The sequence below is a fragment of the Pararge aegeria genome, chromosome 5 (genome assembly GCF_905163445.1).
Source record: "Pararge aegeria chromosome 5, ilParAegt1.1, whole genome shotgun sequence".
Lineage (NCBI taxonomy): Eukaryota > Metazoa > Arthropoda > Insecta > Lepidoptera > Nymphalidae > Pararge > Pararge aegeria.
The window spans coordinates 12,713,065-12,857,243 of NC_053184.1; the positions used below are offsets into that span (position 1 = coordinate 12,713,065).

At 34.6% G+C, this 144,179-nt stretch overlaps 4 protein-coding genes and 1 pseudogene across 5 annotated transcripts; all 5 read left to right on the forward strand.

Annotated features, from left to right (window-relative positions):
• The first annotated feature begins 23,313 nt into the window (after nt 1-23,313).
• LOC120623945 lies at nt 23,314-25,354 on the forward strand. Its single transcript, XM_039890237.1, has one exon. It carries the CDS (start codon nt 23,387-23,389, stop codon nt 25,352-25,354), a length of 1,968 nt encoding a protein of 655 aa, XP_039746171.1. The 5' UTR covers nt 23,314-23,386.
• Nucleotides 25,355-32,122: 6,768 nt separating this feature from the next.
• LOC120624055 lies at nt 32,123-39,675 on the forward strand. The gene is made up of 8 exons (XM_039890382.1): nt 32,123-32,316; nt 33,309-33,432; nt 33,843-33,948; nt 36,104-36,248; nt 36,737-36,829; nt 37,548-37,646; nt 38,117-38,331; nt 39,447-39,675. The coding sequence occupies exons 1-8, from the start codon at nt 32,164-32,166 to the stop codon at nt 39,673-39,675; spliced, it is 1,164 nt and encodes a 387-aa protein (XP_039746316.1). The 5' UTR covers nt 32,123-32,163.
• Nucleotides 39,676-41,135: 1,460 nt separating this feature from the next.
• LOC120623773 lies at nt 41,136-51,356 on the forward strand. Of its 2 annotated transcripts, none has more exons than XM_039889994.1 (9): nt 41,136-41,463; nt 44,420-44,577; nt 47,003-47,173; nt 47,479-47,843; nt 48,359-48,533; nt 49,358-49,453; nt 49,781-49,879; nt 50,141-50,352; nt 51,113-51,356. In XM_039889994.1, the coding sequence occupies exons 1-9, from the start codon at nt 41,334-41,336 to the stop codon at nt 51,339-51,341; spliced, it is 1,635 nt and encodes a 544-aa protein (XP_039745928.1). In that variant the 5' UTR covers nt 41,136-41,333; the 3' UTR covers nt 51,342-51,356. The 2 variants fall into 2 exon arrangements, with proteins under 2 accessions (XP_039745928.1, XP_039745929.1); XM_039889995.1 differs by lacking the exon at nt 41,136-41,463 and adding an exon at nt 43,641-43,714.
• A 1,788-nt stretch (nt 51,357-53,144) lies between these two features.
• Nucleotides 53,145-73,976, forward strand: LOC120624080 (annotated as a pseudogene).
• A 35,811-nt stretch (nt 73,977-109,787) lies between these two features.
• Nucleotides 109,788-115,124, forward strand: LOC120623946. Its single transcript, XM_039890238.1, has 2 exons — nt 109,788-111,309; nt 111,580-115,124. The coding sequence occupies exons 1-2, from the start codon at nt 109,788-109,790 to the stop codon at nt 115,122-115,124; spliced, it is 5,067 nt and encodes a 1,688-aa protein (XP_039746172.1).
• Nucleotides 115,125-144,179: the final 29,055 nt, after the last annotated feature.

Consider the following 144,179-nt stretch of genomic DNA (forward strand, 5'->3'; position numbering starts at 1 on the left):
TCACTGACAACCCCTTAGAATCTTTGGCGAATCTCTATACAATAATATAATGAATACATCTGATACAATGACATACATACTGAGATAGGTTTATTTTATTAAAGTGGTATTGGAGTCATCATATTATCAGCGTTTATCCTTTTTGCATAATAATTTGTACCTACCTGCCCAATTATGTTTTTATCGCTACATAAGTTTCTGGTTTAGTTTATAACATCAACAAAAACCTTATTTTTTGCTATAATTTTTTTAAAGGTTAATTATATTTTAAAAACGCTCTGAACATACCGAGCTTTAGCGTCTTCTACTTGTTATAGCGACACAGCTTAGCTGGCTTTACCAAGAGTATGTGGCTTACAATGTCGTTCAGATTTTTAAGTAGAGCTACCCTATATTATTAAAAATGTGTATAACTTTTTAAAATAATCTTTGGCGTAATTGAATCGAATTACAACGACTTTGGACGTATCAGATAACATATAAATAATGACTAGTGCCTTTTGAAGTCGCAGTTAGGGGTAACGATTAGTTATTATAATTTTCGCGGGATGTACCTACCTACAAGTTTAGTTTTAATAGATGAAATTGTATGCGGTGTTGTGATAGATTAGAATAGCAGTTTCAATATTTATGGTTTTACTTATTTATGTCGCTAATGTATTGTAATATAAATACGGTGGCGATCAAAAATTATATTATAATTATACGTAAGCGGAACGCAATGGACTATGAGCGTCCATGTAATTTATTAAACCTATACATAATCAACGTTTCATAAGTTTTAAAACCAAATTGAGTATGGAAAAAAAAATATGCTAATCGAGTCACTAATTGATTTTTACGTTTAATTTAAACAATATTAAAAACAGATTAACTCCAGCAACCTTGAATACGTCAATTATATTTCAGCTTTATGATATTCCAATCTACGTAATTGTAAAATTAAAAAGTGATCTTTAGTTTTTTGATCGTCATTGTATTTTTCATTGTTGTGAATGAAAATGAATGTCAGCATTTTATTAAGGGTCCTCAATACATTAGTTTATTTTAAAAAATGTTGTGTAATAGGGATCACGAAAATATTGTTAAATGTCTGTATCATAGGAAACATTTATAAAATCTATACTATAATTAATATGAATAAAAGATGGATAGTATAGAACAAATATTCTAGTTTGATTATGCTTATTTAAAAAAAATCAAAAGGTCGTAAAGAGGTCAGTTTTTGGCAATTACCATTTCATATTCTAAATGAGTAATGAGTATGTTATTTTAATTCCGACTATTATATCACGAAAAAAATGATTTATTGCTTTTATATGATAAAAAAATTGAACCCTTTGTAGAAATTATTAAAAAAGCTATACTCCTGTTGCATTACCTAAATGTATAATGTATTAAAATTGTTGATACTGTTGTAAATAAATTATATCATATATAAAAGTATAGTAAATAGGAATGAATATAAAATTATGGTCAAAAACTTCCCGTTTTTTTTTTTAAATTACCACAAAGTGAAACATTGGATGAATTTATTCATGTATGTAGCGAATGTTCTGTTCATAAATCAATATTAAATGGTCTACTGCCCATCAGTTTAACTGCTACCGAAATTTACTAACTGCAAAAAGATCCATAAAGCGTAGGTACCTTTATTTTGCTTAGCCAAAGTTAGCGTTAATACGAAAAAGATTTTTGACAGACACATTGATTTGTCTCTTAAGTCTGAGGTACTATGCTCACATCATGGGTATCAGCTTTATACTACTTACAGAAGCTATGTTACAGTACACTCACCTGACCCGGTGATCAGGGTGAGTATGACCGTTTTATAAAGTCGAAGGAAATATAAAAAATATTATATTTCAAATCAGGTGGAACTCGAAAGCAAATCTCTCATACTTTGCCAATCAAGCCAATGTTCCCTTGTCCGCCGATTCTAAAATTAAGATTAATGCAATTTTTTATCAGTCTAAGCGCGACGAGAGAACATTCTAGCATTCAGCCTGAGATGCGAATGGAGGCAAGCCAGTTCGGAAATTTTGTTATTTACGTTTAATAATACAAGGACATATGTGTGCCAGTAGTATAATAAAGTGTGTTTAACAGAATATTTGAAAATAGGTTTGTTTGTAGTTAATAGCATTTGTACATGCTGAGATTTATTTCAGTTATACAAACTAAGCTTCTATAGCGGATTAATTTTTTAACCTTATGGGGTAGAGGCTGAGACTGTGAAGGTCTTTTTTTTTTTAAATATCCAAAAGTAAAAAGTACTTAGTTAGGGCTTCGGTTTCCCTTCCGAGGAAGTTCGATCTCCGGCATACACCCCTAACTTTTCGGAGTTATGTGCGTTTTCAATTCAAGCAATCAATTATCACTTGCTTAATGGTGAAACTTGCATGCCTTAGAGCTTAAATTTCAGGCATGCATTACGGATAAAGGCATGTTATGTCTACCAATACGCAGCCAGCGTGGACTAGGGCTCATACCTTTTCACTCTGTGAGGACACCCGTGCCCCGCAGTGGGCCGGCTATGGGTTGAGACTATTATACTATACTAATATTATAAATATTTGACAGACAGCGGTAAAGGTAAATTATTCGTGAAGTTGGTAATTGAATCGTACCCACAAACCGCAAGCACTTAATTGTATTATAAACGAACTGAAAATAACTTCGAAACTTCATCATTTCATTTGAGTTTAAAACATGTTTCACAAACGAAGCTGAATTAGCGACTTTTATCTTTTTATGAGACAGCCCGTTCGATACGTGGAAATGAAGGAAGACGAAAATAATAGATGCTATTATTATCTGTTATATATTTTGCCATATATAATTATACATTTGTGTTATTACTTTTGTGATATAGAGAATCTTTTCTAGATATCTCTTTTTATAAGGAAGGATAGATGGTATCATTTAGGAAATCCTCAAAGATTACACTTCGCAACGGGGTATTTCATTATGTTTGGCTCGTACTGACATAAACCCCATGGTGTTCCAGCCAGTCGCCTGGTGGCTGGACTATGGGAACGATTCCGCACACATCAGCGACCCAGCTGGCGCCGCCAGCCGTTGCAGACCCACTCTGAGACATACTTAAATGCCCATACAATCGCTCAGGGCGCACCGGGAACACAGGGTGCGCCTTTAAACCCCAGGACTTATCTCCAATGGGTGACGGATTCCCAGCATCCATCGGCCGGAGTTAGGATGAATAAAAAACTTTCCTAACCTAACTGATACTATTATCTCTTAAACATTTATACTGATAAGTCATTAGTCCAACATATTTAGATTTCCTCATTTACCAGATAAGAGGTTATAACTACATATCATAAAACTACTTCTAGCAATGCAAAAAATACTTCTTCCCTTCGTCTTTGCGTAAAAGAGAGGCAAACGGATAAAATCAATTTCGCAATATATAAGGATATACGCTTCCTATGTTTGCTTGTTCCATATGAAATAGTTACAAAAATGTATTTGCAAAAGAGGTGAAACAATTTTTTCCCGAATCAATTTCAATGTGGATTTTCAGTCCACTACGATAAACAACAGTGAAAGTATAACCAATAGAGAACAAATTGATTTTATGTTTCATTTATGAAAATTTTCACCTCATGACAGATTAATAAGCGAACGTACCGAAACAATCAATATAGCGGGCATATTGTGAGACACAATGAGTTTCCGTGAACAGTCAGTGCTAAAGTTTAATTAAAGATTCATGATAAATCGTCGTAGGATGCTGCATTCTCCGCGGCGTCTCGCACGTGAATAACGTTCAGCGAACACTTAAATAACTTAAGCCAGTAACCTCACAATAAATTCATGAGGCTCCAGTCCTTTTGTTTTGAACGCGCCGCCCGCTAATTGGCAGGAAAGCACCATTTACGCCTCAAATGAGCTGGCGTTACCGTCATTATGATCATTAAATGTACAAAATCCGTTGCATACATTACGTAAATTGTTCGAACCAACGCTGATTTTATGTTCTGTAAAGTCATGCTTTAAGGAAATTCAGATCGTGGTGATATTAAATTGCATATTATGAAATATTATTAACTTCTCGTAGTTCCTTCTACACCTAATTTAATATCGCACGCCTTTGTTGTGGTATAGTAGAGCAGTCTTAGAGCCATTTCAAAGACTCCTCCTTCCACTATCCACCGAGTGAGAGGAAATAAAGTTATGATTTACGTAGTGAAATATGTAGCAGGCGGAGAACCAAGCGTTCGCGGCGCCCTCTGTCCTTTAAAAGAGTTTCTATACAGTACAATATTAAATAATTGTTATGACAAAAAACATAATTTAGACATTGTGTTCGTAGTCTTACAAAATAACGTGAACAATTCACACCTACGTCATAACAAGCTTTCTCACTTCCTACTAAAAGCAGTTCCATACATTTTTTTTTAGAAGCAAAAATACTTTCGATTTACTATTCTCTTTTATAACAAATTAGTTTGCCTACTTTGAACTTGGCTCTGTTTGGATTAAAGGAACGTGTAGATTATATACTATCAACTCGCAAGATGATTGTCAAGTTTGCTCACGTGGTAGACTCTGAAACTTTCTGAGAGTAAGCTTACAATAATAATCTTTATCGGGCCAAGTAAAGGAAAGGCAGTAAATTGGAACGATTTCTCTCGGAATAAAGAAAGAAGGTTACAAAAGAAAAGTTTTACCATCCCACATTAAAGTTCAATAATGTGTTAAATAAATAAAATCTGAGATTCCCCATAACAACGCGATAAATTTTCCATTCATATGAAATTTATCAGATTATTAGAACGATATTGTCTCCCATCATAACTTTCTGGCATAACTCGGTTCACTTAGATCTAAAGTGAGTAAGTAATGTTTGAAACATAACAATTGTATTATTAATCATACAAAAAAAAGGTCTAAGAACAAAGTTAGTTATTTTTTGGGCCATCAAAAATAGGTATTTATTTATCTTATTACCAAAATAAGTGCCTTTATCATTAAATAGCAAGAAAAAACTTATCTCAATAAAAGAGTTGGTGGGGAAACGACACTAGGTGTAATTATAAATAGTGGGACGGGAATATATTTAAAATTATACAAATTTACTACTGTTTTCATACATGACCCAGTTAATCAATCAAATGTCTACTATTTATTGGTAAAACTTAATAAACAAATAAATGTAATTAAATCAATAGTTTTGTTATGAGAAGTATTTACATATCAAGTGTAAGCGGCGCGGTGCGAGGGCGGCATATATTAAATCAATTGCTGTCGTTTCATGCAGTAGAAAATAATATGTCAATAGTTAACTAGTTAATTTAATCAGCTTCTTCTAAATTTCTCAATGCCAATATTAACGTTCTATTTACACCTGATATAGTAAATTTCAATTATTTTGAATATTGCTTAGAGTTACTGTAGGTCGCATTAGGTCTCATCGCATCATCAAAGAGCTGTCGTTGTTCGACGATAAAAATAATTTATAAATAGCATAATACATACAATTCAATAAATACTTAACATGGGTTAATAATTAATAAAATAAAAGATATTGCATTTATTTTAAAGGTAAAAAAACTAGAAACTTTTTTTAAATTATTAAAAGGCGAGCGCCTTACAGTTATCTGTTCGTTGTGACAGTCAGGTCATGTTCTCAACACGATTTGACGGAGGTCGAGCGTGGCCAGCCTCGATTAGGACGACCCAAACGGATTTGATAGTAGCTTGGACGAAGACTACATATTATTATGCCAAGACGTATTCCAGTGCATGGAAATACTTATTGATATTGTACCCACTTAACTTTGCAGATTTTGACGATTCAATTTGAATTACTGTTGAATGATTATGTTAAAAGTAACTTTGAATTAAAATTTATTTTTTAAAGATTAATTTGTGACCCCTCTTCTTAATCTTTTTTTCATTTTTCAAATCCGTATCGTAAAGAAACCTAACACTTGTCTTCGCGGTGACTTAGATGAGGTTCAAAACGTACAAGTGTCGGTAAATAAAATTATTTAACACATATTATGCAGTAAAATTTTACTTTTTAAATTATACTTAAAATAGTACAAGTTTCTTGTACTAGCAATACTTATTTATGCCATAAATGTATGTACTATGTAGGTACTAATTTGAAATAGTAATTATTAAATTTTCTTCCGTCGTAGTACAGAATATTATGTTTGTCCCCTCGTTTAAACCTTCAGGATGGATATTCGAAAAATACTAAACTCAACTGTGCAAATTTCTCGCTTCTTGATCTACTGGTTTAAGCTTTAAGTTGTCTGGCAGTCACTAAGTTTTAGACAAGTACTTACTATTAATAATTTTGTTAGTAATAGGTATGGTAGTTACCTTACTCCTATATAAATATAAATATGAAAGTTTGGATGGCTGTTTCTTACTGAATCAAGCCATGGACAGATTTGGATGAAAAATGGAACAGGGATACATTGTAGTTTCGAATAGCATGGAAGAACTAACAAGTCCCGCAATATTTGTAAAAAAATCGTATAAAAATGGACGAAGTTGCGGGCGACTATGGTTTTACAAAGATGAGTATTCTAGGACCAACGTTTGCTATCAATGAATATCTTTGCCAAGATGTGTTTAACTAAATAGCCATGCATTGATAGCAAAGATATTTTTTTATTCTGCGGGGACGTTGCTGGTGATTATTCGCGTCTATGGTGCAATTTACATATGTGACAAATTTGATCAAGATCGGTGCCCTGGTTGTGCCGGAAATAGGATATTTTCACATTTACAATATTATTATGGATCTCGACTAGAATTGACGTAGCTCGAGCGTGGTCAGTGCGGACAGCCTCGATTAGGACGTCCAGCCACATTTGATTAAGGCATGGACGGTGACTGCAGATTATTACCTACTAGTATAATATTACGTGCATCTATAATATTGCACGAGAACTGATATTCCCTTCTTGGAGTAGTACATTGAAGATTGGATATTAAATTTAGAAGCCACAGTATTTTTAATATTATGCAGATTCTCTGTAATGGTTTTATTTAAGTATTTTATGATTTAATTATACAAACGGTGACCCTCTTCAAACTGACCGCCTTATGGTGACTGCCAAGCGAAATTTCATGCTCTTTAACACAATTAAAGCGGACGCAGGCAATGACAACATAAATAAAGTTGAAACTACACGCCAAGCTTTGATAAGGTAAGGCTAATTGTTAGTAGCACATTTATTACCTAGACTGCATTATCTATCTATCTATTTATTACCATTATGTTGGTATTTGAATCGTTTAGTTATAGTATACCTAGTTAACTGTTTTTTCATCCTACTGTTATAATAGATGCACAAACATTAAGCGATAAATTATATATATATTCTCATTATAATAAAAAAAACCAGCGAATCGCCCTGGCTTTCATATTCGTGCAAATTTTTGATATAAGACTTCAAATACGTTACTAATATCGTAAATAAATTAAGATATCTTTATAAAGAATGTTTGCAGCTGAAAAGGCAGCGTAATGCTGTGTCTATGGCAAGAGCTTCAATGCTTAGGTCAATGCACTCAACGTTGAATGCGATTTTTAAATACCTATTGCAAATTACAATTTTTTAAGATTATTAATTGGAATAAAAACTAGATTGGTAAGAGTATCAATGCAAATTGTGGATTTAACACGGTTTCACCAATTCCACTTCTGGTAAGAATTGAACACTCTATTGTCAACGTTCCTATTTGTTTAACCTGCAGTCATGTACATTACCGAATGAAAAAATCATCGCCCAGAGTGACCGTCTTCCAGTTTTCATGCATCACCTAGACAGCCAAGTCAGGTTCTTCGACAAAACGGTCAACTGAAACAAAATATTATAATAAATCAAAACAGAAGTTTTAATTTGAAGTTCTATTTCATTCGAACTTCAGTTTTAGATGGTTTTTATAACACACAGAATATATACTCATCACAAACTTAAATAACTCAGGAGCATTATTTGCACGTCGCTATGATTCAATTGTCAAACCGGGAGTGACCGTCTTCAAGCTGACCTGCGTCAAGTCGACAGTCAGGCGAAATGTCAGGGTCTTCGATAAAATTAACACGTACACAGGCACTGTCAACAGAAACAAAGCTGTTGCTAAAGCCGAGCCAGGCCTAAAGCTCTGATAACATAATGCTTTAACCTTACTGAGGTTGACGTTAACACACAAACAAGCTTGGACGTTGTGGTGATATCAAACTCAAAATTTGAATGGCTTTGATGTGTTCAGCGACCGGTTAATACTGTAACCGTGTGTAGTGTGCCTAGGTAGTCTTATTAGTGGAAACTTCACAGTTCGATTCCCTACTTTGATCAATATGAAAATTAATATTTTTTTAACCGCTTACGTGACAGTTAATCAAAAATCTGATTATAATAAAGCTATAAATATATACCCTCTAAATAAAAATAACTGAAAACAATTTGTAAAAGATTGTTTACTGTCAAAATCATATGTTAACACTGAAAAACTGCTGGAAGTCTTAGGAGTGAAATTACACGTAAAACTCTAACATACACGAATACACATACACACATACACATACACACACATGCACAAACAAATATATATATAAGCAAACATATACGAGTAGTAGCGCGTACAAGTACCTACGCGACGCAATCCCACACAATTACAATCATACACTCAATCATCGAGTCACTATTTTAAGGAGAGCACTGTAGCCTATAATACAAGCTACCTAAATCATTGGGTTATATATACGAGTATATCTTTATAATTATATTTACTTTACTTTATATAAAAATAAATTGTTTTAGAAATCAAAGATAACTGTAAATTACTCTAAGTTCAGTTTAAGTTAAAAGTGCACATATATGTACTTATATAATAATAATAATTTGTAAAAGTTAAAATTAACCTTAAAAAGCCTTTTTAATGGCTTCGTAAAGATCACCATGTAAATTGTATTAATTATAGCGCAGTAAAAAGATACCATACTAAAACGTCGGACTCTCAGACTTAAACAAATCTCTAAAGAGTATTTCCAGGTAAAAAAAATTAAAGAGAAAGAAAAAGAAAATGCAAATAATCTGGGTTCTTAATTTCTAAGTTAGGTTACAGGGTTAAGTGAGCCATCATAACCAGTAAGGTCTAAAAACTTCATGCAATTATTAAACATGGGAAATTAATTCAAGTTTCTATTCACTGGTGCCAATGTGTTTTACTATTTTTATTTATTTTGCACTAAAATGTTTTATATTTTATTTATTTGCATTAATAAAGTTAATTTTATTGCAATATCTGTATATCTGTTCTTGTTCTGGGAGCTTTCATCACCCACTATTTGAATCGATGACCGTCCCGGCGACCTACTCCCGTATTGATTTAATTTTTATTCCATATTACAAATGAATGCAAAAAATGTCATGACTACATATTAGTCGATGGCGTTGGGTAAGAAGCGTTGTCTTAAATCAGTAAATTGATGCCACTCATCAGTCTTTGGATGTTTGAAAGATGATTTGGTATCCATCAGTCTCAGCTCCTATCACTAACAAATTATGGGAATAGTTAAGGAAATAATTGAAATCGTTTTGTTAATTGATAAGATAGCTAAAGGTTAAGCAAGAAAATTTCTAACATTTGTTATTCAGTCCTAGCACTAAATGTGGCAGTTAATGTATTCAGTATCGTTAACCTTTAAGGGAGCGGTTTGCTGCTATATGCTGGATGTATAGTTCTGTCCTCTATCTGCAATCATATTCATCCGATCTATACGAAATTTGAGAAAACTTAAAGTATAACCTATTCAGTACAAAAATAATTATTTGATTCGCTTTATAATTTCAGTTATGGTGTAACATCGACAAACACTTTCATTCCGTCAACCAAAGGAACTGAGCTGAATTTTGGGACAAAATTTCTATATTCTACCTCGTAGTATGACCTCAAATCGTGCAAATTTTCATTTGAATTTATTCAATTGTCTTAGCGTGATGCGCGTTTTAGCGTGATACAGACCGACGGACAGAAAAAATTAAAAAAATTAGTTAGAAGCCAGTTTTAGCTTCAGTATCGATTATAGAGTGCCCTTTAAAAAATCTTTTAATATATCTTCAAAGAACAGGATTCGACCCGTTACAGTTTTATTATAAGTATTAAGATAAACACGGGACAATTATAAGCTGCCGAATAAACCGACAAAACCTAGTTCTTTAATAAAAAAATTACAAAAGCTAGGCACAGAGTTGTATGATTCAATTGTCTAACCGGTAAACCGTCTTCAAACCGTCATGTCTACGCCATGTCGACATCCAAGTGAAATGTTAGGTGCAAAATAATATTAACTCGCACGCCTCACACAAGGAGCGAATACAGATAATTATCTTAACTTCGGAAAGTCATAAGTCAAAGTCAGTCTAATATTTATTTATTCAAATGGGCATATAAAAAGTAGCTGTCAACATTACGCCTAAGTTGGTCAATATAAGCAATCAGTTTAGGTTTACGTTACCTACTCTATTTATAGTGCCCTATTATTTTATAATCATTTTATACCGTGGGTATGCATTTAAACTTTCACATTGGCATAATTTTTAGTACCTAAGTGATTATGCCATTGTAATGGCGTTTGGCTGGGATCTGGCTGTTAAAACAAATCATGGCATGCGACAGGAACAGTGTAACAAAAGTGAGAAATACCACACCAGGAGAATATAGATGATACGTAACCATTGCAGAAATGCTGTAAACTATCATGGAGACAGGCTTGAATAATGTAGCGACACGAGGGCCGAAATATGAATATGCTTTTATCTGTTAAGTGCACAGATATTTCTACTGGTTAGTTAAATCCCATAAAATTAATTATTTTAATGTGTATTATTTTTATAATTAAAATATTATTCATTAAATGTACAAAATTGAGAGGAGCTTGTTTTTTATTACATTGGTTTTATTTTATATTTTGTTAATTAGACAGTCCCGGTCTAAAAATGGTAAAAACGAACTATGTTGTTACTCTGCCTGCCCGACACATTTTTATAAATTGTTACCCAAAAATGCTTAATTAACGCAGTTTTAGCCGCGCTTACTAACGGCCATAAAGTCATGTTATACGGACTATTTAAAGATTGGCAAAATGGATTACCATACACAAGGACTATTTGTAAATTCTAAAATAAGTTTTATTAATATATAGGCAAAACAAGAAAAATAAAACCAATTTTCTACCTAGCACACCTTACTATTAATTATTTGACCAATTAACGAGTGAATAATTATTAAACTTTATTACTATTTGTCCAAGGTACAGAGCGTTTGTTGTGCGACAGTTTTTACTAATGGAAATTGTGGATATATAAATAAAATAAATAAATAAATATACTACGACAATACACACATCGCCATCTAGCCCTAAAGTAAGCGTAGCTTGTGTAATGGGTACTAACATTTTAATAAATATAATACACATAAATACTTATACAGATAAACACCCAGACACTGAAAAACTTTCATTTTAATCAAACAAACAACAAAGAATCAGCCTTGGACGCAGAAAGCAGGGTCGCTGCCCACTGCGCCAGCTGACTGTCTATTTTCATGTCAGATTCTTAATTTTTCATCTATGTGATTAAGTTATTTCATTACTTAGTTCTACATTTCTAACAACAGATACACATATGAATTGCAAGCAAGAGTAACAGCTCTCTCTGCCAGCTTAAATATATATCTCCGTTAAATATGTAGATTCACCCGACTGCATTTAGAACGGTTGGAATGCAAGCAAGGTCTAATGTAATGCAATTCAACTGCGAACATTGGGCAATGGGATAGAACTAGATTCCAAGCAAGCATTTAGCCTCCATCATCCTCGTCCTAACGCTGGATATTGATAGCTATTTGCTTGTATATTTAGGTATATTGGTGTGTCTGGGCTAGTTTAGCTTTATTCTAAAAACTACCGAACGGATTTTCATTCGGTTTTCACTCACGGACAGAGTAATTCGTGAGTAAACATTTTATGTATAACAAACATTAGAATCTTACTCAAATTCATTTGGTTTAATTCATTATGGTTTTAACAAAAAAAAAATTACCATAACTTTTTAAGATGACTAAAAATCATATCGTTGCGACCGGAAGATTACCTGGCGTGCGCGACGAAATTTTCTTATTATAATCCAAAAACCCCGGGAAAACTGACGGTTCCCGCGGGATTTGTTAAAACTGAAATAGACTGACGAATTTTCATTAGATGTGACCATTAGCTATAGCATCCAATTAAATAAACATCGCCCTAGGTGTTAGCTGAAATAATATTAATGTTCATTATTATATTCAATCATAAATTTGTGGTTCTATTATGATTATAGCCAACGTTATTATCTAATTGGCAAAAGATCCTCCATATTATGCATTATGCAAGACGTGATTCACAGTTTAGTCATCTTTAATATTTGGAAATGACAATGTGTACCATCACACAAAGAACAAAAAGAACGCCGGGCTAAGTTTGTTGTGGGCTTCTTCTTAGATCAAATATTTATTTATTTGAATAAAGAAATATTTGACTTTGACTTTTTACTTTATAAAATTTATCGTAATTATTTCGAATAATACAGTATCTAACAATTCAATAGAGTTTTTGTAACTCTATGTAGGTATGACTTTTTTTAATTATGAGCTTTTACTTTAATTAAGTGTGTACAGCAACGGTATTAACCACTGATTTCGACACTTTGCGCGAAAAGTTTTTCGGGCATTTATATTTAACAAAGCAATGCAGTCGTACACTTTACCAACGTTTTTTTCGGGCTTTATTGAGTTACGCAATTCGCTTTTTAAATTGTATCTTTTTTATTTATAAAACACGTAGGAGGTACAGAAATTAAATCACAGAAAATTTTTTGACTATCTCAATATTTTGAAACAAAACCGCAGACGAGCAATATGTTTACTGCAGCATCCATAGAAAACCAGATAATCCTAAATATCTTGTGGTAACAGGTTATAAATAGCAAATGCAAAAAAACCAAACAACAAAAAAATGCAAAGGCGGCCTTATCGGCAATCTTTGAATGAGATAACCTGCTTAAATAACTACAAAAGATTTTTTTCCTGTAGGGTTTACTTTACAGATGTTTTAAGACGTAAAGTCTATATGTTTTTAGTAATTAGTTATATTCGTAAAAATTAATAAAAAATTGATAAAATGTAGAAACTATAAAGTACCTAGGTTAACGCGACAAGACGCAGAATATATGATCAAACGATTTGAAATGTTAAAAATTATTCAAGTCACGTGGTACCTACTTCGAATGCCCTTTGAAAAACCTTCATTATTTTAACCAAAGTACAATTTCGCAACCGATTGGTACCTAGTACTTAGAATCTAGTGTGTCTGCGAAGATGTTAGCTCGTGTGTACCAGTTTTATAAGAATAATAATAATTTATTTGACAGAATTGTGGGTTATAACAAGTTCTTCTACAATGAGCAAATGCTTTCCTTCTCAATCAACTGCCAACGAAAGTAACTGTTGTTATTTACTACACGATAAAAAAATATACATAAACTATAACAATAATCACCCTATTTGTGAGTATGTCCCACGTATGAGCCTAATCTCTTATAGGTGAGAGGATTTTGGAGTATAGAACCTCTACGCTGATCCAATGTGGGTTGGTGGTCACGACTAGAGATTAATATAATCAGCATATATAAAGGTCTTGCGAATTTATATGACTTTGACTCGCGACAGTAATAGTTTTAATGTGGAAACATTAAACTCGAGAATCTTCGTTTGTGTGATGTCGGAGTTTATGACACGTCTAATTAAAATAAGAATGTTACTTTTATTATCGCTGAAAGAGATCATAATTAAAATGCCTTACATGTTATAATAGTCTGCTGAATGCTAAGTAGAATTTAAGATGCAATACGTGTCCGTTGTTAGAAGAGAAAGTAATGTGCCAAGTGATTTAAGGTTTTTGGAAGGTTCGCTACGTTTCTCTACGTATTTAGGAAGATTTAGTATGCAAACTTGCTGGTAAAGTATGTTAGAAATTTTCGTAACTGCGAACACCTGTCTGTATTCTCATTATGAAGAAAACGGAATATTGATTGATTATTAGCATTTTTTTTATACTTCGGTACTATGATTTGGATGCATTTTTGTTATAATGGGTTGTAAAGGAGATGCTGGTACCAACGGCAGCTTCCCAAATTGCTGATCTAGCAAGCAAGCAAGCACCAGGCACCTGAGGAACTTGCCTAATTGTGCTGTAGCCATTTTTACCACAAAGTAATATATATACCTACACTAAAACCGTTGTATCACTTTTTTTTAATAAACAAACCACAAACAATCCGCTTGTTAATGAGCTATTTATATTTTGTCTGAATTTTTAATAATCAATTTAGGAGACCTATGCCCAGCGGTTGAGATAGAAATATTTAATTTACTGCTTATTTAATTGCCTTGATTTTCTTTCGCGTCTTCTTTGCAAAATACAAATGCAGTTATGATTGCCATGAATAAGTAAATTAGTTTATTTCCTCGAGACGACAATTTAGCTCACGCTCTTGTCACAAATTGTCGTCGAGGGGTAAATGCAAACTATTAAGGAAATACAACAATTCAAGCAGCCCTTACCCGACATTACAGCGCAATCTTACACCGACAAAATTACAAGCAACACCTTCTTATGCCGTGCCTGGAGGCAGTAACACGTACCGACTGCGAGCAGGCAATAAGCGAACGGACGCCAGTTCTCCGTTAATATTTCATAACATTCACAGCGAACTCCTAGACAGCTATAAACGAGAAACTCAATGTGTACTTGCACATAAACTTGAGAATATAAACTGAACAATTTTTTGTGCTCTACATTTTTAAATTACTAAATACAGAATAGTTGAGTTTTGTAGAGAGTATAGTTTCATAATAATAACGTTTTTGATATTTTTCCAGTGCCCCTAGTGTAACTTATCAAACATAACTGTGGAATTAATGTTCGAATAGATTTTAACACAAGATTCTTACTCAAACGGCCTCCTTTTGTGTTTGGTCGCACGCAGGACGACAACTTGGACGCCGCTAGAGACGCCGCTTACCATCCCGTGAGTAACAACAGAGAAACTGCAAATGTGTTGACAATGACTAAAGTTTTTTTATTTCTGAACACATGATGTGTTCAAACAATTCTTCGACTCTTTGTTTTACAACAAACATATCAGTTCAAATATTACAGCACAAGTTGGAGGAAAACATAATATAGGTAGGTGATATTACCCTTTCTACCAACTTGTGATCTGACTAAAGAACCACAACGACGTGTAGCGGCGACGTCGGTAATAAGAAACCGGCGAATAAATTTACAATTCTGTATGTGAGTTTACCTGCACCGGACAAATTCTAAAACTCTTTCCCGTAACTTGCTCTGCTGAATTTAAATGCTGTAAGCAAACAAGCGCGACACAATATGCATGTATCGCGCAGCTGTGACAAACTATTTGCCAGACTTTGTTGCTTGCCAGTTTTGGCTGGACCGTTACATTTTACTCGACAACAATTAACAATTTTTAATAGGAAATCTATTGTTGTTGAAATGTGCGGTTCCGTACTGCCTAACAAAAAGGTTTCTCTAAGCTTTTTATAAAAACATTTATGATATTTATAAAGCGGAACTTACTCAATACTACACTTGCTAAGAGGTACCTTCATACGAGTCCGAAAAAGTACGTCATGACTGTCAGACTGTCATAAAAATATGCAGGAGGAAAAAGATTATCAAAATCTATTCTAAACCAGCTCGTATAACTAAATTGATACATATACTTTCAAATACTGCGTAAAAATACATTTCCTAACTTACAGGACCAATAACTTACCCGCCGAAATATAAACAGACGGAGAGGTTAAATTTCTTTCTCCATTTCTATATTTAAAATACCTTTCTTTCTAACTTATTTGGTCGTGTGAAGCATAAAGTCAGATCATCCTTCCTCATGATTAACGAGTAGGTATATGCTCTGAATAACCAATAGTTCTTAATATGAAAATTAATTTTCTTTCATCAAGTATTCATACCTACTAAACATTTATGTCAATACCCTTAACTTATAAAGAAAAATGTTAAATCAATCTTTCATTTTTCTAAACAAAAATATAAAGAGGCGATTTTGTATCGGTAAGTTTCCTGAAACTAATCGACGGGTGTCAGTCGTAAACGCTCGGTGTTTGGAGTTAGAAAGTTTTCCTCTTCACCGGGAATCAACGCAATGAATTATGCATGGGAATTAAGTTTGATGCCCGATAAGCGGCTAAAAGATTTATTTGCCCATATGATATAAAAAATCCAATCCAAGTTGTTTGCAGTTTCTGAAATATAGCTGTTGTTTCAACGTAAAAATGTTAAACATAGCTGAAGTTAAATAAAGTTCCTATCATAGTTTTGACATTTTAATACTAACCATTCTTTTATGTAGATGATTCGCTGGTAAAGTTTTATTTATCTCATCTAGCCATCTTTCTGAAATCGTAAATTACTTTTTCTAAGGATCTCTACATTTATGATATAGACCTTACTTCCTCTGTAACTAGAAACAACAGTGATATTGAAATTAAGTTGAATTTTTATCTGACTATGCGGGCTCTTGCAGGCCTCGTCCGGAAATTTAACTCCATTAAGAATGAAATATTATGTCCCATCGTTATATCATGGCTTGTTGTGCGAATGGTTACATTTCCAGCTTTACATCTCTAGTTTACTCATCAGATGTAACGGAAATAATAACACACAATCCGTTATAAGAATACGGAGGCCAGAGACCAGTAGATCTTGATTTATGTACTCGTATATCATATTATCATCATTTCGGGTTCGATTACCACAACTGGAAAATGTTTGTGTGATGATCATGAATTTTTTTCAGTGTCTGGGTGTTTATTCATATATTTTTCATATAAATATTCATTAGTCATCTAAGTACCCATAACTCAAGCTACGCTTACTATGGGGCTAGATGGCGATGTGTGTATTGTCGTAGTATATTTATTTGTTTATTATTTATTTATTTATGTCGCTTTTGTCAGGTTATCTCATTGTGTCACGCGTGATGTCCTCTATACGCCTTATGAAGGTTTCACTAAAGCTAGGTTTTCCAGAGCGGGAAACGGAACTCCAGCACACTGGTACCCTAACTTCCTTCAGTCCCCTTAACCGGCAACTCGCTAACGTACGCCAGTAACGTTTTTTGCTTGTGCGAAACACCTCATTTTTTATAAAATTAAGAGGAGATACTTTATGCATAACTCTTTGCGTTCGAGAGTGGTGTGAACTGGTGTGAATTATAACATTTTTAGATCCGTTCCTGATAGCAATGTCTCTAATAATTCGTAGCACAGTTCAAATACCGGAATATTAACATGTAACAATAAACAATCACATATAAACCCACAAAGGCAATGATGTAAGAGGCTTCTTTATCTGCGCGTAGCACACTCTGTCCTTGCCGAGGCGAATCTCCACGAACTTGTTTTCTGTAAGTATGAAATATTGTACGAGACGAAGCGGCGTCCTCTACACTGCGCTTCTTTCCTTAGATAAAGGTTCATCTTGAGAACTTGAAGGTAATACAAATATTTTAATTAAAAAATATATATATCATCGTCAATCTATATATATAAAAGAGAAAGTGTGTGGGTATGTTCCGTATAGGCTCCGAAACGGCTGGACCGAAACTTTCAGGGAATCTCCGGATTGACCTGGCGAGTAATCCTATAATGTTTGGGTGACGATCGGAGCACTCCTATTTTTGAACTGTCAAATACAGCTTTTATTTACTATGATGATATTCTATTGTTAGGTGTACATGGGTGTAGATAATGATCTTCACCCGCTCGAGAAGAGAATAGAAGAGAATGAATACGGAGAGAAATAAATGATTTAATATATTATGAGACTTAAATTAAAAATTTAATGATGTAAGTTTATTGTTTAAATAAAATAAAGCAAAATCTAGCCCGGCGAAGCGGGCTGGGTACGCTAGTGGGCTATAAAAATCGAAATGCTATATACAAAAGGTCTTTCCCAACGGTAAGGTTCGCGCATAATTACCACGCTGGGCAGGCGAGTTGGTGATCGCAGGTAGCAGTAGCAGAGAGGACGCTGCTGCCCGCTTTCCAATATTCCCTTAGTCGCCTCGTACGACACCCACGAAAAGAGTAGGGATGGTGACAAGTATATTCCGATCTACCACATGGCCTATCTTAACTTAATACTCCATCTCTAATAACCATCGCCTTCCTCGAATGATAAGAAAGACGATTTTAATTGAATATGTGCTACGTAGTTAAAACCCTTCTTCGTTTTTTGTTTTTAAACTTTTTGTTATTTTCTCTATAATTCTCGCTTTAATTTAATATGCAAATGAACTCTATTGGTAGTTCGGCTCTATTTCGCTCTCTCACATGTAAGAGGATACCTGTGTCCAGCGGTGTATCTGCTGATGACCTACTACAAAAAAGTTTTTTTATTATCTCTTGGAAACCAAGTTGCTGGGATAAGGTGCACTGCAACTATGAGTGCTAGATTGTTATCAGGTGTTAATAACTATAAAAACATATATATATATATATATATATATATATATATATATATATATAGTAAGTATATATATAACATCGCCTAAATAGAGCAACATGTCCTGAAACGAGCTGTGCCCTTTGTAATTATACGGGCACCCATGCCCTCCAGCCCGGAACAGCAACAGAAAGCTTAGCTTAGCGGCAGAAATAAGCTTGGCGGCAGTACCCCCTCGAACGAGCTCTATCACAATAAGCTCTATTAATGATAGATTACTGATCGATCGGAATCGCGAATACGTTTGTATGGCATTCAATTCTGATTATTACTGTGGGTTAAGTAAAATATAATAAATATACAGCATGAAATGTAACCCGTCTGTGTTTAATCAGGTTATAAGTTACCTGTATTCCGAATTTCAAACAAATCTGTAATGTAATTGTGTGATTGTTGGGTGAAGTAGTACAGGCGTCCAAATATGAAAACTTTCTCATATCAATATTATAAAGTTATTTTATATATTAATATGTTTAGAGGCCAATGAAGAACAAAAGAAGTAGGTGGTATGTCCACGTATGTCGTAAATTTTCTTAGAAGTTGGAAAGTTTTCCTACACCTGGAATCAACGCGATAAATTATGCATGGGGAGTTAAGTTTGACGCCAGATTAGCGGCCAAAAGATTTATTTCTCAGTATTACGTGTACGAAGCTGAAGTTGTTTGTACTTTCTAATATACTAGCGGACCCGGGCGACTTCGTTCCGAGATTCCCATATAAATGAAACCTAGCTAGATCGATTTATCGCCTCCGAAACCCCCTGTATACTAAATTTCATGAAAATCATTGCAGCTGATTCCAATTATTTATATATATATATATTGATTATCGACTTTATATTGATTATCGATAAACCCCCTGTATACTAAATTTCATGAAAATCGTTGCAGCTTCCAATTATATATATCCGAGATTCCAATTAAAATATGATTGGAATATATATAATTGGAATCAGCTGCAACGATTTTCATGAAATTTAGTATACAGGGGGTTTATCGATAATCAATATAAAGTAGGTACGTAGGAATCTTTTCAGATAAATGGAATACGAAAAGTAAGTACACTACATGTAGTTATCTTTAAAAGCAAGGTACTAAAATGTATTTTTTTATTTTATTTAACATTTGAGTACCTTGTTAATGTAAAATAAGAATCTGTTTAGTTTTTTGTTACTTGCCTCTAATGATTTTTTCTTTTTTTTGATTGTTTCACTTTTGTTTAATTATTAATAATCTTATACACATCTTAATCTTATATATATTTTGACACTGATTTTACATTGTGATTATACTTTTTTTTTTGAATTTTTTATTTTTTACTTATTTAATAATATAATTGTACGCCCGGCTGTGGGTATACTGTTTTGAATACTTTTCTAGGCCTTGTCAACTTTCTTTCTATGTGTAAACAGTGAACAATAAAATTCTATTATATTCTACTTTCAAATAGAGAACATTTTGTTAAATATAATACCTTAAATAACTTTTTAAATAGCAGGTACACCTAAAGAAAGTAAAGAAATAAATTTCAATACAAGACAGCTTACCACAGTAAACTAACGACCCGCACATATACATGAATCAAGCCTAAATCTGATTTAACTATTCTGGCTACAAAGGACTAGAAATTTGAAATTTTAGTTTTCCTAGATTGTTTTCATATGTAAAATACGCTCTATATTTTTAGTCTATAAAATATACCCTTAAAAATGAACAGTGGTTTTTCAAACATAATTTTGCATTGAGGTACATTGTTTTATTTTAAATGAACTTTCTGAGATATCTAGGCAAAACTTTCTTAAATAATAAAATACTCAATGTCACTCAACGTTTAATCCATACTAATATTTTTAATGCGAAAAAATATTAGTATGGATACGTACGTACGTATGTCTGTTTCTTTGTGACATATGTTTAGCTAAAACATAGCACCGTATTTGATGAAATTTAGAACATACATAGCTCGAATCCTGTGAATGTGAACTAATGATACATTTTATTCTTAAACCAGAATAACGTACCCGGGGGATTTAAAAATATGGGGGAAAATGGAAACAAGGCGGGTATTACATAGTCATCAACTGATCAACAGCCCACTACAGGCCATTACAGGGCAGAAGGAGAAGTGTTTAGGCAGTAGTCCCCCACGTCGGGCCAGTGCTGCTTGGTATTGGACTTCATCCGCCATTGAGAACCTTGTAGAAGTCTCAGACATGCAGGTGGCCTCAGGAAGTTTTCTGCACCGTTGAAGTACGTGATATTTAATTGCATAAATTAAAAACGCGTTTAATTCGGCCCCCCGAAAGGGAAACCGAAACCTTATTTATTATATAATCACCGCTTCCAAATGCGTTAATTACATTAAACAATACAATTCCGTTTTATTTCATCAAAACAAGACCAATAAAGAAATAAAATACGATAAAGTGCATTAGTTTTTAACGTGTGCATAACAATAGAACAGAGCAGCGTGTGATGTACAATCTAGGCAATTGCTGCTCAAATTCATTTGCACACGGACTATCTAGATTGCTGACGACTCGGCGACGGTAGTCATCTCGGCAATCGATGCTAATATTATATTATAGTTACAAAAATACTGTTATTGTTGCCTAGACCACTGCACCGATGTGAATTTAATTTGTAACAAATGTATTTGGTACTGATATAAAATTGATGAAATGAAACAGCCTAACTGATCTTGTCGGAATAAAATATTCCCAAAATCAGGATAGCAAATCTCGCTATAAATAAATATTAGCGAGGGCTCATAAATTGATTGATTTAACCTATCCGTAGTAAATTAATTTGATATATTTCGTAAGGTGCCAGTGTTTGAAATATAGGCGATAAAAAATATGTTTGTTATGCTTAGGCTTGAATCACTCTTTCTTATGCTACAAGATGCATTAAAACCACTTGCAAAGTTTATAAGATATAAACGTACAAACAGCGGGAGTGACGTTATATTTATCCGTAAAATTGATTGAGAATGATTTTCTTGATGAAAACTTACCTCGTATTTTCTGTCTTGTACCAACCCGCATTGGATCTACGTAGTAGATTTATAACCTACTCTCCTATAAAGAAAATACATAGAGCCTTTGACCAGCCAGCCATGGAATATTAATAAGGCTGACGATGATGACGAAATAGGTCGATATTATTTTTTTTAACAAGTTATTACGTTTTGGACAACGAATGTTGTATTCTACTACATTCTGTTGTTGTACCTAATAGTTATATTCTATTAGTTAATATAATATTTTTATCACTGTTACGCACCATGCTCCTAAAGGACTCGCCCGGAAATTTAACTTCGTTAAGAATGAAATATGTCCCGTCGTTATTCTACGGCTTGTTGCGCGAATGCTTACATTTCCAGTTCTCCACCTCTAGTTTTCTCATCAGAGCCAACGGAAATAATTTTAACCGAGACTGAGTTATGACAAAACTCCAACGGACATTGCCGCATCCGTAATGAGAATGGAGTCGAGATATGTCCGTAATTTATTATTGCATAGAAGTGTACGGACCAGCAACTAGAAATCCAGCCTTTTTGTGTGGCACTATACTACGAGTAATACGTGATTAGTTTGTGTAGTTGTTAAAATTAGGATAAAAGTTTGTGTATTTTAGTTAAAGCTGTGTGTGAATTAACTACAACCCATATAGTTGTAAAGCGATAAAATGAGAATATATTAGGTCACCTACCTACTACCAATGAAGTATTTAATTAAATTTAGGAGTGGAGTATTTCGCTCTACAGCGTTCTGCTACTAATCACAGGTAGGCCGTCGACACGTACACCCATCTGAATACCAAACTGTTCCCTTTGTGAATACCTTCACATTTATTTAGATTACGGAGAACAGAAGAAACTTTCTTAAGCAATCACAAATATAATTATGTTAAGGTGGAAGGAACTAAAAACGTAATTTAAAATTTGCAATCGTGTGTATACGTGTATATTTTATACAAAAAAATAAATATTTGCACAATTGTTGCGTTTGAAATTTGGCATTGTTAAAGTTTTTTAGGTAGAACAAAATTTAAGTATTCGTTTAGTAACGTATACTAATTAGTTTCTTGATGGGTTTTCAGATTTAATGCAAATTAGTGCAATTAGTCAAACAATCGTGTACCTGGAAAAAAAATACGCCATCATCATCTTTTCATACTTAAGTTGAGTAATTTTTGCATGTTTTTACCATGCAGTATGCCTTTTTGTACGTGTAATCTGTTAGTCGAACAAATGAAGACTGGCGTGAAATTCATACCGTTTTGGCGTTTTCATACCCTTTTCATTCGGACGTTTTTGAGCACTGATCCGAAGTACGTTTCTTACTACGCCAGTGGCCTATAAATTAATTCAGAAGACCTTATGATGAAGAAGATATTGACTATAAAAAAAAACAAGAGCACTCTCTATTAACGAATACAGCACTTCACTCAAGTCTATAATACCTAAAATGACTGCTAATAAATTAAAATTTTATTTTCGAAGACTATTTAAAATGTAACATTAAATCAATGATTTAATTATACAGAATTAATAAAAGAGATTTTCCCTTAAAAAGAAAAAAATAGCAAATAACTGTTAATGAAAAAAAAAAAATGTTAATGACGTTGTTATGTCAAATTCTGTGAAAGTTATTTTAATTAGGTTTATGCTTGCACATTTAAGGTTTTGAGTTTTCTGTCCTAATTTATAGATTAGATTATTTATTGTATTTTTGTCATGGAGCATCACAATGTTCACACTACTCTGAAAAATGGTGAGAGAGTAACAAGTACATATGCTGAGATTTACTTTAATGACTCCTATTGTTATCCTCGAAATTACAACGTTTTAAAACATGAAACACTACATCATAAAGATAACGACCATAAGGACGAATGGGTTTCTCCAAGCGATTTACTTATAGGAATGGTAGAATTGAAACCACCTTTTACATCCAAATTTACAAGAGGTAAAACACACGAAGGGATATTAATGATTGGGAACGGTATTTTAGACAAAGAGCGAGCTTCATTTCTCGGCTCAATGACGACATTAATGGAAGATAACGATGCTGCATGGAAAGATATTATGATCAATGAAAAACACGAAGTTGTTAAGAAGGTTAAAGCTATATTTCTAGATATATTCAAATACAAAAGTGAAATTATGAAACAGGAAGTATCAAAATTTTACGAACATTCATTACAAGATTTAGAAATACATTTACGATCCGAAATTCAAACTGTTATTCAATGTGCGCGTGCTAATATTGTGTCCGATTTAAATAGTAAAATACAACAAAATCTGCAAAGAGAAAAAAGAAAATTAGTAGATGTACTTGCTAAAAAGTATATAACTGAAAGGCAAAAAATTAAAAAATATTACAAAACTTTGTTGGATAACGAATTATGCAGGAACAATACACTCATAAATAAAGCATTTCACGAAAGAAATGATGCTGTTAAAGCTTTTTACAAGCAAGTTGAATCAAAGAGACTAACTAGTACTATGTATATTATGAGTTTAGAAAGGAAAAAATGTCAAATGAAAAAAATTGTTTTAGAAAATCTGCAAAGTGTAGAACTAACAGAAAAGCTTAAAAAAATAAAGGATAAAAAAGAAGAAATTGATGCTTTTAAAAAGAAAGATGTTCGAATGGCGGAAATTAATAAGCAGTGGGAAGAGAAAATTAAAAAAGTCCTAATTTTATTTCTAAAGTTTATAAGTTTCTCGCTTAAGCTTTTACCAGAACAAACAACGTTTTTGCTAGATTTAGAAAAAATGTTTGTGTTACAGTTAAATGAAATTCAAAAAAATCCTGAAGTTATATCTACTGTTTTATTTGAGGAAAAAGAACAATTAAATATTTTTGAATTTCCAACTCCAGAACAAGAAATTACCGTGTGTGAGGAGGAGCCGTTTGTTTTAGTGGGTGACTTGTTAGCTGAATTTGCAGAACCACATTATGGAAGTCGTGAGACATTGCCAAGTGACATAGATCTCCCATATTTCAGATTCAACAGAAAATATTTTTATGCTAAATGCCATGGATACGAAAGTATCAAAAAGTTTCTGATCTCACAAAGTTGTAAATGTAGTTTAGCTATTGAAGCTGATTTCTTTAAACCATTAACAGGTTTGGAACCAAAAAACGTTGGCGTAACACTTAAACCAGAACCTTTAGCAAAAGAAAGCAAAGCAAACGGAAACGAATCATCTACAGAATCACTATTAATTGAGGATTATTTACGACTCCACGAATGTCCTGTTAGAAAATGTTGTGACTGGATAAAGAGAAATACTTTTCCTTATTTAGCATCTTATCTAGATTATAATGAAGAAAATTTTAACAGAGTAACAGCTATACTTGGTGAAATTCCGGATAAAGCAGCTCTACCAGTATTAATATCTGTGCAGGATATTGAGGAAAATGAGCTACCTTTTGCTGCAACGAAAGAATCACATCACACTGTGGCAACTCAATATTCAAGTCAAGATGATTTGACCTTAGATGAAATAAAATGTTCCTGTTTTGGCAACGCGGTTGTAAAACATACAGAATCACATTATATACTTAAATCATCTTCAAGCAAAGCTTTGCATGATATATTATTAAAACGGAAAATTTCTTTGCAGCGATTAATGGACACAAATCCTAACTTGCTCAAAATATTTACAGATGAATGTTTTGATTATAAAATGTAATAGTACTTAATTTCAAACTTTATTAAATTCCAGTGATTTACTCAGCGTTATTCCTTGCTAGGAACCTGTTCGACGTGACTTCATCCCAATCCGAAAACCCTCCACGAGAACTGAGGTCTTAAGTCTGACCCAGGATGCCAAATTTTACCCAAACCAATGCCAAATTTTATCAGTAGTTTGGACGACAAATACTAACATACATATTAAGTTTTGATTTAGCTTAATTATTGCGGATATTCCAGTGATTATAATGTGTTAGCCCAGTGTGTAGGACTTCAAATTCACTAGGTATGCAGGTTCCCGCACGATGTTTTCCTTTGCCGTTGAAGCAAATGATATTTTAATTGCTTAAAACGCACATAACTTAGAAAAGTTAGAGGTGCGTGTCCCAGATTCAAACTCGCTTCCCCGAAAGTGAAGTCGAAGTCCTACCCACTGGGCTATCACCGTTTCAGGTCCATCAATATTACCATAAAAAAAATGACTATGTTATCTGCACGGGCTACACGAGATTGTCAACATCTGGTCGGTGGGCTGCATTATTGTAGCGCCAGTCATTTTATTTATTTAAATAACAATCGTACTATATCTTATTTTATTGAGAATTGGTTTTTCATTAGTTAATTATTTTTGCACGGAGGTGTACTATTCATCAAGTTTTGTACATCAACGATCATATAAATTACACGGTTAGCTAAGAATAATAGGGTGTGGGGGTGAGCGGTATATCGGGTGTTAAGGTAAATTTACGCAAGCTGGTAACAACCAACTTATTAAGTTGTCAGACGATTCACTACCGTGTTAATGCAAGGACGACATATATGACATTCCTGCCTGTAGCTTACGATTACTGCAACATCACATTGTTTAAATTAAAGAGCATGTGTTATTTATGTATTTTCCCTGTATATATACAACAGACAATCTAACTGGGATGGCCTCCTTTTATTTATGATCTTGACAACGTAAGGAATCAAGATAGTTTGACTTTGAAGGGCTGATACAGTAGAAAAGTTGTGAATCAGTATTGTAACACCTTACACGGGATCTCTGACGACTAATTCATGGACATTCTAAATATTATTGGCTGAAACGCATTTATCAATTTTTGATTTCGTTATTATTTCTATCCTTCTGAATAACTTTCAAGCACTAAATTCGAACGAACAGAGATATACAATAAACATCATGCTTAGTTGGCTATTATCAGCAAAACCAGGCAAATCTGCACGGTGAATTTTTCCTTCAACCTTTCTTCTAATATTCGCTCCAGCACCGGATCATACGGACTTATTTTCATGGAATTCCACAAAGTAACGCCTGCTTCTATCCAAACATGTGGAAAGTAAGCTTATTTGCTGTTTGTCCTCAATCAGGAGGGGTCCATCCAATTCTATGACAAATTAACGAAGTGTCAACATAGTATTGTTAACTCACTGGAATTCAAAGTCCTTTGTTTACTGACAGAAGTATAGAACTGCCAATATTATGATTAACTTTCAATTAGTTAAATTTGTATAACTTCCTCTATGATCTAGTAGTAAACATGTTCGACTGCTGATCACGAAGTTCTGGGGTCGGGTCAAAAAAGGTATTGGGTGTCTTCTGTTAATTCTAAGTAGCTACTAGTTCGGATCCGATACTTTTACAAAGATGGAGAGCTGTCAATCGAGTTAAATATCCATATCATGTGTTAATAAACCTTAAAGTCCGTCAACCCCTATCAGAGTAGCATGGTAAGTCTAAGTTCTAAATTTCTCTTCTATGTGGTAAAAAGCATGTCTCCTGCATGGAAAAAATAAATGTCATGAATAAGGTTCTCATGCACAACAAATTAAGTTACTTAGGGATATTTATTTAGACAATATTATATATTATATTTTAGATGTCTACAAATTAATTTGATTTCCAAATGAAGTTTAAAATACTACCTTGCTTTTAGTTACTACCCCAAGTTTATGACATTTACGTCTAAGTTTATATTTGATTGATTTTCATTTAAAAACGTGTCTACGCTCCAAGTACTAGTTTGCAAATTTTTAAAACTATTTTTCTTAATCTTAAAGCACCTAGTTCACGAAAAGCTAGAACTTTCATAAGTTTCGACATAATAACGTAAGAGTAATATGAACTTAAAGTATCTAATTTTAAAGTCGTATATTCTGTTCCCAGTGCTAGCGATAGTTTTCATTTGAGGCGCTCGTAGATGTATGGAGAAACTCGAAAACTTCGTTATCAAAAACTCTTACCAAAGCTCTCATTATGTGTGACGTTAAGTTAGTAGTAACTTCTCGCGTATAACATTAATTGACGTCAAATTTGACACCTCTTCTTGCAGTGTTTAAATGACAATACATCTAAGTTATATTAGTGCTCAAATGTACTGGTAAGACCATTGACAAATTGTGTGCTCATATCCCTAAATTTTGAACAAATAATAAAATAAAATATGTATTTAAAAACTTAAGTTGAATTAAAAAAAATTAACAGTCGCGGGATGCTTGGAAGATGTCAAAGATAAATTTCTTTGTATAGAAAATCTGCATGAAGGTTACATTACGAAATAATCTGATGTTTTTAAAGAAAAAAAATCTATGATTAGACGATCGATTTTACGCCCACTGTCCGTTGCCACGCCAAAAGCCGACCTGATCCGGCGCAATAGACGTTTAACATCTAAACCAAGTCTGAGAAACTAGCATGTACATTAAAATATAGTAGGATTTCGAAGTGTATATATTTTTTTCCATGGAAGTATGCGCGATGAAATATATAAGCCCACATTGCACACACAAAAGAAATATCTACCTCGATCTCGACTATGATACCAGGCCCTCTATAAAGCTAAGTCGCAGACATCAGTATTCATCAGTATTCAGCCTTAAGGACAACGCCATCGAAGATGGCAATGCCTCAGGGCCCCTAATTACAGGCCAAACAATAAGATAAAAAAAACAAAAGCTGTCTTATTTTTATTTGTGTAGAATATATTTAGTGTGTTTATTATTTAGGGGTACACCTTGTACGACTCCTGCGGGAAGAGAAGGGTTGTTGTATTCTGATCTGCCGCCAACGCACGGCACAGGATTTACATATAATTAACAAATAGCACTATTTAAGATAGTGCTATTACAAGAAACGGAAGCGGAAGCGTAAAACAACGCTTATAGATATATTATATTAAAATTACGAAATGCCAGCCTGCCGTTCTTATGTTAAGGGTGATAGCTAGCCCCAAAGGTGTCATGTGATCACCAACAGCTAACTAATTATTATATTAATTCACCTAAAATTAAACAAATGTACCGAAAATTTGCTTAATTTTTAGACCGAAATTAGTTGTTCAATGTTACTCACTGTTTACCCTAAAATCCGACAAAATGTCCTCTGCTAAGCCGTTTCATCCGTTCGTATACAAAAATAGTTTCCAAAACCCCGTCGGTGTTAGAAGCCTTATAACCTCACTATCTCAAGAATAGCTCGAACGATGTTATGCCACGCTATGCTTGACGTTTCACCGTCCTATAATATTGTGTTAAGCGCTCGCTCTCTCGAAATATGACACAACTGTGGACTGAATAAACTTGCCAACTTCATTTGCCAAGAATTTATTCGACTTCATTGCAAGCGTAGCGAAAATATTTGATAATAATGTATTTCTTTTTTTTATCGACGCGAAAAATGTTTTTTCCACACCTTTGTTAATTCATCGCGTATTCTAGTATTGACAATTGTATAGATAAAATCTACTAGCTTTTACTTATACAAATATTATATCCTGTACGTTATACGACAGTGATATCGTTACCAGTTATACACTATCATGAGATAATGATCATTAAAGCCCACCATACTGCATTGGAGTACCGTGGCGTCTATGTTCTAAACCCTATCTCCGATTAAACAAGAGACCCGTACTCTCAGAAGTGGGGCATTAATAGATAGGGAATAAATCCAATCAATCAAATGTCATCAACATCACAATCTCATTTCACAACTATATTGAGTCACTTGACCAAAAATACCTTTAAGTAACAGCATCCTTATTTTCAGGCATGCAGTTTAAATAAACATAAAGTTACACCTTTTACGTAATTTTCTTTTAAGTAGATAAGTAAGAAATGAGGCACTCTAAAATATAATGTAGGAACATTTATGAAAGAGCTTTTTAAGCCGATAGTTTAAGATGCGTTTATTTCAATTCCGCTATCGCAAAGCGAAGTTAAACAGTGTTATGCTAACTTGACGTTCCGTCGTTCAGTAATATTGTGTTAAGCACAACTGCAGACTGAATAAACTTGTCAACTCTATTTACCAAGAATTTATTCGAATTCATATAACGAATGTAGCACAATGCATTTTGTTGTAAAATTTCCGTGTTATAATTTCAATTGAATTGTTTATGAAAATAATTTACTAGAAGAAAATAATATTAATGCGTGAATAAAAATATTACGTTATCATCGTCCTCTGCGTATTATTGTGCCCAATGCTGGTGACAGGCTTTCCCTCTCGTAGTAGGAAGACTACGTTGCTCCAATGTGGGTTGGCGGGCTAAGCAATCATTAACAAATAGTGGTAAGCACAACTGTATTCCAATTTACCTACAACATATGTAAAAGTATTCAGTCATATCAAGTAAAAAAATACGGTGTATTCATAATTCACAGAATACTTTATTTTATTATATTCTATGAACTGTTGTACTTCTTATCATTTTTTATTGTCAGAAATACCAAAGAATGTTCCCAGGCAGTGAAATCACCAGTACGCGAACTGCACACTACATAAGTTTTCAAAGCATAGCCGACATCACGATTATTGATCAAACACCCCGCTCGAATAGGGTTGCCAACTCTCCCTTTGCATAGACATCCTTTTGTTTTCTCGGTTCCTCTTTATCAATGGAGGCACCATTACAGAACGGACGCGTATGTTCCGAAACAAAAAGATAAATCGAATTTTCCAAAAAAAAAATCCTGTACGCGCTAATTTCATACAACAGTATTCAGAACAATTACTATACCAACTTCCATTCTGTGTAACTAATTTTTATAATTATACTTTCTGCGCAAATGACATTTTTACTGTCCTGTAATACCGCTAAAAATCTAAATCAAGAAAATGATCAGATTTTCTTCAGAAAAATCGGTCCTACTTCTAAGAGGTATGAAGAATCCTCTATAATCTGAATATCATTTCGATGAAAAAAATAAATCAAAGTTATTGTTAGTATAGTTATTAGGTGCATCAATAAAATGGAAATTAAAAATAAATTAATTGAAAGTTATTAACTGTAGGTCCTAGATAAAAGAACTAAGTAAAATTATTATTGGGTTCTGCAGTTGTTCCAGATTGCATCCACTCTAGTGCATCAGTTTTATTCACTTTATTAAAGTATTAGTATATATAATTAGTAGGTATATACCTAATATTTAAAAAAACATGCTTCTTTATCTATAAATTATTGTTTCAGTATAAATACTCGTATATTGTTAGCACCCCTAGTTTAGGTAACCCCGTGTTTTGGGATGCGTCAGCTGCATATTTGCTTGTTCGCCTTTATTGTCTTTATCGTAGATATTTTTCATCTTTCCGGTTAAAACTTGACGCGATGTAAGATTTTTTAACTGTTGCCTAATATAACAGTGTTGATAGTGGGCGGCCAACCTCCCTACTCATAACATCTGGCTAGTGGAAGTCTCTCCTATAAGTATCTCCTATAATTCACAACTTTGTAGCCTACGCAGATTTTTGATTTTGGTAGCATGACAAAGGAGCCAGGTATACAATATATGTGATGTTTGTTGGATGTACTCGTATTTAATCACTCTGAGATATATTATTTATATTAGGGTCAGGCCTTATATATGATTTGTAGGCTTCTTTTGATTATTGCATTTAGCATATAGAGTTAACAATTGACGGCTATTAGAGCTGCACAAAAAACAAAAGCTTTATAACTCTGATTATTAACATGCACAATATACCTACAGGACGCATCGTAGCTTTCATACAGCTACAGTTCGTTCGTAATGCTTATACCTATTAAGTTAGTTTCTTAATGAAGTTCCGTTTGTTGTGTATGTGTGTAAGTTAGTCTAGAATCTATGAAAACTGGTGTAAACGATAGCCGTGACAATATCTATGGTCATTGGTAATACAGTTATTTTATGGGTTTACTTATTTAGTTACGTGTTTAAATTGGATGTGTAACTCTATGTTATTCTCTAACCCCTACCTATCCCACGAGAACCGTACATTTTTGTGTGATAAAAAGTAGCATCGGCTACCTCCTGTTCCATTCAGTGCTTGATTTGATCCAGATCCAGAAGCCGGCTGGCGTGATTGGTTGAACAAACTTCCAAACATACATTCTCATTTATAATGTGTTTATTAGTTCACAATGCTTATCTCGAAATTTGTACGTTATGTCAGAAATATTATCCCTGTCTCAATTTGAATCGTACTTTCAATAATAAATTCAATATTGCTAAATGAAAAAGTATTATCCCATTTCCTGTACAGTGCATAAAATTAAATTCTGCACCGTGCAAAGCGCTGTATTCTGTATATTTTCATGGAATAAAAAACGGAATATGTCCTGCATGTATCGTAACGAACGTTTCCAGGTACTCCCGTGCAGTTATTTACAATACTATCGGTTGTGTAGCAACGCCGAATAGATTTACTCGAAAGCCGTGTTCGCGCTACCTATCGACAACAATGTTTTTTCACGGACATTAAATCTACATGGCTCAATAAACAAAGTGATCGCAATATTTTATTACGATTGCACTCCGGGAAGGATGGACCGATACAGGTATTTACGTAAGGCGAAAGAGCCGCGGAAGATTCTAAAAGTAAAGTCCTCAAAGTATGAAAGCTCGGAGATGATACACAACAACAAAAAATATTGGGAAACTATTTTCAACAATATGTCCGCTCCAGCTGAAGGGCCGGTAAGTAAATTATTGTAGATGGTTCTACACAGAATACGCAATGTACGAGTAAGTATTTTTACTATTCCGTTGATAGTCTTATACTGTGTAGAATTGTAGATAACAATATTATATTACCGCGTTCTTTTTTATTATACAAATTGCGATATTTAGAACCTTAGTCTTTTTCAACAGTGAGCTGGATGTAAAAACGATGTGTATATGTTAAAACTAAACCACATGATTATGAAATTACGATATTTTATATCTCATCTTACTAATGTGCTACATTTTAAAACTAATGTTCTAGATAGATGTGTTCATAAATCACTCACACTGTATTGTTTCGAATGGTACTATAGAATTATTATTGATACGTCTTATTTAGCATAGTCGTTTGTCTGATGGAAGGCATCGTTCTCTGGAGGCTACGGCCGTAGCCAGTTACCACCCTGTCAAACACATGTTGCCAATTGATTTAACTTTACGATGTCGCTTAGAAACATTAAGAAGTATAGGTCTAATATAACTGCAATACCCCTAACTAAACGGGTTAGCCTGCAGATTGCAGTCAAGGTCAAACTTGTAGAGAAATAAAAAAACTATTTAAATTAGGTACGGACTATTTACGGCAACTAATGCCGTCTGATAAGTGCATTACAGAAAGACGCAATATGAATAGAAAAGCGCTGTAGGTGTGTCTAAACATGTGCGCTTTCATATTCATCTGCCGTCTTAAACTGTGAAATAATCATCCATACGAAACAAATAAATGTCGTATTTAAAGTGTAATTAAGTCGTATTTAGACTTTTTTCTTCACATCAAAAGTTGTCTCTTTTTAATAACAAAGATGGAAAATGACACAGAAATATCACAATAGCAGAATTGATATGTTAGTTTCGATGACACAAATGTACGATAAAGGTCATATCTCAACAATTTGGACAAACATATTACATTTGTAACAATCTTGTTCAAGTTATGCTAGTGGTAAAAATGATTTTCAATTCAGCTGGAGGAAAAAGAAATCAACCTTTTGTCGGAAGTTCTGCCAAATGACCTCTGCGATAAAGTTTGTAATATATTGCACATCGGCGTTATATCAAAGGAACTCAAGGAAACAGACAACGTTGAAGGTATTTTAATTTTATAATACGCTATTTGCGATATAATTATAATATTATTAGTTATTACCTATATAAAAATATTGAAGATTGCGAGTGCAATATTTTTATTGAATCATAATTACAACTTCATAAAACAAAATAGTTTCCCCGACCGATTTCGGTGATCAATCGGTCAATCTCCTGAGTAATTTTTCAATAGAGTGCTCAAATGTGTGCGCAAACACCGGCGCACTCTCTATTACCTTGCTCTCATAGCCCAATGGGACGGAAGATCCAATACCACCGGAAAGAGATCAGGCGCAAAACCGACAGTTTAACGTACTCTCCGAATTACGGGGCTCAATCACCTATTTATGACTTTGTGACTTATTTTGGTACCAAATAAATGTAAGTGTGACAAGTCCATTTTATATTTTCAGTGAGAAAACCGCGTAGATTAGTGAAAGAGCCGTTGTTATCTTATAGAAAAACTCTTCACATAAATCGAGAATTGGACTCTGACACCGATGTTGAATTTATCTCAAGGTGAGCGACATTATTTAGATAAGTACATTTATTTATCATATCTACTCAAGTCTTATAAAATCGATTTATGATTGAAATGTAACTCATGAGATCGAAATAATACATTTTAAATTATGCTCGGTTGCTTCTCGTTCTTTCGCTTATCCCACGGGGTCGGGTCACGACAAAATGTCTATGTTGTCGTGGGTTTGTCATATTTTTTATGACTAGCCGCCGCATTTTGCTTGATGTCTCTAAGGAAAACTTGGGCTCGGTTCCAAATATGTGATTTTCTAAGCCATAGTCCAAAGTAATATATCATCAAAATTACGTTACTTGAAATAATTGCGTTTGTAATAAAGCTACGATGTGTTCTAGTTTTTTTTTTTAAATTGGTTCTGCGTATTATAATTTCTTATTTTTATTTATACACAAATATCACATACACATTGCCATCTAGCCCGAAAGTGAGTGTAACTTGTGTTATAGGTACTAAGATGACTGATGAATATTCTTATTAAAAAGTACTCACGAATTAATACTTATAATGTACCTATAGATAAACACCCGGACACTGAAAACATTCATGTTCATCACACAAACATTTTTCAGTAGTGGAAATCGAACCCAAGGCCTTGGTCTCAGAAAGCAGGGTCGCTGCCCACTGTGCCAGTCGGCCGTCAGCAATTCTATCGGAGTCATAGCTAAAATCCGATGAAGAGGCCAACCGACTCCAGATAACACCAGACTCCTGGTTACACTCACAACAGTTACAACTACCACTACAGAGTATATTTAAGGCGTTGGAGTCTCCAATTTTGCTCATAACAATCTACAAACCAATTTTATTGTAGATGATAACCACTTTTTATGGATACACTTGCCTCTAGGCTTTAAATCTGACCGAACAAATGTCAAACATTTCCAAAACACTTTTTCACTACAGTTGATTTAAAATTACCTAGTAGTAACTTTAATTTATTATATTTAAGAAAAGAAACTGCCGCTAAAGGGAAGATTTTATTGTCTCTTTAGGTGAAGAGGTATCCTTTGTGACGTCATTAACATGAACTTGCTGGATCTATTGTACCTAGAGTTGACGAGACTAGAGCTATTACTGTTGCATACTAAAACAGTGCCAATGCAATATCTCTGCCTAACTACCATTCAAAACTATTTACGGTGCCTTGATAATCAGTTAACAGCTAGATTTAGATTACAATTTTTCACATTTTCGCTATAAGTTAACCATGGACTGCAATTTAACAAAGTTGTATTCTATTAAATTCTCACCTGGTGATAAGTAATGATGCAGTCTGAGATAACCTCTTAGGTGTAAGCATTTATATTAAACCCACCCCCCGGTATTTGAAAAAAGAAGCGACTTTCTTTATAAGTGTAATATCAATTAAAAAGCAAGAAATAAATATTTTCTACAACATTTTTGCCAAGTTAAACAAAAAATTACTATATAAATAATAAAATATTTATTTCTTGCTTTGAAGTTAGTGTTTAATACACTTATTAGCATAGCAAGTTTTTTTGCCCTTGTTTTTATTTTGGAAATCAATACCTATGTAATAATAATCCAGAACTATACACAGACAAATAGAACAAACCAAGATCTTCCATAAGACGTTATCTAAATAAATGTTTGTCTCAGGCTAGCATCAGACGTCCTTGCTTGTTATCACATTAAAGTATGTTTATCATTACAATGAGTTCCTTAATGTATGAAAGTCAAAGTATAAAAATTATAATAAAATATATATCTAATAGGAACTACTTCCTTCATAATGTTCCGTTTTTTATTTAGTATGGCAAAAGTATATTAATTGTACCATCATAATTCAAAAGAAATGTAAAGTTTTAAAAATATAAGATTTAAATAAATAAATGTACTACGACATTACACACAACGCCACCTAGCCTCAAAGAAAGCGTAGCTTGTGTTATGGGTACTAAGATGACTGATCAATATCTCATGAATATAATACACATAATTACTTATAATATACAGATGAACATCCAGACACTGACAAACATTCATTTTCTTCATCACACAAACATTTTCCAGTTGTGGGAATCGAACCCACGGCCACGACTCTGAAAGCAGGTTCGCTGCCCACTGCGCCAGTCGGACGTCATTTAGTTGATAGTAATTATATATTTTCAGTGACGAAGACGAAAAGCCTAGTATTCATAAAGAGTTCCTGAAGAAACCAGAACGAGAGCAGATAACATGGAATACCCGCTATCTTGAGCCCGAAAGAGAAGACGAAAAGACTTTAGTTAAGCGAGCCAATGACCTTACTGACAAAGTACAAACTTAATTACACTCATATCTCTATTTCTATTAGAAGGTGCACCGTGCACCTTTACAAAAGTATCAAATGTTTTTTTTTAAATGTACAGTTTTTTTTTTAAAGTGATATTTTATATTCGTTTACTTTATTGTAAAATCCTTATATTTAGAATAAAGCAGAATTAGAATAGGTAACGTATTCCTGCTGCGATGGTTAGATTGATGAGGGCTCGATTGCCCTTTGTTTTGCAAATTCTAGATTTACTTTATTAAGAAATTTCCTACAAGTGTACGTAAAACACTCAATATAAGAAAAAAGTGATAATTCAAGCGGATGAACTTGAGATAATAGAGAGTACAGCTATGCTTTTAATTTGATTAATATTTACAAAATTGCAATAAAATAATATCCATTTGTGCTTACTGTAACAAAATTGCAATTAAATTACATTATATCGAGTTTTACTTAGGTACTGGTCAAATAATAAATATTTAATCTCTTAGATTGCTCACAATTTCTGCGACTATATGAAGCAATTGGGTGGGGATCAACAATCGCAACTGTTCACTCCTAAAGCTATCAAAGAATTGTTCCAGGTACCAGTTTCATTTTCTTTTTAGACTAAGGCACTAGGATTTGGGGATTGGCTTAAAGACACCGTAATTTGAAATTGAGCCAATATTTATACGTGCGCATTACGTAGGTATTAACTTAAAATCCTTGATATCACAGTAACTTAGGCCAGTCTCTGTTATGCGTATTTTGAGTGAGTCAATTCTAGTTACGAGTCTTGTCAGTTCAGCAACTTGTAACGAAAACTACCACGCCATACAAAAAGCCATACCAAAAGGTAAAGTCATCGCGAGACCTGTATCAAATGTGAACAAAAGGCTTTTGAAGTGATTTGCATTTGATTTAGATGCAATTTCTTTTGAGAGTATCAAAATAAAATAAAGTAAATTTACGGTAGTATTTAATAGAAAACTATTCTAAACGCTCTGATTATAATACTCTAAGTATTCTACTCTCTCTACTCTACTCTACTCTAAATATCCCCATGTTAGTAATGTGGTATTGTCAACTGGCAAATCATAAATGTTTTAATTGATCGTTGGGTAGTATGAAACAAACTGACTTTAATGATATCATGCGCACCTAGGCGAGTCGGGTCGGTATTTGCTATGTTTTGCTATGTGGCTGATCTAGTCACACCAGAATTTTCTTACCCAAGGACAAAAAAATATTACGATCTGAAGCTGACAGAAATGAGAGAGAAATCTTATTGTAGGTAATAAATATTTTGAATTCTTCCAGATTGAATTTGATACCCATGTCGCTAGAAGTCTGCAAGTTGTGCCAAAAGAAATGCCCACTGTAAAAGAACACATAGCTACTATCACTGAAAATACCAAGGTGCGTTACAGTTTTATTTTTTATTTATTAAAAATACTAATCCTATCTATTTCTTCAAAAAAATATTTTTATTTTCAGACTTATCTTAAAGTATTAAATCATTGATTTCATATTTTGCTTCTATTTAAATTAAGCATTATTTTTTCATATCTTTGGAAGAGTATTTATTTAAAAGAAGATTAGCTAGATATAAGTATTATCAGTAGGATACCTCTTGAATGAACTGCGTTTTCTAGAATAATGATAAATTAAAAAATATTGATGTTGAAAATGAGCAACTGCTGAGTCACTTTCCGACTTCTGCTCGTAAGAATCTGCATTCAGAATCGGTGGAAGAGTCACTACAAATAAGCAGTGTTGTTATTTCAAAAGTGATTATCAAAGTAGGCCTACCACTTTTTAATGAATTTCCTCATTACATCCATTTAAGCTCCACGATTACTTATAAGAAATTTATTTTGCTTTCTTAGGTGTCTGAATTTGCGGCTCTTGGGCGAGAAATTACAAAAGATATGAAGGCAGAGTGTCGTGGTGACCACTATCAGGCGTTCCATAGAAGCCTACCAAAAAAGGAACAATGGCGTGCACATCGCAATGATACCAAGAATATGTGGCGGTCTGCTCGTCACGTTCCGCGAGAACTTGTCACTTTAAAGACCGTTTGGGACGGCATAACCAATTTGCGGTAACTCCATTATTTATTTATTTATTCTAAGACAATTTCACTATACTTAAATAGTTAATACTTAATCAAACAAAACTGGCAGCTATCAAATAATAGGTTTGACTCACCAACTACTTTGGAAACTAATCATTAGTCCTTAAGTCAACGTTCTGTGAAAAAGTAGGTACGTCTGAAAAGTGGCTGGCATACATATCACGAGATATGTACTGCAAGGAAAAAGGACAAAACGTTTCTTCTTCCAATGTTTTGTTCACTCCGAACATGGGCATAATATTTATCCAAATAATTTTATGTTAAATCTAAGGGGAGTAAACTTCTCCTTTTGACTCTTGCTATGCTTAGGAAGGTAGAAAATGAATTGTATTATTAGTGGCAATTCCACGTATTTAAATATATTCACTTGTAATAATATATTGTTTCATTCGATAAAACTTATAGTTCCGATAAACTGTACATAATAACAGCAATAAAGTCAAAATGATTGAAATATGCTAAGGAAAAAATATTAATTTTGAACTCTCACTTTGTACAGTTAAATTAAGTGTTCGTGAAGAAAAAAGGTGTATGTACAATATTGTGTTTATTTGTGAGTCCCCTATTACTTATGATGGTATGCAGTACTACTAAAAATACATAATTCTCTAAATTTTCTTACCATACCACAGACAAAGTATGTTCGTAGTAAGATTTTATAGAGATACTTGTTTGACTTGTAACAAGTATCCATCTTATTTATTCCTGTGGTACAAATAGGATATTTGTATCCCACAAAGGCCTTGATCAATACTACCATATGTGTATCCATATCAACACCATGATTAGACGAACCAAATATTTTGATAAAATAACTGAACCGATCAACACAAATTATCACTTGTTTAATTTTACTGTGATACTTGTTTAAATCAGTGATCAAGTTAGCCAATAAATAGCTTTATGTTCCCCCATATTAACATTTCACTTGTTAATGAAAAACATAATTTTGTTGCTAGAGATGGAATTTTTTTTCCGTACACTGGAAAATCGGGGGGTACATATTTGTCTCCTTACTATGCTAACCGTGCAGTGCCACATCGATAGGTTGATGATGATATAGATTTATCTCTCCTCAACAGAAGCGTGAAAGAATACTGTCGCTGGATGATAGAACATCCTGAATACCGAAGAGCTCCATATCTTCGAAGCCTGGGCATGTTTGACTCCACAGCTTTGGACGCAAGATTAACCTTCGAGTTACAACAACAAATGTCACCGCCGATTCTGTCGCCCACAGACATTCCTGCACCCATCGACCACATCCGTAGACGACTCTCTGAATTGGCCGAGACCATAATAACCTCATGATCGACTACACGCACATTTTAAATTGTATTAAAATTAACTCGTTAGTTTCCTATAATCTGTCAAATAAACGAGTATCATATAAATTTTGTTTTTATAATAAACAGAGAAAGTTTTAAACTTAAACTCTAGAGATAAGCTATTCTATAAAATAAACCCCACGATCTTATTGTTTGTTATGAATTAATTCTGTTTTAGGATTGTACCTATTTGATACCAAGCTGAAAACAACACACATACAAGTTCTTTAGCTAAATGCAAAAAGTGTATACTTTTGAACAATCGCTCTTAACTTTGTCTCTTTTGTTGTTGTTTAATAACTAATCTGTGTCTCAATTTTAGTTATTCCGCGTATATCAATTTGTCTTTGTCTGTCATGTCAGATTTATGTTTTTTTTTTGTATATGAAGCCTATACGATTCCAAAAACGTAAGATCAAGGCAATATCATCATATCATCAAGGATACCTCTATATTAAAAGAAAAAGTTGTGGGGGAATATTGACAATAAAAACCAACAAAATATGACTGCTTAAAACTACTGACATTAGACGTGGAAACTTCGTAAGTCGGGTGATAAAGCAATGAAACACTCGTGCTTTTACCATAGTGAAAATAATATCTATGCTGAGACAAACATCTTAGCGTTACTAAGCGGAAATGGAACAACGCATGTTTGCGCGATCTTGATCTTATCTCAATACTTTGTATAGTAGGTATCTCATCAAAGGAGCTCTGTTTATGTAACTGCGAAGTGAAGAATTAAAACATAAGGAAATTGAAAACCTCGCTTTATGTAGAGTAAACGAATATGCAAGACCCAAATTAAATATTGTCGTAATTAAAATTCTTACAAGTGACTCATAATTTTGTTTGTTTAATGTTTTAAACTCGTTATTAGGTAAATGAGTTCATCGAGTGGGATAATTTTCCTGTATTGCTCAAGCCCTCCGAGCCAATCCAAGCAAAGCCAACAGAAACCAGAGCTTCATCTACGATTACCCACCTATTAACATTTCTGAAAAACATTTTTAATAATTTTATTAATAGCGGTGATGATAAAAATTATAAGCAATTCAATTACATGAATTCATTATCAGAACTCAGTAACCTAACCTAACCTAACGTCTCTAACATACATTTTGACTGGCCACATAATTAAGAACGATTAATTATTTAAGGCAACACTGCAATCGTTTTCACATACCTACACGGCATAGCTCGGGTAAGGCACTACGATGATATTTCATATTTGCCTCTGATTGAAGCATGTCGGTTTTAGTGGACAAACAGCTTTACAATTCTCTCGGCACAGATATCCTACTAAAATACACTGCAATGGGACTGAATAATTAATATTCGCGCAGCTTATTTACCTGAAGACTGCACTATGAATACCGTCGGTACTTTGACGTCTCAAGATCAGATATTTTTAACCTGCTACTAACTGTAGTACCGCGATAAGGTAGTGACGGGTTTTTATTGTTTGAGTATTCGTATTGTCTACATTTGTGCCTAGAATTGTATCAGATTACACGTACTTTATTGAACAAACTAAGGAAAGTCAAACTAAATCAATATTATGAAAACACTTTTGCGTATTGGCGTGACAATAAAACTGTTTGATTATTTTAACTAAAGTGCTAATAAAGCGAGCCAAAAATGGAATTTGAGACGGTATTAAACAGTGAATTGGGGCAGTTTGGAAAGTACCAATTGATAAATATTATATTGTTAACTCTACCAGCAGCAGCTTCTGGATTTATGGCTGGCGATTATGTGTTTACAGCAGGTAAATTGCCTTATCGATGCGCGGTGACTTTATGCGATGAACAGCCCACAGAATTTGCACCAGAATGGATATTGAATGCCATACCAAGGACAACGACCGGCTTTGAAGACTGTTCCCGTTACGCTAACTTATCGGACACTACGAGTACAACGTTTCCGAACGATGCTTGCCCGCCTGAACTGTTTGACAGAAATACGATTATTCCATGTGAAGGATACATATATGGTAGAACTAACACAGTTGTTTACGATTTCGGCCTAGAGTGCAAGGAGTGGCTTAGAGCATTGGCCGGGACATTAAACAGTCTAGGGGCAATGATAGCTCTTCCTCTAGCCGGGTTCGTATCGGACTATTTCGGTCGCCGGATATCAATTGTGTTTTTTGCATTCAATGTTGCACTTGTGGGCTTACTCAAAGCATTTTCTGTTAATTATACTATGTATGTAACATTACAGTTCATGCACACAGCCATAGGTGGAGGACTTTACAGTGCTGCATATATATTAGCTACTGAACTAGTCGGCCCTAAATTTCGTGTTCCAACTAGTGCGATGATGTCCTCTTGCTTTGCTTTAGGACAGGCGTTATTAGGTGCAGTTGCCGCAGTCGTACACGAATGGCGCAAGCTTACCTTAACATTGTTCATCCCTGTATTTTCCTTACTTTCTTACTATTGGATAGTAACTGAGAGTCACCGATGGCTACTGAGCAAGAGCAAAAACGATAAAGCCAGATCAACACTAGAAAATGCAGCGCGTTTGAATGGAAGAAAGATATCTGTCGACACAATGAATTTTCTGCTTACCGCGATACCACAACAAAGTAAAGAGAAAACTGATACGATCAACGACAGACTTTTAATAATTCGAGTCATAAAATCGCCGGTAATGCTACGTAGATGTTGCACTACTCCGGTATATTGGATAGCAACAACATTCATTTACTACGGCTTATCTATTAACTCTGTCAGTTTGTCGGGCAATATGTACTTAAATTACATACTAACATCACTAATCGAAATTCCTGGTTACTGGACTGCGTATAAGGCATTAGATAAAGTAGGGAGAAAAGTGACACTGTTTACAGGTTATATGTTATGCTCAGTATGCTGTGTCGCGTTTTCTTTTACCCCCAAAAATATGTATGTATTATCTTTAATCTTATACTTAACGGGTAAGTTTAGTACGGGTGTTATATTTACGTCTCTATATTTGTTTACTTCGGAATTATACCCGACAAGGCATCGGCACTCGTTTCTCGGTTTTTCTTCAATGCTGGGTCGTATTGGATCAGTCGTATCTCCTCTTACTCCCCCACTTATGGTGTACTGGTCAGGAATTCCTTCTATGCTATTTGCAGTAATGTCAGCTATAGCAGGAATGCTGATACTTACTCAACCAGAGACACGAGGTCAAAAAATACCAGACACATTTGAAGATGCTGAACAAATTGGATTAAGAACAAAGTAAAATTAATTAGAGATAAGGTTTTTATGTATTTTATTCATAAAAAGACTATCTACATTAAAATCATCAACAAAGGACAATTTGCAGTTTAAATTTTATTTTTGTCGATATAAAACTAAAATAATAACGCTAAAAATTATAAATGATTATTCCATAAATAAAACAATATTATTAGAGTATAAAACGGACTTCCCCGTGCCTGCTCTCGTTAGGTTTCAAATAACATTTAATGCAACCAGGTTGTAGATGTTCAGCAATGCCAACTGGTATTTGAAAGAATGTGTTAATAAAAAATATTTCCATGATCAGGGAATTACTAAGCTGCATTCTTCAGTATGTATATGTACAGATAAATTGATGGCACTCGTAGGTTATATACGGAACTAATAAAAAGATACGACAGCGCCATCTATTAACACGACGCTAAACTGCTTCGCAAAACGTTTAAGTAAGCGAGTGATGTTCTCTTCAAGCGATAGAGAAGTTAAAAACAACTTAAGCTTATTTTAGTTAAGTTAGTATGCCACAGATGGCATTGATCCTTTAAAGAGAATAAAAAATAACTTCAGTTATTCTTATTTAATCAGAGTCGTTGTTGATAGGCACTTGGCTCTATATCCTCTTTGACTTCGTTGAAAAAAAAAGGCTATATATACTTTGACAAATAGGTACTGAAACTTATCACACAATTCAAATATTCGTGCCAAATAATTTTGCAAACAATTGCAACATGGTTACCTGGATCGACGTATATAATATCCATAAATAAATATTTGACTATATAGGTAGGTACCTATTTTTTATGCATTATTTCTATTTCTGGCTGTAGCCTTTATAGGTAACCTTATTTTTTAACTATGCGGATAATATACCCCTTTACACTTCCGGCATTATTAAAGCATTCTATATTTGTGCCAAATTTCATAAATATCGGCGCACGTTGAACGAAACATAAGCCCTGGTTTAATTTTACCTATAATACTTCCCTATCATAATTTTTTGACTGCTCATAATCGATAGATGCCTAAAAGCAGCACGAATGGTCGATTGTGCTAGTTAAGCAACATTATCTTAAGTCTATGAATGAATAATGAATGAATAATTGTTAAGTAACAATTATTTATGTAAAGTCAACATCTCCTGAGGACGCACCGGTTTCGGAGCGATACGTGCGTAGAGAGTACATTGCCCAAGATCTGTTTGGTGTGGAGTATAAGGTTTGAAGAAATTATAAATTACACCATACAGATTCTTCTCCTTTTGACGGACTATAGAAAATTGAGCTTAATTTTCACAATATACTTGAAAAATTACAGATTTTCATACAAAGTTTAAACCTCTATTTAACCCCTTTGGGGATGGATTGTCAAAAACTTCTTGTGCAATTACGGCATACAATAAAAAATTTCAAGTTTCTAAGCCCAGCAGTTTAGGCTTAAATTTTAGATATAGGTATAGTAAATATTGATTAATATGTTTCCGATTTGTAGTCATGCCATGTGGAAAGCGGAAGTTAGTTAAGAATTGGGATAAGCCAAGAGTCATTCCGGTGATCAAGCCGTCACAGTATGAACAAAATGAAGCTTCAGTAAAAGTTCACTGGAAGAATGTCATTAAAACACTGGAGTTGTCCTACAAAGACGAAGCGGTAGGTAAAATGCCAATGGCAATAGTCTACACTCATTCCTTTTTCTTTTTTTTAATGAAATAATAAATAATAGTTTAAAAAAAACTAAAAAACACGATTTTTATAGAAAACCAAACTAAAAAATAGAAAATAAATTTTAATAAATTTAAATTAAGAATAGTGTTAAAAATTTCAATAAATATAAATTATTAAAAAAGCGTGTTTTTTAGATTTTTTTAAACTATTCTTTTCTACTTTTTAGTTTGGTTTATTTTAAACTGTTATTTGATCTAATCTACTATCAATTCCGTGATTACTTATTTATGACAGCCCATTAAAAAGTAACAGCTAACGCCCTCTTCCATCTAGTACTTTAATGTTTTCTGTGGAATTTGTTAGTTGTCTGTTGGAAACGCCATAGGTTTTTTACATTTGGGTCTAGGGTTTTTTACATTTGGGTCTAGATGGCGCTGTAGTAATTGTAATTAATAGTTCGAAAAAACTAAAAAATCTTATTTTTTATATTGAAAATTGGAATAATCTTCTCAGATTAGTGTATTGTCATCGGTTCTCGATATGTCTACAAAGTTTGAATCAAATCTGATCGTTCAAAGTGGGTCAAAATCGCGCCCAAAGAAGTCGGTTACAAACAAACATACAAACATACAGGTGAAGCTAATAAAAAGCTAAAAAAAGATACGTAGAGGAAGTCCGGGCAAACCAGACACCTCAATATTTGATAGCCTATGGCAAGAAAATCGATAGACACAGAGATAAAATAATGACCGAAATCAGTATTTATTAAAGCTTTTAATAAAATAAACAAAAAATACAAAGCATTAATATTTTACTTCAATTAATTGATAATATTGTAATGGTAGGTATATAAGGTATGGTACCGCTATTCGCTTTGCCCCAGCCAATAGATAGCAAATCCCATTAATTCAATCATTATATTGCAACACATCGCATTGCTAGGGTTGAAAAACACATACTTATCGAGGTATAATATGTTCCCTTTGTTAGGAAACGTACCCGGAACACATGACTCACCATTGAGCTCAGGGGGTTGAAGTAATTGCGCAACCACGTCAATAAAAAGAGGAGTATCTATATTAACTGCTGAGTTTCTTTCCGGCTTCTTCTCGATAGAATCTGCCTTTGAAACTGGTGGTAGTCACTACAAACAGGCAGATTCGACGTTTCAAAAGGCCTCCAAATACATTATAGGTCTCCTTGAAATAAATTAATTTTGAATTTTGAATTGAGCCTGTAACTATATCATATAAATATTGATAACTTAGTGCAGAAGTAATTTTAAAATAATATTTTTGCACTGAAGTGGGGATAGATAGTAGGCCGAGTTCGATTTCTAGCACGCACCTCATATTTTTCTAAGTAATATGCGTTTTAAGCAATTAAAATATGACTTGCTTCAACGGTGAAGGAAAGCATCGCGAGGAAACCTGCATGCCTAAGAGTTCGCCGTAGTGATTTCAAAGGCGTGTGGACCACCAACCTGCACTGGGCCAGCATGGTGGCCTACGGCCTCAACCCTTTCTCATGGTGAGATACCCGTGCTCTGCCAGTGGGCCGGTAATAGGTTGATATGATGATGATGATGTTGACAGCATATAAATTAAATCAACAAGGAGAGGAAGGTTAAAACTTGCACAAGATGTACCTAATGACGATTCAAGGGCACTGCCTGTTATTGAAAGTATGCATTCAGCGTGATTAATACGTGAAATCTTTATAGCGGCCTTTGATAGACAACCGTGCAGCATAAATATAATCAATAATAAACATCTGATTCTAATAAACGTGATGATCGTTATCGGTGCGAAATAATTTCGGGTTTTATTTTCACTATCTGTAATTAAATGAAACACACTTACTCATTTTTCCTAGAAATAACCACCAAGCGTTAAAATTTAAATAAATAAAAAAAAATAGTGATGTTTCGGGTCGCCTAACTGGCAAATGTGAAATGTGCGACAGTTTAAAGAAAAACATATGCATATTTAAAAATTCGAAAAATTCGATAAGACATGCTCACAGGCGTTGGTTACCCACTGACCATCAGGTGGGTCATCTGCTTAGTCCGTCATTTAATACTATTACCTACTAAAAAAAGGTCTGGTACTTAAATTTAAATGATAAAATTACTTGACAAATTTCACCCAAATGTAAAGAAAATGTGCATGTTACTTTACTATGCAACATACAAATTTCCGTTAGAGGAACTATCTACACTAAAGACCACTCAACCTTGATCATATGTTGATGTTGCCTTATAAACCCCACAAAGGACAATTTATCTATGAAAATATTTTAAAAGTGCCTTTAATTTCTTCTTGTATCTAATAAACATAAATATTGCTTTCTTATTAATTTTCTCATCACGTAATTAAAATTACGAAAACTACTTTATTATCAATTACAGTTTTGGGCATCACAAAGTGACGTGGTCCGTGAACTCGTAGGGCCGAAAATATTCAAAAGGATAGTCAAAATATTTGATTTGCCAGATGAAAAACAATACCAGCCTCGTTCAGAGAATACTTCTCCGGATCCTTCAGAACTGTACTACCAAACAACGTCATACGCTCCTGCGGTACGTATTACGATCTATTTCTTCGACAAATCTAAGTACGAGTATGATATGATATAAAGATGAATTGCTTCGTTTTGTAAGATTTTTTTCTGGAAAATGCACCGAAAATACTGATGTTATTTTAATATGTAAATTCCCCCGTGATGATGAATAAGTAGTGTAATGTAATGCATTCTGGAGACGCAAGTATAATACCGCAAGTGCAGCAATTAATTATAATGACTATTTTTTGTTTCATAAACAAGAATGACCTCTAGTATTTATATTAATTATTAGTTATCTACATTAATAGTTCAATAATCTAGGGACCCATGCGAGCAGCATTCTCAGAAAGCGATTTTGATCCAGCAATTTATGAGGAAATGGGAGAAGAAGATGAGCCCGGAGTAGAGCAATCGGAACTTTGGACCATAACGTCAGAATCTACAGATGTGAGAAGACCTTCCAGATCAAAATCCATAATAAGAGCAAAGTCACTCAGTACCTCTAAATCGATGTCTAAATCTTTCTCCAAATCTATGTCCAAATCGTTCTCAAAGTTTAGCAAGACACAAATGAAATCAGCCTCTAGGTTATCAAAGATTATGAAAACTGGACTAGAATCAAGCATCGGTGAACCAGCTACAACTCTAGATGATTTAGAAGTACATGTCAGCGCTGAAAAAATTAAGTAAGAATAGATAGAGTTACTGTATACAAAATGCACATTTCCTGTATCTGTCTACAATTTTATAACAAAGTGCATTCACTACTCAATCACTACTTCTGGGTCCCCGGCTGAGTTTGTTGTGGCTTCTTGTAGGTCAGAAGGACTAATATACGAAGAAATAATTATGCCTACAATTACTCGTACTATTTCCATGAGATAATACTTCCGAGTAAACGAGTTAAATTATTATCTCGTGGAGTGAAAATGGTGCGTTGAATGCTGTTATATTTTATTGCATTAGAAAAAATCTTACGAACACATTGAAATAGCCTTTCAACTAGAATCATGAAAGTTATAACTTTGATATTAGTGACTAGAGCAACTATCTTGAGTGTAATAACCAGAACAGAGTGGAAAGTATGTCCAGTTTATTAATCGTAAAATTGGGAAACCCTGTATTTTCGCTTTTGTGGCGAATTAGGCATATAAAGATAACATTTTATTAATATACGCATTATCATCCATATCAAACGCAGGCAAGCCATGAGGCCAAGGTTTCAGTTAAAAGTAAAAAATCCCCACTTCGATATGCTTTATTGCAACAAATCTGAAACGGACATGATAAAATGGAAATCTAAATACAAGCAGAAAACATTCGAAGTTTCTGCATCAGACGAATTTAGCAAGAAGGCTGAAATAATGACTAAGAAGGTATTGACTACTCTTTAATTAACTCCTTATTATTAATTCTCACATTTTGTACTGAGATACATCGATCTTATACCTTTCTAACCTCTATTCTACCTTTTATCCAAATTATTACTAAGTATTTTTAACACATGCGCATCACTCTGTGGAGTTAAAAACGATAGAGGATCCTTCGCTTCGCTCGGTAAAACGGCACCTTCACATTACAGAAAAAAGATGATAAAATTGTCGTCTCCGCTTCAGCGTAAAACACATATGTACATATGTACAAACTGGATTTGGACAGATGGACCAATCTGATTACTGAAACTTGACATGATAAAATTATCACACCATTTATCTTATTCATGCAAATAGGAGTGGAGTGGTTCACTGGTACAACTGGTCACGTCTCCACTGTTGTTGGCCCCAGTGGAAAGGCAACCTTATGATCAGCTTGTCAAATCTGATCGTCGTTCCCTGGAAAACTTGATAATGACGATTCAGTCCGTAAAATAGAATCGAATGTCAGTAAAAATGGGTGTAAATTTCGATTAGATTACTTTTAAATAGCCACTCAAAATAGGATTGCAAATGACTGCGGAAGATCTGCAGATAAGTATCTATATCTGTTATCGGTTCGTACTAACAAATAGTAATTGATAAAAATAACCTTATTTTTCTTGCCGGGTTTGACCTTTGTTTCCAATTTGTACCAGTTTTTAAATATTTTCTAAAAGTGCATCACGAGATGCACTTGGCTTATGAGAATTCGAATACTTAAACGTGTGATCAATGCCACAAAGAATTTTGCTCAAATTAATTTTAAAAATAAGTGTATTTTTTAGATTGCTAAAGAATTTTATGAATGGTGGACTGGTCTAGGAAATGAAGAATTTAAGAGCGAAATTAAACGACCTGAAGATATCGAAGATTTGTTCCAAGTAAATCATTTTTAATTCTTATTTTTTTCGACCTTGAACTTTTCGTATTATAAATCCCGTGGGAACCGTTCATTTTTCCAGGGAAAGAAGGAGCCTATGTGTTAATCTAGGGTATAAGCTATCTCCATTAAAAATTTCAGTTAAATGCATTTCGTAGTTTTTGTGTAAAAGAGTTAAAAGACATTCATCCAACCATACATCCATCCTAACTTAAGCATTTATAATATTAGTGGGATAAGAAAGGATAATATTAGTAGGATTGATATTTGGAGGATTTAATATAAACCCACGATTGCATTCATTTGATACAACATATTTATTTTGCAGTTATGGTTTGATGAGCACGCATCGCGAGGTCTAGTTCTTGATCCCAAGATTCTTCCTTGTGTACTAAAAAGTATTGCAGATTATGTTGGTGTTAAAAAGGTGAATCAATATTATGTTCTTTTAGATACTGGGAAACTCAAATGTGTTATTATCCAAATAAAGGGGAGATATCAACTCTTACTGGTATGTATCTCTATAAAGGAACACGTATGGTAAGAGATAGAGATTTAGGTATTTTTACCAATCGTACCCTCAAGGAAACATAATATCTCACCGCATCTAAAGACAAAAAAATATAACAGTGAATGGTAGGCATTATAAGAATTCGAATTCAATTTTGAAAATATTTAATTTTTTCAGGCTTCTTGTCCAAGAGTTCTTAAGCGTCAAATCGAATATGACATTCACGCGGAGACCAGTCCTGCACATACAATGGCATTTGGCACATGTGTACCGCAAAAAATGAAACACGTACCACCGAATAACAACACTAAGAGCGTTTGGCATTGTGTTAAGATACCAGACGACTTGCGCACAATGGCTTGTGTATGGGATGATATACAGCATTTAACGTACGTAGCAAAACATAATTTAAATTAGAATATGAAGATTTGCACATAGTTATCCTAAATTTTATTTTAATGAAACGTACATAAATTTATTAAGATATGTCTACCCGGCTCGGCTTCGTACAGGTGCAATGTACATACATGTAATACTAATGTGGGGCATTTTGGAGTGATTAATAATTTATACAATTCAGTAGTACATAAATTTAATCCATCTGGTAAGGTTGAGCCGCAATGTAATCACACAAAACATGTTTGCTACGAAATCACATTACAAAAGTTGGAATTTCTATTCACCTACTCTAATTTACTACTACTTTTATTATTATATTATTATTATATTATTATAACTTACTATAAACCTTATTTTTCAATTACACTTTCTATTGCTGAAAACTGAATCAGAATCGTTTGCATAGTTTGAATGATCAGCGTACAAACAGCGGGAGCGGTTTTGTTTTATACTATTTAATGAAAAGAAGATAACCTTGAATAAAAAACATTTGTAATAAAATTGGGAGAGTACTACTAATTAAGAATATCATTACGCTCATTGATAGTAATAGTGGTTTTCTGTCTAGTGGATCGTTTCCTAAATATTGTAATAAAAGTTATGACCTCCTTAGGTTATCAAAAATTGTAGTCCTGTTATCTATTCCGGTTAGATATCACCGACAATTTTCGATTGATGTTTAAATATGTGTGTTTGTAAACAATAAATATGTTACTAGTACATCTGACCTGAGCTGGTAATATATTGCAGGTCAACAAAAGCGTTCCATGCATGGCTGCAAAAACGGCCACATTTCCCGATGCCACCTTTCCTAAAATCACTCGAACAGCCCGGAGAGAAGAAACAGCCATTCGTTGTGCCATCGGATTACGTTTTAAAAGAAAAGGCGTCCCTCGCCTCTGTACAAGACTTGGCTTTACCTATCTCAAAATTCTCTTTAGAACTGAAAGAAGTTTTGAGTAAACTTCTAAATGATTAATTCGCAGCGATTTTATTTCCTGTATTTCTTGTTAGATTGAATTTTTATATCAAACTTATTATATAAAACTTATTTATTGTTATATAAAACTTATTTATTTTATCCTTTTTTAATTTAATTTAACTTCACTAATAGTTATTGGCGGAAAAATAAAACTTTAAGAAAGAAATAGAGCCCTAAGGGTTGAGTATGAAATGATGCTTAACGGGCTTTTATTCCTACGCCTATGCTATTTGTTATCCGTCTGACCGTCTGTCACAGAGCTCCACAGCTGCAACCTTAGTACTCGTAGGTTACCCTATTATAAAATTTAAACTAGAAGTTTTTATTGATTTTAGTAATAATACATACATACGACTTTTTGCTGATTTTACTACATGCTCCATACACTTTGTGTAATTCCGTGTCACACTTAGCTATAAAATAGAAATTATTTTCAGTATTTGGGTTAATTATTTTAACAAGTATTTAGCTAACAGTAAAGTAATTTATTCATAAAAAGTTAAGGTTTACCAAGTGCAGATTATCTGACAACTTTTATGTCAATGATAATGAAGTATGAAAATAAACGTATTAAAAATAAATATATAAATATACTACGACAATACATACACCGCCATCTAGCCCTAAAGTAAGCGTAGCTTGTGTTATGGGTACTAAGGCGACTGATGAATATTTTTATGAATAATATACATAAATACTTAGAATATACATATAAACACCCAGACACTGAAAAACATTCATGCTCATCACACAAACATTTTCCATTTGTGGGAATCGAACCCACGGCCTTGGGCTCAGAAAGCAGGGTTGCTGCAAACTGGGCCAATCGGCCGTCAAATATCGCTTTCTTTGCGACGCAGACGCATAAATGTATTGCAAAAGTATTGAGTTGGCCTTATTTTTCGTAAAAGAGTTTAAACGTTATATTTGGTATACACACATTTATTTATTGTATAAAAATGTCACGGAACACTTCAACTTCAAGCCGGAAAAATAAGATCTTTCCAACTCTACTTCAAACTATGCTATGCTGCTAATAATGCGAAAATAGGTACGGTCAGATTATAATATATTCCTCGGTGATCAATTTGATGACCAAAATTCTCTCATCTTCGCAATGCATTAATTTATAGTTGTTTCAACTATCAGTAAGATCCTTCTTTCTTATTGAATTGAATCTTAATTTTCGAGATATGAGCAACATTACTTGCTCATAACTCGAAAGTGAGTGAGGATTGGTACTGTCTGATAACGTTACTACGGGGTTAATCCCCCGATGCTTTTAATTATCATTTAATCAGAGATATGCATTGCATAAAAATCATTGTGTTGTGTTTTATTTCATTGTCTTGTCCGAATCACTGCAAGCACTATATTTATCATTAAATACTTGTATTATTTTGATTATGAATATAAAGTATTATTTACATAACCGTTTTATTTAACGTCTTTCTTAGAGCTATCAAAAAGCCGTGGTGAAGTAGTGTCTGATTTTATATTGATATATCTTTCAGTCGCCTTCCTATATACAATATACAAAAAAAACATGTTGATCCTGGGCGTCTGGCAGTAAATGAAGGAAAAGTTAATTTGATACAGTGATTACACCTTTATTATTGATATGTCTCATGTGATAACGGATGATAATATTTTTATTCATTACATTTGCTTTTTGAATAGCGAATTGATTGTCCATGCGGAAGACATGTCGGTATTTTGTATTTAAGAAAACCGTAAAGTGATTCGTAAATTGTGATACATGAGTATTTTATATGAACTTGTTTTGAATATTTTGTCAAAATGACGGAACCAATTACGGACAAAAAAGAGACTATGGAAGAAATTGTGAATAGAAAGAATCTTGGTGAAAAAAAGTACCATTCGGAAACGTCCTTGCAGAAATTTGGCGATGAAAATGAGGAACAAGATCAAGATATCGCTAAGGACCCAGGAGTATGTATACTAATATTTTTATATTCATATATAGAAAACATTTATTAATATACAAAGGTACTAAATTGTAACTCCCATAGGTATCCAAGACGTACCTTTGTTTTGTTTTCTAAATCATTCAAGAATAATTCTACAAAATATGTAGGTACCATTAAACATTAAACTTACCAGTTTAATGTTTCCGTATCTCTATTAAAATACTACTAGACATAAACCACCTTTCAGATATACATCTCTTTTAAGTTTTTCTTTTTTAAAACCTAGACTAGACTGGTACGGCGTGTAGCTCGCCGTCCAATCCAGTTATAGGATATTTACGTTAGGGATTTTGTCCACTGTGGAGCTTGCCATTTACAAGTGCACCTAGTTTATTGGTGCACATTTCACAGTTTTGCGCATAGCCTAAATTTTTGCACTGTCGGAAAAATAAAGTCTAATTCAGATGCATCGAAAAGAACACTCTATAATATAATATATTTCAACTTCATACTTGAAAAATCTTTAACGAATAATTCCGGTTAAAAACAAATTTTTAGCAAATTTCCGATCGTTAAAAATAAAACGTACGATTGCCTGACTTAAAAAGGCGTGAATAATTAATTTATGCTTCATTGTTGTAGGGTATAGTCGGATTTAATAAATATCTTTTATTTGAAAACGTACATATATACATATATCAGTAATTAAGCCTTCCCTCCTGCATAAGTAACAAATATTAATATTATTAACGAGAAAGTTAAGTCATTATATTAGTGATATAGACAGGAAATGTTGAAACTCATGTGGTTTCAACAATGTTGAGATAGACAAGGCTGAAAATTAGAAGACAGTGAACGCCTATATTCACAAGTATATGCATTCGAATGTCAGTGCACATTCCAAACTATTGGAACTATTGCACATTCAGTGGCGTGCACAGGGTCTTCGGCCAGGGTATGCATAAAGCAGATATATAGCGTAAAATAGAAATATTCCCCTCCAATACGAGCTATATAAAATAATTTGGGTATGCAGTGCTTTTGTGCATGTATGAAATGCACGCCACTGTGCACATTACACTGTAAGACTTCATAGTATAGTTTGTGAATTTAATTGCTAGCTTGATTGTTATCCTGTGAAAGTTTTTCATTAATCGAGGTAAAATGTTTGCAAAGTAAAGTTAGGTTTTAGTACTATATATTGTAGGAAATTCAACTCTTTACTTGGTCTTTAGACTTATTATGGTTCAAAGAGGCTAAAGCCATGGAATTCTAACCTTCATTATACTAACGAAAATTCATTTAAGTTTCTTTGTGTCGCTATACGTATCCAAACAACCCGTCACATGCTTCAAATCCGTTTGCTTTGCTTTTAAATGGGCATAGGCTGGGGATTATGATGTCACTATACTCGAGTTCCACTTTACACTACCAAGACGTGTAATATCATATAGGGTGTATCTAAGTACTGGTGCTATTCTTTTCCTATCCCTATCTGCTGATTTAATTTAGTATTAAAGCTGCTATCTGAGGATTCTAGATCAGATTTATTATTAACTTCGGTTGTTGGATAGAACATTATATTGCAACTAAACTCTTAATAATTTCGTGACGTCAGGTGCTTAATACAGCGGTGAGCAGGCTAGCTTCAGCAGATGATTCGCTGGAGCGGCGGAGGACTATGTCACAGCCAGGGCCAGGAGCTGGCAGTTTAATCACCGCCACAGCTGGGCGCACGCGTCGGAGACCACCCCGCAATGTCATGTATGCTGCTGACCTTGAAAGAACTGTGAGTCAAAAAAAACATCTCCATACTAACAACACTATTAACTTTTTTGTTTATGAAAGGTATAAATGATTTTTATGCTCTTCCGCTTCTTTTGACGAATGACAATTTCTGGATTTAATTAGTAGAAAAATTGTATGGAATTCCTGTAGCACCGATACGCCACAAATTAACACAATGACAAAATTGGACAAATAAAGTCCATTTAATAAATAGTAGTAGTTGGGTATATAGAGATCGTTAGAGATATCTATGCACCTGCGTTCTGAAATCTAGTTGCACTCGACTTTTTATTCTTGACTTTTTTTTAATACAATATCAATAACATTCATTACAAGAAGTCTTAACTTAATTGAAGCTAGTTGTAATTAAAAGAGCTATTAAACCAAATTAAAATAATTTAATTGTGAGTCAGAAATTGCAAAAATTAAATTCGGAGAAATCTTTATTAGAGAAACACTGCCTCTTCATTGTAGAACTGCAGTTTGTGGATTTCAAGTCACAAATTATATTTTGCCAAACTAATAGTTAGCTTGAAAAGTATCATTATATAAAAAAATTTAATGTATCATATTTAAGAACAACTTCCAGAACAATGGTGTCTTTTCTTTGATCAGACGTTGTTGGTATACTTATTTTGCCTTAATGTGGTTTCTCATCCGTGCCTGGCAGTTTTGGACCTAGACACTAGCAAATAAGTCCAAACTCCAGAGTGATGTCATAATTGATTGATTACCACTGAATTCGTTGATTTTATAGAATTCCTTATTTTTAATGCATATCTGCTTATAAGGATTAAAGTCATGATATAATAAATAGATAATCGTCATAACTTTCCAAAACTAATTTGATATCAATTTTATTTTTGCCGTTAAAGAAACCAAAACAAAGGGCAATGTTGCCAATTTCTCAGTTCCTGGCTTCATAGATATGAGAACAAAATGATTTGAGATTGTGATCTTCTTGAGGCATATTATGTATAATAGTCTGTCATTATAATGTTAAGCATATGCTTTATAACTCAATAACAAAAAAATATCATTAAATATTCTTGATAGAAAATCAAATAGCTCTATTAAACGATAAAATCTATAGATACATGTAATTAATTTGATAGTTGTAGTACTGTTAAGCGGAACTGTATGTGTAAAGTATGTAACTAATCAAAGTCATGAATAAAATCAAAATTGTATTTGATTTTAAAATTAGATTTTTAGCAACTAGCCCTTGTTGTAAAGGAACAGAAGTGGAAACTCTGATTGGATGATATGCAGCGGGGAATCAGGATTAACTGTATATAAATTAAATATATATTCTAATGATTAAAGTTAATATAGAAAAGCGGATAGACTTTAAAATTATAGAGACGACACGTATAAAGTGTTACAATTTCAAATACTGACGTTGTATCTTCAACGATTCCTTCAACATAGTATCGATTGGAAATATCTCTTCGCATCCAGAACGCGTGATTGGCTCGGCACTTTAATTTTTTTGTCCAAGAAAAACAGCTTAAAAACCAACATCCGTGTTTATCAAACAGACCGATCATGACATATAGAAAGCAAAAATAAACACATAGCCCCTAGGAAAAGGTTCTCAGAAAATACTGGAGCCAGTCAAACGGGTTATTGCTGAGAACAACTAACGAAAGTGAATTGGAAAAACAAACTAAAGATTAGGATGAGTATAACGAGCATAATTATCATTGAATATACCCATTTCAACAATACTTCTTTAAGATCTCAATATAAAAAATAAGACCTAATGAAGTACTATTAATTAACTCATCGGCCATAAATATTGTGTAATCATTACATCAATACAATTCAGAAACTTACTTAGATAAGTGGCATGATTGAAATATAATTTCACTCATAATAATTAATTATTGATGAAACCATATAATAATAAACCTAGCAGAATTTATATGGATTAAAAGATTACTACATGATATCTGGAATAAACATTATTATCCGTTTTACATACCATAAAGGTGATTTCTTCTGGTTTTTTTTTAATAATCAAATTCTAATATTATCACAGCTTAATTGTGATACGAAATCAGTTTTGAGTGATACATTGATTTTTAATTTGCAGTTTTAGGAATGAATGGATTCAGTTTTACGTACGTTCGTATTATCCTTATAGAAATAGTTGCCTTATCATACGCTCTAATTATTTGGGAGCAGTACATATAAAAATCTTACATCACTAGAATGACCAATATTAAATAAATTGTCTCTTAAACCTATTTAATTAGTTTTTGCTTTATTAATTTAACTACGTACACACTACAAACGACTCGCACTTGACCGATATGGTACTAAATATTCTCAAATTTAGTCTCGGAAATATACTTGATGTTTTTACTCATTAATTACGATAAGATATTATCCATAACAACAATGACTGGAATGTATACTCGTATTAACAAATAGTTTAACAACTTTACAGATTTACATTTACATGAGAGCAGGTAGGGTAAACCTGGAAAGGTAGTATCAAATTCTCATGACTCATTCTACTTTCTAAGAAGAAATTAATTTAGTTATATTAATAAAAATAGCATCGTAATTTTAATCAACAATCAGTGCTGTTGGAATAAAATAAACTTAACGGGCTGTTAAACAAATAATTAGAGTCAAATTATTATATGCTATATTATGCGTTGCTGTAACTGAATTAAGAATGGTTATTAATTATGACCACCGTTGCGGATATAACATTTTTACTCTGTTTGCGATTGGATCTTATTCATCATCATCATCGACATATCAACCTGTTACTGGCCTAATACATGGCACGCGTCCCCTCCCACAATGAGAAGGGGTAAAAGCCAGGGCGTAAGGGGTAATTTCCAACACGCCTTGAATTAAGAAATTCATCATTTGTATAGTTACCTTGCTGTAATAAATGTATTTTAATTTGTGAACATTATGGAAAACTCTCAGGTATGCAGATTTCCTCACGATGTTTTCCTTCACCGTGTAAGCAAGTGATATTTCAATTGCTTCAATGGTACATAACTTAGAAAAGTAAGAGGTGCGTGCTGAGATTCAAACTCGGTCCCCCGAAAGTGACGTCGAAGTCCTACCCACTGGGCTATCAACGCTACGATCTTATTGTTAACTGTTAATTAAGGTGATTACGTAAGTCAACGACAAATCCTTAGTCATTAATTATTGTGATTAGATATCCACTTGATACTTCGGGTGCCGTGACGTCAACTATAAGACTAACATTCCAAAGATAAATAATTAACATTTTTGATTAATTTACGGCGAACAACGAGAAGATCAACTTAACAATACATAAAAGGATTCAATACATACAAGCCAGAGCCCGGATTCGATATATTTACTTTATTCGATTTTTCTACAGTTTACTATCCGCTTTAATATTTGTTAGGTGTATTTTGTCCCAAAGCAAGCATCTAAGAAAACCTTAACTAACCATAATTTAACTTTCTTTCGGTCGCGATAACTTTATTGTCAGTTATAAGAATTTATCGCGCTTTGAAGGACTTCATCGATGTAAATGCAGTACTTACTACGTGAACCCCATTTAGTGAACCACTTCATCGATGTAAATGCAGTACTTACTACGTGAACCCCATTTAGTGAACCGGTGAACTTGAAATGAACGGCCGGAAGAAATGATTGTATTGCCTCCTATGATATGATGCATCGATGCATATGACAAGAACAAATATCGAAGTAACACCCAACTTAATTGTAGCTCTATGGTAAATATTAAGTTACGTATGAAGTAGCATCTCTCACGCGTAATTTGTTTTGTTGAATGCTTCAACTACTGCAGGTTTCGGGTAATATCGCGTAAATTTTCTTATGTTTGGCGCATTGTTAACATTACCACTTTAATGCAACTCAAGTAGATTACTCTAAAGAGGTAAGTACACCCATCTATGTTTCTATTAAAAGTTACACTTAATAATTGCATTCAGCGCTCTTTTTTGTTCGTATTTTCGCTAAAGCAAATGTACCGTCAGATCTGGACGCACATTTGTATCAGTTTAGAACATCTTTTTTTTATTCGATATGACACTATCACCTTACAACAATCTTACCTGAAAATTTAAGAACCTGGAAGTTATTCAGTTTTAACGCGGATTCGTGTTGAAAGTCTAAATCACTCCGAGAAAACGCTATTTGTGTGTAATTTTGATTGCATATACCTATTATACTCGTAAGAACGATGCAAGTTTTTTTATGTTCCTACTTAGTTTAAAAGTTTTAGAAAACGAGTCTTTAGTCACGAGTTACTCATTAATTACTTAAATTCTATCAATTATAATTATATATACTATAAACTATAATTTTGTATACAATGGTACCCAATAGTTATTGCAAATCATCATTGTCATAATCACCGGGTCTTCTCCTCCGAAGTCCTAGTATTCCAGCTTTATTTTAAAATTATCTCTGCACAGAGTTATCAATATTTATATGATACTAGCGTACCCAGCCCGCTTCGCCGGGCTAGATTTTGCTTTATTTTATTTAAACAATAAACTTAAATCATTACATTTTTTATTTAAGTCTCATAATATATTAAATCATTTATTTCTCTCCGTATTCATTCTCTTCTATTCTCTTCTCGAGCGGGTGAAGATCATTATCTACACCCATGTATACCCAACAATAGAATATCATCATAGTAAATAAAAGCTGTATTTGACAGTTCAAATATAGGAGTGCTCCGGTCGTCACCAAACTTTATAGGATTACTCGCCAGGTCAATCCCAAGATTCCTTGAAAGTTTCATTGAAATCGGTCCAGCCGTTTCAGAGCCTATACGGAACACACCCACACACTTTCTCTTTTATATATATAGATAGATAGTTACCGGCTTAATCTAGATACTACTTTCTTTTATTGACGTGGTTGCGCAATTACTTCAGCGTCCTGAGCGCAATGGTTCCGGGTTCGATATCTAACAAAGGCAATTTGGGCAGGTATTTTGTAATTATGAATTTTCTTGGATCTAGGAGGAGGCTACAAACGACTAGACGATTTCAAATTTTGGTTCCTATATACAATGTGTAACCGAATTACCATGTAAAAATATCAAATCAAAAGTAGCATATTTATTTTTCCATTTAAACTAATTAAGAACATTCTAAGTGTTTACTTATGACAGCGCTATTGAAGATAAAAGACCGACACGCGCATAGTATCTACGCTATGCGACACGTATCAAATAAAGTGACAGAATTAATTTGATTGTAATTTTGCATGTGATGTTTCGGCTGTATCTGATTTCTTTCAGTGAAAACTACGGCAGTGGTTTACTCAAAAACTACAAGCGTTTCGGTTTCACATATAAATCTCAGAGTAAATAATGTATCTCTAAAGCCGGTGGAGTTATATTTTGTTTTTCATTTACACGTTCTATATATCCGCCTTACGCTAACAGGTTAAAGTGCATTATCACCTACCTAGTGGAATACCGAAAAATCACGACTGTAACAAATATGAAAAAAAAACCTAAAAATTTTACCTCCTTCTTATACAGACGTGTAAAACACTACCTAAGCAATATTTAAGTATCCTGACAAAAATATTTGCAGCTTGTTTTTGTGCCCTGCTTTCAAAGTAAATTTATTTTAAGCTCCGTCGGTAGTTTAAACACTGAATTCATATACATGGAGGCAATGGGCTGTAATGATTTTTCCACGAGGATCGTATGGACATGCCATAGTGGATACGATTTTCTGTAGAGTGAAACTCGGATTCCAAAATTACTTAACTACGCTAACAAATACAATAATGTGGTAAGTTCTTCAAAACAGCGTTTTCATTGTATTGATACTAACATATTTTTGTTATAAACATAATCTAAATAAATAAAATTTAAACTCCGTATGTTAGTTATAGACCTATGGATTATTTGATATTTTTATATTTCGGTATAAAAGAGTGTACCGATAATATCTACTTTTCATCCATAAGTTCTCGCGAGAATAATTGTTATATTATGTTTACATCATAATTGCAAAACTAATGTGATTCGAACACGTATCATTCCTTAATAGGCTTTTAATAATGAAAGTAGAAACGGTAAAAAAGTTGCCAATAAGTTTGTTTTTAAGCTTTTTACCAGATAAGTTAATTAATCCTAAGATTTGGTTTAAAAATTAGAGATGGTTAGGCCTGGAATGATGGTTAGGCATAATCGATTTTTTTATTTCAATCAATAGTTTGTGAAAAATGCACTCCTAAAGTCTTTGTACAAAGAATATCTCTATTGTTTCTCACAATATGGTGGAAAATTACACGAAAATTATTATCAATTATGACGGTGGATTATTTTTGTCATGAGGAAACAAATATACCGAACAATGAAAAGCGTGGGCCAAAGTTTGATTACGCGTGTCCACTTAACATCTTTTATTAAAATAATATTGAACCACCTCAAACCGTATATTGTATGAAGTAAAAATAAAAGGCAATAGATTGTCCGTAAAAGGCCAGGTTCAGTTCCATCGCATCAAGCGAGCGCGGGCCGTGTTTGTGAGGCGGGGACTCTCGCGCAGCGAACTGTAAACCTTTTGAGTCCAGCCGTCCGCGAGCCACCCTCCAAACACCCTCTACCACCCCCACCCAGCTGTAAATACCGACTGCGGACACACCGTGCCGCCCCAACGCCTCGCCTAATGAAAATTCAATCTCTTTACTTTTTTTTTACACAGCTAACCGGCTTCGTCATAAATGGTCAATAGAAATATTCATTAACAGCTCCAGCGGGTGGATTCACCTATCAAAATGTAATTGAGTATCACGATAAGCGGTGGTTAATCGTTTCTTTTTAATCGTTCATTAATTTTATTATGTCTTATTTCACGTGATTTACGACTGGATTGCTGAAACGAGTATATACGTAGTAAAGCTGACTTCGTTTACACATTGTTCTGGGTTTAATCAGATTGAGTGTTTCTAACCATTATAATTATTTGATGCAGCGATTCCACTGTAGAGCTTATATCTGCTACTGATACACGTACTGTTCATGTCTATTTTTAGCTTTAGTTATATGGGTAAAATAAAGTTACGATTAGCGAAAAGGTAGGTTCTTATCTACTTTAAAGGTGGATGTAAATAACGTAATTGAAAACTGTATTTTATTATCATAATAAAAGATAATTTCGTCGAACTCTGATAGAGGTTTGAAATCAGATTTAAACAAGAAGTCAATAACTAAGCCAGAAAAATTATGAAGAATTTGTTTTTTCTGTCTGATCTGCGGTAATTATCGGATTTATACCACAAATCTATACTACCAGTAACAATAATTTTGCAATAAAGTACATTTTATAGAACAGAAAAAAAAGTATCCAAGCAAGATGCGTGTTTTTGCAAATTTTAGGTTTTCTCGATGTCGATGGCCTAATTACTAAGTCATAAGAATGGCGAGAAAGAAAATTAGGAAACCCTGGAATATTTTAAGGTACTTAAAAGTATTTATTGCAAATTCAATTTAGTGTAACTAATTTGAAAAATCCAGTGAAATGTTCACCGTTAAGCTGAAAATGCCTAATTTAATAAAAAACCACCCTTCGGATTAACACTGTAGGTTATACATATATAAACCCGAAAACACTCTCCTTTTATGCACCCGGAAAAAAAACCCAACTTGAATAACTTTGCTTACATAAAACAATGCTACTTTGCAGCGTTTTACTAATGTACGGCAATTTTTTTGTTGAATATAGCCGAAAAATTTGTTTCGAGAACGTGGATCCACGTAATGGGATTATAGCGAAATACTGGGTGGTGTCGATCGAGAGAAACAAGCGACTAATGAAGTTATTAATCCGGTTTTGCCCGGCTCTCGGTGTTCGATGTTCACGCAATTTTTTTAGCACAGCTTTACGGTAGGAATCTGAACAGGACGCTTATTTGCTTCGCGAATTCAAATCGTATAACACACAAATCCCTACCGCAATGGCGCCGATTCTTTTGTACACAAATCTAAGTCTCTAAGCTTAACGAAATTGACAGCTCATAAAGTACTATCCGTTTGGAAAAGGTTAGCACTATTTTTTCACGCTTTATATCAGCTTCACCTATATGTATGTTCGTAACCGACTCATTTGGACTTGATTTTGACCCTCTTCAAACAGTCTGATTTCGTTCAAACTTGGAGATATATTGAGAACCGATGACAATACACTAATTGGATAAGATTATTCCATTTTTCAATCTGCAAAATAAGATTTTAGTTAATTAATATAATTTTCAACAGCACTCGATAAGGTAGGAAAGATGTTAATTTTCATTTCCTACCATTATCTTTAGCCAATTAATCTAATATGAACAAGTTTGATGGTGAATGGTTAACTTTGCTATAATAAAAATAGTAGTTTAAGACAAAACTAAAAATTACGCTTTCATAAATAACTAAACTAAAAGGTAGAAATTAGTTTGGCTTTTTATACCAAGCGTGTTTTTTAGTTTTTTCAACTAGTAATTTTTAGACATTTCAATTTAGTTTAGTTTATTGTATATAACACAATTATTGGCAAAAATATATAACGACAAAGATGATTGTTCTTGCGAAAAGAAGTCGCAAAATTCACGTAACTAATGCATGATATAAATTAGTGTTTATGATTTAGTAGTAACGAGATTGTTGTAATGAAGTGCCTGCAAGTATTGTGAATAGTAATACCTATCATTGATATAGGCTAACATTTTAAGAGTTATATATATATAGCATCAACACATTACACATATTTTATTTTTATTTATCATTATTTCATGATCAATTATAATTAAATGTTTTCTATAGCTTTTATTCGATAGGACAATGTACCTACGCTTTTAAAAATACATCTATGTGTAATGCAATGTTCCTAGCAAATATAATTATTCTGAGAGTGGAAAAAGAATCAATCTTGAACATGTCTATTACATGCAAAATACTTTCTGAGCGAGCGAGCCTAAAATTAACGTCACAAATTAGTAAGAGTTCAATGCTTGATTAGAAAGAATGACGTGTCAATTGATTGAATATGTTACCTACTCTTTGTAATAATGTTTTTTTTGTAGGACTCTACGGAGAGACTGCCGAAGTTCATCTTAAGTAATAGTAGGGAGGAATACTATCCTCCTACTCCATTAGGTAAGTAACACTTCCAGAACCATTATATTGCATAATTATAATATACAAGATTTATGCCAGAAGAGTAAATTTAATTCGCAAAGTCGTAGTTGCAAAGATGCCAATTTGAGTCATCATAATCAAATATCGATTTAAATAATTCAAATGAACAAAATGTATTTTGTAATATTTACACATATTTATAAATTTTGTTATTAATCGAAGGCCGAAGCTAATTTCCTTCTAAGCTACCAGCGTATTGTATGGTGGGAGGCTTCGGCAGTGGCTACTTACCACTCTACAAACAAGGACTTCCGGTTATTCCCATAAAATGCAGAAACCTATTAGTGGTATGGGTTTAATATACCTGCTATACTATCTCTAACTAGACTCTATTATCTCTAAAAACCAGATGAAATTGCTGTCAAGGGCTAACTTGTAGTGGAATAAAAACTCCGTTATCATTTGCAGCCTATCAACGTCACCTACAAGCCGTGTCTCTCATAGGAAAACGGTTGTAGAGCATAAAACCACCATTCTACTCCTATGCGGGTGGAAATTCCAATTCAATCTAGTGTTCCGGTATAGGTTCATATGAAACCGTATGTAAGCGTTAGGCGTAGGCATAGAATGTTTTAATATACAATGAGGTGAGATAGGGATTAACTTGTCATGTATTAAAAAAATATCTTGAAGACCGAGGGGTCTTCGCTGACCCTTAAGCTGTCTGAAATAAACATTTTAAAAGCACATTGTACAATACAATTAATTATGTAATAATATTTTTTTCCTCATCGTTAAAGCTTACGAAAATACACCAAGTCCACTTTCGTACAATGGAAATGGAAATATGTATGGAAACTTCAGAAATGGAGACATCAAATCTCTGAGTAAGTACATCTTCCTTTTGTTTCAAGTTATAGAACAATAACGTACAAAACATCTCAAGTTTTAAATTTTTTTTTTTGCCAATTTTCTGTTGTAGGTAGGTGTTATATATTTTTTTTATATAATTATTATTTTAGTGTACACTATACTTGATTGAAAAAGTGTCTCATTGTAATATGGACCTTTGAAAAGTAGATCGAAACTGCAATATTTCCTACTAGATGGCGCTACACTCCATATTAGACTGATAAATAGGGCATAACATATTAATTTCTTAATAAATTAATAGTTTTAAACTATTAATTTATTAAGAAAGTATAAAACACGCTTGCTATAAAGAATTAACCTAATTTCTTCCTTTTTGCTTAGTTTATTTATAAGAGCGTGTTTTGTTAGTTTTTCTTAAAGTACTATTTTTATGAGAGCAAAATTAATCGGTAACCATCAAATTTATTAATATTAGAGAAATCGGCTAAAGATTATGGTTGGAAAATAAAATTAACATCGCACCTTCCTTATTGACTATAGATGAAATTTATATAAATTAACCAAAATCAATGCAATAGAAATGTCAGTGGGTGAAAGCATTCTTTCAGAAAATCTGATAAATTTCAAGTTTTTTTGTGCTTGCTTCAATCGCGCGCTTTCCGCTCTAATTTATTTTTACGACTCAAGACACACACCTCTGGAAAAATTTATGCCGATTCCAATAACAGCTGCTGCATCAATTGACTGTGATTTTGGTCGTGTAGAACGAGAGGTCCCTAAAACCCAAGTTTTTTTCTAGATAGTTATCGCATGAATACGCCAATTGAGATGCGTGGCGGAACAACCCCGCGCAAGAGGTCAGTGGCAACAATGGATGCTCAATCCATTCGGTCCGTAGAGACTCAAGCGCCGCCATCTACGAGTCCGGAGGAAAATGCTCGCCTTACGGTGTGAGTACTATCACATCTCGTAAATAATAAATACTCATGCTGTTCCATGCTGCAACAAGCGTACCCATTTTTAGCACCTACTCGTGGTACAAGTGTTGACAAGGAAGAAATCGTAACAATGAATAAACGATTTATTTTAATTTGATAATCCATTGATCTAGTGTCTTTTTTTTATCTCTGATTGATCGGTCTCAATTTGTTATTCGACTATTAGATACGCCTAAATGGATAGAAAAGTTAATTTGAAATTTTTTTTTTATTAATTCAATTTTTTTTCAAATTTTCTTTATTCATGTAGGCCTATCACAGGCACTTATGAAGCGTTCATACATAATTGTTTACAATTTAATACACCAGAACATAAAAAAACATCTTGTTTGAGAGATCGCCGAACGATACCCCGCCTGGATAGTTAAATTCTGGGTAAAGCTTAGAACCTTGACAGACAAATAGACAGACGATCTAAATCTACCAAAATAAGCTTATCTTAATTATTTAGTCTGATACTCAACATCGCGCTGATACGTGGCGTTGTTTCGGAAGTCATAAATTTTATATAAATAGAAATTATATATATACTTTCAATAGATCTACTAATAATATCTAATTTAGATTTAATGTTTCAGGAAATACCTCACTCTGATGTTAAGTTGTATGTACGCAGTACTATTGGTGACACTTGGTTTCATAGTCTACCTCACGGATCCATTTCTCCGAGATTTATCAACTTCTCCGGTAAATAAATTAACTATAAATTTAAAATTTACTTTTAACATAGTGTACCTACATTATTATACTAGTCAAGCTCTTTCAATTCATACACATATGGAGAAAATTTTGAAAATTTACTTAAATAAAATATTTAAATAATCTAATCCAAAAAAATATTTAATCCGTTATTTTGTGGCGGCGGCCATCTTGCACGGATTTTCATCAAGAATAGTTAAGAACAATCCCGACTAATTAATTCACTATTAAAAAAATACAAAATCAAAATGAGTTCAAGCGTTCGGGAAATACGAAGCTCCAGACACACAAACACGGCAAAATTGTAGCACCCCATCGTCATCATTTGCGACGGGGGTGAATAAAATCGTAACTTACTTATCTCCTATTTGACATTAAGGTACTATCTACAGAAGATTAAAGCATTAAACCCTTTAATATGTTTCAGATTTTCTCGCTGGTTCTCCTGGGAATCGGATTTCTCTATCATGTCTACTTAGTGGCAGACATAACTAGATACAAAAAGTTAGCGGTGAAAAACCAAAAAATTAAAGGACTTCATAATAAACACCTCCAAGATTTTTTTAGAAAACAAGAGGTAAAAGTTTCCGAAACATTTTTTTAAATCGAATTCTTGATTTTGTAACGTAGATTAGTAGTATACAGTCGTATTCTTAAGTAATCAAAAAATAAAAAAATACTAAATATAAAATAAAATAAGACGACTTCAATTCAGATAGTCACGCGTGTGATAAGTGATTATCACAGTCGTGACTGTCGATATTAATTAGAGGGTTACGCTCCTGACCTGATAAACAAATGTCAGGAAAAAAACTGTACCCCAGATTACATACTCGTATATGGCATCACTTTTTTAACTTGGCATTTACCTTTTTTTGTAATGATGTTAATATCCATTTTTCGTTATATCAAACTAATAATAATTGTTATTAGCACTGAACCTATTTATTAAATTATCTTCAAAAGATACTCTAACTTTTGGGTACAATTGGAAGTACCAGATTTTAATAACAATTTTTTTACAGGAAGAATATGGCTACAGTCCCGGTGAACGTACTCCTGACAGTGCGGCTTCACAGGCATTTCCCTCAGCGGCACTGCTTCCCATGAATCATGACTATTGCTTCAGCCATGGACGGCATTCGGGCAGTTTTTATTTGAAGCTAGGCGCTGCTGGTAAAATATTTTTATTATTAAGATAAAGCGACTTCCACAAGCTTCATATAGTTGTTTGGCATAGTAATTTTATGCAGAATATAACTGCTCGTTGACGTAGTGGTGGTTAAGCGCCGGATTTCTTGTCAGTCGTGTCGTTCCGCCCCATCGGACCATGAGACTGAGAAAATATAGAGTGCACCAGTGTTTGCACAAACACTTGTATCTCCCACGTAGTTAGAAAATCTCTCTGGATAATGATAATTGTGGCTGAAATCGGTTAGGGAAACATGTTAGGTTAAACCCATTAGAGGTGTGAAAAGGATACTAAAAGGCCCCATTTTGAGCTTTTCGAGATAAAGTTCAATGAGAATAGGGTATCTAATATCACATGGTAAATTTTACTGAAATTAAGATAAGTTGCCTATGTATCAGTATAAAAAGGGCGTTTTATTACTGCTAATCTGAGTTTGGATTTTCTCAGATAAGTATTTGATTCTTTGGCTCATCGATAAAGCATTTTTGGATAGTTATTTAACCTGGTGCCCTTCAATTGATCGACTTTAAAATCTCTAACAGATCAAGAAATGCGGTTATCTACTTAAAAAAATACAATTAATGCTATAATCCCCAACGACAAGACAAAGCTGGTCGGTATAATTTAAAATGTATTCGTTGTTTACCCGCAACCATGCTGCCAATTCTACGCAAATGAAGCTTTAATTATTAAATAACAATATATATGTTGGGTGTTTATTTGCACGAAGCTTAAAATTATTTGATACCAAAAGAATAATAACAAATAAACGTTTAGCTAAAACTATTTATAGCTACTGTTATCACTGTGACTAATAACATAATCAGTGAATGAATACGACGTCGCAATAAAACCGTGTTTGTTTTCCAGGTTTTGCACTAGGTCACTTAATCCACTCGGTCCTGCAGATAACCGTCCAAGTTGGCTATCTAGTAGACGATGATATTAACAATGATGAGTGCATAGATTATCCACAGTTTGCGTTGGATATCGCTAGTCCGCTGTATTGTTTTATACAGCTTTACTTCATCTTCAAATATTCCAATGTCCACATATTAAAAGCACAGGTTTGTATTTTAAAACACAGTTCATATCAATACGATTTACGATCTAAAATTTACAAAACGTCATGATTTCTAATCTAATTATAAATGTCGTCATTATTTTACGACACAGTTTAGACTATTTTTACGTTATAATATAATTAAGTCTACGACCCTATGTAAATTTGTAACTTGGTACGTTAAGGTTTATAAACCAAGGTAAAAAAGTTATACTTATTTTCCAACAGGGTTTAGCCCATTTTGGGTTCATGCACATGATCGGCAGTAGTTTGTGCTTCTGGGTTTACAACATTGTTCGGGAGACGGTCCTTGCTTTGACTATATATGCTGGTATTTTATATGGAAACAGGACGGTACAAGAAGAGCCTATGGAACGAGCATATTTTGGTAACGCACTTTTTATTTTTTGTCGACCGAACCGATTAGATTTTTGTTGACCTCCTTGGAGCATTTGCCACTTGCGACCACTGGCCTTCAGTTCTAGGCCCTGGGTTTGATTGCCCGCACAGGCAACTAACGACCTTTGGACGACCTCCCTGCCGCTGCAGTGAGCGATGTGGTCTTATTATAACTTGGAATTGATGTATTCCGACAATGTAATTGCCTTACCCCTAAAAGGTTAACCTTTTTTTCGGTACCATCATAGACTGCATTATCACATACCAACAGGCCAACTTGTAATGCAATTTAAAACTCATTTTAACTTTAATAATTTTAGATCAACAGCCTACTCTTGATATAAGCATTCTCCATAACGAGAACTGTACAGGTTCAAAGGCTATAACTGCGATTATTGAAAACTTTTCCCCCTACCTGTACCCGTTCGGTGTGGAATACAATATCCTTATTGGTACGTCTTTTATCACCTTTTAAATTATACTTAAGAGTATGTAACTATTTTAAGAATTACAACATAAAGATTATAGTATTAAGATATAAATATATTTTAATAAAATAACTTTAGCCGGATTTATTACGTTAATACGAATTTTATACGAATACCTTTCCCTATTTGTTAAACCAACACGACGTAAGCAAACAATTTACGTTATGGAAACTATGTATGGTTTATACACTAGTCCTGAAAATTAGACTAGATTGGTATTACTCTTGACACAGAAATCAAACAACCTGAAAGAAAGAAACGTGTTAAAACTTAGTTCTTTGTCTGTTTTTGTTCTTAGCGTTCAAACGACTGGGCTATTTCATTTCATTTTTACTATTTGAGTTGTGAGCCGCGATTGATTTCAGTCATTTTATTTCATTCATATCTACTCTTTACTTTCACACCACTAAAAGTTAAAGAAATATAAGATAACTATTAAAAAATAGATTTTTGTTTTTATTTTCACTAAATAGTAAGTAATAAAAAGACTGTTTCATTATCAGACAAGTTAGAGAAAATTGACAGAAACTTTATTGCTTTGGTGTTTTGATCAATGTGTTTAAAAGCCATCAGAGAGCGCTGTTTACGTGTTTCGTGGATATTAAGTACAACTTCATTCATTTGATAAATACATTGCAGTTGCCGTTTACTATATAATTTGGAGTCATATTGGAATATGCGATAACGATGATTCTGACAGCAGTTCCGGTTCGGGCGATAACCAAACTATTTGCAAGTAAGTTTCAAATAATAATAAAGGTGAAAGGCCGCGTCTTGAATTTCTTCTTCATCATCGTTATTATCAATCATACTTAACCACTACAATTAACATGTCTGCTCCCAGAAGGAGCAGGGTTTTGGTCGAAGTCCATCACACTGTGCAAATGCTAATTGGTAGACATCATTCGCCTTTAAGAACATTATGAGAACTTTCAGGCATGCCGGTTTCCTCACGTTCTTTTTCTTGCCCGTTCAATCTAATGATATCAGGCAATCTAATGATGCCTAGAGAGCATTTAATTGCAAAAAAGCAAGGTAGCTTTTTACATCGAGCTGCCTGGCAAGATGAAGTTTTAAACCTAATTATGGTTAATTAATAACCTAATATATAATAATGTAACAATAATAATTAAATGTAGTATAACAATCATCATCGTCATGCGTCAAGTAGTCTTATACTTGCAAATTCAAAATTTTTGTATGCACCTACAGAATACCTACAGCAAGCGAAGAGAACGATTACACAAGTAACATTGTGATCCATGCGGACTGTCACGCTTCTAATAAGGGCCTGTTCCTCGGACTTATTCTTACTGTCGCAGTCGCCGGGTTGCTTATACTTGGATTTGTGTTTAGCAGCGTTGGGAAGTGAGTATATTTTATAACGAGTATCTTTAACCCGCGAAATTATCCGCGTTGGTTGCAGTTTTAATAAAAATCCCTTAACAGTGCTCTTTTTCCTAGGATAAAACACCTATGTTTATGTCTATGTTTATGTATTGTCCCTCTCCAGAATGCCAGCTAATCTCAATGCAAATTTGCTCCAAAATTTAGAGCCAGGTTTAGCTGTGAAGCTGTGCATAAATAACAAAAGCTTCTTTTGAAAACCAACTTTGAGTCAAATTATAGTGCAGCTGTCGAGGTGATCATAGGTAACAAACATACACACTTTCGCATTCATAACATCAGTAAGCATTTTGATTCGCTAATAGGCAAATACCCTCATTAAATCATGAAAATATACTAAATAAATATAAATATACTACGACAATACACACATCGCAATACACGCAATTCATGAATATTTTTATGAATAATATACATCAATACTTATATAAACACCCAGACACTGAAAAACATTCATGTTCATCACACGAATATATTCCAGTAGCGGGAATCGAACCCACGGTTAATTGGACTCAGAAAGCAGGGTTGCTGACCACTGCGCCAATCGTCCGTCACATACATGAAAGTTCTAGATCTATCGTCACAAATACAGCAATGCCGGTGTAAATTGCGAAGCATCTTTAAGGTCCATTTAGACATAACAGGATTAGAGCAGGGAAGCGTAAAACCGTACGGGGGCGTGCTGTCAGTTATTTGTGTTCACATATAAGGGGGTTGCGAGTATCTCATTGATCTTATGGTTAGCATGATGTACTACAAATCCTGACGTTAAATTAAATCTAGCCAAGAAATATTAGGTAGGTATAACGTTTTACTGTCAAGAAATGAACACAGCGTAGTTTAAGGAAAATTTTTTTAAAAAGCAAACACTGCTCAAAGCAAGCTCCGGATTTATGTGGTACCTACCGCATACCACTTTTACTCATTATGTCTGGATATAACATTGTTTAATAGCACATTATCCATGCAGTAACATAAAAAACTCAAGTGTAGCAAGTACATGTGTGCAAGTCGACACAAAACCAATACAGAAACTAATTAGAAGAGATTCAATTTAAAAAAAACACAGAGCCATCATCGTCATCATATAGACAACAGCCCTAATAAACAGGAAATGATAGTTTCATGGTGTAGTTACGAAACGTGTGTATGTTTGTATTTCATATGTGTGCATTTACGAGATTCCAATTTAAGATAGGTGGTCTGTAACTTCTAGATCGCAGACTTCAATACACAAACTCGAAAACATTGCATGCTAATAGAATGGAAATTATTAATTTTCATTCAATTCCAACATCATTTGATGTGTCAAGAATGTACAAAAATCGCTACATTTTAGAGCAATTCGTGAACATATGCATATAATATTATTAACAAAATTATAAAGGATGTTTTATTTACAAGACTTTTAATATTTGGACGCTTTTGTAATAAATTTTAATTGTTGCAGTGAATACCTGGAACTGGGCTATTTTCTTAACTCCTGCACAAAATTAGGGCTACACATAATCATGCTTTTCGCTGTTGTAATTGCTTACAACCAGACAAGGAAGCTTGACATCAACGAACACCCAGTATCACTCCTTGATGATATTCTTCTGTTCATATGTTTGCCGGCTTTCTTCATGGAGACAGTTTTTTCACTGATTGCCACCATCAACATATTGAATATCATCAAATCGATTGACGTCCTTGTCATGGTAAGCATTTTTTGTTAATGCCCTAAACGACAATTTACGTATTTTTTTTATACATTACATATAATTTATAATTATAACTAGATGTGCCCTGCGGCTTCGCCCGTGTAATTTTGGGAGGCAGCGTACTGCTACATAGTCTACACCTACAGTCATATATGAGATTTTTAGATTTTTTCACAAACATTTTTTTATCTTACGTAATTTTAGCTTTTCAATGAAAAGTATACCTACTATATTATTTCCAATACTTCCAAGAATATGCAATAAAAGTTTCATGAAGATCAGTTCAGTAGTTTTCGCGTGAAAGCGTAACAAACAAACTTACACTCACATTTATAATATTAGTAGGGATTACTTGTGGTTGCTGTCCGAGACATTGAGCGCGTTTTTTTCGCTTTTTTAAAATACCGCTGCACTATCCTGAGTTTTTGTGACATAAAGTGTCCTATCTCCAAGGTCATCTTTATCTGGAGAGTTTTATATATATATAAACAATATTTCATAAGGTTGAGCAGTTAAGGCGTTAAAGTGTAACAAACAAACTCATTTTCGTATTTATATTAGTTAGGAAGCTGTGGTAATTCGATGCATTAACTGATAAAGCTGAAGCTACTATTTATCTTCTAATAACTAAATTCACCCTCAGGCTATCCAAATCATCGCTCAAACAACTCTGCTCGTCGACGGCCTTCGACGTTGCAGTAACAGCCGCAAGTTACGTCGATCGAAGCCGGGCAGAGAAGTACTTATGTTTCTGCTCATCGGCAACGTCGCGATGTGGCTTTTGTACACATTCTCCTACAAAGCGCCAGACAGCCTTGACGAAAGATACGAATTCTATGGCAAAGTATTATGGAGTATTCTTGGTCACATTTGCTTGCCGCTGATCATGTTCTACAGATTCCACTCCAGCGTGTGCTTTGCTGATATCTGGGGCGCGGCTTATAAACCTGGTTCCGAACATTAGTGTGTTCAAAAAGACATCAGATTGGTTGTCATTCATCAATAGCCTATAGCCTATACCAGTCCCCTGCTGGATTGAAGGCCTATCCAACAGACGGGATGGTGATCGCATTAGATGGTAGTACTGAGGACGCCGCTCCGTTCTCTTATATCTATTATATTGTGTTTTTCATTATTACATTATAATTTTAATTAAGTATAGTCATCTTAGTGATTGGAAATATTATCTTTTATAAAGACTTTTGTAGATAGCTAAATTATTATTTTATTAGTAAAATTTAAAATAATATATCTTGTTCTATTTTGATTTCATTTTCCACAATTCCTACGTCGCGCGCCGTTTCATAAATGTATTTGCTTATCTACAACCCCTCACCGATACCTCTACATGCGATACACAAAGCACGTATCAGTTCGGCGTCTTAGCTAACCAAGTCGGAGAGGCAGTTAATTAGTTCTACTGCCCTATAATACAATTACCGAATATTAGGTTAAGTACTCGGGCGGTCCGGCATCGTGCAGGACGCACTTAGAAGCCGAGATACAAACTAGTTACCGGAACAACCTTCGTACATGCATAGCGGTGTCTACTGCATACTGTCCATCGTATTTCAGATAAACTGAATAATAATTTAGGTATATTGAAATACTTTATTCCTCTATTTAACAAAAACCTTCGAATAACTACGATTAACCAATTTAGGACTGCTACTACTAGGAAACAACTTTAATAACCTGTTTATAAAATTCTAAATTCATTTATTTTAAATAGGCCTAATATAAGCACTTTTGAAACGTCAAGTCGGTCTGTTTGTGGTTACTATACCACCGGTTCGGAAGGCAGATTCTACCGAGAAGAAGCCGGCAAGAAACTCAGCAGTTGTTCTTTTTCAACATCAACTGTTTACATTTTTCATTTTAACATTCATTTTTCTATCTTGTGAGAGATGAAAGTGGAGCCGGATGCTTCCGTGCAACCTTGTCATTACGAAATTCATCAATTGTATAGTAACCTCGATGTAATAAATGAGTTTTAACATAGTCTTTAAACTTATGTATTGGTATGTCCAAAATTACCTTAGGAATCATATTATAAAAGCTCAATCCCACAAATGATATCTGTATCTTTCACAGACGATATGCAAATATAGGTAAGTAACGGATTATACTGGGCATTTGAAACAAAATATTAAATAGAATATTCTAAACAAAAATCACGATACGGTTGAAAGTTAAACAAAGTGTGCACTCAAATATATATTGTGTTTCCCCGCTCTCATACCTACTAGAGAAAAATAATCTGCAATTGTTCGAACGGCGTCATATTCCTGTTGGAATGTGGTTTTTATGACATAAGCAATAAGAGCTATACATGTATAGTAGGTGAGGCTGTATGTATCACTAGGGCAGAACGCCAGTACGGATATGCGCTCGGCTGACCAATGCCACAGTTGTCTAATTGTTTCCGATCTTCTCTGCATAACCGCTGCGGTGAATTGACAAAATTTGAACACGTGAATGGCGGATGGCGGCCGATAAAAGGTGTCCAAATGCTCCAACGATCCCACTTTGGTGATTTGGTCGTATTTCACTGACGATCCGATTTATGAATTCGTAATATAAGGCCAAGCGTCATTTTTAAAAGTTGCCTTCTGATTTTTTTTTATTTTAACTTTCGGATCGTTTTTCTCAATTTGCATATCAACCTTATTATGTTAAAGCTAAGGCTGGCATTCATGATAAGTGTAAAGAAATGTCTGCAAACAACCTCAGTGGATTTTGTGCTTGCTATATTATTGAAAATTGTAATTCATCAGAGTCGCAGGAAACTTAGACGCAAGCAGTTCAAGACCGTGGATTTAGGGACTCCCTACAAATAATTGATCTTGGTTAAAGCCCCCGTTCGGAATTAAATAATCAATTAATTGGAGAAGAAATTAAGTAGCTTTACAAAACTCGGCATTAACTAGTACGCAACTTCATTAATTTAGGGGTTATAGCAATACTTTCATTTCTTAAGTCACACGTAGTGACTTCAAAAATGTAAGCATTAATTAATGGATTCTCATCACCCAACACTACAAAAATTACTTCTATGGTATAAAAAAACCTCCTATTTTTCCAATGATTTTTTTGTGTTTTTCCGTGGAAATATCAACTCCCTAGGTATCTATTACGGTTAGTGAGATACAGTCCGCTAAAAGACAAACGAATGCATAAACGGAGTCGGACAGAACTCCGGGAAACGGAAGGATTCGGTTACGGAATAACCTTTAACTCAATTCTCTACTTATCAAATAGATATGATGTGTACAAGTCAAAACTTAAGGCAAGACCAGACAGCGGTGGCTAGTCAAAAGAAGTTCTAGTGAAAGTACACCTTGGACACAAACATGAACGCCTTGTTTTGAATCAGTTTAACAGTTAATTTCGTATAATTTCGTATTTTGCGTCTGGTCCGGTCGGTAGTTGCGGCCCAGTTACCACCCTATTATCAAAGTCGTGTGACTAAGCGATTAAGCGTTATTGTACGATGCCGTGAAGAAGGCGATTAGGGGTATAATTCTGTTATAAGCACCATACCCCTACAAAGTTAACCCGCTACCATTTCGAACTTTATCATTATTTACTTTTAAACGCCTTTTGATTTTAACATCAAGGTTTGTAAGCCAAAAATATCCATTTAAAACACAGCATACCTACTATACAAAACCATTACAATCTTGGAATAAAACATACTAAACATAAATACAGAACAAAAATACATAAACCTTAGAAGGGATTTTCTTGGCTCACTTCCCTGTAGCAACGGTACACTATGGACGCCGCGGTTTGGTTTGCTTTATATACTTTGAGAAATACTTGCACTATTAATATGTAATGTAACCGGATCAAAACCTTTTAAACCATCAATAATGAAACTACTACCAACCGCATTATGCGAAAATAATTAAATTGTCTTTATAAAAGCACTATTATTAAAGGGGCCCATTGTTCAAGCTAATTACTAGGTGCTACATACATCAGCAGCTTTTATGATCCAATTAACGGACACAGTTTAAAGTGTTGCGAAAAACAAACGGGCTATTAATTTAATACTGACATGCTAATGGAGTAGCTACTGCCACTTGAGTGTTTTGCTTTAAAATGTTTTCATTTTATAAAATAAACTGTGCCAGGAAAATACTGATATACTTTAAAAAAACGTTTCAGCTTCCAGCCTTTTCACAGGAAATTGTGTAACAAGCATGAGTTTTTTGCTTTCAGCATAAATTAATTAGCTGTCCATCTATCGAAATTGCACAAGAACATTATACCAGTTTACAAAATAGTAGGCGCATTTATATATTCAACAGTTTATCAAGAACAATAAGACGAATGTTAACCCCTGTAGCCTTATAAATGGTAGGTCGTGGATTCAATCCTGGGCAGTGGAAATATAGAAATTTATATTATCTGAGTTTTCTCTGGTCCGGTACCTAGCACCTAAACACTAAAATCAAAGTCGTGCGACAAAGTGATATAGCGTTCTTGTACGATGCCGCGTAAAAACAGATTAGGGGTTTAGGTTTTAGTCAGCTGCCATATACCTAACAAGTTAGCATGCTACCATCTTCAAACTACTACCAAATAGTCAATTTTTAGTGAAACTGCAGTCAAGGGCTACATTAAAATAAAAAATAAATTAATCCCACCAGAAATGACATTAAATTACATTGATACACTATACCACAATATAACCATTATCAAATGAAGCAAAGACACCTTTTAACCGATTGATTGATTTTAGTTCTATACATACCTACTGATAATAAAACTGTAACGGGGAGAATTTTGTACATTAAAGATATTTTGAATTCTTTTGTTGAGGGCAGTACATAAATGATACTGAATCCCTAACAGTAATTTTTTTCTTTTTGTCTATCTGTGTCTTGGCCGCGCATCACGCTGAATGAAATCAAATAAATCTTTGCATAATTTGAGGTTATTATCAAAATTAAGCTTAATTTGCTATACTCCGCGAAAAACAGGAGAATCTGTGTGGTGTAATTTATAATTTCTTCAATCCTTATACTCCACACCAAACAGATCCTCGGCAATACACCCTCTACGCACGTTTCGCTCCGAAACCGGAGCATCATCAGGAGATGTTGACTTAAAAAACTTTACAATGAATAATTGTTAAGTAACAATTATTCATTGTAAAGTTTTTCCCAAATTTTGTGTAGATCTGATAACTACGTTTGGAGATAGAGGACAGAACTCCTTAGCAGACAGCTGCAAATCTCTAACTTAAGGCTTAACGATGTTGAATGCATGATTAAGAAATCAATCAACTTGATTTTTGCATAGAGTTAGTAGAAATTAGAGTTAGTAGAAATAACGGGGAGTAACCGAGGCTACTTTTTGTCCCAGGAACGGTTCCCTCAAGATTAAAAAAACGGTAGTAAACGCGGACAAAAAACGCGGGCAACAGTTAATAGTATCATAAACATGAGTGACATATAGCATATCCATGAGCTTGGTACATGGTCTGTCACAGTGGATGCATCGGCGCCCGCGCACCGGAAGGGCGCGACATCGCCCCGACCAGTGACATGAGCACACGCGCTTTGTTACCCATAAACGACACACGCGATAAAATACACGATTCCGTTTTTAGATCACTACCATGATTTTAGGTGGTAAGACACTTTTGTTCCAAAACCACATTAATTGAATAAAAATTAAAAATAATAAAAATCATCCCGGTATAGTATTTTATCTTTGGATTTTAGTGTTAAAGCTTTATTGTGTTTTTAAACTACAAAGGTGGCAAATGCTTAAAAAAATTGATAAGGTCTAACGCTACTAGATGTTTACAAGTACCTACTAATAAAGTATGTTAACCGCAAACTCTAGTGTAATATTGTGAGATATACTCAAGATACCCTCGGTTACTACAAGTGACGTGAAAAGCCAATTCCTCAGCTCTATTTTCTCTTTGGAAGGTAAGTGACCAATCAACCCTTCAATCAAGAAACATGTTAATTGTTTTTTCTGTTTGCATTGCACTTCGGGCATCTTTCATTAAGTCATTGTAATTCTTTCAGAAGTCTAGGTTCGGCTTAACGATAAAAGTCTTATATAATAAAAATATTTTCAATAAGCAGACTTCAAAACCCGCTACAAACGATCGCCTGACTTAAAAATATGTGTAATAATACAAGCGTTTACATTTACATCTAAAGGTTTGTAGATCACTTTTTAAATATTAGTGTTGTACCTTATGTTTAACGCTTATTTTGCAACCATTAGGTCTTTTCTTTTCAACAAATCAACGAAAACGAAACAAAGGTAATTAACCTATGCAAAATGAAATTACATTTAAATTGAATTAAAATGAAAACACGCAAATTGATCAATATTCAGGCAAGAATTACGCTATGAATTGAGAACCGCTTAAATGTTTGTTTATTGATACAGTTTTAATGTACGTTTATTAATACAGTTTATAGAATTTAGCATTTAACTAAAACTTGCCATAACCAATGATCTATTTCGAAAAATTTCGTTTCCACCCTCAAGCTTGTCGATATTGATACAATTTGTCATCTACGCGATAGTAAATTCAATATTCTATCACTAACATTTACTAAAAGGTTAGTAGAGCTTGCGGAAATCTAATAATTGTCACCAATTCGTAAATATTTCATAAAATGGCTTACAATAATGCGGGTTCAATAAAACGTACGCGAAAAAAATGATTTTTGGTTTCTTGAATATCTTGCAGCGACAGTATCAGATTTATCGAAGAATAAACTTAGCAATCATAATATAATTCAGTTTGAATTAGAGTCATAAATGGGAAAGATTAGTAGTTCTCTAGCGGGTGGCATCGGCCGTGGCTGCTAGAGCCAATTCCGCCCTACCAACGAAGACCGTTCTGCGATAGAGCATTCTGGTACGACATCCCGTAGAAACCGATTAGAAGTTTAATTTTATTTTTTGTATTGTGTAACGAATCTACCCTTCTCGCTAAATAAGCAATATTTTTAAAAGAATAAACAATCAAATATACTACGACAATACACACACCGCCATCTAGCCCCAAAGTAAGCATAGCTTGTGTAATGGGTACTAAGACGGCGGATATATAAACACCTGACACTGACAAACATTCATGCTCATCATTCTAACATTTTCCAGTTGTGGGAATCGAACCCACAGCCCTGGGCTCAGAAAGCAGGGTTGCTGCAAACTGCGCCAATCGGCCGTCAAGAAATCGTAAACGGCCGCAAAGAACGTAATGTCGAGTGAAAATTTGACTATTTCTGAATAAAATCTGTCTCAATAATTAAGTTTCGAGAAGTACTACAATATGGTATTATAAAATAAATACATTTCATTTTTCATATAAGCATTAGGCCCGTCCCGCCCTGCGACTTCTATAAGGGACGATGCAATCGTACGCTCAGCACTCGGAAGCCGGAGTGCTAGTATTGTGTCCATATGAAATGTAGTTCGGATAATGTGTAAATGCATTGTGGAGGCAAACGTTTAAGAGATAAAATACTAATAATTTGAACTTTTAAAGAAGTGGAATATGGATATAAGCAAACAAAGAATAATAATATAATATAATAACCTACCTCGTCTACATATTAAAAAGAGTTTGTGTGTTAACAAAACTATGCAGTGTAGATAAGGATGTCAATCTATTCGTATTGTTACAGATAACACTTTATTTGGGGTGAAAAATTGAATTACTATCGGAAAACGCTTTTAGTGAAGCGGGAACAAAATATTTTGAACAAAAATAGAATCTAAGCAATTGAGCATCAATTTAGGAAAAAAATAACAAAAAATCACCATTCATTCAATAAACTTATAAACATAGGTCCTTCTATGTTTTATGAAACATCTACATTCATTTGAGTTCATTATTCATCATTGCATTTAAGTTAATTATTTTTATTTTATTCATTGTTTTTTTTTTGGTATTTTAAAGGACAGGTTGACAGATAGTATTCTTAATCTCTAATAGATACCAGTCTTTCATTTTTCATTTCGGTTCTTCATTACTTATTTACAAAAATGAACGAGTTCCGTGTGAATTGTTTAATTTTCTGGTTGAATGTACTAAATTATTAAATTAATGTCTCGTAAATTACTGAAACGATTTTAATGAACTGGGTGCTCAGTTGAAGCCGTCCATCCATCACGGCAATAGTTTTGACGAAATGAGAGAAACATAAAAGCATATACATAGTTAAGTTTATAATTCCTATTGGAATGAATATAGTAGGTATACTTATTATTATTTATTCTTTGCCGGTAAAAAAATACTCTTCAATGCATACTCATATTGTAAATGGATGCATGAAAGTATGTCTGTTTCTTTGTTTCTATGTGTATCCTTAATTAACGCCCTAACGAAACAACCAATCATCTTTATGATTGGCATAGAGTTAGGTGAATGGACGGTACCCATGCGATTACTAAAAAACGGTAATAAACGCGAACAAAAAATGCGCGCAAAAGCTACTAACAATAATATAAAAACGTTATATTTACGATTTAAATAAGGCTTCTTGTATAGCATATCCAGTTATACCTATGATTTAATGTTGCAACAAAACATTAGATCATCATAAAAGCATTTAAAAACTTGATAATCATTATGTACGTGACATATAATAACTACATGGCTTAAGAGCTTTTAGGTCACTCGAAAATCTAAACCATTAAGGTATAGATTTCCTTTATCCTCGGACTTTGCGATAACTATCTTCAGTGATAAAACGTAAACAAATCAAATTACACAAGCGAACTCTGAGGACTTGTTAGCCATAGTTACTTCGTCAATTTGACTTCTCGGGCTAGTCGATGCTGATCAAAGACGCGTCGCCGCTCGTCCGGAAAATTGCCCGAACCCAATGAATATTATTAAACTCTTCAATAGTTCCACGTACTTTATTCTCGTTAAGAAAACCTTGTGCATTTTCCTAGGAAAACATGCAACTGCCTTGTGCACTATTAGTGAGGGGATATAATTATGATGCAGATTACGTTACTGTCCTACATCGAGATAATTTCATGTCAACATCATAAGTGATCTTAAGTAATATGAAGTCCTCTTTTCGCAGCTCTTAACCTTCCGTAGCATTTTACGTCTCCTCTCTGGCACAGCGCCGTAACTGTATCCTTACATGTGGTAGGTCACAGAATCTTTTTTTATTTTTTTTTAATGTAGACTTCAGCGATGGCAGTACCACACTGCCGGCAAATAACATCACGTTTTAAAACTTCGGCGCACTAAAACGGGGTAAACCGCATAACCTCTTGAAAACTAAACATGAAATTTGAAGCTACAAGCTTGCTAAGATTAATTACTAAAGAGACGTAATTGTTATATAACCTACGCCATAGCAGTCCATACAAATTTATAGTTCACGCGAAAGGAACAGGTATTCACAAAAACTTGCAACTCTTAAAACTAATAAAAAAAATATAAATTCATATTGTTTTAATATAAATTATTTATTTATATAAAGCCGTTTATATATTTAATAAAACTACCGGTTGACATTAAGAACACTGATAACGATACTGTATTTTCTTCTTCTTTGGGTTGATGGCTTTTTGTAATTTAAAAACTAAAATGACATTATCTAACAAAATATTTGGTCATTATAAAATATGATTGCTTCAATAATGCTGCTTCAAAGCACTATTCTTAGCAAAAAAAAAAAATTGTAAATTGAAATTATTTATTTGCCCTATTTAACTGGATTTTTTTCTGACCCGATATAAATAACTTTTGTAATACTATAAAAAAAACCCTTTAAAATAATTTCAACCATATTGAAATGCCCTGGCGGGGCTTCAAGTTCACATGCCTATCTTCTTAATGGGTCTACAGTATTGTGTAACGCAAAAGCAATAAATAAATGGAATAAAACAACAAACTGGAAACAAATCATATCAAAGTTACCTTAGTTAATTGTGTACCCACTGTTGTATTCAACTTTATAAATTCAAACCAATAGTTTTACTACCTACTTCGCAAAGGCGTAATCGATAACGATGTTTGTTTAAGATTCAATGCCTCTTTTGTAGTTAACCTGCCTTCTGTAATGAATTCTGTTACGTAAATTATTTTCATAATCATGAAAGCAAGTTCGTGACATGGCAAGCGCGAACGTTGGATGCGCTTAATCCGAGCGGTGTGAGCGCCACGCTCCGCCGGTCATATTTAGAGATATGTGACGATCCAGCGGATGCCCAGTGAACCGAGAGAGGATGTGAGTTATTAAGTGGTACACTTTCAGCTGATCTCTCGAGTGAGAGAATCGCGCCGGGTCCCCGCCCGACCCGATTCCCACTGATAATCGTGGCTCTATAAAATGGCAGGTTTTGACAAAATTAGCGTTTTAATTTTTTTTTTTTATATTATTCTTTAAATACACGATACTAAAGGACCCAAAACATTTTTACAATAGTGTTGTTAGCAATTTTGTAGTCACATTAAACTTCTAACCCCTAATCAATTTCTATGGATCGGTTTCAACGTCGTATTCGCTTTTACAAAGTTTTCAGAAGTTACTTCTATTTTCAACCAGTGACAATCAAAACATAGTTTTTTTAGACCCATTTTTCTGAGATTTTTAAAATATCATGAAAATAATATGGTAAATATTAGATATATTAAGTAATGGCATAGAGAATTAAAATTTTTAAAGTATATTTCTGGCCCACCCATATCCAGGACAGAAATTACAGTTTACATAAAAGTACCAAGTTTCAGCCTTAAAATTGCCTTGTAAATTCTGCTACCAAATAAAAATTTCGTTATAAATAACTAAACCCTCATATAGACTAATAAACCCCAAACAACGACTACACATAAGTGAAAACTAGAATAGTAGTAAGAGTTAGGTTTTAGAATATTAACATCCTCTTGTTTGGAGTTAATAAGTTGTGCCTTTTCCAACCTTGCTCTCACAATAGTCTTTTTGCGGGAAAACCAACTGCAGAGTCGGAATTATCCCGCACGGTTCATAAATTCCAATCACTCGTTGGTGTTTCTCGTAACTACTCTGTTATTAACACTATGAAACCTTGCTACGAAATAACTGACCTATATGTAGGTATATATCTAGGCATGTAGGTATATTTTTTTTTTTATTTGATATTATATGTCAGGTTTATTTGGCTTCAGAGTACTCCGTTTAAACTTAGTTAGGTTTTGATGAAGATATTCGAAGTTGGACAACATATTTACCTACCATTCAACAGACAGAAAAAAAATCACTCTGATCAATTACAACTATTAAACTGTCACGCGGTTTGTTAATTTAAATGCATTTTGTAACAAAAAATTTAACACATCTTACAATAACTGTAAAGTTTGACCTTACTCATTGTAACTAATACTATAATAAGATTTGAGTGATTAATTTGAGGGATCGTCCAAAACGCTTCCTTCTAAAATCGCAAACGCTATATATTTATAGTTTCTATAGCCACAGTACAACGAGAGCCATTAAAACTTTTTAGTGAAACAGGAAATTTATGCGATGAGTATAATGCGTTACTAATGGTAGAGCCTACAACTGATAGAATATGTCTGTAGTATTTTGTGATATGTTCGAATTAGTGCAGGTGCAGGCGTCTGCACCGTTTACTTTAGACTTAGTAACTTAAGTTAGTTTTTTGAACTTAGAATAATTTTAAAGATGGCATCTCAAATAAGTCACAAATATGATCGGAGTTATAGGAAGAGGAAATCAGAGGAAAGTTCATATCAAAAGGAAAGGAGACGTAAAAAGTTCAAGGCCGAGAAAATAATAGAGCGTCGGAGATAAAAAAGTACCATTATCGCGAAAATTTTACGGCGCGGACCCGAATCGTACCTTTCGACGTGATATTCCATATCATAATATTGAAAATTTTACAATCTTGTTGTTCACAATTTAAGTGTATGAGGATTTGATTCCGTTTCGATCTTCGAGGATAGAGGAACACACAACAAACTAAACATGAAACTTAGATTCTCATAATACCCGTAGTTGCAATACATAGTTTGTTTACCAACCGAGAAGAAACACTTTAACAATTAGTAGTAGGTAGGTACATACCATTTTTTCGGGTCTCCTGCCAGAATTCGAAAAGTTTAGGCCTTCACACTGGGCAAGTGCGGGATCGGTTGACTTTACACGCCTTTGAAAAAGCTATGGAAAACTCTCAGGTATGCAAGGTAACTACCTTACGATGTTTTTCTGCAACATTAACGCAAGTATGATTTAATTTATGAAAACGCACATAGCTCCGAAAAGTTAGAGGTGTTAGGCTCCCCCGAAATTGAAACCGAAGCCTTACCCACTAGGCTATCACCGCTCTACTACTAATAGTATTTACAAACCATTATCATCATCATATCAACCAATGAACGTCCACTGCTGGACATAGGTCTTTTGTAGTGAGTTCAAAATACTACGGTGTTGTACCGCTTGGGTCCAGCGGCTCACTGCGACTCGCTTGATGTCATCTGGCCAGCTCGTCGGGGGTCTGCCAACGCTGCGTTTACTGGAGTGAGGTCGCCGTTCCAGCACCTCGGGCCCTAACGTCCATCGGTTCCCCGAGTTATGTGCCTCTCCGAGCTTTGAGCTAAGACGGTAATTCTGGTTCTTTTAATTCTTGGTCTCCTTATTCTTGATTTGATGAAATACTCCAAGCATAGACCTGAGCCTTCTTATAAGACCCATAGTTAGCGGCCACGTTTTACAGCCATGGCTGACATACCACGAATTTTTAAATTCTGTCTTAAAATATTTGCCTCATCCATAAAGGCTGTATGCAATAGGGCGTGCGCCAATGTCGACATTCGTGTCCCTCGCTGTTCATCCATTCGAATCACCCTCTGATGTTATTCATACCGTATCAAACGTTTAGAAAGCATTACACCGTTTATCTGCTTAACGTGATTATGATCATCGGTTGTTCAGATTAACCAATAGTTTGCTATTTTAATTAAGTATTAGTTATTATGTAATACAAAGTAATTGTGATACATCATTGGATTTAAAGAAAATACTATGAAACCGACTTCCCTTTGTGATATCTAGTAATGTCACAGGGAATTTAGGAAGTTTCCTAATATTTAGTACTTTTGACCACAAATACATTGAACAAATTTTATACAATTCAAATAGGACTTAGGTACTAGAAAGTAAAGACTTGTAAACTTACTTTTCAATTACAAAAAAATTGGTTGTTTTTGACAGCTATATGGGCATACATTTTAAATTGTTATGTCGCGTTCCTTCAGTCCTTCAGTTCCGTCAGATTCCTTCTGAGACTGTTTATAGTAATATTATACAGAAGAAAATATTGTATAGTAGAATAGAATTTCTACTCTATAATATTCCCTTACGACGACGAAGATGAAGTAGAAGGCCACAAAATGAACTAACCCACCGAATGCAGCCTACTAAAAAAGAAAAGTAACTAAGAACTAGAAAACTTTCTGATAGCTTCCTGAACATCCTAGCGACTACACCAGACTGCTATCTGTAAAGTATTTGATTTAGCAGCATCATAATTGAAATACCTACCTGATGCATCAAATTTTTTTATAGCAGACAAAACTCTAACTTTAACCTCGTTAACTAAAACTAACCTCGTTTTCAACAGTATGTATTAGATACTTAACTACAATAAAACAATTCTACGCAACTAACTAAAAAACACGCATTCATCGTCTGCTCTACTTGCACAGGCGTACTCCCTTATGTCACAGAGCATAGACTAACTACGCTGCTCCAATGCTGGTAGGTGGGCTTCAACCATTAATATTATAAGTTAATGATAACGACCGAGACAAACGTCTTAACATGCTCTCCGAAGTACGGCGGTAAACACAAATATGGGGTATATTTGTGTTCACTCCGAGCTAGTATTAACAATTTCGTGATAGAAAAAAATGACCTAATTATTGACCCGCCTAGATAGTCGAATATAGGTTACCTATGTTACCTATATGACCTATGTTACACAAACCACTAGAACAGCGATGCATTAAAAACACACATTAACCCTAATTGAATGTTTTAAGTACCCGATCATATCGAGCGACCTCGTGAAAATTAATTACCCACAACGCATCACAAAGCTTATGTGGTGTATCGGAGGCTGCAACGGAACCGGGCTTCATTGGCCTCAGTAAATCAATATCCGGTGGGCGCGCCTGTCAAGCTTTTGCCTCCATTTGAATAAAACTCTAACTACGTTTGACTACAAGACTCGTATACGTGAATAGTTTTCCCATGCGCTGCTAAGAGTTTACGAGTAGATTCACTTACCGGGTATGTTCATACTCGAATTATGGCATCAGTGTTTAGTTTTAGATAAAGGCCTGCAAGTAAAGCCGTAGTTTTTGTCGACCTCCCTGGCGCAGTGGTGAGCACTGTGGTCTTATAATTGAGAGGTCCCGGTTCGATCCCCGATAAGGTCAATTTAAGGATTGATTTCGCCTGGCTACTCCACCACCCTATCGACAAAGAGCTACCACTATGCGACCTTTATTCGGTATCAGACAGATTCTGGATTCATCAGATTCGTGATTAGGCAGATTCAGGGTTGAACAGATTCGCTATTCGGCAGAAGTTTTACAGTCATGTTTTTAGCCGATTGGCGCAGTGAGCAGCGAACCCGCTTTCTGAGTCCGTGGGTTCGATTCCCACAACTGGAAAATGCTTGTGTGATGAACATGAATGTTTTTCAGTGTCTGGGTGTTTATCTGTATATTATAAGTATTTATGTATATTATTTATAAATATTCATCAGTTATCTTAGTACCCATAAAACAAGCTACGCTTACATTGGGGCTAGATGGGGATGTGTGTATTGTCGTAATATATCATTTATAACAGGACATACTGTCGAAGAAATGTATAGAAGGTACTCTAAATTTCAAATCAATCAAACGCGTGAAAGTATGTAAGACCATTTTATCGAGTAGGATATGAGTTTATTATCTTTAAACGTCTGAACAGTAGCTAATAAAAAAACTATATATTACGTCAACTTTCATACAGAAAAACTGCATAAAAATCGGTTAATTCGTTTGGAGCTAAGATGCCACAGACTAAAATACAAATACATACGGTTTAATTATATTATTATTCATTAATTAATTAAGGCTTTAAAAATTAAGTAGAAAATATTGCTTGCACATTATTAATGGATTATATATGTATAAATAACATTTAAAAAATCACGTATGCGAAAACATTACATTTTCTAACCCTGAGAGGTTTCCAGAAACACTTAAAGCGAGGTCGAAAGTCTATCAACAGGCGAGTAGCATAGGTTGCAGACAGTAGGGTCTTCGTGCCTCGTTTACTATAATTGCACCTTTAGAAACGCAGCTTTGCGAGAAAAGAAAAACTAGTACGAAATTAATTCAATTGAAAACAATTGTCTGCTTTCGGTTATTCTCTTTTCTTTCTTTCTTACTGGCTACATTTGAAATAGTTGATATAATTTCTAAGGTTAGGCGGTAAACCGCCTAACCTTAATAGAAATAGGATTAAGATTTCCTTTTTAGGAAAAATATATTTTAGATGGTGGTTATCATTTAATTTAAATTCAGACTTGAGTTGTATGTTATTTTAGCAGAGTGGCGGGTATATCATAAAGCTTAGACTATTAAGTTATCTCTTAAGAGAGATTAAAACTGTTGCCCAGCCGTGGGATACTCATAGGCTGGAAATGCTTATAAAGTTATTAGTGAACCAATGATTTTGAAGTTTGCCCACTTTACTTTAAGTTCTGTTTCGTTTGTTTGTCGATAAATTATATTGTGTTGTTCATTCTGGTTATATAAATTGAGCATTAAATTTTCTCTGGGGATGTACTTTAAAGAAATAGAAACATATTTGTTATATAATTAAAGCAAAATCTTCCGGATTCACCCTTGCGAAATTTGACTAAGCTAACACGAGTGTACCACATCATGGAGTAAAGCGCAGTGGGTCGTCAAAACGAGGCCGAACACGGCCGGAAGCGCCGTTAAAGGCATTATTATCCGGACGGTCGCGCTGCAAATAAATCGTCTGCCGGTGCTGAGCGGCCGCTCTTTCGATTATCCTCAAATCTTCATTACACCGACATATGCTCTGGCCTTATACCCCTCACGTGCCGTGTCGTTCTATTTTTTATTTTGATTACGAGACGATTAATGCAGTATTTTTTGAAGAGGTTTAATTATTTTTGTTAGTGAGATAAAATATCACTTGGATGTCGCCTTCTTCCGGCATTGGTTGAAACAACATCGCAGTGCGAATCGGAAATAAACTTCTTTTTTTTTTATAGTTTACATAACTTTATTTTTTGTAATTTGTAATTATAGTTGGATGTTTATTGAAATTTTTATATTACGAGTACAAGTAATGGACGTTTTAGGGGACGTCTACCGAAGGCAGCTACGTTGGGGTTGGGAGTGTAAGAGGACATCATTAGCTTGTTGGGATGACATAAATTAGGAAGAATTCGAATTTCTACGGAGAAGTCATATTTTAAACTCAGAATGCAAAATTTTGCTTTTTTTTGCTCTTTCAGCTGAAATGTGCGATCAGCCTTATGGTAAGCTGCTTCAGTTGTCCGCCCATCGGAGACATATTGTTAGGTTCTTATCGTTCCACCTATTCTATCACTAAGACCATACAGACTAAGCTGCAGCAAACTCTAGTTCCGCTATATATTTTATCAAAACTAATATCTTTATCACTAACACTACATAGTATAAAACGTAAGTAAAAAGTTGCTTCCTGCTGCCATCCATTGGATAGAAGCAGGCGTTACTTTGCGGAAATGCATAATATATTATGAAAATTAAGCTTAATTTGCTATACTCCGCCAACAGCAGGAGAATCTGCATGGTGTAAGTTATAATTTCTTCAATCCTTATACTCCACACCAAACAGATCTTCGGCAATGTTGAGGGTACATTCTGATTTTCATGCTGTTCGCGGAGTATAGCAAATTAAGCTAAATTTAATTATGTCTTTCCATCCCCATACATGCTTAGATCTTAATAAATACGCATCAGATTTTAATAGATTCCAATTGATAAAATGATTTAAGAGAAAGGTTTATGTATATTATTCATACCTAATATAGTAGAGATAAGCGGTGAAAGTGCATCGGGTAGTAGCTCGACTTCACTTTCGGGGGGCCGAGTTCGAATCCCAGTATGCACCTCTAACTTTTCGAGTTAAAACGCACTTGCTATGCTTCAACGGTGAAGGAAAACATCGTGAGAAACCAGCATACCTGAAAGTTCTCAATAATGTTCTCAAAGGTGTGTGAAACCCACCGATCCGCACTGGGCCAGCGTGGTGGACCACGTCCTTAACCTCTTCTAATTGTGGGAGGAGACCCGTGCTCTGTAGTCGGCCGGTATGATGATGATGACAGTAGAGAAAAACTGATAATTTTAGAGGTTACTGATCTTAAAAATTCTCCAAAAAAGCACGCGGTGGTACCTATATGTTAACTCCAAAAGACAACCCTCAGTAACCATTTTTATCTTTAACATTTTGAAAATTATGGTTTACTTTACATAACAATTTTAAATCGTACAGTATTATTCCTTATACAATTAATTACATTAGATACGTGTGTGCATTTTATGTGGATCAAAATTGTGTTTTTTAGCATATAATTAAAATGAATATCTTGGAGGATATCAGAGACTCAAATAGCGAAAGCAGGGCGGGATGCGGGCGCGACATTTAAACTATCGAAAAACAAATTCAAATTACGTAAACCCTTAAATACATGCAACTGAGCGAAGCCGGGGCGGGGTTATTTACAATGAAGAGCTTGTGTATTTGAACGCGCTAATATCAGGTCAGATTTAATTTAAGAATGAGGGAGGCTCTAGGCTATAGGGCATCTTACCCTTAGGAGCCGAGTAGAAATAATAGATGTCAGAACGAACGCTAATCGAAAACGAATCAAAAAACGCGGACGGATGATACGACTCCGTAGATCGGGGGCCGAAGGCGGTTTAGAAGTACTCGTAGTTATTAGTTAGATTTATTTCAAATTTAATTGTTGAGTAAAACTGGGGGGCGCTGTTTTATACGACATTAAAAAAACATACCGACATAATTTATTTGCCACATCTCTATTAGGTACAATGAAAAGTTTAGTTGTTTTAATCAACATTTTTTTTCGCTTTATTGCACAATCATAAATAGCTTTATCAAAGGCGGACTTAATGCAAAAGCCTTTACTACCAGCCAACCTTCGGACGTGCGAGAAAAAGGAGTGAAATACTAAATAAAGAATATTACAGTACAACTTCCAACAAATTCATGCATGTCAGGGGCCATGAATCAATCCACAAGCAACAGTTCTTATGCACCAGAAACCAAGCAAAACTTAATCAAATAACAATAACTTGAAAAAACTTTTAATACAAACATTCATTCCCTATATCACCCGATTGCGGGATGAATTAAAAAAAACTGTAAAGCCCGAAAACCAAGTTTAATGAGTATAAACTTTAACATAAACTGGTCGAGGTAGAATTAAAACAAACCTTTCTGACGTGTTCAGAGAATATTCTCGCTCAAAATTTAAAGGTATTCTTTTAACCTGTGTGTGGATTGTCTGCCAGTCATTCTCAAAAAGCCTTTTCTAGTTATAAATAATACAAAATTTTCATAAACTACCTTATACATAAGGATAAACTTCCTCGCTATCATTAAAATACATAATAATCAACAGCTAACACGTAATAAGAAGGTTCATTTCGTCTTCAAAAACTTCCTTAGTTAATATCGGTTTCACATTGCGATTTCAAGAAATTCAGCCAATACACTCGGCATGAAGAACTTCGATAAGAAACTTTTAATGAAACATCAATAGTTTATCGAAATGTAGGAAAAGTAAGGATAACGTATTTTTTGATAAGATAAAGTTGTATTTAATAACAAGCTACATATTTTCCAAAAACGCACGCTCAGATAAACGCAGTGTTGTTGAATCCCAGCGGCAGTCATTCGACAGTCGATGAAAGCGGCACAAGATTGTCGAATGACCCTACAAAAGACCTAGGTCCAGCTGCAGCTTTGATAAATGTTATTTTACTAGCACAATTTATTATCCCTACGGCAATAAGGCCACACTATCCTCATATTGCCAGTTATCTACCTAATTAATCTTTAAGAAAAATCTCTCGTCCTTCTACGGCCCACGCATTGCATCGCCTGTCCGCAACCCCTCTCCTAAGGGTAATGTAATTAGCTTTTTAAAAAAATCCAAAGATACAAAAAAATATGTCTTCCCCCTTTTTACCCCGTTTGTTGCTGAAACAAATTCCAGAAATGCTGAAACAAGAATTTTAAATGAAAGACTTTTATATGAACTTTTTTCGACTATTTATGGGTTAAATTTAAAAATAGTTAAAGGTTATAGCCGAAGAATTAGGCTATTGAATAAAAAAACAAACTCCACAGCTTTAATATCAGTAAGTTTAGATATAGATGAAGCATGTAACTTAACCGCATCAGTTTGAAAGTTAGCTAATAACTGAGTTATACACGACAGGCGCGTCAATAAACATGACAAAATAGGCCCATAATAAATATGGAATAGGGTTTCCAATCAAGTCTACTTCGCGGCCCCCTGCCAGCATCCGACCCACTAGGTGAGTGTTACAGAGTTCGAAAATACTAGAGATGTCGGTTGACAAAACGACGGGTTATAAGTTTGATGTGTCTGTGTGTGTGTCTATGTGTGTGTCTATGTGTGTGCGTGTGTGGGTGTGATCGTAGCTCACGAACGGATGAACCAATTTTGATTTTGTTTTCTTTGTTTTAAGTTAATTAGTCGCGAGTGACCTTAGCTATGTTTGATTCAAATTGGTCCAAGATGGCCGCCGCCACGAAATGGCGGATGGAGTATTTTTTTACAACTCTTTCAGTATGGGTATCAAATGAAAAAGATTGAATAGTAGAAAAATAATTTAATTTTTTAATTTACTGTTAACTAATGTAAATAATAACTAAGTAACTCTAGCAGAGTTTTAAATCTACGCAGGGGGTTTATGCCAGGCGACCGGTACCTTACCGGCATAATATAGACAACGCAGGCGACGCCTTCGGGACAAATTTTTAAATTGCCTGAGCTCTATTATAGACGTATATTGCTACTAATCGAATGTGTTTGCAGTATGCAACGCTTAACCGATATGCATAAAAGATTAAACTACAACTTAGTGGCCAATTTCTAATGGGTGCTTGATAGAGGCTAAATTTTTTTTTCTATTGCTTTCCTTTACCAAATTTAAATGACATATATGATATATTAAAGAAATTAGATTCAGATGTCATGGAATGTTTGTTACTTGAAATACTTAAAAGACATAGACATATACTTATGTGAATCGAACTGCAAGGACAAGGCAAGGCAGATTTCACAGTTCAGCGTTTTTGAACTAAAAGAAAGGTTTTGGATTATGTTATGAGAGGAGGTATGTCCCGAAAGTAAATCACTTGTGATTAAAATTAAACGTCGTGAAACTAATCTTGACGATGTAAACAAATGTCTCGCTAAAGTTGTATAATGGTTTGAGGCTAATAATTTTGCTCTTAACGGGAAAAACAAAGTGTGTTAGTGTATTTACGAATGTTAAACAATCCATAACACAACTTAATAATAAGGAGTTGTTCGTTGCACCAAATCGGTTATTACCGGAAAACACGAATAAAATGACATTTTCCAAAAATGAATCCTAGCTAGATCGCTTTATCGCCCCTGAAACTCCCTGTATACTAAATTTCATGAAAATCGTTGGAGCCGATTCCGATATTCCAATTAAATATATTCAAGAATTGCTCGTTTAAAGATATAAGATATATATGTATGAATGCTTCATAAGTGCCAGTGATAGGCCTAAATAAATAAATAAAGAAGTCCAATATCATCAAAGAATTGAAAGTGCTCCTAAAAGCCCATAGTAAAAATCGTATCTGCAGCTATCCCGAAGATTATTGTAGACTTCATCGAAACGCTCCGAGGGTTCAGTTTAAATATCACGAATGTATTTACAACTGGCAACTCACTACAACATATAAAAATATATGAACGCTTAAGAATGCCTTCTAGCAACGTTTTTCAAGAAAGAAATTTTTGATTTTGACTTTAACTAATGTTTTAATGAACACACCCAAAAAATTGCAAGTTGCAGCTAACGCTAAGGTGAAAAAAATTAAGCAATACTGAAGGTTATTAATTATTAATTATTATTATTTAAAAAAAATTATAGTTATTATTAAATTTATGTGAACAAATTATTTAATATAAGAAAACAGGAATTATTTCCATTACCCATTCCCTCCCTACTTTTAAATATGACATGACTCTATAATGACTCAACTATTTTCACATTTGAACTCAATAATTGTAAAGCGAAGTGAATTTATATGATATCGTTGGTCAGACATGTATATTTCCAACTATAAATTGAAGTTTCAATGTGAAATTTCCATTACAGACAAAACATCTAGGTATACTGACCACTGACTGAGGTATGTTACTCTGTTATTGTTTACAAACAATTCTCCCTGCTATCCCCAAGCAGTATAATATTTATTCGCACAAATATATTTGAATCCATATTTACATAATTCCGCCGGCCGCCGCGCCGGAATGATTCCGCGCTAGTTCTGTTATACACTAAATGAACATATCCCAAGATCCCGCTTACAAATTGAGCCACGTTTGGGGCCTATTCTCTGAGCTCTCGCAATTTCGTAACTTAATTAATTAGTAAAAGTTTCAGTAATTTTACTATGCTAACAAATTTTAGTATCAAGTAATCATAATATTGACATTTTTAACAAAAGGATAAATATTTTTAAAAATCAAATTATTAAGCACTATTACACATAATCCTTAGGGAAATAATATATATATTATTATTTAAGTGTTTCTTTTTTGTTTCAACTTTAATTTTATCTTTACTTTCTGTTTAATTTAATTCCAAGTTGTGTACATATACTTTGGGTTGTAGCTTAGAACAAAACTTGTTATTACTTATATTTAGATCTACTTTTAGTTATTACCTGTTTTATGTACCTAATAACAATAAACAATAAACAACAACTTTACAACAAATTAATTAAGTAGCTAATAAAATATGCATGCTTTTGCATAGCAAGCTTGAAGAATCACCTACCAAAAAACTTTTCTGATATTTTGTTTTTCAGGTTAAATAGTATCCTGAATATAACACTATTTGAGGTCTTTAGATAGCTTAATGTCATCGATCTGTTCGATTCTAGCCTAACTTAACTTTGGATTTCGATAATAGCGCGTAGACAACGATACTTTAATTTTTTGGTGCACTTTGATTTTCACTTCGTATTTTATAATGCTCACTTGGTAAAAAAATTCGCCTACTTAGTATTTCTAGTATTTTAGTAATTATTTGCAAACATAATTTAATGCGGCTTGGATCAGTATTGGAGTTTTCCTTTAGCGGTCGTCAATAATTTATAATTCGAACTTTTAAAATATTATGATTATTAGAGTTTAATATGTCCTTTTAACCTCATTAGGCTCAGCACCTTCAATCTTCCTCGGAAAGTATAAATTATAACCAAAGTAGCATTACAGCAGGTATAATATACACAGTGTAATAAATCTCTATGAAATTGACTAACGGGTTAGGGTTGAGAGGAATTCAGAGAATAGGTGCTTTCCTACCCATTGGGACGTTGGGCCGAATGGAGCGCGCATACTAATTCGTGGTCGTTCGAGGCACATTCAAATAGCAAGCAAGCCAGGCTTACTGGGGATATGTGAGACGGGCCCCAAGATTTAGTTTACAACTTAGATTACGGGCGCCGCCTGCGCCACTAGTGGTCAAGAATTAAACAAGTAATCTAATGGGCCACACGTACTCTCCCGAACAATCCATTTGAAGGGATTTCAATTACACACAATACGTATTTTGCGGTGCACGTAATCAAAAGGATTATGGACTTGTTTCAATTTGTTTTAATGTTAAAATAAAATTTAACGGCCGCAATATATTTAATGCCATATTTGTATCCCCAAATGAATCGCTGCGAGTATCGCAAATGAAATATATTGTGAAGCTTTATAATTGTATTTCTGAAATCAAGAAAAGACAAAAATTCCCATTCGGATAATAAACAAATTCCTGTCCCCGGGAATAAATTTACTCTTTAATCCTGTCCGTCTCCTATAAACAAGCGATTTGAATTGTAAATTAGGCATTTTATAATTTGGCAAATTCACCTTTCCTTTTTCATTACAAGAATCTCAGAGTCAAACTTACACGGTACACTCATCTGGTTGGTTATCTGTCATTTTACGATGAAAATAAATAAATGTTTTATGATGAAAATATATAATCTATTTACTGAAATATTATAAGTTGCGGACAAAGTTGCACAAAATGGGTTAGCTTTTGTACCGTTTTTTGGGTACGTAGCCTTAATGAGAAATTAATAATGTCGGCTCGTAAAATTGCTATCAATAATATTTTCAACGATTTAAATTAAAAGCTTGTGGACTTGATTTTAGGAAGGTTTAGACTTATGCCGGGGACAATCTTAAATGCTGAAACTCAAAAATAAATTGTTTAAAACAAATAATATTTATAATATAATGTAAAATGTAAAATTTCAACTAATACCATTTATTTCTCTGAGACAAGAATACATTAACATATTTTTGAATCGATGGGATTTCAAATTGATCATTACCTTTCTATCCATCGTCATGAAACTGGTTTCCTTTCTTTAAGGATATAGTGCTTAGATCCACAACCCAGAAATGCGTGTTAGACTTAGACAAAGTCAGGCTTTCTTTTCGAAATTATGGCATTATATCAGTTTCATGACATTAATTTCATCAACAATTTTAAACACAATGCATCGATTTACACATGAAATTGTTGATGGCATGAAACTGATTTTATGTCCTAGAGAGGACATAAAATCAGTTACATTTATTACTAATTCAATAAATGTATTTTTCGTTCGCTGTGTAAATCAGATTTTTACTTAATAATGATATTTTTCGAGAATTTAAATATGCTCACTGAGACTCGCAGGAAAATTTTAAATCCTTCATCCACCTGTAACCTGTACCTATCACTTTTTTTCTCAACATTGAAATCTTCTTTTTATTACACTACGAGCTAGCCCTTGACTGCATCGTCACCTGGCTATAATGCAGTCTCAGATGATAACTTGTTATGGGTATGGCATTTATATTAACCCCTATCTCTAAATTGAGTTTATACGCGACATTTCCGCTTATATCCGTCATCCCTAAAATATTGTAACCGAAATAGATACGACGGCTTAACGTGCTCCCCAACGCAGGAGGTCCGCAATGTAAATTTTTTAAGTCCAGGCTTTACTGAAATATTTTTTTTTTATTCTACTACAAGTTAGCCCTTGGCTGCGATCCCACCTGGATGTAAGTAATGATCTAGGAAGGTGGCGGGCTAACCTATGAGGGCCATGGCAGTCATATCAAGCCCCTTGTAACGTCCTGTTCGGGAGGGTGATAACTAGCCACTGCCAAAACCTTCCAACCCGACCAGAGCAGAAAAAAAACCGAAATTATAAAATCATCATCACTGGACCAGGGAGATTTTTATATAAGAGAAAACCAATAACGAACTATTTTTAGGCCGTTCAATAAGACACTATTCTGTTCGTAGCACTCATCCATTTAGAATCGCTATAAAGTTAAGTAGCCATAAAAGAATCGTAGCGAGAAGCTCGTAGATTGAGTGAGAAAGCTGTACCTGTTGCGCGAGCTGGCACTACGGCCTACATCCCGTGCACGGAAGCTTACAGCTCACTTATTTTCTTTTTGTATGCATTTACGTTTCAGATTAAAAGATCCCATCGCCACCCCTAGCACTCGGCAGTGCACGGCTGAAATCGGAAGGCTTCGCTAGAAACGACGTGAAACTATTGGTCGGCTGGAAATGGGGGTGAGTGATGACGCGCTCGAGGGAAGTTTTCGCGGTGGGAAATCAGTTGTGGTCGCGGGGTTGAACAGAGCGGCCGTGTGCCAGCTGCCGCCTGGTAACCCGTCGTTTGTTGCCGCCCGCCCAGAGGGTAAGTGAACATTTTATTTGATTAAAAAGCAATTTCTTCGGAGCAAGAAAATCGTCTGGTAAACTTCAACCAACGCTGTGCTGAGTGAAGAACGCGTAATGCAGTTTCCCGAATTCAAGATCACAGGAAGTATTTTATTTCCAAATTTTTTTCAGCGCCGGCCACGTGACAACTTGCTGTTTTAGTATACTTTTTAAACATCTCAGGTAATATTAATTTTGTGGTTATTATTATCCGACGTCTGCAGCGTAACACTTTTTTCCAAAAATACTTATTATTGTAGGCGAGTTCTTTTGAAATCATTTTAACAATTACAATACCAGAAAAATATATTTTTTTTTATCTTAACATATATTAGTATACACGTATACATTCAACTTTGCAAGAGTTTTTTGCACCCTACCCCACGTAAATTTTTTAAATTGGTTATTTCCGTCTGAAATTGTTTTGGTAACTTTATTACGGCAAAGCAATAACTGGTTAGGGTACTAAAATTATTATTTGGAGCAGGCTCTTACTATGTATTCAGTCTAATTGCATTTTAACAAAAATTGCATTTTCTTAATTACTTATTATAGATGCAATTTAATAAATCAAAAACCAATTCATTATAAATATCTGGCAAAGTGAATGGTTATTAATTTAGTCAACTTGTAAAAATTACATCGAACTGCATAATTTATTAATTACTTATTGTTTTGATTTTAAAGCACATTAATAAAAAAAACAAATCTTTATAACAATCTGACATCATTTGATTATAACTTGTCGCGTTATAAAATAGCGTTGAAATACATATTTTATTAATCACTAAATATTTTGATTATACAATATTTAGTGATTAATAAAAAATACAATTAGAGCAATTAATAAAGATAAAAACTGCTCTTAGTAAATAATCTGATACCTAATTATTTAAATTTAAGAAAAATGGGTCCATTAAAACATATTCTCTTAAATATCTTTCCAATAGTATGTACTCGTAGATCGAATAAAAGACAAATAAAAATCTATTCAGTTACAAGTAGAGAGGAATATATACCAAAACTATAACGATTCCTGGAATAATATCATAAAAGCTTATGGGCGCGATGTAGTTTCTAATCAGATAAAAGTTAGGTAATAACCCGGCGCAACTAAACGAACGCCGTATTTACACAAGAACAGGGGTTTGTGGGGGAATTTCCCTATCTATCGCAATTAGAATTCCATCTAAGTATTTCTAATAAGTTATATTTCCTTAATTTTTCATGATTCTAATTTTCAACCAACCGCAAGCTGGCTAATTACCTCTTTGTCGAAGCAGCTTGGTGGCTTAATGGTCTATATTCCTTCATTCTCATAGCAGAGTGTCTCTCGCAGTCGTGACTAGTACCCGACGTTATTGACGAAGACATGCCGCCAAGCGATTTAGCGTTCTGGTACGATGTATGGGTTTAACTAAACTGCCGTACCTTTTAACAGGTTAGCCCGCTACCATGTTGGACTGCATCATAATTTACTAACAGGTGGAGCATTTAGGGACCTTGTAGTGGAATAAAAAAAAGCCTTTTAATATGTTTTTTTAAATAATTATTTCAAATTTTTTTATTAATAAATTAGTATGATATTAAAACAAGACACATTTGTTTTTTGTCGTACCTACGCTTAAAAAATTATTCAGAAGTAGCGGTATCCAAATACCAAGTTGATGTGTCACATTTATCCGGCGGCTTCCTGCAATTCGTTTGCTGTTGTCATCTGTGCAGCTAGTTGGTGGTGTACTGTATACTCTTCATATCGATGCCGTTACAAAAACATCTCTCAAAACCAGGAATAGTGGGAACTCCAGAAACTAGTGGCGGTAGCAGATTTTTTTGTGCTTGCCAAACTAAACTTGATAATGACTGCCACGGGCAAGTGGCATCGTAGGGCCCGATTTGATTGCACTAACATCAGTGTCATTAGGGCGTTTAGCTAATTCGGTCTCCATAGTCTGCTCGCGCGTCAGGTTGAAGACATGATACATCATGGGCAAATGTCGTTGGTTTTACAGTAAATAGGAACTACTTCCATGATAAAAATGGAATGGAAAAAAACTTGAATATTATGTTTAAAGCGACGCATAAAAACGAAATGTAAATAAACAGCATACAATATTGAGATCTTTATTTTAATATGCGTTATAAAACAGAATTAACATATAAGGATTAGTACTGCAGTCAAGAAACTTAACTACATGCTGGTCTCTAATTTATATATAACGCCCTCCAAGAATTATAATATGCAATTAGTAACATCCTATGAGTTTAAAGGAAAATCTTATGAAGTAATTAGCATTACTTAGTAAGAATAAGAGGAAGCAGTCTACATTATTTTCAGCCTTTGACGTAAGAGTTGATTACAATCATCTTAGTAATCAACACGCTTCATGCTATGCCATTGTACCCAGCGTCTCCCTTCGACTTGTTTTATGGCGTCTGCCCACCTTGCGTTGGAGGTCTACCATCATTGCGTTTTCCATTGCGAATCGCCATTCCAGCACCTTGTCACCTCAAACCTTGTAATATTGCACCTCTGAAATGGCAAATTGTAAGCCCCAAACGTCTCCGAGCTTTGCCACTTAAACTTCACAACTTGCTGAGCTTTCAAAAACAAATATTATATATATACTGTTACTGTTCCGTAAAGTTACTGTTCTTGAACAGTAAAGTTACTGTTATTGAACAGTAACTTTAAGGATTTTCTCATTTCTGATATTATCACTTTGGGTTTGGGTTACTCCGAGAAGAGATCTTCAATTGCCCGCAAAGGGACATTAGGCCAATAGTTAGCAACGATGCATAAGTAGTCCAAGTCAAATTATCTCAAAAGCACTTAAATAACGCAAAGAAGATGCAGACTTATTACCAAACCACAACTTTATTTATAAGTCTGTTAATTAGAACCCACTTGAAACAGTTAATGTTTCGAGTTTCGACGGATAGGTACTGATAGCGGTCCCAGCGACTTAGGTAAATTTCACCTTGCTTTCGGAACACAATTCATCTTATATTTGAACGGACAAATATGACGAACAAATAAGGGTTCCACATTTATATATACATAACCCTAATAACTTACGGTCTAATAAAATCCAATTAAAATACCTCATCAATTACTGTGAGTGCTACTGCAAAAGTTCAACCACCGACATGATATATTTGAAGCACAAGACCGGACATAACAAAATGTTATGACAAAGGGAAAAGCCAGCTTTTTACCACCGCCATTCGACATCGGTCCAGTCATCTAGTAATGAAACAGCGGCCCATAAGAGACACTCCATGTCCTCCATACTCATAGAAAGTATCATCATTTTTATTTTAACTAGCTGTACGCAACCTAGTTTAAAGATTTATTAGGTAATTTTTCGTTTACTATTTCTATAATAAGCAACTTAACCAAAATAACGGAATAATTTTAAAGAATTGAATAGTTAATACAATATGTCAACCGTTTAGAAAAAGACTAAAATCAAAATTAACGTGGGGTCAAAACACAAATGTCAGTTGCCTTAATAATCAGACTTAGACATTATAATATTTGTTTTTGAAAATGGAATTTTTGAAGCGACAATTAGGTAATGTTTTAAACGAGAGTTGAGTGCGTGTTCGCACATTTTATTACCTGAGAGAGAAGAACGAGATAAGATAGAGAAAGAGAAAGAAAAGAGAGACTAACTATGACCGACGCGGTTATACATAGAACTCGGACGCCTCGCGCTTTTTATTTTATTGAAATACAATAGTTTATTTTAAAAACAGAAACACTTATCAATACCAAGAAGTATATAATAATTAACAAGACAATAACTTACTATAAAAAATACAAAATGAAATCTTCATCAACATTACACCATTACTGGTTTTATAAGAAAATAGGAAAATAGTACTAAATATCTTCTAAACTCTTCCTGGTCCCCTCTTTGAATAAAATTAAATCTGAGTTAAAAAGTGTGTTGCATTTTAATAAAAAACGAAATCAAATTTTATGAACATAACAGGAAACCGGTATAACACCTAAGATTATTTTACCATATTTGATTTATGTTTCGACATTTTCTCTTTACTTTTTAATGAGTTTGATGATTCCACAACTTCCTGCGATTTGAAACCAATCAAACTTTTCGTGTTTGTCGGCGATTCTATAAATTTACCGCATATTATAAGATTTATAAATATGTTTTGAATCATAAAAATTCTTTTCCTCAATTCGATTTAGGATAGATCAATCAAAGAGAAATATATTTGTAGCCCAGTTCAAATTTTTGACCGTACGTGTTTTTATTCGCTATCTTATTACGACAGTAGCTAAACAAGGTTTAGTTTTATGCGCTCCGTTGCGAGTTTCACCCTTTTTACTTTTAGAATATGACCATATTAAGTTAAATGAAATAGATTTCTGACTTTACGTGCTCAAGCATGCCTCGTGCATTCAAGTCTGGTATCGTTAAAATTTGGTAGTCATGTAATTAAAAGGGTCATCAGTAACTGAGTTTAAAGAAAAAACATTTCATATATAAAGATACATAAAAGGTAAAGATCGTAATGTACCTACTGTGAACGCCCTAATATTTCACGACGCATTTAGCGCTATAATGCGACCTGTATACGACTCAGGGCACAGTTGATTGATCGGATTTGTCCGCCTTCCATTCAATGTCCTATTGTAGACACGTACTCGTAGGTAAGCTCAGCCGCAGGCGCGTTGACATGAATAGTCAGCTGTCCATGCACCGTTCCTAATCATATCCTCGCCATGATTCGATAACTTTGCAATTTTACTCAATCTTTATTGTTTAATTACGCCGTGTGGTGACGACAGACTCTCTTCTTCCCACGGGTGTCGTTGGGTCAACTAAGGGAATATAACGTAGTACTGGCTGCAGCGTCCTCATCTGGGCGTGGTAATTGGACGTTAGGAGAAGCCTGACTCCAGCAGTGCACAGTTTTAGGCTATTGATTATGATGATTGTTTAACTATCGTGAAAAATTTGCACTCAACCAACAAAAGCGTGTGTATAGCCGTTATAATAATACTTGATATTTGCAATTTTTCACGAGATATGAAATATTTAACTTTAAGGAATATGCCTGTCAGCCTGCACGGGAGTCAATTTGAAAGATTATGACGTATGAAATTTAATTCACCTGTCTACTATTTAATAATATCCCAGCGAGGATGCTGTGGTTTCTATGCTCGTCTCTAAAGACGCAAGCGAACAAATATAAAGAATTCATTAGTTTATAGGTGAGATGTATACAAAAAGACAATATGACGAAATTTACTACCGTTATAATTACAAACGGTCATTCGGTAAAATTACTGTTTGTAATTTACCGAATACATCGCGGAATATTAAAAAATAATTTCAGAGAATCATGTGTAAAACACGTCGATATTATAAGAAATATTTTACAGATGTAAATTTTTCCGAAACACATATTCCAATGAGTTCAGGAATTTTAATCGCAATTACCTAAATATCCTGCAGGTCAAGTTCAAAACCACTACAAAGCCCACGTTTTAACGTCGGTCTTAAGACTTTCATTATGCATGCTAAACTTAAAAATAATTTTACAAACCAAATATATTAATTTTCTAGAAATCTTTTCTATTTGTAAAGATTAGTTTTATTATTTCTGGCTCAGCTCATCCGTAAATTATTCATCCGTAGCGTATTTGTTCACATATATAATATCACAATATACTGAATATTGCCTGTAATATCAGTGCGTGTCTGCTCGTTAACGCTTGTTGGTTAGGTTTATAGAGAAAATTTAGGTGCAACATCGAAGCTTACGGAATTTCAAGAACTTGTAATAGAACTATTCCCAGCTATATTATCTAATTAGCTTAACACTTTATAAAGTTGCTCAAGGTATACAATATTTATAATGGCATAATTTCTGATGTGTAGGAAACTATTTTGTTAACTACTAGCGGTCCCTCGTGACTTTGTCCGCGTATAAGTCAACCTTAAAAGATAGACATATGCTGTTTTTTAAACTTTTAAGGGGGAGCAACTTTTGATACATGATTTTTCACACAGCGGAAGCTCCAAAAATGCAAAAATAACCTCGATTTTAAAACTTTCTTTATTAGTGCTATGCTCCTATTGATCTAAGCGTGATGTTACAATGCCTATAGCCTCGAATACTGGACTATCCAACACTGAAATAATTTTTCTAATCGGACCAGTAGTTCCCGTTCCCGTTTAGATCTTCAAATATAAAGCAGCCTTTGCCATTCTTGGTTTATACTTTATCCTATCTTTAGAATAACCTCTTATGGGCAGCAATTTTAAAATCATTCACATACACTTCCAAATTTGAATAGATTCAATAGAGACATATATTGTGGTGCTGTAGTCATATTCATGTTGATCAGTATGCCAATATAATATAATGTAATGTTAGAGATGATATTAAAACGTTGAAAATCGTATGAGGTTACACGAGCAATCGGCTGAAACATAGACTGAGTCAACGAGGACCCCTTTTTGATGGTGAAAAACTTGTTTTTGTTGAGTCAAAATATATACTCTCTCATAATAGTAATATAAGAAAATAATTGTTATTCCTTAAGCCTTCCATAAAATTAGTTTATTTCTTTAATTTGTTCAATAACTCATAACTCGTGTACTAAAAGATCCAGTTGGTTATGACAAGAAACTTACTAAGTATTTTATGGTTTTACGATTCTTTTGAACATAAAGCTCTTGCAAAAGAAAGAATACATTTGCAAACCAATTAAGTTAACCTTAAGACTAATGAATAGCTTATGAACTGTGCGATGAAACTTAATTAGCTTTTCTTTAATTTGAGGCGCCTTTAGTTTTTTTTTTTTTTTTTTTTTTTTATTGGATCATTAAACTGGTAACAACCAATGACGTTATCATGAGAATAACATAAATACAAGAGAAAGACAGAGATTGAAACCTTCTAGAAATGACCACAGCATGCTTAATTTAGATAATCTAAAAGCTAATCAAATAAAGCAAAATTTAAAACTGAATACCTGCAATACTATACAATGAATAGTGATGATATAAAATTAAAACGGAAAATAAATTAATTTAAGTTATGTAAGTAAATGTTTGACATGTTTTTTGAATGAGGTCAAAGAAGTACTAAAAATTTAATTTTTTATTTTAATTACTTATTTTGTTTTAGAAGTATCGACTTTTTGGAACTGTAAACAACAGTTACGGGTTATAAATCTGTTGTTGAAATATAAAGCGGATGTTCAGACATCATTCGAAGCTTTAATAGGACTATGTTGCTGTATATATCAAATTTCGGACAACTATTGCTAGACCACGGTACACTTTAGGCGGCTACCAGTACTTATTTTTTTAATTAAATAAGTACATTAAATGTTCTTAAATGCATTAAAGGCGGTTCACCGTTTTATAAAGTCGGCAGACAAAATAACGATTATGACTTCTCACGGGCGGTCGGCTTACTCCAACCGCTTAACTTTGTAAGTCTGCCACAATTACTTCTAGCATAGCTTAATAAGAAGACCCGTAGAGGCGGAATTGTGAGGAGTTTTAAGAATTTCCGTCGCAATAGTCCGGCGCGTTCGCTCGTATAAATGAAACTCGTTCCACGTATGCTGGCTTTAATCCCCTCGATGTAGGTAATCGTGCGTGCAGTTATTGATATTGCCGTTCCCTTTATTTCGAACTTTCCTTTAAATTAATAAACCAATTCAAATTTTACGGTTTGTGCAACGTTTATCACAATATTGATTGTATTATCATCAGTGAACCACGTTTTATATATTGGAAACCGCAAGGTATTCCAATACGTTTAAATACGGTGTTGTTTTTATAGTAAGTAAGCATTTTTATTTACCTACTAGCTGACCTATTATATGGTATCCTGGAAAAAGACTTTCACTGACAAAATTTTAATAACGAACTGACAAAAACGTTTTTAAAATTTTCTTCAAAGAAAATTATACTGCATCGAGTAATGTGGATAACTACTTAGTCAGAAACATAGTCAAGAAATATTATTTTTGCAAAAAAACGGCAGCAAAAAAAAAATTACATTTCAAACTACCTTTATTATAAGTGATATTTCCATATAACTTCTGAATAAATACTGTTCACACCAGGTTCATACACAGCCTTTCAGAATACTGTAATACCGCGAAACATAAATCAAGCCATCTTTAATATCGAATAAATTCATTTCCATTAGGCGATATCGTAGCTGTCTCAGAATATTGCGAGGAAAAATTAAGGCCAAGACGAGCGCTTTAAATGTAACCAATATTGTTATAAGCGATACTCTGATTGTCTGCAGACGATCCTTTGCCTAACGAGCTAGTCGTGGCATGTCCTTTGTATTGCTGTCACCGCAATCCCCGTTGAGCGACTTGCACTCACTGAGATTATCTAAATACAGTGCTGTTTTCCACTTCGGAGTTTACGACGTCTATATTGATATCTGGACTATAGAACATCCATACTAATATTATAAATGCCACATTGAGTTTGTTTGTCCTATTTTACGCCCTAACTGACCAACAATCGACTAGATTTTTTGCATAGAGTGATCCTCGAAAAACATTAAATTTCCAAGAGTTGTGGACCTTCGTATTTTTACTTCTAATACCGTCCCTTATTCATATTCCAAGCAACCAAATGAATTATTCACCACGTGTAACTCCGCGAGGCGCACCTAGTGATCCTATAATTTTGCTTTACTAGCAATTTCTCTTGGTTTCGTCCAACACAACCCACCTTTCTGTTTATTTTTATTTAACTAAGTATTTCATAACCCTGTGGGAACCGCAAATTTCCTGGGATAAAAAGCAGCATCCGTTTTAATCCAGGATACAATCTATCTCTATTCCAAAATTCATTCAAATTGGTTCAGTAGATTTTGCGTGAAAGAGTAACAAACATCTATCCATCCATACAAATTTTCCCATTTATAATATTAGATAATATTAGTAGGATAATTAAATAAATATAAGACCTAATAAAATTGGAGCAACTTTGAGTTAAATTCTAAAATCTCTTTGATCTACAGTCTAAAAAATTTTTGTACATATTTAATATTTTTAAAAACTATTACCAAGTTTAAAACATGAGTAATATAGTTAGTTCCTAATATTGTAGGAGTAGGTAAGAAGTTATTATAGTACAATGGTGGGATTTGAGTCGACAACATTTTTGAATGCATTCAAAACGAAACCGAATGTTATTGTTTTTTTTTAAGTTAATATTAAGCCCATGTTGAAGGCAGCGCTCAAGACCAGATCTTTGCGATTTTCCCAAATAGTCTCAGAGTTCGTCTCTTTAAATAATAATAATATATATTATTTATTCATCATTATCAGCAACGTTATTACTTGCCACTGCTAGACACAAGTCTCTTCTCTTACGGAAGAGTGTTTTAGAGCGATTAGGTAAGGATCACTAGCATGTAACACTACATACATATACACTTTTTCAGTTCATAACCAAATTCTACTTCTTTTTACGAACATTGAGGATGGCATGGCATACTTTAACGAAGAACATTCAATATAACACTGTAGAATAATTCTCCGAAAGGTATTGAAACATATGGAATATGGATAGACTCGGAATGACGGATTTCCCGCGGGGGAGAGTTCCACAGTGTTACAGCTTTTACAGTGAATGACTCATTATAAAGCCAGGAGTGGGATACAGGAGTTGGCGAACGACAACATCGCAAAATTATTATCGCGTGCCAACTGAAGTCAGTTAGACAACATTTTCCAAGGTAAACAAAATTCACGGGTTAAAATAAACTATTGCAAAAATATATAAATAATAATAATGTACCTACTACGACAATACACACATCGCCATCTAGGCCCAAAGTAAGCTTAGCTTGTGTTATGGGTACTAAGATAGCTGTTGAATATAATACACATAAATACTTATAATATACATATAAACATCCAGACACTGAAGAACATTAATGCTCATCACACAAACATTTTCCGGCTGTGGGAATCGAACCCACGACCTTGGACTCAGAAAGCAGGTTCGCTGCAAACTGCGCCAATCGGCCGTCAAATATGTATATGATTTTGGTATTTATAAAATCATCTACTGCCAACTGATAACCGTTTGAGTTTAATTCGATATCAAAGTGAAATTTGTTTCCAATCCAAACCACACTAAGTTTGTAGACGTCTAAGTTAAGTTTATTGAGTTAGAAATAAGGTAGATCAATCTAGCATGCTGCGTATCTGTTAGTTTGTTTATTTCTTGATTTGTATGTTAACTGTGTCCGGTTCAAACTTTTACCGATTGGTTATATTTGGGATGTGCCTTAGCAAACTACTGTTTTCCCGAAAATACACATTATTGTAGATCTAATTACTTAGTTAAAATATTTCAGGAGCCTAACCTTACATTTACATTTTAAGATATAATATTATAACTATTTTAAATATTATATTTAATTGGCCATGGTTGCGCCAAGTTATAATTAAGTCTTAAATAATAATTTAAAATTTCATTGGTGTTCCTATTCTCCCATATCCAACCTAAAACAGCACTGAACGATTCTCCGTGAAGAGACTGGCGCCCTCATACGCCTCAAAAACACTAGAACGCAGAGCTGTCACTTAAATTAACGGAAGCAAACGATTAAGACGTTTGCGGACGACTTGCTTTCCGATTGCGAAAAGTAACGGGCAATACGAGTTTACTGGCTGCCTGAAAATAAGCCATAAAATATCATAATATACCTTAAAAGTTTCAATGAGATCCTTTTAAGCATAATTCCCATATTTATGTGTGTGCCGAAATATAACATAAGTGGTGGTGTTCGAGAAGAGAGGACTTCGTGAGGAATATTTGGATCAACGGACGGCGTGCTCCTACCCATGAAAAATAAGGTCAAGTAAGTGCTGTCTTCCTTGTGCTCTGATTCCTTGTATCTTTCTTTTGTACACCAATTTACCGCAAAAAATACAGTCCACTCATTCGAAATAAAAATCTTAAATAACTTAATATAACTTGGCGCATACATATTTATTTGGTTCCGTCGAGACGGATATTTACAGCATTTCCTTCATATTAACGTATTGAAGCATTAGTTTCCTTGTTAGAATACTTCTATAGGCTCTAATAATTGAAATAATATAATTTTAAATAAAATAGGTCATTGCGTCATCTATTTTCTTTGTCGTAATACTGGCATAAGCGGCATTATAGCATTGAGCTAGCTATTTCCCCAGTTAGACATACTAATTATCTACACATATTTATGTATATTTCGATAAATATTAGTGTATTTAAATTGAATTAACAATTAAAACAAATCTTAAAACTTGCAATTATTAATTATTGTAGTACCTTCGGTTGTGAAACATTTACTCAAGAGTCGTAAGACCTAGCATATAAGGTCGAGATTTGTCTATACGAACCTCTGGTCGATCGAACATTCGATATAACCCGACCACGCGTAATATCGAACGAAGCGCGCTTGCGCATATTATCCGCACTCCGCGCGACCTACTTAATTTACCAGTATATGATTGGCTATTAACCTATCATACTCACATAAAAATATAGGTATTTCGTGATCGTTAGATAATTGTCTCACTTACACTTTAGTAAAATGCCTCCTAAAGTAGATTCTAAAACTAGCGAAAGTGATAAGGAGATTCAGGATACTAAACTGTCTATCTTAATTGCTAAACGTGAAGCTATATTCGGTATCATGCAAAATGTCTTTGACTTATCTCGTGAACCCGATGTTCATACGAACGTTGAAAAAAGAGAACATTTTCTAGACGAATCTTCACAAATTGATTCATTGCGTTTAAAGTTCGAGTCTATTGTAGACGATTATAATACACGTTTATTAAACTTAAATTCAGATGCAAAACCTGATTACAAAAGTCTGTATGCTTTTGAGACTTTGTATAATAGGGTCAAACGAACTCATACAAAATGCTCAACTTTAAATACGACACCAGAAATACATAATGCGACCTCCGCGCTGCTAAAAGCCAAGCCGAAGCTAGCTCCCATATCGATATTAGAATTCGATGGTGACATTAAATCTTTTCAGATGTTTTATACGACCTTTAAGTCAGTAGTAGATAATAATCCATCACTCACAGATGCAGAAAAGCTATTTTATCTGTTACCGAAGCTGACAGGGAAGGCAAAAAGCGCAATCGCTGGAATTTCTCCGTGTGCTGAGAATTATCAGCTCATTTTACAAACACTCGTCAATAGGTTCGATGATAAGCGTATGTTGACTTCCGCGTACCTACATGAATTATTTCGCTATAAGGGTTTTCAGACTCCCTCTGCGACTAACTTTGAAGATTTCATAGACCGGTTCGCTGGCGCAGTAAGCGCTTTAAAAAACCTAAAGTTAGAGAACCTAGCTGATCTTATCATACTACATATAGCTACACAAAGGGTCGATACTGAGAGTGTACGCGCGTTTGAAATTAAATGCGGCAAGAATATACCTACTTTCGACGACTTTGTGGAATTTATCACAACACGCGCGAAGGTGTTTGAGCGTACGAATACGAATGTCACAAACCCTTCCAATACGCGTCATAATAAAAATATAAAACATTTGAATAACGGGACTTCTGGCAATGCGCCGAAGTATCAGGCCTATATAAGCACGGTTGATAAGCCTACGTCCAAGTGTCTATGTAGAAATATAACACATGCGCATTTATATAAATGTGTTGACTTTAATAAATTATTAACTCCTCAAGAACGTTTTAAGTGCGTCAAGGAGAAGAATGCCTGTGTGAACTGCCTGTCTATAAAACATAAAGTCGGGCAATGTGAAGTCTCCCCGCACTGTTCGTGTGGTCAGAAACATAACAAAAGGCTGCACTTTGACCAGCGCGAGGAACATTCCCGCGCGCCTCAGTTGAATACCGTCATGCCGCCACCGAACGCACCTACCGTTACCGCGTCATCGCCCGTAGCGGATGATCGCGCCGACGTAGCACTGTGCGCTACGCGCGTAAGCCCGTCTACAAGCGCTACGCAGGTGTATAATAGCAATTTAATGAATCGTGTGGAAGACAAGCGAACTACTGTCTTATTGGCTACCGCACAAGTTGCTGTTTACGACTGTAATGGTGAACGGCAAGTTATACGTATATTGTTGGATTCTGCTTCGCAGGCCGATTTCCTCTCAAAAGAATGTTGTGATCGCTTGGGTTTGCAAACTAAATTCACAGAACGTACTATCGTGAAGGGGTTCGGTGGAATTGAGAAGGTTGTACAATCCAGCTCGGTTGACTTGACGTTTTATTCGCGTTTTGATGATAACGTTAGTTTTAATATCTCGCCACTTGTTGTTGATAAAGTGACAGACAAATTACCTACGGCTGTGATAGATACGGCAGTCCTATCACACCTTAAAGGTATTCCGCTTGCCGATGCGAGTTACGGCGTACCTGATAAAATTGATGCTTTAATAGGAGCTTCCCTATTTCCACATTTGCTTCTCCCCGACGACGTCCATACGTCACGTCGCGACCCGTCGGTGCCCGTTGCATTGCGCACGGTGTTAGGTCTGGTGTTCATGGGCAATGCGCCTACGATACCTACTATAAATACTCATACGGCCTTGACATGTTGTTTCGTTCAAGAGCCTCCTGCTATTGACTCTTTAGTCAAGCGTTTCTGGGAACTTGAAGAACTTCCTTCCGCTTCCATTCAGAATCCTGATGATAATGAATGCGAAGACTTCTACACTTCGACTACTGTCCGAGATCCCGATACGGGCAGATACGTTGTCGGCCTGCCATTTAAAGAGGATCTATATTCCCTAGGGAATTCTTTGGACATAGCTAAGAAACGTTTCATCTGCCTCGAAAGAAAGCTTGAAGCTTCGAATAAATTGAGGTCGGCATATGATGACGTCATAAAAGGTTATCTCGCGAAAGATTATATTTCTCCCGCGCCTTCATATGATTCTAAAGATCCTGTTCCGATTTACGTGATGCCACACACGGGGATTTTACGTGAAGACAAACTCTCGACGAGACTGAGATTAGTCGTCGATGCTTCTTGTCGTTCTAGTTCTGGAAAGGCACTGAACCATCTGCTACATTCCGGTCAAAATTTACAGGGAGATCTTTTTAAAATAATTTTGAATTTTCGTCTGCATGCAGTGGCAATGACAGCCGACTGCCGAGAACAGTTTCTACAAATCGTTATGCGCGAAGCTGATCGTCGCTATCAATGCTTCTTATACCGCTTTAATCCACAAGACCCTCTTGTGCTATACCAGTTCAATCGAGTCTGTTTCGGTCTCACTTCCAGTCCCTTCCATGCACTGCGCACGGTAAGACAGCTGGTGAATGACGACGGCGCAAAATATCCACGAGCGAATAGCATTGTGCTACCCGCGCTTTATATGGATGACGTAGCTTTCTCGCTTCCAAGCGAACTAGAGGCAGTCACTGTGTCGCTGCAGATGATCGATCTTTTTAAGGGTGCACAGTGGGAATTAGTTAAGTGGAACAGCAATTCTCGCGAGGTCTTAGATAACCTTCCTGCGTCCCACAAACTTCCGACTGAAGTGGAGTTTGACAAAACCATGCACCATAAAATACTTGGTCTGCATTGGTATACTGGAAATGACGCTTTCTATTTTAAAATTTCTGTGCCCGACGATGTGACATGCACTAAGCGCTCCATCTTGTCGACTGTTGCCCGTCTGTGGGACATAATGGGCTTCGTTGCTCCCACAGTCGTGTATGCCAAAATATTAATTAAAATGCTTTGGCAATTAAATCTTGATTGGGACACTGTAGCTCCACCACACATCATTAAGATGTGGAGACAGTTTTGCGATGAGTTGCCAGCTCTAAATAAGCTACACATACCGCGTCATGTGGGCGTGACAACAGACTGTGAGGTCACTCTCCTGGGACTATCAGATGCTAGTCTCGCAGCCTATGGTGCTGTCGTTTATTTACACGTTAGCTCCCCTACTGGTAACACTGTGCGTCTTGCTTGTGCGAAAAGTAAAGTTTCGCCGACGAAACCTCATTCAATTGCTCGTCTCGAACTATTAGGTGGCGTCCTACTGTCGAAATTGCTTCGTACAGTACATGACACTTACTCTGAGCGTATCCCAATCAAGGCTACATATGCATTTCTCGATTCCAAAGTCGCCCTATATTGGATAAAAAGTTCACCGCATAGATGGCAGACTTTTGTCGCGAATCGCGTTGTACAGATAACTGAGAATATCTCACCAGACAACTTTTATCATTGCCCTGGCACTGAGAACTCTGCTGATATTCTATCGAGAGGTGTAACTCCTGAGAAGCTTCTCTCACACCCTCTGTGGCTGCATGGTCCACCATGGGCATCAATGCATCCGTCTCAGTGGCCACTCAAAACTCTAGAGGGAGAGTCTATTGAAGACGTACCCGAGAAGAAGGTTCTTATACACACTGTGTGTAAACCTATACTCCCGAACGACTTACACGAGCTTGCTCTCCGTTTTTCTTCGTGGAGCAAACTTCTACGTATAATTGTATACATTTGTAGATTTGCTAAATTACTGCCTCGTCGCGGCACTAGTGCAGTTACCGCTGACGACTTAAATTTCGCAGAGAATAGAATGCTTCGCGCTCTGCAAAATCAGCATTTTGCTGAAGAATATTCTCTTATTAAAAATAATAAAACATGTTCACCGGCATTTAATCGCCTAAGACCATTTATTGATGATGGACTTATCCGCGTTGGCGGTCGTCTCGCCAACTCTGGACTTAGCTTTGAAAAAATACATCCGGTTATATTGCCTCGCAATGGCCACGTGGTAAATATAATCATTGATTATTACCACATTAAACATTTACATGCTGGACCCGAACTCCTAATGGCCCTGCTTCGTCAGAGGTACTGGATTCTGTCGGCACGCCGTATTGTCAGGCAAAGAGTACATATGTGCAATACTTGCTTTAGATTTAAACCGCGTCCAACCATTCCGCTGATGGCGGATCTTCCTGATATACGTACACGTCCAGCGTTGAAAGCCTTTAGTTTCACCGGCTGCGATTATGCAGGCCCTATACCATACGTTCCTGTACGCCGCCGTGGCGTACACAGCGAGAAAGCTTATATTGTGCTGTTCACGTGTCTCACTACGAGATCTACGCACATTGAGGTTGCTACCTCACTCAGCACCCCCAGTTTCCTCGCCGGGTTTAAAAGATTCCTATCACGTCGTGGTCCTGTTCAGGTGCTGCATAGCGACAATGCTAAAAACTTCCAGGGTGCTGCTTCTTACCTTCGGGACCTCTATAAATTTCTAAGAGAAGAATATTACCCGAAGCTAGAGCAGGAATGCGCTGAAAATCGCATAACTTGGAAATTCATCTGTCCCAATTCCCCACACTTTGGAGGTTCATGGGAAAGTATGATCAAGGTGACTAAGACGATCCTGTTCAAGGTCATAGGGCAACAGCTCCTTTCTTATGAGGAACTTTGCACTGTGCTCATTCAGGTCGAATGTCTTCTCAATTCGCGTCCGCTAACAATACTAAGCTCTGACCCTGCCGAACCTTCGGCTCTTACTCCAAGTCACTTCCTACATACTGCGCCTCTATTCTCCTTGCCTGCGCCTGATGTCAATCCAGACAAAATTAACTTGGTTGACAGGTACTCGTTAATAGATAAAATGGTCCAATCGTTTTGGAATCGTTGGAGGATGGAATATTTGCACGGATTGCAAGTTCGTTTGAAATGGAATACGCCTTCCGTACCTATTACGCCGGGAACTGTCGTCGTAGTTATAAATGACAACGTACCGCCTCTGGCTTGGCCTCTAGCAGTAGTAGAGAAAGTGCATCCCTCGAAAGACGGCGTCATACGCGTAGCGACCGTTAAAATTTCCGGGAGAACTTACGTCCGTCCGGTCGTTCGCTTATGCCCTCTTCCGACGCAATAAGCGTAACAATTATAGTTTCATAATTTAGTACTAAGTAGCTCATACGTTAAGACTTTATTCTCTTTTATAATAATTCTACAAATAATTAATATTTTTTAATATACTTTCGTAAATATACACATACTTATATGAAATACGCCCATGCGCAATACGCGTTCTTAAAAGAGGCAATTCTACCTCATACCTTATGAGAGCTTTTCTTAAAGGTGACCCTTTAAGGGCGGGTGGATGGTTGCGCCAAGTTATAATTAAGTCTTAAATAATAATTTAAAATTTCATTGGTGTTCCTATTCTCCCATATCCAACCTAAAACAGCACTGAACGATTCTCCGTGAAGAGACTGGCGCCCTCATACGCCTCAAAAACACTAGAACGCAGAGCTGTCACTTAAATTAACGGAAGCAAACGATTAAGACGTTTGCGGACGACTTGCTTTCCGATTGCGAAAAGTAACGGGCAATACGAGTTTACTGGCTGCCTGAAAATAAGCCATAAAATATCATAATATACCTTAAAAGTTTCAATGAGATCCTTTTAAGCATAATTCCCATATTTATGTGTGTGCCGAAATATAACATAAGTGGCGGTGTTCGAGAAGAGAGGACTTCGTGAGGAATATTTGGATCAACGGACGGCGTGCTCCTACCCATGAAAAATAAGGTCAAGTAAGTGCTGTCTTCCTTGTGCTCTGATTCCTTGTATCTTTCTTTTGTACACCAATTTACCGCAAAAAATACAGTCCACTCATTCGAAATAAAAATCTTAAATAACTTAATATAACTTGGCGCATACAGGCCATCTTAAATAGCCGCATTACGCTACAAATAGTATTCATTGCAGAATTTATCGCAATTAATTACTAAACTTTGTTCATGAAGCTAGTTATTTGTAATCTTTTTTAAGTTTTATCAACATAATGTTCCATATTATATTCAATCATTAGATTATTTTTATAAAATCCATCAGTTAGTTTCTTTGACTTTTTCTATTTCACATTATATTATCCGTATAATTTTATGCTTATCGTTTATTACAGCTAAACTGAACGCGTCCAATTTTCCAGAACTTAAAGGTTTTTTTATGTACCTGGTACTGGTAAGAGATCATGCAGTCTAAGGTGGTTTACTCTAAACCTATATCTACGTAAACGTATACTTATCAGTTTCTACGCGGCATCGCACAGGATCGCTTAATCACTTTGTGGGCTCTGTTTATCAATCGCGTGGAAACGAGTCACCGCCGAAGCCAGCCATCAAAAAAGACCAGATAAAATTTATAAAATCCTAAATGGCCTGCTCTCATAAAAAATATAATCACTGTCCCAGACTTTATCAAACGTCGTTATCGTAAGAAATGTGGAAGAGGCTTAAAATACGCTACGAGAAAGTTAAACTTATGAGAAGTACCTTAATATCCCACTTTAATTCTTTTACACAACAAAATATCATAGATGCTGCGGAGCGTAGTACATTTCGCATTGTCCTCGAAGAATACCGCTTTATTGTCTGCGAAACCAAATAACCTCTTTTATATCTCAGTTTTATATCGGGCGCTTATCGAGACAGCAAACGGTTTGGAATAATATCATACAGCTTATTACGACTGCATAGAATAAGTACCACACTCTAAAAATATTTGTATACATCGGTTACCTTTAAACAAAAAATTGTTTACACATATCGGTTGTATATAGTTAGTATCAAACAACAAATTAAACTATTGTTGAAACAATAATCATGTACTTCTATTCTTATTTTTGACGGCCGATTAGCGCAGTTGGCAGCAGCCCTGCTTTCTGAGCCAATGGCTGTGGGTTCGATTCCCACAACTATAAAATGTTTATATGATGAACATTGAACAACGCAACGTTTTTCAGTGTCTGAGTGTATATTATAAGTATTTATATATATTATTCATAAAAATATTCACAGTAATCTTAGTACCCATAGCACAAACTACGCTTACTTTGGGGCTAGGAGGCGATGTGTGTATCGTCGCAGTATATTAATTAATTTATTTATTTATTTTAAAAGTAAATCAATATTTACGCCCGCTTTCACTAACAACGAATATGACAATACCTAAGTAAGTGACACCTAATCTATATCTCTAAGAAGATTCCTAGGCCCATTTACCTTTCACAAATAGATTTTCACTAATATTACCTAACTTGTCTATGATTCTTGCTACAGGTTGTCGTATTTCGTGTTTGTATTATCATATCTATAATTTTTTGTATGGATTTACGATTATCAAACAAAAACTGTTTTTTTTTATCTATTAAATGAATGTCAGCTTACGAGTTTCTTAAACATTACGCACCGGCGAGTTATTGTCGTAACTTTAGATGGAGCCTAACATCGTTAAACATAATTTAAGAGTTGGTGCAACGTTTATTTTCTCCAAGCATCATCTAAATCACTAGGCACCCGATTTAAACGATACGTAGTGTAAACGGGCACAAGAATTATAACAAAGTTCTGGGAAGCGACCCGTGCACCTACCGGCTTCTCCCAACTTTCCTAATATTTTATATATCAACAACCATGTAAGCGATTGAATTGATAGCCAAGTGTTTAGATTCTTGCCCTGTATTGGGCTGCTACTGGTTTGATAATGATAACGATTATGACATATAGTACATGCATTCGTTAAGGCAGTATATGAAAAGAGTTCGATATAAATTTAGTGCAAGATTTTTGTCTCTGTCCGCGATGGGACGCTACATCGGTTACGTCTATAGACCATTACAGTATAACAAAGTGCACTGTAGAGGAATAGGACGAAATGAGGCATATAGTGTAGTACCCTGCGTAACTACCGTAAATAATGTCGAAGCTCTCATTGTTTGCATGATGCGACGTCGAACGTCGACGCCCAAGCCGTAGCCTTAGTATAAAATTTTCTCGCTCGCAATCGAAGAGTCGTTTTCGAGTATTAAACCTCTGCATCGTCAAAGTAAAATGGACCTAATTTCTCTCATTTTAGAGTCACAAATCCTGTACTTCTGTGTTCTGTATAAACGTTATGTCAAAAGCCCGAGTGCTAGAGTTGTAGGCAAATTTGAGCTTTAATACGATGATACTAAGATCCATTTTACTCCGATGTTCAAGTATTTCCATACTCGAAAACGACTTCTCGATTGCGAGCGCAAAAATCTTTTACTAAGGCTAAAGTACGGCCCACACCGAACGAAATTCCTTCTGCATTGTCCAATGATCCCAATTGAACAGAACTAATGGACTACGTTGAGAGCAATCTACATGCTTACTGCTTATCATGTGCTTCAGGAACTGGAATATTTACACTTATTTACTTCATTATATGTTGGCAATTAAACGATTTGTCGGTCTGAAATTGCAACTGATTTATTTCCGGTAGAATTGCCAATCATATGTCTAAATGCTAAGCTATAATCTAAACCACATATTTCGCTAAGAATATGTTATCTTCAAGATATATAAGTACGTTTCATAATAATTTACCACGTTACCACTTTGACTTTCAATGACTTATCTATAGCTAAGTTGCGCTTGAATAAAAATAAGTTGTTATATCCTTTTATAGAGTGTTTATGTTCGTCTATTTTTATTCTAGTATATCTCTCGTAGCTAAATTTTAAAAATGCTTTTGTAGCTAATGTCGCGCCTGCCTGCCCATCCGTACACAAAGTGTTTTTCGAAAGCGTTGAACCGTTAGCCTAGCGTGTAAAATAAACAGAGGGGTTTCATATACGTCGACCTACACATCTATAGTATACATAATATGCTTGGATACATTTACTATCAATTCACTGCAGTTTATATCGGTGAATTTTTTGCATCAGCGTTCAATATACTTTTACCTGGCTATTACAAAATAAAATTCACTCGGAAGTTTATTTTATGATACACCGTCATCAAAGGCTGACCTTTCAACTTCCACTATTTTAAATAGTCTTTTACAAATTAAATTCAGTAATTCATTCTGTTCAATAACATAAGAATCAAAAACATAAATTAAATTAAAATATTCGCAAGCAAGAATGCCTAAAAAAATATTTAATTGATTGCTTATTGGCATAATTCCAAAAACGCGGGCGCTATTGCCTCTTACTTATTGAATATATCTTCTAAGTTTTCGGAGCTATGTGCGTTTTAAACAATTAAATATCACTTTGAAGGAAAACATCGTAATGTAACTAGCATGCCGAAGAGTTCTCCGTAATGTTCTCCAAGGTGGTGAAGTTTACCAGTCCGCCCTTCACCTGCGTGGTAGACTTCTGAGACCCGTGGCCTTTAATTGGTCGGTATTGGTTTAATAATGATGACCTCCGCATCGTTAATAAATAAATATACTACGACCATACGCCATCTAGCCCCAATGTAAGCATAGCTTACTATATGGGTACTAAGATAACTAATAAGTATTTTTATGAATATTATTTTAGTAAGATAAACATCGAGACAAGGAAAAATATTCACAAACAGTTTTAAATTGTGGGAATCCGTCTATTGCCTTGGGCTCAAAAAGCTGGGTCGCTGCCCACTGCACCTTTCGGCTGTCAAAAACTCACGAAATGTTATAGTAAATTTGTATACTTACTTACATAATTGAGTTGATTTGAATTTATTTTCTTTAGAATTTAAACCGTTGCAGGTAGATACTGGGTACTGACAAAAATTATTATGAGTTGGGCCTGACTCGATTACGATCGCTTAACGGTTAGTTTCGAAACAGAAGTTTTAAGCTAGTTACATTAAATAACTGTAATAAAACTTATATTATAGATATTGATGATTACAATTTGCATAATAAAAGCATGCAGCTGAAGTACTTTTCAATGATGGAGTATATATTTATTTATCGTAAAAGTTGACCCAATTAAGCTTCAAACTCCGCTTTTACCCGGACCCTTCGACAGCACAATAAAAATGATTTATAGAGCGTCGAGATCGTCCGCTCAAGAATATAATACGACTTTATTTATTGTGAACGAAAGTGATAATAAACATCTGGGCTGCACTGATTTGTATTGAGAAAGTAGAGTTTTTTGTGTGAGGTAATTATTTATTACTAATAAGGTATATTATTTTATTAATGGTAAAATCTTTTGAAGCTCTGCACTCAAAATTGTTAAATACATATATACCTAGGACACTAAATTCAGTTAAGTAGGTAGGTCAAATTTCGAAACAGAAGTGAAATACCGAATTCTGTTCGGATGGCCGGCGTTGGTTAGGTTAGGTTAGGTTAGGCATCTTTCGTTCCAAACTCTCACAGTGCCTGGAGACCAAAGTCTATGAACATTAGGTGTTACCATTGATGACTTATGGCGCTTAAACGTTTTTGCTCTCCCCATCGCATCGCCCCCTGAGTAACTCTAAGCCTTCTTAGAAGGCCCACTTCTAAGAAGGCTCAGAGTAACTCAGGGGGCGATGCGATGGGGAGAGTTATTAAGTGATCAAATCAGACATGGTTTGATGAAATAGAGTTACCGACGTAGATCACCTTGTCGCAAAGCTGAAGAGGCTATGCGTTCATGTCTCCGAGGACCGATTGATGGGAGTGCAAGGTGCTAGAATGGTGACCCCGTAACTATGTTGTAAAATTCTCTCGTAAAAGAGAGAGTTTTACAACAAACTCCCACTACGCTACTCCAATCCTGGTCGGTGGTGATAACTGAAGCCACAAAATAAACCTTTAAAATATAAAAAATATTTATGTTAAGTAGGTAAACAGTTCTCTCGTTCGCCATTACATATTACTCAATATACAATCTAGGTAGATAACTCAAAAACATTTTGACTAACTACTGTTTTGGTAGTAATAATGATAGGAATAAGTAGATGGCCCACCTGATTGTAGGTGGAAATTCACCGTCTATAAATACAGGCGTTGGTGTTAAGCCTGTTGTGCCTGCAATTACACCGGCAACCGCGCCCATCAGACCAGAACACAGCAATACAGCTGAGCGGCAGAAATAAGCATGGCGATACTTCCCCGGAAAACTCAGTCACAAAAAACTCTACTCTACGATACGGGGTGAATACCGATATTAACAATATCTATCCGATAAGAAATGTAACTATTAAAAAATTGCACAGCGCAAGTTTTCAGAAGAATTTTGTGTAATTGACGCGGGCCGTCGCGTGGCAGGGCATAATTATTGGCCACATATTTGCGTCTAAGCGGCGCTCTACTCGCTGCTGAACAAACTAATCTGAAAATTACACGCGCACCCGCCTACCCCGCACCCCCCGCCACCTCACCGCGGTGCATGAAGCAGCAAACTGGACGTAATGTTAACAAACGGGTTGTTTGTTAAGGTTTACTGGTTACATATTTTACAGGCTTTAAGTCTAATATTTAAAACCGATAGCAATTACTAATAGGCACATACATTGTTGATATCGAGCCTTTACCGGCGAATTAGCATAACGAACGAAATCGTAACCCGGCGGTAGAGGCTCGATATCATCACAATTTTCGGAGTTCCGAAGCTGAAGGGCGCCAACAGGACCCTTATAACAAGCCACTGCTGTCCGTAGGTCCGTTTATCCGCAGCAGTATATCATGAACCGCAATAAGTAGAGAATTAATTTTTTTACAGAATGTGTATAAATATTGTCATTTTTACGAATGAATTTATCAACATCATCTCACTTCAATGCATACATTTTTTATGTAATATGTACGCACCAAAAGTTCCCTCTTTGTGTCTAATTGAATAAAGAAATATTTTACTTTGACTTTTAACTAAGATAACATAATAGTTGACATTTCCCGTAAATTCTTCCGCGTGGATTACGTTTCAAAAAATATTTTAGAAACTTGTGTATTGCCTGCCCTGCCTTTTAATAAAAATCTGTTTAGTGGTTTAAACGTCCAAAGGTAACAGACACACAGTTGATTTTGGGTTGTCGAGGAAGGTTAGGGCCTATTAACCATTAGGAGCCGTATAAAACGAAAAAAAAGTCAGAAAGAAGGCTAAGCGAGAACGTAGTAATAACCTGGGCGCCCGCAGGCCGTTTGGAATTAATACTTAATCCAATTTCTATTAAATTAAACGACGGTTCAAACCGCGAGGCATATTAGTAAGAAATGAAATAATATTTATATCTATTATTTAATTTCTTAGTTATTATATACATGCGTACATACAAAGGTGTTTCCATCTTTTCAGCTATTGTTAAAATTTCAGTTCTCTGGCTTGTCGAACAAATTATTTAAAATAACTACATCATTTGACCCAAACAGAAACACACGAGAGCAAGTTACCTACACAAGCAAAAATACCTACACTAAATTTCTACAGTATGTGGTGTAAATGTAACCGATTCCTTGCCTCCTGGGGTTATAGGGTTACATGTTTCAAAAATATTTTACTCGTGTTGTTTTTTTTAAAGGGTAAAATAGAAGAAAACAAACATCTTAAAGTATCACAAATCACAGTTTACCACCTGTAACTCTGTAAAGTGATAGTGTGGCAAAGAGGTTATAAATATGTACTAAAGATTATTTCCCCTGGACACTCCTTTAATATTTATCATCTAAATTGATCGGGATGGAAGCAGTTAGATAATTATTAGAGTTGGACGACTGTCGTATTATTGCACCGCCTGTTTCATTTGCTCATAAAATATTTACGTAATAAAATCCGATAAACGGTCCCACAAAGTAGAAAATCCTTCGTCGTGAGGTCGAGACATTAATTTCAAGCAAGCAATAAAGGGACAACGAAATGTCTTCACAACGGCTCCGCGGCGGCCCGCGCGGTGATGCTCTTAAACGCTGCTCTATAAATTTCCCAATAAAAACACAGGTCTCATAACCGTCACCGCAAAATACACCTTCTGGGGACTAAGTAAAACACACTCATCCGCCGCGGAACTCTAAGCAGAAACGTGCACTTTCGGAAATCACGATTAACGAGGAAATAATATACTATGATACAATTTACCTTTCATAAGAGCGACGCGCACGATTTCAGAACGTAATCCCTTAGTTTAAGATTCTTAGTCAAACATCGAGGTTTGAGAAAATATAATTTTGGGCAATTGATTTTACCTAGGAGATTAACGCTGTGGCTTTGGCCCCGCCGTGTCGTAAAATGTAAGCGAGCCTTATTCAATTAAATTTGGCGACATTATAACAATCTCGGCAAGCTCATTTTGAGTTAACGCGCTGTCAACCTCGTTTATTGGCCTGAATTTATGTGCTGAAAAATTACCCCTTATTTTTGCTTTTAAATAAACATCTGCGCTTTAACATGGCAAAATAAAATTGTAAGATAAAAGCGACTCGCATAAGATTGATGGTGGAACTGCTTATTTTGTAAAGCTACTTCTTATGATTATATCAAATAACGTATGATACATATATACACTAGCTGTTACTCCAGGGTTCGTACAGGGGTAGGTAACCCTAAATTTTAATATGTAATTTTAATCATCATGATCATCATTATATCAACCCATTACCGGGCACGTATCTACTCCAGCAATGAGAAGGGGTTAAGGCAGTAATTCACCTCGCTGGCCCAATGTGAATTGGTGGACTCCACACACCTTTGAGAATATTATGGAGAACTATCAAACATGCCAGTTTCCCCACGATGTTTTCCTTCACCGCGTTCCTTCAAGTGATATTTTATTTTCATGAAACGCAGGTAATTTAGAAATGGTGGGATTCAAATACAGCCGCCCGAAAGTGAAGTCAAAGTCATATCCAGTGGGCCATCACCGCTTCAATAACTTTAATTTTAATACTTATTAGTAAAAGCTTAAATATATAATGGCTAAAGTGTGTTTGGTGGTTACGTCTTTCACGCAGCATCGGAAGACATCAGAGTGGCATCGGCTATTTCGTTTACAAATCTTTACAAAGCTTTTACACGAGATTAACTAGATATTATCATCGGTCGTTCATAACCAGGCCCCAGATGTAAATAACAGTGGAATTTCCACGATTGTGTTGATCAGCGGGGCCGCTGAATAGCGTTCTGCTTGTTGATTAATAGCACAGCAACTCAACAAGCAAACCACATTTCCCGCGTCATTGCAAACAAGAATCATAATCAATGAATTAATTTACCTTTCTAAAATCAATATGAACTCTCTACAATCTTTCGAAATGCGGTGCTTAATTACTCAATTGGATATCCTATCACAGGTTGGCAATAAGAAATAGATTAAGATCCAAAGGCATACACATTCTCTTTTTTTGTATACATAAGTACAACTCGAGACAAAAGCCGATAAGACAAACGAAAGTGTTCGCGGCAAACTCCTTAAAATAACATAATACCATTACGAACCGTGTTCAAGAAAAAAGGTTTATTGATTTAAGCCCCAATGACTAGTGGCTTAAAAAGGCCGAGAACGGTCTTAGCTGGCCTTACATTGCTATAGCGAACAAGCATTGTGCCGTACCTAAAAATGCGTGCTTATGACATCATCTGCATTCCATATCATTTCCGAATTTCAGTTTCCAAATATTAAATACCTCTTTTCGTTTAGAGTTATTTATTAGAGTAGAACTTACCCTGGTAGTGTTCAGCTCAAACTTTTCAGTCATCAGTGTTCTTTTCCGTAGAAAAGTTTGACTTCAAATTTTGAAATTCTCATTCAAATTTTGAAATACAGTTCGAAAAATTTCGGCTTGGCTCTTTTTCCGCTTCATAAGCTAAGGTTTTTTTTAAGTTCGAGTTACTCCGAACAAAGCTTTCTCCATCTCCCGCTGAGTAAATATGAACCCTTGGTAGCCAATCAGGGACATTGATACAGAAGATGCTACGAAGTTTCCCGTACCTACTTAAAAACATCAAAAATAAGATTTCTATTGAAGTAAAGAGTTACAAAAAACCAGCCGCACGAAGGAGTGCAAAAAAAACCTTTATGTTGTATAGGAACCCCCTTAAATATTTATTTTATATAACAATTCCTAAGAAAGCACTAGAAATACATCATCTATGATAAATTCAACTGTCTATAAAACTATCGCGGTTCATGAGGGGACAGACGGATAGACGGACGGATTGCGGAGTCTTACTAATAGTGTCCCGTTTTACCCGTTAGGTACGGAACCCTAAGAATGTGGAGGCTTCCACGAGAATCCCAAGGTTTACAGTAAGGGTGCTTTTGATTATTTGCCACATTCTACGCAATAACAGCGCAGCTCTCTAATAGATAGGCAATTAGGGGGAATATCGATACATGAACAACTAATCGTTGATAGTGATAATAAAACCCGTTAACTGCCGCAGTTAATTTTATATTATTGTCTAGTATTTTTACATACACTTACGGAGAAATGCGTTTTCAAATCTTGGCGATAGCGAAAACAATTTTATACCTATGCATTTTAAATTGATATATTTAATGCAGTTAAAATGTTATGCCGATGTTAACTTTAGCGGTAGTAATTTTCATAACATTCGGCTGTTAGACCAACCAACTATTTCATAATTTTGGTAAGAGGTCCTAGCAACGTCCTGCCATCACAAAGCACACTGACTACTTTCTGAATGCACCCAATAATGCAAAATGCTGCTTCTGTTATTATTTTATTGCATTTTTGAATTTCTCATACATTGCGATTTTCTGCATGGATCTGCTCGGTGAGTCTTTGCCCTGTCTTTCGTTTCAATACCATTAGAGAGTATGTTCACAGCAGTCATTAATATAATTTTAGTAGTAGTAGTAGTAGTAGAGCTTCTCATCTTATGTATTTCTGGCACATGAGGCTTAACTGCCATGCCTAAAGTTAATGGGCACAGTGATACTTTGTAGGACAAGTACCTCAGGTGCCCTGTAAAGTGGTGCTCTGTTTATCAAGTGAGCAATCTGCTTGATCCGACAATTGTGATAAGTGTGCGAAATAAAGTTAAAGACACGGTTATCGCTCCGTATTCATCTCAAGATAAAAATTGATTGCTAAGTAGTAAAATTATGTTTGAAAAGATCAACAGGTGATTTTCTTTACGAACTCTTCTCTGAAAAATCTGTCTTCCGAACCGGTGGTAGAGTCACCAGAAACAGACTGATTTGACGGTTCCAAAAAATGCTTATATTAGGTATACTTGAAATAAAAGAAATGTGGATTTCATATCCAATTTTTGTTTGGTAAAGCTGTTCATTTTAATGATGATGAATCAGTTGTTATAGTATATACAGAGTCTAGACTGAGTTATCTACTGAAAATTGCTCGCCAATGATACGTTTTAGAATCCATACGACACGAATTTCCACCGTATTTCCGTAATAGCCCATCGCTGAGCTTATTACCTGATGCCATCTATTGAGAACGGCTTTACAGAGGCATCCCGAATGGGTTGTAGTTCGTTCTAAAGCTAATATAGTTGCAGCTTATTTTATTTTCCATTTTCATACCTGCGACGTTGCCTGCTAGTTGTTACAGGCTAATGTTTCATAAAATACTTACCTCTACGAGCGTTCAACGGTTTCTATTTTTATATGCAATAAAGCTTGGATATAACCTTTTTTAAAAGATCTTTGTGAAATTCTTATTATATTTTTATCTAGCTGCTCCTCGCGGATATGCTTGAATAAGTTATAAGCTGGTTGTAACCATTACAAATCTCTACATTGTTAAACACTTACGGCTTTAGGTTTCTGAGTAAACGTGCAGCGCCATGACGTTTACCTGTCATATTTGTACGGAGTTGTAAAATCATCCATATAAAATAACAGACAAAGAACTTAGACTGCACATCACTTCACAAAATAAGACGACATATTAAACAATATAATTGGTTGCTTCTATTGACTCTTATTGTTTTTAAATCACTAAAATACTTGCTAAACTTCATCAACAGAATCAGTTTTTTTATCATAAATAAACCAAAACAGTCAAAAACAAGTTTAAAATAATTCCGAAAAATATTTAATATAAAACAGCGTTATTAAACATGCGATACATTCTTTTCGCTCTTCCGCCAAACTTTTCTTTATAAAAACAAAATTAGGTATTCAATTTAAGTTATTTTGTAGGAAGTTTTGTTTAGGCTCAGGTTTGAAACAGCTTGTAACTTATTAAGTGTAGTAAATACTAATTAAAGTGTTGCCAAGTTTGGCAGTTGTTTTGTTCTCGCGGTCAGACGACGGCAACTAGCTAGCCCAACTGCAAACTTCCATCCCTCGAGCCGAAGTTGTGCACTAAGAAAATTATTCTACAAAACAGCCCCTTACACCGGACACCTTTCGCTTTGTATTCCATAGACTGTATCTCGCTTTGCATATGAAATTAAGGCTTAAGGACAATTTGCAAATAGATAGTGTTCCGACGGTAAAGGTTACGTTAAGAAGTCTGCTGGTTTGCAGGAGACGAACCGGACACAATTACAGGCGACAATCGGTATGGCTGACCGTTTCAACCGGTAGAATATAAGCTTTTATACTTAATGGGAAAGCTCTTTCATTATCGTGATCCGGCTACGATTCCCCTTGGCTGACCACTGCTCTCTTTACTTTCAAACTCTATAATACCCATTGTAGCACTTAGAGCTTTCCAACTTAATTGATAATAAACTGTGCTACACTTAACTTTAATATTACACGTATTATGAAATTATTATTATTTGATTATATCACCACTTTGAACATGTTTTTATTTATAGATGTTCCACTGAAGCGTCGCACCCCTATCTATCTCAATTTATTTATCTTTATAACAAGATTGTTGTTTTATTGTTTATTGTTATTAGGTACATAAAACAGGTAATAACTAAAAGTAGATCTAAATATAAGTAATAACAAGATAAAGAAGATTAATTTACGATAACAATTTTACTAAGTAAATTTAAAGGTTTGAGCTAAAATATAAATCGAATGTGACAAACAGCGATATTTGAGAAATTGGATTCGATTAATTCGAAATCAAAAGCTCTCTAGACTATTATTTATTAGTTGATAGAATTTAACTTTAATTCATTCAATAATTTTATTAATGTCTCCTAAAATGTAAATTCTTGCAATAAAATTACATTTTGTTTGGCAATTAATTAAATAATTGAAAAAACTTAATTTAACTTAAAAAAAAATTACATCACTCAAGTATGACATTAAATGGTTTTGTATCTTGTACAATTACAGTGTAATTTGTCCATTGGTTTTACAGGTATTTTTATTCAAACTCTATTTATGAGAATGGTTTTAAGTGACAAGAAGTGAATTTTTAACTTGTTTTAATATCGCCAATATAGATCGCATCTACACTTATGAAAACATCTTCGGTTTATGCTCACGTATTCTTAGGCAGCCGCAATCCTAGTTTTATTGTGGGCTCCGTGAAAGCCAATACACATCGTGGAGTGGTTAATGCGCCGACCGTAATATCAATAAAGAGGGTGGAAGAGGGGCGTCCTCCAGGTGTCGCCTCCGCGTAGACTTTCTTCCGATACTTAAAATATGGCGTGTCATCTTCTCTGATCCGGTTACTCGTTGTACAAAGAGATTTGTCCCGCGATTGTTTCGGAAAAGACATTTTTGTAATCCGACGCTTATATATTTGCACTATAAATAAGGCAATACGGAAAATTCATCTTATTATTTATTTATTTAATGAAATACAATATTTATATACTTACAAGATAGATATGGAATCAGGTTTGGTAATTCGATTTGCAAACAAATCTTAGGTAAAAATGGTTTAGTTGTTATACGAGACCGCTAGTTTAAAACGCATGCCATATGATTTCCAAGTTTTATTACGATACATTTCGTTTTCTTTTTTATGCCAAGTTTTTATTTGCTTATTTTAAATGCGTGTGAACGATGCGATTTCACCCTCTCTAAAAGGGTGATAAAAGCTTGCAATGTCAACACCCTGTATAAAAGTAATCTCAACTGTTTTCCTTTTTCTCTCAACCTACCGCCTAAATATTCCACTTGAATATGATTACACGTTTTACCAACATAACAAACTATTTATAGAACATTATATAAAAAAGAGGTTCTTTATTAGTTCATCATGCTGACTTCCAATATACTTTTGCAATGTGTTAAGAAAAATCTACTGTTTTAACAATTTAAATTGGTAAAAAATACCAGCACATATTATGTTAGTAGCCTTATTTTATGCTCACTTCATTTAATTACATTTCCAAATATCGATTATGGACACGGACACTTTCTTATAAAGACTGACCACATAATATCTTGTGTGTAATTTATATATATATATATATAAATATATATATATATATTTTATTTCGTAACGAAGCCATTGAACTAACTTACATTATAATGGATATTCCCCTACAAGTATTTTTCGAAAGGTTCCATATACTTTACATAGAAATACTAAAAATGCATCTATAATACTTTACAATTCATTTTATCTTTTCCCTCGATAGCCATTTCACCGCAACTGAACCCGAATCACTTGAAATTCGTAGCTGTCAGATTTAAATTCGAACTATTGCTGCAACGCCCACTGACACCAGTCAGTTACGGGAACAACCTGTCGATGCTTGTACAATGTATCTCACCTGAATTAACATGCAACCTCTGGCTTCGTTCTGACTGATCTTTCAGGGTTTAATTTTCAAAACTGTAAATGCGACAAGCTTGATAATACTTGTACACCTGGGAATAAAATTCCTGACAGAAGATAGGGATATAATATGTACTGTTTAAATGGTTCGATTTGAATAAATTCCCTCGTTTTTTTAAATAGATCGTTTGATGTCGATGCCGCTCTGTTAATTATTTTTTTTGATTTGCAAGTATTCATTGGTGCCACTTTAATTTTGGAGATAGAGTACGGAACACGTTCACGGATAACCAGAGTGCAATAGTTAATTACATACGCACACACTAATTCTAAATATGAAAGTATTATAAGTAATGAGCAGTTGTAGTAGGTCAATAGCAAATTGATACAAGTTGAGTTTTCTTAAATCATCATTCAAATGATCATCCCCTGCCTCTATAGGCTGTGACATCTATATGTCACAGCCGAGCACAAATGAAGTATACTAGAAATACTAGAACATATCATATAATATGTCAGTCAAAATAAAAAACCCAAAAAAGGTCAACCCTTACTTATTGTACTGACTTGACATCATATTATTTACACTGACACATACTCGTATATAAACGTACACTTGAGACCGTGTGTGGAATTTTTTAAATATTTTTTATTTATTTTCGGTTGCCATACCGATCCGTGACCCTATTTGACCTTAAACCGCAATAATTATTTTTAATATATTTATACAGTTAATTCTCTGGAGTATTGAGTTTATTAAAACAATGTGCAACAAAAGGGTTCCATTATACATTATTGTAATACCTCATCGGCGTAGTAACCCATTTCCAACGTGCCTTTTATAAGTATACTTCAAGATATATCAAAATAGTACTGCAAGTACGGAACTTATCAAAACAATAGCGGGTGCGCGATATTAACTGAGTGAAAGCAACAAATATCAATTGAATTGAACAATTGAACCTCGCAAATACCCGTAAGTGCGCAAGTTTTGCTCCCCGACAAGGTCCGACTTTCAGCAATAATGCACCTAATAGGTAACTTTAGCTTTCTTTTGAATATTTGTTTTTTAACGGGTTTATTGTTTATTTCCAGTTATAAAGTATTTAACAGTGTAAAAAACATGCTGCTTACGCATTTTTACACGAATACCTTGCGACTTGAACGAAAGTGCCTTCTAGTGAACAAAAAATCTCATGTGAATAATTTTAAAATGTAGAAAATGGAACAAACTCTTGATTCTATGATACCTACTATTGTCAGCCACTTGATTATGCACGTGCGCGTAGATTTTCTTGGGCATGAGTGTAGTACGGGGCGCATTATTAGACTTCTTAAAAAGCATTTTATGCCACCCTAATTTGTTTTTTTTTTACTTCTTCTTCTGAGTCTTTTTCCTTTGTTTGTAAGCTTATACTTTGCATGATATAATGATTGATATATTTTTTAATTTGGTTACATTTAACATTATAGTCTTAAGTTTTTTTTTTCTCCTTTCCTTTGTTGGGTTGCTTGGCAGAGCTCGCTTTTTAGCGATAAGGCCGGCCATTTTACCTGTGTGGTAAATATAGTGTTTTTTTTGTTTATAATTTCATACTGTTAGGTGTACAATAAAGTGAATTTTCATTTCATTTTACTATTACTTAAATATGGCAATGACTTATTAGGGATTTATATCAACGATATAAGTATTTTGTAAGGATTTTCTACGGCATTATGGCGCTTGTAACCAGTGACTTAGAATGTTGTATGTCCACCTAGTGGTGTTCACCACTCCAGAACTATGATCCCAACGTCTTTCGATCCTTTGAGCTAAACATCCATTGACATTCAGTGTCGAAACTATATGTTGAAGTTGAAATTCGCATTTCTGATTTGCTCAGAACATATACTCGTAGCTATCCATTGCCTACTGACAGGCTCTCGACGTTCTGTCAAGCCCATATTAAGCGAGTTTTCGACGATGTTTATGACAGTTTTTAAATATGAAGTCCGAGTATAACTGTTACGCCAAATCACAATATCACGGTATTTAATGAGAGACCAAATAGAACCGCTTAAAAATAACCCGGCTACATCCAATTTAAGTTTAATTTTCAAACCATAAATTCAGTTTAGCTTCCCGGAGCGGTGCGGGATTGAGTCGTTGACTCTCCGCGAAATTGCAGCGTACATTTTTATCCCTTTGTTGTAGTTGAGAAATTTAAGAGATCCCTTTTAGTCTTTGTAATTTTGTTACTCGTTTTGATTGTTCCACCAATGAAGCGTTGCGGTTGAGAGACCCGATATTGTTACATTTAAAAGGCTTAAAATACTGCGGTCTATTAAAGTATTTTTGATTACAAATAAACAATGGGTATTTATAGTATAACGAAGAAAATGTTTTGTTTACCTTTTATCTGTTATAAGCAGGTATTTTAATAATAGTAATTACGATCTGCCTTCTTAGCTCGTTCCGCTAGATTTAGGTTCACGAGGTCCTTTATTTTGCGACCAGGAGGTCATCAACTTTCAGTATTGTCATCAATCGACAGCCATCAAAGTTAAGCCAGAATCTTAAATATCGCGACTGAAATTTACAAAAAAATCGTTCCAATTTTCAAGAACACTGCTTTCCAGCGACTACTGAGCGACCCTAAAATTCAAAAATACGATGTAGGCACAATGCAAGTGATTTTCCATAAATGAATACTTATCACAGTTTTCTCACGGTTTATATATACATACTTCTTTTCTATCAGAATAAATAATATCCTTCCCTCGTAAGATTAATTTACTACAATAAAAAAATTTATTTTTCAAAAAATAACTTTAATTGCATATCTACAATTTCAAAGACATCTTTATCTTCCTTGTTAAAAATTATGCGGAAGTTCTATAAACAAACCTTCTGCTGAACACCAAATATTTTTGGATTATAACGCTATAAAAAGCTTTGTTAATCATTATAATGTCATTCATATCAGGAGTAACCCATTGGTACCAGTATATAATTCGATTTATTTAAAAGGAAGAAATTTAACCTGAATACAAATATACCTACTTGAAAGATAAGCTCTAAGATGATGAAAAATTTAATCCCTTTTCACAACAAGGCTTCCATATCGAAAACAGCCTGTCAATCTTTCAGGAAATTTTTACCAATATCTAACTTAAGAAAAAGGAATTCACGGTGTTTATTTAAAGGTAAATTGTTGCCTACACATTATTTTGAAAATATTATAGGTACCTGGTATATTCTGTTACTTTCGGATTGTACTATAGAAACTTTTATCCACGCAAGCCTCGATATTGTTTTGAATCTGTGCATTTGATTTTGTATTTATTTAAATAAAAAAAATCCTTCTGTTGTAACGAAGTTCCTTATCGTTACTAACAGTAGGTTTTACTAGTAGAAATCATCACGTAATGAAAAATAGTTTTGCCTCATCCATGCGTGTCGTTCAGTGACGGTAGCTGGGATATTAGAGTCGAGCTCAGGCCGCCATACTTGTTTAATTCATGTGTCACAAATAACTAAATTTATGCAACATTTTCTGATGGTCACTTCATAGTTGGCGCACAATTTTTTTTAATTGATATATAGTTATATAAGACCGCTCAAGTAAAATGCACTTGCTGTTTCATTGGAAGATTCAGTCCAATTAGACCGGACTGGGTGTTTGAATGCCAAGAAAGTTAAGTGTTATCATAAAAATGTGACGACATTTGAGTTATGGCTATAGTTCATAAGAATAATTTGGTTCTACGCAGCATCGTATCGACCGAATCGTTTGTACCGGTACCGTTAGGGACTTTACTCATAACGCTACGCGATACAGAAATGCATCGATTGTTGCTATCAGTCAGATGTTGCGTATGCTTACGTTTGCGATATTTTTTTAAATGTGCATGTGCTCTCGGTCTTTCGTTGGTGACGTAAATCGTTCGGATTACTCTCCAATTATTTATTGACTTCGGCTTTACTTAAATTAATTACACATACACTTTACATCTTTTTTACTTTAGATTGCGACGCGGACACTCAGTAATTTGTGCTCAGGAAATTATTCTATTGTTGGCTGGCAGGCAGAAATGTCCGTAGCTGGGCAGTATTTCGCCTCATAGCAGAACAACTACCTGTTTACTTCGAATAGACTGCCTTAGAAAGAAACATATTTCTGATTCAACTTTACGCATATCAATAATAGTATTTAAGCAATATGTATGCAAGTATTTTAGATATGTCATAGCTCATACAATTAGAACTGACAATCGATTTAATATCGCTCGCAACGCAAAGTATCGCAAATAAACTCTTGTTAAAAAAAATTTTAAAAGCGAATATTATAGAACTAAAATTTTAATTTTTCCTGAATAATGCTTCGATAAATTAATATAAATTCCTGTGAAATGTAAAGCGATTTGCGAAACGATTGCATATTAATGGAAACTGTCTCGCGTCGCAGTACGTTATAATACACATGAGTTAGCATCCGCTGCATTCACAAGGTGACATTTAAATATGAATAGGTATGTCGTCTCGAGTCGTCTAATAAGCTGTGATTTTTCCGCGCATCTGATCCTGAACTCTACGTACTAACAGAAGCGAAGCAATCAAAGACGTGTTATACACGAGTCACGGCACTAACGAACATAATCTTACTTTGCATCATTTCTATTTTGTACTCGATATTTTACATTTTAATCCGTTATCTTCTAACGTTCTGTTATTCCTTTTTCATCATAACAACTCATTACCAGCCAACTACAGCTCTCCTCCCACAATGAGAAGGGGGTTAAGTCTGCAGTCCACCACGCTAGCCTAGTGCGAATTTGTGGCCACAACAAACCTTTGATAAACATTACGGAGAACTCTCAGGCATGCAGGTTTTTTCACAATGTTTTCTTTCACCATTAGCCATATAGAAAAGTGAAAGGTGAAAGGAAAGTTAAAGGTACTCGGTCCTCCGAAAGTGAATACGAAATCCTAACCACTGGGCTATATTAAGGCTTTAAAATAAAAGCATAAACGTATAGTAAAGCTATACGTTGTACGAGTTCACATCTAAACGTATCGTAAATACTTACCGGGGTTCTTTTTTTATTTAAACTTTATGAAATTGTTTGTTACGTCGAAAGTTTCCTTATGAAATTGAGATAACAATCTCGTCATAGACGATTTGTATGAGAGTAATTTGCCTCCCTCGGGAAAACTTTCTTACAGTTGACACGCTCCTCATACTATAAAAGTTTTGATTCGTGTTCTTTTTCACAGAAAAAAGAATCTCAATTTTTATTTAACTTCACCAGATAGTATTTTATTTGATGAAGAAGGCATACTTAAAAATGCAATTTAAAATTTAGCATATACTGACTTGAGGTGCGAATATCTTTTAAACAAGATGTTCAAAATTTGATTCCAGATTGGAAAACTATATTTCGTTAGTCATCGGAACTCTTTATTTAGTCTGATATGAAGCTATGACTGCGTGATATTTAGAACTGCCATACTTACTTAAGATTAGAAACTATGATGTTATTTATTTATGTAAAATAAGCCCAATGCCTAGCTTAATCATGAGTCTCAGCATCGGTCCAAAACACATCGTATACAAATCCACAGACACATTTCAAACGTGACCAAGCATAAAAATAAAATAAGTGGGTTTGTACCTCGCTACATCCAATAAAGTGATTTCAGCCAAAGGAAGCAAGAAGATAACCTACTTACTGATCCGGCGTATTCTATTTGCCTGTAATAATCGCGATGACAATCTGATATTACATAAAAGATTTGCCCTCTTTTCGATCGAAATGCGATTTTCTCCCTTCACAGCTATTGCCGGGTCGTCTCGAACTTTTTTCTCTATTGAAAGGAGCGGTACTACTATTAGAAAATTTTGAATGTATTCGAATGAATAAGAAATTTTGACGCCACGAGCGCGCCGCGTTGAAGAGTTCTGTGCGGGGGAAAGTATTTTACGCGGATGGTTGTATCAAAAATTGGTACAAAATTAAAGATAAAGAGAGTAAGAGATATGAGTATCGAAATCTGAACTAGACTGCAACCGTTCCGTCAAGAGAGTAATAACATGTCTAAAAATAACAAAAAGTCTGAGATTTGGCCTACGACTACAAACCTCACGAGTAACATATCTTGACATAAAATATACTTATATTAAAAATGCGAAAATGTGTTTGTTTGTATACGCCCTAATTAACCAATCGACTTGATTATTGGCATAAGTGGACTTACTTGAAAGGACGGAGAGTCCTTTTTATCCCGGAAAAATAAACGGTTCCAATGGGCATATCACAAACCATATTAAACGCTTAATATAAAACAAAGTAAGTACAAGTTTTATTACAGAGGTAAAATCACTAATAACAAAGCAAGCATGACATCGAATTATCTTAAAGTGATATCAAACTAATAATAGATTTCGGGTCCTTCAACAAACAACCCCATAACGCTATGCTAATACAAGCACATATTCAATAGTACGTTAACATTATTCAAACACAACTAGGCCTAAAGGTTTCGGCTATTATAGTTGCGTCACGTAAGTAGACGACAATTTGGGGAGATAACGTTAAAGTGAGCGAATTGGGTAGAAGCGCGACGCGACCGCGGCGTGGGGCGTTTGTAGCATTAGCCTCGGGAATAAGTTTGTTCATTACGTAGGGAACAATGCAGGTAGGCTCGACGGCTGTGGAGGAAACGTGCGCCGACGCCGCGACAAAAGCCCGCCCGCCTTATCACGCCGGAACGCGTCGCCTGCCGCCGCACGCCGCCCGCCGCAACATCCACTTGACGTATGAGAATTGAATAAATGGGAAAACTTTTAGCGGCCTCTATGGATGCAAGAACAATTGGTCATCAGTTCTGCGAGAAAATACTTAAACATACCTTTAATGTGTTTTTTATCGCGTAAAAAGGAAACCTAGAAAGCTGCGATGCATTACTAGGCATTATTAGTAACCAATTTGAAAGTGACGTGGCTATTTTTTTTTAATCTAGTACAAGTTAGCTCTTGACTGCAATCTCACCTGGTGGTAAGTGATGATGCAGTCTATAATGGTAGCGGGTTAACCTTTTAGAGAGTATAGTCAAACCGATAAGGATCGGTTTCTACGTGTTATCGCACCGGAACACGAAATCACTTAGCGGGTGGTAACTAGCCACGGTCAGAGCCTCCTACAAGACCAGACCAGAGAATAGTCAATACCAAAATTGCCCCTGGCAAGAGTCGAACCCGTGACCTCCTGCTTTAATTCACAGCGATCAACGTTGCGCCAGCGAGGTCGACAAAAATATATCACTATAAAAGGCTCTATCCTGTCAATTAACAGCCCAAACGGTATTATTGAGCTTTGCCCGTAGCTTGTTATTTGGCGAAGGTAGCATAGGCATCGCAGGAAAATTTTTTAATCTCACGGAATATCAAAAATATTCCGTCGACGAAATTGCGAGAGCACGAAACAGGGTGACACTTTGTATCCTACAAAGTGTCTGTCCATAAACAGAGCAACACGTTGGGTGTTCCTTGCTCTGTTTATAGGCGATGGTTTTTCCGCGTTGGTCCATCATATTAACAAAATAAATTAAATGTACATATAAATAAACATGTCAGGGAACTAAGTAGATGGCGCTTCGAAGTTTCAGATATGCCTCTTACAAAAGTTATTCTAATTCAAAATTCAAATTTAAAAATGTTTTATTCATGTAAACCTTATTAGAGGCACTTATGAAGCGTTCATTCATTTAACATTTTACACTAATGTTAGTGATGGCGATAACTGAAACTGAATTCGTTAACTTAAAACTAAAGCTACGAGGGTTCCAAACGCGCCCTGGTCTAAGAGCCCACAACAAACTTAGCCAGGTCTTTTTTGTTATCACCATCTCAGTTAGAGCAGTTCATACCCAAGCTTTTTTACCATACATGTACGTGTGTATGTGACGCATAAGATACATCACACATTATCGTAGTTTAAATAATAATCATTAAATATAAGTTAAATAAACTGTGAGCGGGGGCCTTAACGTACTCTCCAAGCCACAGGTGTCCAACATACAATTTCAGGTTGTTACTGATATTTTAAAATATAAAACAGAGTCATTTTTTACATCATGTTCCAAAAATTATATTGATACAACCCAAGGCATTTGATACAGTTTCTACGCCTCTTCTGCTACGAAAACTAGAAAATATAGGAATACGTGGCACACAGCACAAACTGTTTGAAGATTATCTTAGTGATAGATCCCAAATAGTTAGAATAGGTGAACATCTTAGCGACCCACTACCAATTAAACATGGAGTTCCACAAGGTAGTGTTTTTGGACCAACTCTCTTCCTTAGTTACAATGACATTTGTAACACTAACCTAGCTAATGGTCAAGTCTTTTCATTTGCTGATGATACAGCCCTAGTTATTAGAGGAGAGAGTTGGGACCGAACCTTCTGCTACGCTCAACAGGGACTTAACACAATTTCTAAACTGTTGGGTCTGAATCTTCTTAGTTTAAACACAAGTAAATCAAAATATTTAACTTTTTCAATGCGTAATAATACACAACCCTCAAAATTAAACACCTGGGAGTCCTGTTAGATAAACACCTTTCTTTTGTGCCATGTTAATCTTTTAACAACACGTGTTAGAAAACTGACAGCAATTTTTAGAAATATTTGTCATATATCTTATCCCAAAATGTTGAAGGTAATGTAATCAGCACTCTGTCAGTCTGTTTTATCTTACTGCATTGAAACGTGGGGAGGGACCTAAAAAACAAAATTATTATCTTTGGACAGAGCACAACGTGCAGTTTTAAAGGTTATGTACAGCTTGCCGATACACTCTCTCACATTAAATTTATATGCTAAAGCCCAAGTCCTTACAGTCCGGCAACTGTACATCTTACGTGTTATATTGAAACAACACTGCTCCTTAGAGCAAATTGTCCCTGACCGTCGTACTAAACGATGCAATTTTAGGATATATAATACTCCACGTTTTCGAACTGTGTATGCACAGAAATTTAAGTGCTATTTAGGTAAGACTCTACACAACAAATTAAATAAAACGCTTTCCATACATAAAATGAATAAATTTAATTGCAAAAAAAAAGGTCACTAATTATTTACAAAGCTTAAACTATGTTGAAACAGAGGTCTTACTGAAGCGTATTCACTGAATAATTTTGTTGGATTCATATTAAGGCAATCACACACACTCACACACACGCCACAGACACAAATAAAGTAAATTAGCTAATTAAGAATGCACTGATTTTGTTATTTTAGTACTTAATCAATATTAAGTAGGGCAGGTCGCTGATGCCTGATAGCACAGGGTTACCTAAATTAGGCAGCAGAGACCGTCATACTTTTTGTTTGTGTATTACTAAATGTAATCATGTTGCCACAATAAATAATTTTTCAATTTTCAATTTTTGTTACTATATTGACGGTATTTTGACGATCGATTGGCGCGGTGGGCAGTGACCATGCTTACTCGCCAAAGGCTGTGGGTTCGATGTCCAAAACTGGAAAATGTTTGTGTGAAGAAAATGAATGTTTTTCATTGCCTGTGTGGTTATCTGTATGCAATAAGTATTTCTGTACTTTATATTTAGTATTATTCATCCACATTAATCCGTAATCTTAGAGCCCATAACACAAGATTCGCTTACTTTTACGCTAGATGTCGATGTGTGTATGGTCGTAATAAATTTATATTTATTTATATATTTTATATATTTATTTATTACTCTGTCATCATAACTATTAGACGAGCCGTAAGGCCGTAAGACCGTATTCGAAGCTCGCATATAATATCTAGTGATTCCTTTTTTTTTCATAAAGAGATGTAGATGAGATATTTTCCTTAGAATATAAATAAACGGGTTAATTTAATTGCCATCCAAGAGTTGTCTGTAAATTCAATCTTTGAATTTTAAAAGCGAGCGACCTCCTACTTTCCTAAGAAACAGGATACTGAGACGACGGAGCCAGTCATCAAGCAGTTTGTTTATTAAGCAAGGCCATTTTCTTAAGTAATTAATTGCCCGTTCCAATTCCAAAATTAAAATTAAGTTAATTACCAAAATTAAAATAACTCGTCGTTCTTTTGCGGAGTTTTCACTTCACAACTGTCTTACTAGCTGTTGTCCGCGTTCTTCGTCCGAATTTATTATGGCTTTATATTAATCCCGTGGGAACCGTTTGATTTCCTGGAATAAAAAGTAGCCTATGTATGTAAGAATGACAAACAAACAAACACACTTTCACGTTTATAATTATATCTTATGTTTGTTATGTCCTAGGAACTGCCGCGTTGGTCTGGTGGCTAGAACGAGCTTCATTGTCAGTTATAATATTTAACATAATGTTATAGTAATCGTTAAAGCGTACCAACCTGCAGTGGAGCAACGGGTCGAGGATATGCTACGAACCCAGGTCGCCAATGAGACAGGTGCAATGGTACTTTATAGGGGGAGGGGTGACTACATTTTAACCGTAGTAAAAATGTACAGCCCTTGTAGGACAAGTCGTCAAAACTTACGACACGAAATGGATTTAAATGTCATAGAAAAGTCTTACTGCCGTTATACATTTATATCACATATCATCTTTTTTAAAAGTACAATATTTAGAAATATAATATATATATATTAATTATATAATTGTTTATAATATATATTTTTGCTAAGAAGTGCAATATTATATGTATCTATATATTTTGAAATTTGCAAGCCTGCTAATTCTGTTTGAAATATGCAATACATGCAGATATTGACATAACTTAATGACATAATTTAAAAGTACTCGTACATTATGCATAAAGTACGGTTACATTGAATTTTACAGTCGACACGGTATTTTGCGAGCGCAATAAAGAAGCCGAGAGTGTAATAAGTAATGTACCATACGCGTTTCATACGAAGATTTTTATCACATTTGCAAGGAAAAAACACTTAGCAGCTTAAACAGCCGCACTAAACCTCTTTGTTGGTTAAAAATAGAATCTTTAGTACCCGGCTAAATTGAATATTGTCCATTTTCAGACATATAACTTGCAGTAAGGTACAAACTTAACTTAATCGGGATATCAGAAATAAAACACAAGTAAGGTAGTTTAAAATAAAACATGCGTGTCTATTATCTAATATCTTGGACTATGGGCCTTTTATCGATGTAATTAGGTCCACGTTACGAGCAAGTGTGATGAAAAGTTATTTTACAAAAGTTTGTTGTTCTCATTGATTTGTTATATTACTGTGTCAATGTATATATTTTCACGTATGGTTAAAATAAGTGAAGATAAGATAGAAGAGAAGATAAATGAAGAAGACACCGCACATAATTCGGGTTTCGAGACGATGAAACCGTAATTATAATTGGTTCGTTGTCGACGAAACCTGCAAAATGTGCGGCAAACTCCAAATAGCGCCTGAACTGAAGAGAGGAAGAAAAGAAGCATTGAGACGAAAAAGAAAACTATAGATAACATGAATTTATTTATTTATTAAGGATTACTAACAATTTTATGTAAGCTTTGTAAAATTGGTTATGATACATACAATTACACACAAGAATTTCAAAATTAAGTGTCATTATAACAAATGGATTGCCGAAATTCTTATAAAAATTAAAAGAATTATGTATGGAAAGCGAAGCTTAGAAGCAACCAAATAAATTAATTTTATGAGACAATATAATATATGTAGAAGTATGTATATTCCTAAACTTGGTTTGTTAATATTTCCACAGAGTTAAGAACATACAGAAACCGTGTACACGACTCATATTGAAGCATCAAAAATAACTTCACTTAAGTATGGTTTTTCGAACAAACGGTCTCACTTCATACCATTTAGCAGTTGACAGTAATTATTTTACGTCTAATGTTGGGAAATGGAATGGGAAAAAATTTGTGAACTAGCAACATTTGGCGGGTGTAAAGTGAGTCGTGCGCGGGGCTTTTTTACTGTTTTTGGACACAGCACACTACATCAAATATTGGCTGAATGAGAATTCTATATTATTTTCTTAATTTAATGACTATTTTATATAATTTTTTTCTGTGTGTTTTTCACGCTACCGAACCATCCATTGAAATATACAAACGAATATCAACCACGGTCCAGTCCATTAGAAGGCGTATAATAACAAGTACACCTAAAAAAATATTTTTACACAATTTTATCTATAAATTCTAACTTTACGAAATGACAAATACGCTTTAGTTATAGCAATAATGTTAACATTAAAGTAGTCAACAAGTTTGCTTCAACTTTCTAATGTTCAGCGATTTTTTTTTATTTATATCCATAAGAACTTTTCACAAAGTATTAGAAAACATAAACAAAAGATGGATGCAATCAGTAAGTCTTTCTCAAGTTCCATCGTGATCAAAGGTACAGTACTTTAACTGTTAGTGTAGTTCTTCACAGCGAAAAAAACATATTTTAGATAATCTTCACCGTATTTCTGACCGACGCCCGATTTAGTAAAATTTCTCTATAGAAAAAACCAAAATTTTGAGTACTTTTTTCAATGTGTATACGAATATTACAAAGAGGAGGAACTTTTGGGTGTTTGCTTGTACCGAATAGGCTTCGAACAGACTGGAACGAGTTTAGCCATTTCTTCGCCAAAAGAAAGATAAACTATCAGAAAGTAACAGATTATAATTTATTTTCAAAATGATTGAAGATCCTTCAGAAAACTGTATTAATGTTAACCAAAGTAGCGAAATTTTGCCTATAAAATTCATTAACTTGTCGTCAACTATGGATCGCAGCATAGTACTACATAATCTACAATTTCCTCAATATAGCCTACCAAGCGCAGATTTTTTCATTCGGATTGACAATTCCAGAAATACAAACAAACTGTTAAGTTTTAGTGTACATAGTAAAGATAGCGATGTAACTTTATAATCGACTAAGTCATAAAATAACTTAATGAAATTCTATGGTAACATAACCTCACTTATGAACCTTTACATAAATTTAAAAAAAAATCAAAACACATTAGTTATTACATCGAGGCTACTATAATGCATACGGCAATAACATCTCCCGCTAGAAACATTTTTAACTTTAAAAACTAAGTTTGTTGTTGTGTAAAAGAATTTAAGTTTGTTTGTTACACGCAAAAACTACTTAACTGATCCTCATGAAACTTTATACACGTATTCTTGGAAGTGTTAGAAGTAATATGGGATACTTTTATCCCGACATTAAGCTCGTTTCCTTTGAGAGAGGGGATGAAAGTGTTTGACGATTTTACACCATAACTCCGACAAACTATAACCGATTTAAATAATTATTTTTGTACTATAGTCTATAGAGGTTGTAATATTGTTTAATTTTGCCCAAACTTTGTGAAGATCTGATGAATGTGGTTGGAGATAGAGGACAGAACCCTCAGCGGACAGCAGCAAACCCCTAATTTAAGGCTTAGCTGTACTGAATACTTTAATTTTTTTTAGAACTACAACTAAATTGAATGCCGGCTCATAAAACAAAATCAAACGCAGACGAAGCGGGCTACAGCTAGTTTGAAATAAATGAATAGAGAATTCTAAGCCTAAAGTAAGATATAGAATAGGAGTGCATGTTTCACAATGTTAAAAATTCCTCGCAAAAAAGGTTTGATAGGGCATAAAATAGTTTGTAGATTTATCCTCATTCTCACGGTCATCATAACTTGGTATTTTTTTTTTAGGTTGAATTACGTATTTTATAGATAGTTTAGTAAATTTCATAAATTTAAAATGCATATAAAAAATTTCGGAACCGACAGGATTTGAACCTGCGACTCTCGGGCAATCGCGGCCTGTGCGCTTTCACCAATTAAGCAATAGACTGATGTAAAAGGCATATACTAATTTCGGCAGCGACGGTAGGAGAGCCGTAGCTTAATTTGTGAAAGCGCTCAGGCCGCGATTGCCCGAGAGTGTGTTCTAAGGGTAAAAAACGGTTTTTCTCGATTTTCGGCAAAACTAAAAGTCCTATCGAAAAAAGTCAAATGGCAAAGTTTTATATATAAGTTTTATAGTTTTATATATATAATTATAAGATAATTATAAGATAATTATATATATATATCAGAATCTTTCAAAAAGGATATTTTTTGCAGTTTTTGCCCGAGATTCGAATTATATATATATATAATTCGAATCTCGGAATCGGCTCCAACGATTTTCGTGAAATTTAGTATACAGGAGGTTTCGGGGGCGATAAATCGATCTAGGATTGGAATCTCGGGCAAAAACTGCAAAAAATATCCTTTTTGAGAGATTCTGATGCGTGTTATGCGTGAACGGTAAACGTTACGCCAAACGACGGAAGTATGCAGTAAGTATATCGGAATTGTCAGAATTGTTATTTCTTTAAAGTTCTATAAAACAGTCCGCGACAACATACGAATAAATTCAAATAATTCTAAATTCAAAATTCATTTATAGTAGTATTACAGTAGGCCTAATATAAGCACTTTTGAAACGTCAAGTCAGTCTGTTTGTAGTGATTCTACCACCGGTTCAGGCAGACTCTACCGAATA

Bases quoted from the DNA above. Each gene is read 5' to 3' on its own strand.
- LOC120624055 (XM_039890382.1), top strand. From the start codon at position 32,164: ATGGACCGATACAGGTATTTACGTAAGGCGAAAGAGCCGCGGAAGATT. The intron at 36,249-36,736 runs GTACAAACTTAA...TTAATCTCTTAG, and splicing joins CCAATGACCTTACTGACAAA to ATTGCTCACAATTTCTGCGA. The intron at 37,647-38,116 runs GTGCGTTACAGT...TTGCTTTCTTAG, and splicing joins CTATCACTGAAAATACCAAG to GTGTCTGAATTTGCGGCTCT.
- LOC120623945 (XM_039890237.1), top strand. From the start codon at position 23,387: ATGGAGCATCACAATGTTCACACTACTCTGAAAAATGGTGAGAGAGTA.
- LOC120623946 (XM_039890238.1), top strand. From the start codon at position 109,788: ATGCCTCCTAAAGTAGATTCTAAAACTAGCGAAAGTGATAAGGAGATT. The intron at 111,310-111,579 runs GTATATTGTTGG...CACACCTTAAAG, and splicing joins TGGTGAACGGCAAGTTATAC to GTATTCCGCTTGCCGATGCG.
- LOC120623773 (XM_039889994.1), top strand. From the start codon at position 41,334: ATGGAATTTGAGACGGTATTAAACAGTGAATTGGGGCAGTTTGGAAAG. The intron at 49,880-50,140 runs GTGAATCAATAT...TAATTTTTTCAG, and splicing joins ATTATGTTGGTGTTAAAAAG to GCTTCTTGTCCAAGAGTTCT. The intron at 50,353-51,112 runs GTACGTAGCAAA...AATATATTGCAG, and splicing joins GATGATATACAGCATTTAAC to GTCAACAAAAGCGTTCCATG.